The sequence below is a fragment of the Salvelinus namaycush genome, chromosome 39, assembly GCF_016432855.1.
Source record: "Salvelinus namaycush isolate Seneca chromosome 39, SaNama_1.0, whole genome shotgun sequence".
Classification (NCBI taxonomy): domain Eukaryota; kingdom Metazoa; phylum Chordata; class Actinopteri; order Salmoniformes; family Salmonidae; genus Salvelinus; species Salvelinus namaycush.
Genome location: NC_052345.1, coordinates 12,960,804 through 13,104,982, shown reverse-complemented (window position 1 = coordinate 13,104,982; position 144,179 = coordinate 12,960,804). Strand labels below are relative to the sequence as shown.

General features: G+C 45.5%; 4 protein-coding genes and 1 non-coding gene across 9 annotated transcripts; 4 read left to right on the top strand and 1 right to left on the bottom strand.

Moving 5' to 3' along the window:
• The first annotated feature begins 12,260 nt into the window (after nucleotides 1-12,260).
• Nucleotides 12,261-29,446, top strand: LOC120032918 (rhomboid-related protein 3-like). The gene is made up of 7 exons (XM_038979181.1): nucleotides 12,261-12,404; nucleotides 14,787-15,014; nucleotides 15,488-15,636; nucleotides 20,382-20,494; nucleotides 26,100-26,200; nucleotides 28,618-28,678; nucleotides 29,175-29,446. The coding sequence occupies exons 2-7, from the start codon at nucleotides 14,787-14,789 to the stop codon at nucleotides 29,444-29,446; spliced, it is 924 nt and encodes a 307-aa protein (XP_038835109.1). The 5' UTR covers nucleotides 12,261-12,404.
• An 11,104-nt stretch (nucleotides 29,447-40,550) lies between these two features.
• On the top strand, nucleotides 40,551-46,927 carry LOC120032423 (BUB3-interacting and GLEBS motif-containing protein ZNF207-like). 2 transcript variants are annotated; one of them, XM_038978525.1, is made up of 11 exons: nucleotides 40,551-40,705; nucleotides 41,254-41,380; nucleotides 41,485-41,620; nucleotides 41,747-41,938; nucleotides 42,173-42,254; nucleotides 42,465-42,529; nucleotides 43,115-43,248; nucleotides 44,462-44,560; nucleotides 45,326-45,550; nucleotides 45,783-45,939; nucleotides 46,084-46,927. In XM_038978525.1, the coding sequence occupies exons 1-11, from the start codon at nucleotides 40,665-40,667 to the stop codon at nucleotides 46,227-46,229; spliced, it is 1,404 nt and encodes a 467-aa protein (XP_038834453.1). In that variant the 5' UTR covers nucleotides 40,551-40,664; the 3' UTR covers nucleotides 46,230-46,927. The 2 variants fall into 2 exon arrangements, with proteins under 2 accessions (XP_038834453.1, XP_038834452.1); XM_038978524.1 differs by lacking the exon at nucleotides 44,462-44,560.
• On the top strand, nucleotides 42,557-42,694 carry LOC120033083. Its single transcript, XR_005473920.1, has one exon. It is a non-coding gene; the product is annotated as a small nucleolar RNA SNORA49 (small nucleolar RNA).
• Nucleotides 46,928-46,959: 32 nt separating the features above from the next.
• Nucleotides 46,960-54,106, top strand: LOC120032425. 4 transcript variants are annotated; one of them, XM_038978528.1, is made up of 8 exons: nucleotides 46,960-46,991; nucleotides 47,940-47,980; nucleotides 48,209-48,254; nucleotides 50,883-50,918; nucleotides 51,542-51,898; nucleotides 52,170-52,532; nucleotides 52,991-53,094; nucleotides 53,621-54,106. In XM_038978528.1, exons 4-8 carry the CDS (start codon nucleotides 50,900-50,902, stop codon nucleotides 53,867-53,869), a joined length of 1,092 nt encoding a protein of 363 aa, XP_038834456.1. In that variant the 5' UTR covers nucleotides 46,960-46,991; nucleotides 47,940-47,980; nucleotides 48,209-48,254; nucleotides 50,883-50,899; the 3' UTR covers nucleotides 53,870-54,106. The 4 variants fall into 4 exon arrangements, with proteins under 4 accessions (XP_038834456.1, XP_038834455.1, XP_038834454.1 ...); XM_038978527.1 differs by lacking the exon at nucleotides 46,960-46,991 and having other exon boundaries at nucleotides 47,052-47,967; XM_038978526.1 differs by lacking the exon at nucleotides 46,960-46,991 and having other exon boundaries at nucleotides 47,052-48,254.
• A 5,196-nt stretch (nucleotides 54,107-59,302) lies between these two features.
• On the bottom strand, nucleotides 59,303-123,555 carry LOC120032783 (trinucleotide repeat-containing gene 6C protein-like). The gene is made up of 20 exons (XM_038978964.1): nucleotides 122,782-123,555; nucleotides 112,115-112,211; nucleotides 109,975-109,996; nucleotides 102,243-102,608; nucleotides 88,796-91,588; nucleotides 86,817-87,026; nucleotides 86,025-86,272; nucleotides 85,677-85,734; nucleotides 85,336-85,481; nucleotides 84,854-84,997; nucleotides 83,733-83,873; nucleotides 83,434-83,553; nucleotides 82,867-82,950; nucleotides 76,873-77,104; nucleotides 76,532-76,696; nucleotides 69,531-69,728; nucleotides 69,143-69,292; nucleotides 67,829-68,050; nucleotides 66,922-67,135; nucleotides 59,303-66,519 (listed from the first exon to the last, which is right to left on the bottom strand). The coding sequence occupies exons 2-20, from the start codon at nucleotides 112,172-112,174 to the stop codon at nucleotides 66,144-66,146; spliced, it is 5,949 nt and encodes a 1,982-aa protein (XP_038834892.1). The 5' UTR covers nucleotides 112,175-112,211; nucleotides 122,782-123,555; the 3' UTR covers nucleotides 59,303-66,143.
• Nucleotides 123,556-144,179: the final 20,624 nt, after the last annotated feature.

Here is a 144,179-nt window from a genome sequence, read left to right as displayed (position 1 = left end):
TGATGAGACATCTTTACGTTGTCTTATGGTTTGGATGAGACATCTTTACGTTGTCTTATGGTTTGGATCACACCAACGGCGGAGGGATTAGAGTCAGATATTAGTGCAGATGGGACACACTGACACACCACAGATCATGTTCCCATTGATAGCAGGACTACCTTCCATCATTTTTTGGTGTCACCCAATCTTGTCTGTAGGACTGTCTGGGGTGACTCTGTGGACCCAGTTGCCAGTCACAGCCATGACCCTTCAACCCTGGCTGTCAGGTCCTAGCCACGCCCCCTTTGTCCCCGTCCCAGCCCACTTGCAAGCTGCTGTCTGCACTCAAGCTGAACTAGTCTCCTAGACGACAACGAGGAGAGAGTAAGCGCCATATTTCTCTCTGGTCAATGGAGGTACAGATCATCTCGTGTGGTTTTCTATAGCCAGCCAATGGGAGTAGTGATGTAATCTAGCATTAGTGTTGCCTCAGCTGTAGATTGTGATGTTTGTGTGTGGTGTATGTGTGTGTGTGTGTGTGTGTGTGTGTGAGAGAGAGAGAGAGAGACTCGGATTAGGCAGATATCACACAGGAAGGGCCCCTCGCTGGTGTCAAGGTCACACTTAGAAACCCTGAATTAGCATTCGAATAGCAGTAGAGCCACAGTGTGTGTGTCTGAGTGTGTATGTTTGTGTGCGTGGGCGTGTGCGTGCATGTGTGATGAGAGGGACGTAGAGTATGGGGCTTGAAGGGGTCCCCCCCCTCTTTAGTCATGGACCACCCTACCCCCTGCCTCACACCATCCCTTTTCATCTTTCCCGAAAACCTTTGAGTCACAGGAGCGTCCCATTTCCCAGCTGTCAGCTGACCCCTTTAACACCCCAACCTACAGAGTCAAGCCCCTAACAGTGGTGCATGGGCCAAAGAAAACTATACTGAACAAAAATATAAGCGCAACATGCAACAATTTCAAAGATTTTAGTGAGTTACAAGTTCATATAAGGAAATCAGTCAATTTAAATAAATACATTAGGCCCTAATCTATGGATTTCACATGACTGGGAATACAGATATGCATCTGTTGGTCACAGATTCCTTAAAAAAAAGGAAAGGGGGCGTGGATCAGAAAACCAGTCAGTGTCTGGTGTGACCACCACCTCATGCAGTGCGACACATCATAACCCCACCGCCACCATGGGGAACTCTGTTCACAACGTTGACATCAGCAAACCTCTCGCCCACATGATGCCACACGCGTGGTCTGCGGTTGTGAGGCCGGTTGGACGTACTCTAAAGCAACGTTGGAGGAGGCTTATGGTAGAGAAGTTAACAATAAATTCTCTGGCAACAGCTCTGGTGGACATTCCTCCAGTCAGCATGCCAAATGCACTCTCCCTCAAAACTTGAGACATCTGTGGCATTGTGTTGTGTGACAAAACTGCACATTTTAGAGTGGCCTGTTATTGTCCCCAGCACAAGGTGCACCTATGTAATGATCATTCTGTTTAATCAGCTTCTTGAAATGCCACACCTGTCAGGTGGATGGATTATCTTGACGAAGGAGAAATGCTCACTAACAGGATTGTAAACAAATTTGTTCACGAAATTTGAGAGAAATAAGCTTTTTCTACGTAAGGAACATTTCTGGGATCTTTAATTTCAGCTCATAAAACTTGTGTGAAAACACTTTTCATGTTGCATTTATATGTTTGTTCAGTGTACATCTGCTGCTCACTTAGATCACTCACTCCATGTGTGCGTGCCTGTGTGTGTGTGTGTCTCCGTGAGTGATCTAATAGTAAATGTAGCTAAGTGAAGAGAACACACACACTCCTCTCCATCTCCCTTTGGAGTCAGATCCTATCAGTCTCCATGACTGGAGAAAGCCATCATTACAATCACATCCCTTACCAGGAGAGATGGGATAGTGTGTGTGTGTGTGTGTGTGTGTGTGTGTGTGTGTGTGTGTGTGTGTGTGTGTGTGTGTGTGTGTGTGTGTGTGTGTGTGTGTGTGTGTGTGTGTGTGTGTGTGTGTGTGGGCGAACATGCACATGTGTGTGTGTGTGAAAGCATGCGTGGGTGGTGTGTGTGTGTGTGTGTGTGTATGTGTGTGTGTGTGCGTGTGTGTGTGTGTGTGAGAGAGAATAACAGCCCTGAGACACTCCTGTCCTCCCCAGTGTTGCTCTGTAATTAGCAGAGAGAGAAACAAGCCTCTCCCCCACCAGTCTAGTAGCTTTTAATTAGACCAGCTAATTGGATCATTTTAAGGGAGCACTCTACCTTTGTGTGTGTGTGTGAACTCGTTTGTTCATGTGTGTGTGTGTGGCTCCCAGTCCCATGACCCTGCAGCATGTTCAGCTGCCTGCCGCTTACCAGTTCTTCATCTATCATGATGATCACTGTTGATCCATGGCATAATGAACATGTGTAGTAATGGCCCACTGCAGCTGACACTTCTAGGCTGTGTCTCAAACGGCACCATATTCCCTATATAGTGCACTACCTTTGACAGGGGCAGACTGGGAGCAGAAATTGTCCCTGGCAACACACCGGCCCCATTTTCTTCCCTTGAGGCCCCCACACTGGCCCATTTTTTTCCCTTGAGGCCCCAGATGGCCAATCCGCCCCTGACTTTTGACCACGGCCTATAGGGCTCCTGTCAAAAGTAGTGCACTACATAAGGAATAGGGTACCATTATGGAGACTACGGGCCTACAGATAAATATATTCCCTATATGTTAATGCGTTTATAATTCTGTATGACCTGACTGTGTAGGTGTTAGGTGTTATCCACAGCAGTATAATTCTGTATGACCTGACTGTGTAGGTGTTAGGTGTTATCCTACAGCAGTATAATTCTGTATGACCTGACTGTGTAGGTGTTAGGTGTTATCCTACAGCAGTATAATTCTGTATGACCTTACTGTGTAGGTGTTAGGTGTTATCCTACAGCAGTATAATTCTGTATGACCTGACTGTGTAGGTGGTAGGTGTTATCCTACAGCAGTATAATTCATTGCATGCCTTGAGTGATTGAGCTGGTGAGGCCGATCGAGGGTCATATAAAACATTTCGATCTTTTATCGATCGTTTCATGTAGCTACTGTAGACTGTCATTAAGTTGAAGCCCATAGGATAGGGTAGAACCCTCCTCTAGAATAGAACGTAGACCATATGCTTCTTCAAGTTTTATAAAGCTGGATAGAGAACAATTTTGACTTTGCCGGTTGTTGGTGTCTTGTTAAACTTTCACAAGCCTTGAGATAACAGCTTGCCTAATCACCTGTTAAAGGTCCTCACCCGTCATGCAGAGTACAGGAAGCCCCCAAAGGGAACATAGATTCACTAATGGCCTCCCTCAGCTCCACAGCAGTCTTTTGGCATCTCTATGGGGTAACATTAGTGCCGTAACATTGCAGTTCTGTGAATTGTGTACCCCTGCTCTCAGGGTAATGCGCGTTATTGCACCCCCCATCAGTCAGCTCACGCATGTTATCACGCGTGTTACTGTGCCGATCGGCCAAGTCATGCATGTTACCACGGCAACCTGTCTGTGGTAAAGCAATGGGAATGAGACGTCTCTATTTGTTGTTGATAATATCATTGTAGGTGAAACTATAAAGTACTACTTTCATTATTCAACTTCCCTGAATAGACTATGTAGAATTGTGAACTTATTCCAGTGTTTTTGTGGACATAGAGCGGGGACGATAAACCGGAAGTTACCGACCATACCGATCACTTATCATTACAATAAGTAGCCTATACTAGAGAAATGTGATATAAGATAGTTTGCTAATATGGGTGATTGTTTATGGGACAATTGATGGCTACAATCATCAAGCTAGTAGCAGTAGTTTAAAGGATAATTAAATAAACTGTGGTGCACATTGTTCTAAACTTATCGTTCTATTCATCGTTATCGCATCAATTCAGCCAATTTATCGCAATACAGAGTTTGGTCCATGGTAGTTTTTCCATTGTTCAGGAAGTTATGAATTTGAACCATTTGAGTAGGACATCCACCCACAGGTGTCATACTTCATGGAGACACCTGGCATGGTAGTTCACAAAAGAGAGGATTTAAGATTTTTTTTGCCTAAATATCAACTAACCACATACCAATTTGAGAGCAACCAGGAGCACAAAACGAAGTTGTCAGTTGTCTTTTCCAATTGAACTTCATTATCCTACATCATTACCATACATTATCCTACACTCCAGTTAACCGCTCTCCTTTGAGGTGGTGGTCACTGTTCCAGAAGATGCCTCATGGGTTTATCTCAGCGCAGGGCAGGGGGCCTGTTGGACAGTGACCCATATTAGTTCAGGTCAGAGGTCACTAGATGAGTGGAGCAGCTTCCTGGGGTGAGGTTAGGGATAAGGGATGTGGTAGAGTCATTATATCAGGGTTGACTGGTTTACAATCACTCCAACATGTCTATAGCTGCCTGAACACTCTACTGTTTGTTAGGGTGGCTGGAGGGCTAACAGAATCACATTTCCCACGTGTTGGATGGATTCATCTGTTTATTAGATCTAAATAGGTCGGCGGAAGGACCTTGTGGTCAGCTCATACAGAGGGGAAAAGGTTGCTCAAAATCAGACTTGAACCAATGATATTTCAGACTGTTCCTGTGGGCTGTTACGTAGGCTTGGTGGACTCCCTAAACTCTCCATGGCTGCTGCCTCAAGCTTCTTAATATGCAGCATTATGAAAATGAGGCTAAGGACCCAGCCTAGTATTGTCCCCAATCTTCTCTGCTCTCTTCTCTTGCCTTCCCTTCCCCTCCCTCCTCTTCTGCCATCTCCTCTCATCTCCTCTACTTTCCTCTCCTCTCCTCAGCCCTTGAAGCTAGGCTATGGAGTAGCCCAACTGGCAGGATTACTGGATGTGTTCCCTCGTGCGTGTGTATGTATCAAATAAAGGCCTTTGTCTGCATAATACTCTATCATTGGTCGGGGGAAACAATCTGTTGGGTTTGTCTCACATCCCACACCCCTTTGTTGTGCCCAAAACAACCCCCATGGTCAGGAGGAAGCGGTAGCAAGTCCTGGCTTAGCTGATATTACATTTTGGGTGGAGATTGACATTTGAATATGGACAGTACAACATAATGATATGTCCCTGTGTGTGTATGCCAGGGTGATAGAGTTGAGCAGGTACTCACACTCAAACCATAAAGACGAAAACCTAAGGAAGCCTGGATGTAATTCCATACTCAAAATAATTACACATGTACCAGTGCAAAGTGCAATAAGTGCTAAACAAAAAAGAACACACGTTTCAGCGTCTATGTCATCATCAGTGTTGTTCCCATATTCTAATGTGTCTATGTCATCATCAGTGTTGTTCCCGTATTCTAATGTGTCTATGTCATCATCAGTGCTGTTCCCGTATTCTAATGTGTCTATGTCATCCTCAGTGCTGTTCCCGTATTCTAATGTGTCTATGTCATCATCAGTGTTGTTCCCGTATTCTAATGTGCCTATGTCATCATCAGTGCTGTTCCCATATTCTAATGTGTCTATGTCATCATCAGTGTTGTTCCCATATTCTAATGTGTCTATGTCATCATCAGTGCTGTTCCCGTTTTCTAATGTGTCTATGTCATCATCAGTGTTGTTCCCATATTCTAATGTGTCTATGTCATCATCAGTGCTGTTCCCGTATTCTAATGTGTCTATGTCATCATCAGTGTTGTTCCCATATTCTAATGTGTCTATGTCATCATCAGTGCTGTTCCCATATTCTAATGTGTCTATGTCATCATCAGTGTTGTTCCCATATTCTAATGTGTCTATGTCATCATCAGTGCTGTTCCCGTATTCTAATGTGTCTATGTCATCATCAGTGTTGTTCCCATATTCTAATGTGTCTATGTCATCATCAGTGCTGTTTCCGTATTCTAATGTGTCTATGTCATCATCAGTGCTGTTCCCATATTCTAATGTGTCTATCCTATGTCTTATGTGAAGCCCTCAGAGGGACGAGGGGAAACAGGGTCTTCTTGGGGGAAAGGGATTGGGTAAACCGTGCATGAAATTTCCGTTAGGCCCCCATTGTTAAGGAGGGGTTCCCCACATCACACTCATCCCTTCATGCCAGTGAGCCTGTTGACTGCAGAGTGTGAACTGGAGTATGAAGGGCTGGATGTGGAGCTGATGTGTGGGAATGTGTATGTGTGGGTCTTAGTGACAGTGTGTAGGCATGTGAGAGAAACGGTGTGTGTTAGTTTCAGTTTGAGAGAGAGTTGTAGGAGTGTGTGTCTAAGAGAGATGGGTGTCTGAGATCTGAATGTAGGCTAAAGTGGGGTTTGGGGCTGGGTTGTATTGTAGGGGGCTGTGGGGGGGGGGGGGGGGGGGGGGGGGGGCTGAGAACAGGGGGTTTAGGGGGTGGGGGTTCAGTATGGGACTGTAATCCGTCAGAGGGGTAAACAAGCTCTCATTCTGGACCAGACAGTCTGGTAGATACAGAGAGAGACAGAGAGCAGTGGGACTGGACTAGACACACAGACAGTAGTCTCTTATGACATTATTAACTGGCGAACACGCGTGAGATATGGTTCTGCGTTCTGGGATTACACAAACTAGAGACATGACAAGATGTCCCCGGCAGAAACTGGAAGACATCCTGCAGGAGAAGGTTAGTTTGGTCCACTTTCCCTTTCAGGGAGGTTGTGTGTGTGTGTGTGTGTGTGTGTGTGTGTGTGTGTGTGTGTGTGTGTGTGTGTGTGTGTGTGTGCGTGTGCGTGTGCGTGTGCGTGTGTGAGCACGGCATAAAGACAGATAGGGTGTTGGAGTGTATGTGTGTTCACACAGTCTCCAGTGTGTGAAACTTGGGGGTTGAGGTTCAAGAAAGAGTCAATGTGGCCGATTTCAACGTATTTATTTAGCACCAACGCAGTCTTTCTAGTTATCAGTGATCATTTCACCAAAATGCTCCAACCGTATTGCCGCATCTTTAAACGATGACTTTTTGAATCACCATAAAAAAAGGACCTCGTGAGAGTCAACTGTCATCTCTCAGTTGTTTTCCTGAAGAGCAGAATGGAACATCCCTTTATGCCCACCTGTCATTCTATTGCCGTAGAAATATAATCAAATCAAACCCATTTGTACTCATCACATGCGCCGAATACAACTGGTGTACAGTGAAATGCTTGCTTACGAAAGCTTTCCCAACGATGCAGAGTTTAAAAAATGTAATAGTCAGATAAAATAAAGTACACAAGATTGGAGCTATATACAGGGAGTACCGGTACCAGATCACTGTGCAGAGGTACGAGGTATTTGAGGTAGATATGTACATGAAGTCAGGGTAAAGTGACTAGACATCAGGATAGATAACAATAAGGTATTTGAGGTAGGTATGTACATGAAGGCAGGGTAAAGTGACTAGACATCAGGATAGATAATAATAAGGTATTTGAGGTAGATATGTACATGAAGGCAGGGTAAAGTGACTAGGCATCAGGATAGATAATAATAAGGTATTTGAGGTAGATATGTACATGAAGGCAGGGTAAAGTGACTAGACATCAGGATAGATAATAATAAGGTATTTGAGGTAGATATGTACATGAAGGCAGGGTAAAGTGACTAGGCATCAGGATAGATAATAATAAGGTATTTGAGGTAGATATATACATGAAGGCAGGGTAAAGTGACTAGGCATCAGGATAGATAATAATAAGGTATTTGAGGTAGATATGTACATGAAGGCAGGGTAAAGTGACTAGGCATCAGGATAGATAATAATAAGGTATTTGAGGTAGATATGTACATGAAGGCAGGGTAAAGTGACTAGACATCAGGATAGATAATAATAAGGTATTTGAGGTAGATATGTACATGAAGGCAGGGTAAAGTGACTAGGCATCAGGATAGATAATAATAAGGTATTTGAGGTAGATATGTACATGAAGGCAGGGTAAAGTGACTAGGCATCAGGATAGATAATAATAAGGTATTTGAGGTAGATATGTACATGAAGGCAGGGTAAAGTGACTAGACATCAGGATAGGTAATAATAAGGTATTTGAGGTAGATATGTACATGAAGGCAGGGTAAAGTGACTAGGCATCAGGATAGATAATAATAAGGTATTTGAGGTAGATATGTACATGAAGGCAGGGTAAAGTGACTAGGCATCAGGATAGATAATAATAAGGTATTTGAGGTAGATATGTACATGAAGGCAGGGTAAAGTCACTAGGCATCAGGATAGATAATAATAAGGTATTTGAGGTAGATATGTACATGAAGGCAGGGTAAAGTCACTAGGCATCAGGATAGATAATAATAAGGTATTTGAGGTAGATATGTACATGAAGGCAGGGTAAAGTCACTAGGCATCAGGACAGATAATAATAAGGTATTTGAGGTAGATATGTACATGAAGGCAGGGTAAAGTGACTAGGGCATCAGGATAGATAATAATAAGGTATTTGAGGTAGATATGTACATGAAGGCAGGGTAACGTGACTAGGCATCAGGATAGATAATAATAAGGTATTTGAGGTAGATATGTACATGAAGGCAGGGTAAAGTGACTAGACATCAGGATAGATAATAATAAGGTATTTGAGGTAGATATGTACATGAAGGCAGGGTAAAGTGACTAGGCATCAGGATAGATAATAATAAGGTATTTGAGGTAGATATGTACATGAAGGCAGGGTAAAGTGACTAGGCATCAGGATAGATAATAATAAGGTATTTGAGGTAGATATGTACATGAAGGCAGGGTAAAGTGACTAGGCATCAGGATAGATAATAATAAGGTATTTGAGGTAGATATGTACATGAAGGCAGGGTAAAGTGACTAGGCATCAGGATAGATAATAATAAGGTATTTGAGGTAGATATGTACATGAAGGCAGGGTAAAGTGACTAGACATCAGGATAGATAATAATAAGGTATTTGAGGTAGATATGTACATGAAGGCAGGGTAAAGTGACTAGACATCAGGATAGATAATAATAAGGTATTTGAGGTAGATATGTACATGAAGGCAGGGTAAAGTGACTAGACATCAGGATAGATAATAATAAGGTATTTGAGGTAGATATGTACATGAAGGCAGGGTAAAGTGACTAGGCATCAGGATAGATAATAAGGTATTTGAGGTAGATATGTACATGAAGGCAGGGTAAAGTCACTAGGGCATCAGGATAGATAATAATAGGAGTAAAACAAAGAACAGAGTGGCAGCGGCAAATGATGAGTGTAAAAGTGTGTGTGTGTGTATTTACAGCATGTGTGTTTGTGTTCTGTCGGTATGGATGTGTGTGTGTGCATATGTAGTGTTTGAATGTGTGAGGGATTTGTGTGGGAGTGACAGTGTAGTGTGAGTGAGTGTGTATATGATGTGTATATAAAGTCTAGTGAGTGTGTATATGGTGTGTATATAAAGTCTAGTGAGTGTGTATATGGTGTGTGTATATAAAGTCTAGTGAGTGTGTATATGGTGTGTGTATATAAAGTCTAGTGAGTGTGTATATGGTGTGTATATAAAGTCTAGTGAGTGTGTATATGGTGTGTATATAAAGTTTAGTGTGTTGTGTATATGGTGTGTATATAAAGTCTAGTGAGTGTGTATATGGTGTGTGTATATGGTGTGTGTATATAAAGTCTAGTGAATGTGTATATGGTGTGTATATAAAGTCTAGTGGGTGTGTATATGGTGTGTGTATATAAAGTCTAGTGGGTGTGTATATGGTGTGTGTATATAAAGTCTAGTGAGTGTGTATATGGTGTGTATATAAAGTCTAGTGAGTGTGTATATGGTGTGTATATAAAGTTTAGTGTGTTGTGTATATGGTGTGTATATAAAGTCTAGTGGGTGTGTATATGGTGTGTGTATATGGTGTGTGTATATAAAGTCTAGTGGGTGTGTATATGGTGTGTGTATATGGTGTGTGTATATAAAGTCTAGTGAGTGTGTATATGGTGTGTATATAAAGTCTAGTGAGTGTGTATATGGTGTGTATATAAAGTCTAGTGAGTGTGTATATGGTGTGTGTATATAAAGTCTAGTGAGTGTGTATATGGTGTGTGTATATGGTGTGTGTATATAAAGTCTAGTGAGTGTGTATATGGTGTGTGTATATAAAGTCTAGTGAGTGTGTATATGGTGTGTATATAAAGTCTTGTGAGTGTGTATATGGTGTGTATATAAAGTCTAGTGAGTGTGTATATGGTGTGTGTATATAAAGTCTAGTGAGTGTGTATATGGTGTGTGTATATGGTGTGTGTATATAAAGTCTAGTGAGTGTGTATATGGTGTGTATATAAAGTCTAGTGGGTGTGTATATGGTGTGTGTATATAAAGTCTAGTGGGTGTGTATATGGTGTGTGTATATAAAGTCTAGTGGGTGTGTATATGGTGTGTGTATATACAGTCTAGTGAGTGTGTATATGGTGTGTGTATATAAAGTCTAGTGGGTGTGTATATGGTGTGTGTATATACAGTCTAGTGAGTGTGTATATGGTGTGTGTATATAAAGTCTAGTGGGTGTGTATATGGTGTGTGTATATACAGTCTAGTGAGTGTGTATATGGTGTGTGTATATAAAGTCTAGTGGGTGTGCGTAGAGTCAGTGCAGATAGTTCAGGTACCATTAATTGACTCATTAGCAGTCTAATGTCTTGGGGGTAGAATCTGTCTCTTGGTCCGAGAGCCGATGCTCCGGTACCATTTGCCAGACGGTAGCAGAGGGAACAGTCTATGACTTGGGTGGCTGGAGTCTCTGGCTGAGCCTTCCTCAGACACCGCCTGGTATAGAGGTCCTGGATGGCAGGGAGCTCGGCACCAGTGATGTACTGGGCTGTCTAATAACTAGATGGAGAATCCCCATTCAAGTCAATGGTCTGTGATGTTATTTCTATGGCCTCTGCCTGTCTTCCGTTGTGCTGCCTGCCAAACGTGGCATATGGAGAAGGCAAACAAACTGTCTGAGGCTTTGCTCAGGGCGATGGAATTAGATTCACTGCTCATTTAGTCTGTCTGTCACAGACACACACTATACGCGCGACAGCTGTATTCTGACCCTATTCACAATCAACCTGACATTCAAATCAAACACAAGCGCATCCAGCAATAGAAGAGGACTCAAATCTAGGCCATTTTACAGTCCGTTGAACAGACTCCACATCTGAAGTCTAAAGTGGCTCCATTCAATTCAGTTTGAGTTCCATTGGAATTACTATCACTCATAGCAGAGAGGACTGAGGTAATGTGTACAAACGTTCGCTCATATAACATTTGGTATGAGAAAAAGCGAACACCTATTTGAAGGAGATGAGTCTTGACTCCAGTGTCTCTGTATTTTGACGTTATATAGCTTCTATTGAGACTGTTCCCTTTGATTCACTGATGCAGACACTGTGCTGTATATGCGTCATTGGTGAGAGAGAAAGAACTAAGGAGTGAGTGTGAAGAATTCCTAGTGTGGGATGTCTGGCACTTGCTTCTGCTGAATGTGAGAGACTGTTGTGTGGGTGGAGCCAAGGACTTGTGACCCTTGGAAGTGCTTGGTGGGTAGTAGTGGAAAGGCCATGATTTAGACGACCAGAATGTAATTGGTCAAATAGTCAGATAAAATGTAACTTTATTTAAAGTGCATCTAAACGTTTCAGGACACTTGACAGTATAATGGAATACACAACACTAGCTAACTTCTTTAAAGTGTGAATATTCTCATTAGTTATGGGCTCTTTCCTCAGCTACTGACTGTGATTCATGAAAATAATAAATGAAACAAAATGGCCGTTGGTTAGATAAGCTTTTCAGGCTCATTTAAATTCTTTACAAAGTAGCTCAAACTATGAACAAAATGTTATTTTATTGCTTTTTGGCTTGTTTTTTTTGTGTCAGTGTTGAATGTTCGGTACAAGGCTCTACTGTGAGATTATATACTGACTTCATTTTATAATTCACTTGTGACAATAACCTTTGTGTGTCTCTATGCGATAAGGCTTGTGTGTATGTGCATTGTATCTTTGTTAATGTGCATTATTTGACTACATCTGTCAAGTCTTGTGTGTGTGTGTGTGTGTGTGTGTGTGTGTGTGTGTGTGTGTGTGTGTGTGTGTGTGTGTGTGTGTGTGTGTGTGTGTGTGTGTGTGTGTGTGTGTGTGTGTGTGTGTGTGTGTGCGCGTGTGTGTGTGTGTCTCTCTGCCTGCATGTGTCCATGTCCTTGTCTCTGTGTTCATCTACGGAACTTCTAATCATACGCCTTTCCCTGTGTGTTCCAGTTCGACTCAGAGAGTTCAGGCTTCATCAGTACAGAGCGGTTCAGGGACCTGCTGGCGGCCCACGGCTCGGAGCTGGACCCTCACAAGCTGGAGGTTCTATTGGCCCTCGCTGACGGCAACGCGGACGGAAAGATCTGCTACCAGGACTTTGTCAACCTGGTGAGAGTCCCGAGTCACTTCCTGTTACCATAGTAACTGATAATAGTGATTGTATAAGCATAACATTGATTATACTGTACACCGATTGGTCATGTTGAGACATACAGTGGAGAGGAAGTGGTCTTATGATATCAACCCTCTATAAAAGCATCTACACTACTATCATCCTACTACTCACCCAGGTCTCCATGGATATTCCACAGTATTAGACACGACAACACAGCTTGGTTTAAATGTGCACTTTCACGCGTTGTCTAGCTCCTGTTGTGTTTCACGTGAACTCTTAACCATGGACGGTGAAGTCATCTGGAGAAATAATCAGTTGTTTGGAAACGTGTAAAGTTGTGGTCGGTGGGTGGTGGGTTTGTGAAGGTTCCCCAACTCTCCCCTCTCACTTTCCCTTTCTCCTATTCTCTCTTTTGTCTTCTCCGCTTCCTTCAAAGCTGTCCATTGTCTTGTACAGTGGGCTGAGAATGGGCCTGTGGGAACTTGTGAAAGGGGATCTTTGATTGGTCGGTCCAGGTCATGTGACAGGCCAAAGGTCAGGGCGAGGAACTGGAAGTGGGACAGAGAGGAATGAGGAGCATGTACTCAAGTAATGTGTGTGTGTGTGTGTGTGTGTGTGTGTGTGTGTGTGTGTGTGTGTGTGTGTGTGTGTGTGTGTGTGTGTGTGTGTGTGTGTGTGTGTGTGTTGGGGGGGCGTGGCTGCTATTGTTACCCACAAAAACCGCCCTTCACCCCCCATTGCTTTCACATTCACTGGAAACAGAGGCCAAGCAGGGTGAGGGAAGGATAGGTTGGCGAGAGAGAGGAGGAGGAGTGGGAGACAGAGTCAGGGTTGCTGGGGTTTATTTGCAGGTCCATCTTTACTTTGCTCAGCTGCCTATTCCATAAAGCTGTCAGCGTGATTGGGAGGTATTGCCTAGCTCTCTCTTTTCTCTCTTTCTACTTTTCCGTCTCTCTCTCTTATCTCTCTCGCTCTCTTTATCTCCCTGCCCCTTCTGTCCCTCTCCCTCTCCTCGCTCTCCTCTCTCTTCCTCTCGCTCCTCTCCCTGACAGCATCTCCCAGTACAGCAGTAGATTGTCCCTGGTCCCACAGTCCTTGTTGGATGAATACCAATCTCTCTCTACCCTGCTCTCTTCTTTGCTGTGGGTGAATAGATAGAACGTCACTCCTTTTCTCTCTCTTTTTATTGAAAAGAAGAGAAAAGAGGAGAAGAATCACCCCAGCACTGCTGGAAGAAAGACGACTGTGTCTTTATGGGGTTGGGCCACGTGGGGTAACCTAGAGAGGTGTGTGTGTCCACGTGGGTGTGTGTGTGTGTGGGGCATAATGTGTATGTTTGGTACCGTTTGATCCCACTCTCTGTTTGGCTTTGGGCTGGGAGTGGCCATGGTAACCTACAGTCATGAAGAATCCCACACTGTCTCTTGACTGCAATCAAGACTCACATAATTGGAGATCTGTTCAATTTGAATGGTCATTATAGATTGAAGAATGGTGCTATTGTAAACTACTTTTAGAATCGGAGAGAGAAAGAGAGAGAGATAGAGATGTGGGAATGTGAGAGAGCAAGAGAGAGAGAAAGAGAGAGAGGGGAATGAGAGGGAGAGGAATGAGAGAAAGCAAGAGAGAGAGAAAGAGTTAGAGGGTGAGAGGGAGAAGAATGAGGGGGGGAGAGAGAGAGAGAGAGAGAGAGAGAGAGAGAGAGAGACTTGTCCACATTCCATGTTCCATAGGAGGACCATGACAATTGCTAATCTGGGTAGAAGGGCTACGTTGTCAGGCAGCTGCCGCCAGTACTTGGGATGACGACATACTGAGGTGTTGTAGGGAACCCAGCAATAGTTACAAGACCTGTAAGGTTGGAATTTCAGCGAATTGAAAATAGACACTTATTTTATGGCCATGTTTCTATGAAGTTTCTATCGCTCACATAAAATAACTAAATTACTTATTGCAATGACAGTCTCACTGAATGGACTGACTGCCCCTGAACCCTGACCTGCAGATGGACATTGGGTAGCTGATGATGTATTTTGACTGACATCTCTCTCTCTCTCTCTCTCTCTCTCTCTCTCTCTCTCTCTCTCTCTCTCTCTCTCTCTCTCTCTCTCTCTCTCTCTCTCTCTCTCTCTCTCTCTCCATAAATCTCTCCGTACTTCTCTCTCTCTCTCTCCATAAATCTCTCCGTACTTCTCTCTCTCTCTCTCCATAAATCTCTCCGTACTTCTCTCTCTCTCTCTCTCTCTCTCTCTCTCTCTCTTTCTCTCTCTCTCTCCATAAATCTCTCCATACTTCTCTCTCTCTCTCTCTCTCTCTCTCCATAAATCTCTCCGTACTTCTCTCTCTCTCCCTCCCCCCTCCCCTCTCCCTGCTAGATGTCCAACAAGCGCAGCAACAGCTTCCGGCGGGCCATCCTCCAGGGAAGTCGTCAGTTGAAAGGGGCCGGGGCCCTGGGGGAGGAGGTGGGACTGGGTCTGTCCCAGAGGCTGGTGAGGCACATCGCCTACGAGACCCTGCCCCGGGAGATCGACAGGAAGTGGTACTTCGACAGCTACACCTGCTGCCCACCACCCTGGCTCATCCTGGCTATCACCATCGCTGAGGTAACGTTCCGCTCATGGAGGGGTAAATCCTCAATTCCACTTCAGTCAAATTTCCCTTTGTCATGCATGAATGTCAGTCGGAGACTATGTGAATATTCGACTGAAGTGTAAAGTTAGGATGTGCCCCTGAGAGATTTAGGGCTTAGGGTCTTCAAGCATCTCTGATGAGGGTTTGAGGCTGTAAAGTATTGGTTTTGATAACAAAGAGAACCCTATCGTTCAACTTCTGTTTGTCTTTCTTTTCTTCTAACTTGGTAGGACTGGGAGATAGCAACAGTATCATTTATCTTTTGCCCTTGGCGTCAACTCTCCATCGAGATAAGCCTTTGAAATCAGTCTAGACTACTGTGAAACTCTACATTTTTCATGGAGACAGCCTAAATATCTCTGTGAAAACTAAAACGTATCTCTTAGGCTAGTACCCAGGCTAGATCTGATATTCCTCTACAATAACTTCCCCTCCCGTCCTCTAGGTGGCAGTGTTCATGTACTATGGCCTGCAGTTGGACCGCTGGGTGCTGCAGGTGTCCAGTCCCCACTTCCTGAGGGGCCCGCTGCCCTACCACCCCCAGCTACGGATTCAGGCCTGGAGATACCTCAGCTATGCCTTCATGCACGCAGGGTGGGTACCTAGCCAGATGGCCAGTCTGCCCCTGGGGAGGGCTGACCAGACTGTCCCAATATACACACTTGCATACTACTTAGTATATGGTAATGTATTGACCGTGCATGCTAATGCTAAGTATGAATATTGGGACAGTCTGATCAGCCCTCCCCAGGGGCGGACTGGCCATCTGGCATTTCGGTCAAATGTCAGATGGGCTGGTCCGTTTTTAGCCCAGTGTGCCTGTCTAACTTGGGTTTTTGCACAAAATGATCATTATCTGGATAATAATGGGGGGCCTCAAGCGAAAATAATTGACCGGTGTGTTTGAAATGCTAGGGCCGATTTCTGGTCCCAGTCTGCCCCTGGCCCTCCTCAAATCCTAAACTCTGTAACGTGTGTCCATAAAGTCCTGGATGTGCGTGTCACAGTCATATACAGTCCTACATAGCATTCGGAAAGTTTTTAGACCTCTTGACTTTTTTGCAAATGTATTAAACATTTCAAAAACTGATATCACATTTACATAAGTATTCAGACCCTTTACTCAGTACTTTGTCGAAGCATCTTTGGCAGCGATTACATCCTCGAGTCTTCTTGGGTATGATGCTGAAAGCTTGGCACACCTGTATTTGGGGAGTTTCTCCCATTCTTCTCTGCAGATCCTCTCAAGCTCTGTCAGGTTGGATGGGGAGCGTCACTGCACAGCTATTTTCAGGTCTCTCCAGAGATGTTCGATCGGGTTCAAGTCCGGGCTCTGGCTGGGCCACTCAAGGACATTCAGAGACTTGTCCCAAAGCCACTACTGTTTTGTCTTGACTGTGTGCTTAGGGTTGTTATCCTGTTGGAAGGTGAACCTTCGACCCAGTCTGAGGTCCTGAGCACTCTGGAGCAGGTTTTCATCAAGGATCTCTCTGTACTTTACTCTGTTCATCTTTCCCTCGACCCTGCTCATGAAGGGGTAAATCGTAAATTCTACTTCAGTCAAATTTCCCTTTGTCATGCATAAATGTCAGTCGGAGACTAAGTGAATATTCGACTGAAGTGTAAAGTTAGGATGTGCCCCTGAGAGATTTAGGGCTTAGGGTCTTCAAGCATCTCTGATGAGGGTTTGAGGCTGTAAAGTATTGGTTTTGATAACAAAGAGAACCCTATCGTTCAACTTCTGTTTGTCTTTCTTTTCTTCTAACTTGGTAGGACTGGGAGATAGCAACAGTATCATTTATCTTTTGCCCTTGGCGTCAACTCTCCATCGAGATAAGCCTTTGAAATCAGTCTAGACTACTGTGAAACTCTACATTCTTCATGGAGACAGCCTAAATATCTCTGTGAAAACTAAAACGTATCTCTTAGGCTAGTACCCAGGCTAGATCTGATATTCCTCTACAATAACTTCCCCTCCCGTCTCCCGTGCCTCTGAAAAACATCCTCACAGCATGATTCTGCCACCACCATGCTTCACCGTAGGGATGGTGCCAGGTTTCCTCCAGACGTGACGCTTGGCATTCAGGCCAAAAAGTTCAATCTTGGATTGATCAGACCAGAGAGTCTTTTTTCCCATGGTCTGAGAGTCCTTTAGGTGCCTTTTTGGCAAACTCCAAGAGGGCTGTCATGTGCCATTTACTGAGGAGTGGCTTCTGTCTGGCCACTCTACCACAAAGGCTTGATTGGTAGAGTGCTACAGAGATGGTTGTCCTTCTGGAAGGTTCTCCCATCTCCACAGAGGAACTCTAGAGCTCTGTCAGAGTGACCATCGGGTTCTTTGTCACCTTCCTGACCAAGGTCCTTCTCCCCCGATTGCTCAGTTTGGCCGGGCGGCCAGCTCTAGGAAGAGTCTTGGTGGTTCCAAACTTCTTCCATTTAAGAATGATGGAGGCCACTGTGTTCTTGGGGACCTCCAATGATGCATAAATGTTTTGGTACCCTTCCCCAGATCTGTGCCTCGACACAATCCTGTCTCAGAGCTCTTTGGAGAATTCCTTCGACCTCATGGCTTGGTTTTTGCTCTGACATCCACTGTCAACTGTGGGACCTTATATAGACAAGTGTGTGCCTTTCCAAATCATGTCCAATCAATTTAATTTACCACAGGTGGACTCCAATCAACTTGTAGAAACATTTCAAGGATGATCAATGGAACATGACACATCTAAGTTCAATTTCGAGTCTCACAGCAAATGGTCTGAATACTTATGAAAATGTATGTTTTCGCTTTGTCATTATGCGGTATTGTGTGTAGATTAACGAGGGGGGAAAAAACAATTGAATCCATTTTAGAATCAGGCTGTAACGTAACAAAATGTGGAATTGTCAAGGGGTCTGAATACTTTCCAAACGCACTGTATACTGTATATACATTGTCATATCTACTCTATGGCTCTATAGAGCAGTGTTTCTCAATCTATTCCTGGATGTGTGTGTATCAGCTGTCTCCTTTCCAAATGATTGTGCTCCCACACACACCACATCTGCTTCCTCATGAGAGCACATGGTCGAGGCAAGGCATTCATCACTAAACACACACACCTCTGAGAGAGGCGGAGGCTGATGGGAATTTAACCAACTATCTAATGTCCCAAAGCTCTGGCTCTCTATCAGCAGTGTGTGTAGGAGAGGTTGTTCAGTGTTGTGACTGCTACACACACACACCCACAATCCACACATATGTCCTTCATGCCCACAGGGCCCGTACTCAGCGCTGACACGTGTGGGTGCCACAGCAGAATCCAAAACACAGGAGTTCTCCTAGTTCTCCCAGCTTAGTGGACGTACTTTAACCGTCCCATTTATACCATAGCAACGATAGCATGCCAAAACCAGGCCAAAAAACCCCAGTGTGTTTCAGCCTCAGATATTATGAACACATTGGTTTAAAATCCCTACAGCGGAGGTATCCCTAGAAACAAATACCCAAACAGAATAAAATCTATGAGTTGTTTTGTTGAAGCGTACAAGTGCCCTCTTGGTGTAGTGAGAGAACGAGAGAATCATTCTAGTTGACAATGAGACAAGGACGATATTGATTGGATTGTGGAGAAGCAAGGCCCTGTCCAAATACACAAGGACGTTCCACTGGAGATTAAAAGGACTGTTCATTTTCCAGTGCTAACCAGTCCCAGGGGAATGCTTCCCCACACGCGCACACACACACACACACACACACACACACACACACACACACACACACACACACACACACACACACACACACACACACACACACACACACACACACACACACACACACACACACACACACACACACACACACACGTTCCTATGAGAAGACATCCCGTTGTCTCTTAACAATGGCACAGACAAATACATGGATCACTGTCATTGTCTAGACAACCACAAAGGAAAACAAAGAACGCAATGCTGTTTTCACTGAGCTACTGTACAGTACACTCAATGCCAGCTTAAAGGCGGGAAAAGAAGTCAATTCCTGCTTTTACGTTGATGAAAACAGAAGGAGTTAAGCAGCCAAAACGTGATAAAACAGAGATGCGGATCAAATCTTAAGTGGCCGGGAAATGGCTTAGTCTTTGGTCATTAGTAATCTACTAATGTTGTCCTAGACCCCCTAAAAAAAGTACAAAAAAAATTGCTGTTGGTTTAGTGGAGTGTTGTCCTGTATTGTTGGTGGGCTGACATGTGCATTCTGTTTGTGTTGTTGTCAATTGGAAGGGATCAGCAGTGTTGTTGACCCAGTGAAGGGATTACATTGTGGAGGGGTGTAATATGCCGGACTTATCACAGTCAGACAGATCACTACACAGCCAGTCAGATAGATAGATAGAGAGAGGAGAGGAGGGACACTGTAAAAGCCTGTTAGGGATCCAGCACCATCGTTGGACTGAGAGGACAAAGCTAAAATCTCAGCCAATGAGGACGCATCAAATGTGTCAACTGCCAGCACATGGCAGCAGGAGCCAAGCAAAATGCTGGATCAATACTGAGACATTGGTGTGTTCCCAGAATGTTGATGCACTAGCACTAGAGCCAAAACCAGTGGATAGCACTGCTGCAATACAGTTGGCCTAGTTCTGATGTTGTAGTAAAGCCTACATCCTAACTCCTTTCCCTCCAGAAGCATATGATCCCCAGTCACCATTGGCCTTTAGTCATGTGTTGTTGTTGATAATGGCGGTATGAGCTGCTTCCTAGAGCTACTGTAAGTCCCCCCAGGGGAGACTATTACAGTATGTTCACTGGATAATCAATATCTGTTAAATGTCTTATATGCTCTGTGGGCACGATTATCTTTCAGCAACACATTGCCTGCTATCCCTCCCTCCCTCCCTCCCTCCCTCCCTCCCTCCCTCCCTCCCTCCCTCCCTCCCTCCCTCCCTCCCTCCCTCCCTCCATCCGTCCATCCGTCCATCACTTTCTACGACCATCGGGTGGGGCTAATTTAATGATAATGAATTTAGCCTGGTGCTCATTGAGGGAGAGGTTACAGGGGGGTAGAGAGTATTCTGATATAGATTAAATTATTTTTTGTCACTTACTCTCCTACAAACAGATTCTAAAAGCTATACAGGCATCCAATATAGAGGCTTTAAACAAGTATTCATAGAACGTCTCAGAGTAGGAGTGCTAATCTTGGATCATGAGATTACATGAATTGGGGGACCTGATCCTCGATCAGGCCTCCTACTTCCAGGATTGAAACATTGCTCTACAGATAAAATAGATAATATGATCATAAGTGTGGATGCGTCCTGTCCTCTAACTGACGGCTGTGTGTTGTGACCCAGCAGGATAGAACACCTGGGTCTGAACATGGCCATGCAGCTGCTGGTGGGAGTCCCTCTGGAGATGGTCCATGGAGCGCTGAGGATAGGACTGGTCTACGTGTGTGGTGTACTGGCAGGTGAGTACTGGACTAGGGTACACACACACACAGACTGACGGATGGACACACACACAGGGCGCAGGTGCACGCACGCACGCACGCACACACACACACACACACACACACACACACACACACACACACACACACACACACACACACACACACACACACACACACACACACACACACACACACACACACACACACACACACATATTCAACCCCCTGCTGTCAGGCTTCACCCCATTGTGTTTGGATAACAGTCATTCAGAAAACACATATGTCTGGGACAGATGGGCTTGTGTTCTGACAGGCTTTCTTGTTGTTCCCCCACCGGTCCAGAACAACAGAGAGAAGTGGAAGTGGATCATCTCGAAACACACTCCAGAGAGAGAGAGAGAATGGGGGAGTGAGGGAGGGAGGTAAAGGAGAGAACGCAAGGGATAGAGAGAGACAGAGAGAGAGAGAGAGAGAGAGAGAGAGAGAGAGAGATAGAGAGAGAGAGAGAGAGAGAGAGAGACTTGTCCATGTTCAATAGGAAGTCCATGAATATTGAGAGAGAGAGCAAAAGGACCAAGCCTACTGGGATGTTATGCATCAGAGAGAGGAAGAGGCTTTGAAGGCAGTTGTCATCGCTAGCTCCCTAGTGACATTAGCTGCTAATGTCATTTGAGCGCCCAGGGCTCCCCTCTCTCCCTCTGCCCCTCTGCCCCTCTCCCTCCTCTCCCTCCTCTCTCCCCTCTCTCCGTCCTCTCCCTCCTCTCTCCCCTCTCTCCCCTCTCCCTCCTCTCTCCCCTCTCTCCCCTGGCCCAGCACGGCTTGGCTCAGCATGGCTCAGTGCTCACTAGATTACCATATGACCATGGGGTATGTTCTACACTGCGTGTTCATCATGCAGTGTACATGAGGAGTGGAGCGATAATCCAGCTTTAGTTTGAACTACCTCTGGAGCCAAACAAACATTATCAGGGATTTCTGCCCGTTGCCCTCTGGAAACTAAATGCTCAGCAAACATTCGGAGTGGAAATATTTGGATGAAAATTGTTGATGTTTGAGAGACGTGTGGGGATATTTAGCAAGGATATAACAGCCCTGTGGGTGGGTGGGAAGAAGCTGTAGAAGGGCAGGGTAAGGGATTGCCAGCAGAGAGTGTAATTGTGTACCTTTTTTTTAACTAGGCAAGTCAATTAAGAACAAATTGTTATTTACAATGACAGCCTAACCCGTACGACGCTGGGCCAATTGTGCGCCGCCCTATGGGACTCCCGATCACGGCCGGCTGTGATACAGCCCGGGATCGAATCAGGGTCTGCAGTGACGCCTCTAGCACTGAGATGCACTGCCTTAGACCGCTGCACCACTAGGGAGACCCATTCCGTGTGTGTGTGTAAAGTTTGTGTGTGTGTTCATTTTACATAGGCGTGTGTGTTTGTGGAGATAAATACTGTATATATGTATGAGGTTTTATATCTTGTTGTGTATGAAGATGGGTGTGTACACACACACACACACACACACACACACACACACACACACACACACACACACACACACACACACACACACACACACACACACACACAGATAGTGGTGGTACTGAGAGGGTCACTGTCCCCACGGGAACCTGCTGGTTAATTAGATATCGACCCACTGGAAGGAGGAGTGTGTTTGTGTGTGTGTGTGTAGGGAGGTTGTCTTCTGTGTTGTTTTGTCTGGGTACATTTTGTTATGGTGGAGAGGAGTGCTCAGCTGTACCAACAGGCTCAGGGTCAGAGGTCAAAAGGGACTGTATTTTTAAGGCTGTAATACAAATCAAATCAAATTTTATTTGTCACATGTGCCGAATACAACAGGTGTGGACCTTACAGTGAAATGCTTACTTACAAGCCCTTAAACAACAATGCAGTTTTAAGAAAAATACCTACAAAAATAATAAATAAAAGTAACAAATAATTAAAGAGCAGCAGTAAAATAACAATAGCGAGGCTATATACAGGGGTTACCGTTACAGAGTCAATGTGCGGGGGCACCGGTTAGTCGAGGTAATTGAGGTAATATGAACATGTAGGTAGAGTTATTAAAGTGACTATGCATAGATAATAACAGAGAGTAGCAGCAGCGTAAAAGAGGGGGGGCAATGCAAATAGTCACCTAGAGAGACTCATGATCGAACGCAGGCACAAACAACAAAAACACACATCATATGTTTTACTATCCTTGTTGGGACCTAAAATTGACTTCCATTCAAAATCCTATTTTCCTTAACCCCTTAACCCCTAACCCTCAACCTAACGCTAACTCCTAAACGTTACCCTAATGCCTAAAATAGTTTTTGTCCTCGTGGGGCCGGCCAAATGTCCTCTTGTTTTACTATCCTTGTGGGGACTTTTGGGGATTTACGGAATCCACGAGGATAGCAATACAAGCCCAAACACACACACACACACACACACACACACACACACACACACACACACACACACACACACACACACACACACACACACACACACACACACACACACACACACACACACACACACACACACACACACACACACACACACGTAGAGACACAGAGAGAGTAACACTCAATTACCACTTTCAGTATCTGTGATAATTATAAGATGACTCTGAAGTTTTAAAGGACAGCCAGTGACTTTGAACTCTCTACCGGTCTCTGATGATGAGTAGCACTGATGCTGTGTAGATAATGTGGCCAAACTTAGTATTCCCTCATTGGCAGCAGGATTCCTAGTTTGGTGTCCTAGTTTGGAAGTTTAACCAACAAACAAGATAGATGACACGTCAGTTTCTCACCCAACAACTGACCCAGAGGGCCTCCAGAGAGACTACAAAGGGAAGGAAGTCCTTTAGTGGGTGTGGGGGTTGTTACAGTGATAAAACAATAATATTAACAGAGATAATAGTGGCAATAATGGTCTTCCCATCTGTCTACACACACACACCTTGAGCAGAGGAACCAGGGCTGTGTGTGTTGTCTAACAGGTGTGTGTGTATCTCTCCGTTTGTGTGTATTTCTATATTTCTCGCTATCTCTGTGTGTGTGTGTTGCTGTGTGTTAATGTGTGCGTGTGTGTGTGTGTGTGTGTGTGTGTGTGTGTGTGTGTGTGTGTGTGTGTGTGTGTGTGTCTCAGGAAACATGTAATCATCTGCTTAGATCTCCATTCAGTGATTGATGCTTAAATACATTTTAATTACACACACACCTCCTCTGCTTTGATCTAAATGACACCTGGTAACAGCCTACTTCAGGAGGAGCACTAACTACTACAACTAGTTCAGGTATTTCAGATAATACAGTACATTCATACTTTTCTAGTTAATTGATGATGTGATGTACTGTTAAACTTCTAAGTGTAGTGGCTGCTTGGTCTCAGTGTGTGTGTGTGTGTGTGTCTTCAGTGTCTCGTTGCTCTCTCTTTTAGTCTGACATGCAGTACTTCCTCACTGTCCTCCTTAAAGGAATATTGATGTTACACTGAAAAAGGTAGATCCGATTTGTCCTTCATCTCCCTCAAATCAAACCATTGACAATATGGTGGTACCAAGGGAATGGTTTGTGTGTTTGTGTGTGTGTGTGTGTGTGTGTGTGTGTGTGTGTGTGTGTGTGTGTGTGTGTGTGTGTGTGTGTGTGATGTGTGTGTGTGTGTGTGTGTGTGTGTGTGTGTGTGTGTGTGTGTGTGTGTGTGTGTGTGTGTACATGCATGTGTATTTGCTTGACCTCACATATGCAGTTTACTTTACTATTTATATTTTTAACAACTTTTACTTCACTACATTCCTAAAGAAAATAATGTACTTTTTACTCCATACATTTTCCCTGACACCCAAAAGTACTTGTTACATTTTGAAAGCTTATCAGGGCAGGAAAATGGTCCAATTCACAGACTTATCTAGAGAACATCCCTGGTCATCCCTACTGCCTTTGATCTGGCAGACTCACTAAACACATGCTTCATTTGTAAATGATGGCCAGAGTGTTGGAGTGTGTTCCTGGCTATCCATAAAATGCAAAAACAAGAAAATGGTGCTGTCTAGTTTGCTTAGTATAAGGAATGTGAAATGATTTATACTTTTACATTTGATACTTAAGTATATTTAAAACAATGATTTTAGACTTTTACTCAAGTAATAGCAGCCTGATTGTGATGACTTATTATCGTATGGTGATTTAACCTTTTACTGCAGTGGGCTAAATCAGGGTCACACAAAGGGTTTCTTGGTAGTCTTAAACAAATCTACTTTGAAACAAAAGTATACACATCACACACATGGTTATGGGATTAAAAAAAGAGGACACCTGTACCATGTCAGATATAGAGTTGATTGTATTACATTTTGAGTTTGCATCCCAATATTACACTTTATATACATCACAGAAGACTGAAATATAACAAAACCATTTGAAATAGAAACACCGGATTTTCGACGGGATTTTTGAAATAATGTTGATTAATTATGAAATTATGAAAAATATGAATAACATTCCACCCATGAGGCCGTAATTTGACTGCAGGAAAGGGGACTACTATAGTAAAGCTCACACAGAGCAGACTCTTCATGACAGCAGCCATACCCACACACACACACACACACACACACACACACACACACACACACACACACACACACACACACACACACACACACACACACACACACACACACACACACACACACACACACACACACACACACACACACGCGCACTGGAGATCATTCATCACCCCACATGTTCCCCAGTGCTGCGTAGGCAGGTGCGTCTCATGTAGTTAGCATCCATAATTCAAGCAAGCCGGCCAATGGACGCAGAGCTAAGGAGTGGGGAGAATACACCCCTGGGGTATAGTGTGTGTGGGTAGGTAGGCGGGCGTGCGTGTACACTTGTGTTTGTGTGTGTCTGCGCACACATGCCTGCATATAGAGTGTGTCAGAACTCCTCTGTCCACACACCCTCCTAGGGAACACTAGGAACTCTCTCTATGTGTAATTCAATACTCCCCCTCAGCAAGCAGTTCTCTATTGCTCTGGTTGTGTCTGTTGCTCTGGTTTTGTCTGTTGCTCTGGTTGTGTCTGTTGCTCTGGTTGTGTCTGTTGCTCTGGTTGTGTCTGTTGCTCTGGTTGTATTACACCAATTTTCACTGGGTATTCAATATTTCACTTGCCCCATATTCACTCCTATCAATGCCTGGTTGACTCCTCTGTGAATGGGGGTGAATTGGTGCCACCATGGGACCAGTGGTAAGCTCCATTCAGTATAACACCAAGAGTCTCCTAACAGACTGTGTTGATACATATTATTCTTAAAATGATCAATGGTGACTCATTGGCCAATGTAAGCCTCTGTTTGTGCTTAAATACAACGACAAAAAACATCAGGAGTGACTGCGTTCATATACAGTATCTACTGTTTCTACCTGTGAATGCTATTTATTTGAAGCTGCTCATTGAATCAATTATCATTTTTCGAAGCTGCTCTGAGATACATTATAGCTATGGATATGAATTGACATATTCAATATGAATTTGCTCTATTGATCCAGTGAATATGAAGGTGATTGATTATTTGATTGATTCTAACCTCTGACCCTGGCAGGCTCCCTGGCCGTGTCTGTCACTGATATGACTGCTCCGGTGGTGGGGTCGTCTGGAGGAGTCTACGCCCTGGTCTCAGCACACCTGGCCAACGTCGTCATGGTAAGTGTGTGTGTGTGTGTGTGTGTGTGTGTGTGTGTGTGTGTGTGTGTGTGTGTGTGTGTGTGTGTGTGTGTGTGTGTGTGTGTGTGTGTGTGTGTGTGTGTGTCAGAGCAGGAGCAGCCCTCTTGTCATGAGATGACTATCATGCTCAGACATACATCATGTGGCATCAAAGCAGGGCCTTCTGGGGCCCAGCAGGTGCTCTGTCAGTCTATGGATTCCATTCATTCCTGCCGTTCAGCTTTACCATTTACAAAGAGTGGAAGGGTGTGTCGACTATCTAGTGTTCAAAGTGTTGAAAGTGTGTGTGTGTGTATGTTGCACGTGAGTGTGTGTGCACTGCGTAGTGTTAAAGATTGTAATTAGATAGTTGTCATATAACTTCATATAACCATTCTGAGGCTGCATGTAAATTCACCTTTGACCTTAGCTGTGCTCTGATTGATTCGATCCATGCATACTACCCTACAAAGGCATAACCTTAGAAGTAGGGGCCAATAAGGCCATACTGCTGTCTATATGATTGGATGGTCCCTGTGTCGTGTCTTTGGCTATGCCAGATTAATTGCTATGACATGCTATTCTATAAAATAATTTCTCCGTAATTAATATTACCTGATTGAACTAATCATGTAAATATAATTAACTAGAGAGGGACACCACGAAAGAATATTTATAGAGCTGTTATCTTCCGAATAAACTCTTAAAGATTTAGTAATATTTTACATCCATAGCAGTCACATTAATCGTCATTTTATTCAGTCTCATCTGAAAGTGGTAAATCCTTGGTTATCTGCAAGAATCCTGGCTAACAAGTTGAATCAGCAATACAAAATTGGGTTTAATTATTTATTTACTAAATACCTAACTAATCACACAGAATCACACATACACAATTAAATCATAACTTGATCACAAATTGCCGTCATAAAGGCAAACGTCCCTAGCGGGCGGAATAGACATGACAGCTTGTTACACAAAGAAAAGGGGCTGAGTTTTAGTGAAAGGGCGGGAGACTGGAACATAGGCGAAGCTGTGCTATCGTAAATACAGTATCTTATGCATTCTAAATTACCGCCCATTTGAAAAGGAAAATGCAATAAATATTTACTCTGAGCTGCGCTTCAGTAGGTTGGTGGTAGATGGAAGACCGTCTTGCCAAACCGAGTCCTCTGTCCTTTGAAGAATGTCTCTGGTGGTCACTGGATACGTTGGAGTAGCGTCGATGTGTAGTAGACGGGATACTCTGACTGTCCTTCCTAACCTGCGTTTGTAGCAGCTGTTGCTAACTCAACGGCTAGGAGGTATCACTTCTGTAGTGAATACGAGTTCAAAGTTCATACCATTTGCAACCAAAGTCCATGCTGATGTTGGCTTAGTTCTGTAGTTATTATCTGAACCATTCTGACATCGGATCGTCATCCTAAATGTACCCGGAACAGGAAGTTATATTTTTGTCAATGGCTTTTATAGTGGAGGGAGAGGGGTGTGTCTGAAAAGTTTATAACCCATGTCTTTTCACAGGGGCGGGCCCCTGGTTGAGCAGAAGCCAAACTTATGAAAACCCAAATCTCTCATTTGGAAGCTAAAATTACATTTCATCTCTTCACAAATAATTTCATATTCAAACATTTGAATTAAACAACAATTCCATGTGAATCCGATACCTCTGACGTTTAGACTTTCCACAGTAGAGTTTATGTCATTCTATCATTGATGAGAATGTGTCAGAGGGCAACCGAACTGACATAATATACCTCAAGTACCACCGCATATGTTCAGTTGGTCGGATTACCAGAATATAGTTCATTTCCCCCCGACTTCTGATGTCTCCAGAATCTCTATGTTAACCAATGGGTTTTCTTATGTCACATCAGTTATAGTAGGGAGAGGGAAAAAGGGGGAAAGAGGTATTTATGACTGTCATAAACCTACCCCCAGGCCAACGTCATGACACCTGTCATCAAATATTTACACTAGTGGGCACTTTACAACCCTCGGGGGTCCTTCCTCCTCTCAGACAAATTTGATTTCCTACAACAGCAAGAAAAGGGAGAAGATCAAGGGTCATCACATGATATCTTTGTTGGCTCTGAAAGCTATCATGGAAGGGGAAAGAAATGTTATTGTTGTAATCTATGTGTCACTCTGAATGTTGACAGTTCTGTAAGTCGCTTTGGATATAGGTGTCTGTTACATTACTATCTTATGAAGGTAATGAAAGAGGCTTAGTGTCGTGGATCATTATTAATAGGGCCAGGAGTTTTTCCTGGTCAGGTTACATGGTCAGGGACAAACCCAGGTCCATGTTATCTAACATGGGAAAACTCCTGGCCTGAATCATAAACCCTTTATCTTGCTCTCTCTCTCTCTCTCACTCCTTTTCTCATCAACTCACTCTGCTCCTCTCTCCCCAGAACTGGTCGGGTATGAAATGTCATTTTAAGCTGTTCCGGATGGCCATGGCTCTGGTCTGCAGTAAGTCTGTCTAAACTCTGAAGTTTCTCTATATTCAAATCCAAATTCCTACACCACTGTGTGACTAGCCACAGCCTGCAGGTAACCAAATCCAACACACGGCTTATTTGGATCATTAAAAAACAAAGTCGCTAGAGGGACCTCCGGTCTTGCGTACTGTTACAATAACCTTGCTCTTGACCTAGTTAGTACCGTGGTGGATGTAGGTTTGGAGACAGGAAGGGCCCTGTGGCTAGCAATAGAAGCTTAGAAAGAACATACCCACTCATGTAAGATTAATGTGAGCAACGAGGACGGGTTTGTTGTGGTCTCAACCAACTTCTTATTTTTCACTTTAGTATAAGCATACGATTACAATTTGGCAAGTTACCATGATTTGTAAGAGATAAACATACCAGTATTTACAATAAACTAAAAATAACAAAATCACTTGTTCACTATGGAAACAGGACTATTAACAGCATTATGGTAATACTTCTCTCTCCCCCCTCGTCAGTGAGTGTGGAGTTCGGCCGTGCCGTGTGGCTGCGGTTCTACCCGCCGGCCTTCCCGCCCTGCCCCAACCCCAGCTTTGTGGCCCACCTGGGGGGTGTGATGGTGGGGCTCACCCTGGGGGTTGTAGTCCTCCAGAACTACGAGCAGCGTCTCCAAGAGCAGTCTCTATTCTGGATCTTCTTCTCCGTCTACTTCCTCTTTGTCCTCTGTGCTGTCTTCTGGAACGTCTTCGCCTACAGCCTGCTGGACGTCCGGCTCCCCCCCACGCCGTGAGCTCCCCCAGCCTGTGAGGGCAAACTGAGAGGGCCAACTACGTACATCAGATCCAATGGAACATAACCATCTAGGTCCAAGACTTCAGAATTTGTATCTTCATTTTAGAGTACTGTATGGAACAGAGTATGGCAGCATCTCCTCTTAAACCCAATGGTGCCTATAACTGTAAGAAAGAGGTTATTATGACAGCTAGCTTCAATGAAGGACAATTTCATAGGGTTGGAGATTGTTATGATACACATGTCTTCGATCTGTCATGCTATAGTACTATTCTCTGTAAGTCTGGACTGAAGCTATGAAATGTTCCACTGTTGACATGTTACACTGTACTGAGTACATCTGACGTGATATGGTTTTGTTCCAACTTCCTGATTTTTCTTTGGTTACCTGACTGTTTATACATTCAACGATGCTACATTGTTGCCTTTCACAATATGTCTGGCAGAGACAAATGGCTAAAGCAGAAAGAGATCGGTACTCAAGCTAGATATTTGCAGGGAGAATTGGCTTACGTTTTTGTTGTTGCCTTTGGTGTGTGTGTGTGTGCCATTTGCAGGAGAGGACAGTATTGGAGGAGTGGACAGTATCATCCGGGTTACACTGACTTACTTTATTTTGTCATGTGCAAATGGAAATGGAAGTCGAAACGAAGATATATGTGATGTTCAAACCCTCTGTGTTCCTGACTGTTGCCAAAACCATCCCTTAACCAATAGCATACAAAAGACAGAGCACTACAGAGAACATGTACTGTTTTATTAATAGGGGAATATGTTGCCTTTTGGGATGAGTACTGGTTGAGTTGAACGTCAGCATTCTCCCTCTAGCACAGACTTATTGATACGTATTCAATATTTAACTCTGTTACAGACTGTGGAAATGGTGCTACGTGTAAATAGGTCCCTCTCTCCAGAGTTAGCCTTCAGTTAGTACTGTCAATGCCCTTATTAAGGAGAAAGCTAAGTCATGTTGTACTGTGTTTGCTTCATCAGGAGAACACGTCGCATCTCAACCAGCCAAGGCTCAGATTAGCCTGGTCCCAGATCTGTTAGTACTCTTACCAACTCCATTGCTGTCATTGTCAAGCCACAGATGTTTGGCATGACAATGAGTGACATGGAGTTGACATGGTACCAGGAACAGACTGGCACCCAGGCTAGCTCAAGCGTGTACTTTAACTTAACCTCGCGTTATGCCGCTTCACACAAAATAAATCATAAGAAAGACTGTAATTATTAACAAATTAATATTTTAACATACAATAGCCGGTTGTTGATTCTTGAATTGGTCTACAATGTGATGTGTAAAATATCCTGTGTTTTTAGCATTTGTTGATTGTATATAATAAGGTCTATGATACGGAACATAGTGGTAACTGACAATATTTTAACAAGTGCATATTTTGTAGATTTGATATGTAAATACTGAATACTGGAATACATTCAACTGTTTTTATAATGAAACGTATTCTGACCTCTTGGTGTTATTTATGATTCAACCTGCACAAGTGTTTTGAAAGACCATTTTCATTCAATGCCTTTTGTTTTACTGCCCCCCCCCCCCCCCGACACACACACACACAAACACATACACACATACAATAACCCTACTGCACAACTACCCCAGCCAGACAGTTTTTTAGCAACACATTTTAGCTGAGATGACTGTTCAGCAAACTGATTGTCTAGAGTAGACTAAGGCCTCTTTCACATAGACAAACCATGGAGACAACAAAGGGACCAACAGAGAAAAGGCCTCAGCGTTGTGAAGATATCTAAACAAACCCAATTGTATTTTGCCTCGCTCCAAACATCATAGTGTCCAGACATACACACACCAGTCTTTCTCTGTGGTCAGGGCTGTTGTGTAAAAAGACCTCCTCGGACCAAAGCTGGTTCAGTCACAAAACCGGATTAACTTTCCAAATGTTGTTTGGCGAGAGCTGTAGCCTGAGTGGCCGAAGAGGCCTTGAGGAAAACAGTTGATGTCAAAGTAATCAATGAAATACGTGAGGACATCAATAATGGCTGTTGATGTGGAAAAGGCTTTCGACCGACCGTCTTTAGTGGTGTTTTCTATTCAAAACTTTGTAAACATTCAACTTTCCAGCTGAAATATTACATTTCATAAAAATATTATATCAATACCCTGAAGCAAGAATATACACAAATAATACATTCTCTGAAGAAATAGCTTTAGAAAGGGTCACAAGACAGGGATGTCCTCTCTCCCCCCTCCTGTTTGCACTGGCAATTGAACGGCTTGTAGAAATAATTGGACAGGAGGACCCAAACGTAACAGGTATCAGTATTGGTACCATGAATATATACTAAACTTATTTGCTGATGATCTCCTGATATACCTGACTAATATTGAGTTTAATGCCTCCTTTCTTAAAAATATTTTTGGGAATACTCTAAAAACTGAAATAATGGCAATAGGAAAAATAAAAACAACAACTCATGATCTACAGCAATCCATTAAGTGGACCACAAAAAAATATGAAATAATTAGGATGCGTAATAGGTTAAAACAAAGAAAAAATACATAAAGATAACTTTATCTCATTACTTAACAGGTTGAAAGTGGATCTAATTAAAATGATCAATCTCCCCATGAATCTTAAAGGTAGAATAAACCTCTTTAGAATGGCAAGGCTCCCGAAGTTTTTGTATTTGTTTTCAGTAACACTAATTACCCCACAGAGGACATTCTTAGTATACTTGGCCATAACAGACTTTATATGGGCAAATAAAACTCAGAGAATAAATAGGAAAGGTTTACATTTCCCTAAGTCTAAGGGTAGTTAGAGACAAAGTAGAGTCGCAATTCAACAGCTCAAACGTGAGACGTATGTGGCAGGGTCTACAGTCAATCACGGATTACGAAAAGAAAACCAGCCCCATCGCGAACATCGACGTCCTGCTCCCAGACAAATTAAACAACTTCTTTGCTCGCTTTGAGGACAATACAGTGCCACTGACACGGCCCGCTACCAAAGCCTGTGGGCTCTCCTTCACCGTGGCCAACACGAGTAAAACATTTAAACATGTAAACCCTCGCAAGGCTGCCGGCCCAGACTGCATCCCTTGCTGCGTCCTCAGGACATGCGCAGACCAGCTGGCTGGTGTGTTTACGGACATGTTCAATCAATCCCTATCCCAGTCTGCTATGCCCACATGCTTCAGGATGGCCACCGTTGTTCCTGTTCCCAAGAAAGCGAAGGTAACTGAACTAAACGACTATCGCCCCGTAGCACTCACTTCTGTCATCATGAAGTGCTCTGAGAGACGAGTCCAGGATCATATCACCTCCACCCTACATGATACCCTAGACCCACTCCAATTTGCTTACCGCCCCAATAGGTCCACAGACGGCGCAATCGCAACCACACTGCACACTGCCCTATCCCATCTGGACAAGAGGAATACCTATGTAAGAATGCTGTTCATCGACTACAGCTCAGCATTTAACACCATAGTACCCTCCAAACTTGACCCCGCCCTGTGCAATTGGGTCCTGGACTTTCTGATGGGCCGCCCCCAGGTGGTGAGGATAGGAAACAACATCTCCACCCGCTGATCCTCAACACTGGGGCCCCACAAGGGTGCATTCTCAGCCCTCTCCTGTACTCCCTGTTCACCCATGACTGCGTGACCATGCACGCCTCCAACTCAATCATCAAGTTTGTGGTAGGTTTGATTACCAACAACGAGATGACCTACAGGGAGGAGGTGAGGGCCCTCGGAGTGTGGTGTCAGGAAAATAACCTCTCACTCAACATCAGCAGAACAAAGGAGGTGATCGTGGATTTCAGGAAACAGCAGAGGGAGCACCCCCCATCCACATTGACGGGACTTTAAATAACGCCACTTTAATAATGTCTACATATCCTACATTACTCATCTCATATGTATATACTGTATTCTATACCATGCACTGAATCTTGCCTATGCCGCAAGGCCATTGCTCATCCATGTATTTATATGTACATATTCTTATTCATCCCTTTACATTTGTGTGTATAAGGTAGTCGTTGTAAATTTGTTAGATTACTTGTTAGATAACGTAACAAAATGTGGAAAAAGTCAAAGGGTGTGAATACTTTCCGAATGCGCTGTAAAACTGTCCCAAAAGCAAAGTCCCAACAGCAGTCCCAACACTTTACCACTGCTGCCTGGCTATCAGCGGAGCCTTGTCTGGCATCCAAACAGTTAATTCAGCCTCATTTACTGTCTTCAAAAAAACATAGCTGATAGGGCTGACTTGCTTAAACAAATGTGGTTTCGACTGACAATTGAGATGTAGAAAATATGGCGTAAGGGGACGACAAGCGGATAAGAGGCAATCCGTAATTTAGATTAAGACATTAATGAGCGAGCTAGGACGGACGTAGTCAATATAACTATTTGTTCAGCACTTTTGAAATATACAGCGACAGAATTCAGAACATGGGCCGTTCTTACAGTGTTCTCCCTGTACACCAAATCAGAACAGTAACGTTAGGTGAAATTAAGAGGGAAAAATAGACCAAATTATTAGGGTGCGGCACATGGGCTACTAACAGCTTATTACACACTTAGCTACAGTATACATATCTCCCTGGAATATTACATAATTTATGCAGCAGCATACAATACATTTTTTGGACTCACCTTGTTGTGCTGTGCTCACTTGAACAGGAAGGTGGCGCGGCGGTCCTTTGTGGGCAGATTTTGTCATCAAAGTTAGTCATCAAAGTCTGGCATTCTCTGGATTTATGGTGCATTCAATACAACTGGGAACTCAGAAAAAAAACAAGGTTGAATCATGATGACGTCAGTGATCTTCAAGTCATATGTAACGGCTTTCTTCCTGGGATGAAGGAGGGGACCAAAATGCAGCGCAGTTAGTGTTCAACATGTTTAATATAACAATAAACGATGAACATTAACAACTAACAAAATAACAAACGTGAAAGCCGAGACAGTCCTATCTGGTGCAGAACACAAACACAGAGACAGGAAACAACCACCCACAATCCCCAACACAAAACAAGCCACCTATATATGATTCTCAATCAGGGACAACGATTGACAGCTGTCTCTGATTGAGAACCATATTAGGCTGAACACAGAAACAGACGAACTAGACACACAACATAGAATACCCACCCCAACTCACGCCCTGACCAACTAAACACATACAAAACAACAGAAAACAGGTCAGGAACGTGACAGAACCCCCCCCTCAAGGTGCGAACTCCGGGCGCACCCCTAAAACTCAAGGGGAGGGTCTGGGTGGGCATCTGTCCGCGGTGGCGGCTCCGGCGGTGGACGAGGACACCACTCCACCACTGTCTTTGTCCCCCTCCTTAGCGTCCTTTGAGTGGCGACCCTCGCCCCCGACCATGGTCCAGGAACCTTCACCAAGGCCCCTCCTAAATAGAGGAGACAACTCAGGACCGAAAGGTAGCTCAGGACAGAGAGGTAGCTCAGGACAGAGAGGTAGCTCAGGACAGAGAGGTAGCTCAGGACAGAGAGGTAGCTCAGGACAGAGAAATCGCTCAGGACAGAGAAATCGCTCCGGACAGAGAGGTAGCTTAGGACAGAGGGACAACTCTGGACTGAGTGGCAGCTCCGGACTGGGTGGCAGCTCCGGACTGGGTGGCAGCTCCGGACTGGGTGGCAGCTCCGGACTGGGTGGCAGCTCCGGACTGGGTGGCAGCTCATGACTGGGTGGCAGCTCATGACTGGGTGGCAGCTCATGACTGTAGGGCAGCTCATGACTGAAGGGCAGCTCATGACTGAAGGGCAGCTCATGACTGAAGGGCAGCTCATGACTGAAGGGTGGCTCATGACTGAAGGGCGGCTCTGGCAGCTCCTGACTGGCTGGCGGCTCTGGCGGCTCCTGACTGGCTGGCGGCTCTGGCGGCTCCTGACTGGCTGGCGGCTCTGGCGGCTCCTGACTGGCTGGCGGCTCTGGCGGCTCCTGACTGGCTGGCGGCTCTGGCGGCTCCTGACTGGCTGGCGGCTCTGGCGGCTCCTGACTGGCTGGCGGCTCTGGCGGCTCCTGACTGGCTGGCGTCTCTGGCGGCTCCTGACTGGCTGGCGTCTCTGGCGGCTCCTGACTGACGGACGGCTCTAGCGGCTCCTGACTGACGGACGGCTCTAGCGGCTCCTGACTGACGGACGGCTCTAATGGCTCGGGACAGACGGGCGGCTCTGAAGGCGCTGGGCAGACGGATGGCTCAGACGGCGCTGGGCAGACGGATGGCTCAGACGGCGCTGGGCAGACGGATGGCTCAGACGGCGCTGGGCAGACGGATGGCTCAGACGGCGCTGGGCAGACGGATGGCTCAGACGGCGCTGGGCAGACGGATGGCTCAGACGGCGCTGGGCAGACGGATGGCTCAGACGGCGCTGGGCAGACAGGCAGCTCAGACGGTGCTGGGCAGACGAGCAGTGCAGGCAGCTCAGACGGCGCTGGGCAGACGAGCAGTGCAGGCAGCTCAGACGGCGCTGGGCAGACGAGCAGTGCAGGCAGCTCAGACGGCGCTGGGCAGACGAGCAGTACAGGCGGCGTTGGGCAGACGGCCGACTCTGACCTGCTGAGGCGCACAGTAGGCCTGGTGCGTGGTGCCGGAACTGGTGGTACCGGACTGGAGACACGCACCTCAAGGCTAGTGCAGGGAGCAGGAACAGGGCACACTGGACTCTCGATGCGCACTATAGGCCTGGTGCGTGGTACCGGAACTGGAGGTACCGGGCTGAGGGCACGCACCTCAGGGCGAGTGCGGGGAGAAGGAACAGTGCGTACAGGGCTCTGGAGACGCACAGGAGGCTTGGTGCGTGGTGCCGGAACTGGTGGTACTGGGCTGGAGACACGCACCACAGGGAGAGTGCGTGGAGGAGGAACAGGGCTCTGGAGACGCACTGGAAGCCTGGTGCGTGGTGTAGGCACTGGTGGTACTGGGCTGGGGCGGGAAAGTGGCGCCGGATATACCGGACCGTGCAGGCGTACTGGCTCCCTTGAGCACTGAGCCTGCCCAACCTTACCTGGTTGAATGCTCCCCGTAGCCCGTCCAATGCGGGGAGGTGGAATAACCCGCACTGGGCTGTGTAGGCGAACCGGGGACACCATTCGTAAGGCTGGTGCCATGTACACCGGCCCGAGGAGACGTACTGGAGGCCAGATATGTTGAGCCGGCTTCATGGAACTTGGCTCAATGCTCAATCTAGCCCGCCCAGTGCGGGGAGGTGGAATAACCCGCACCGGGCTATGCACACGTACAGGAGACACCGTATGCTCTTCCGCATAACACGGTGTCTGCCCGTACTCCCGCTCTCCACGGTAAGCATGGGAAGTGGGCGCAGGTTTCCTACCTGCCTTCGCCACACTACCCTTTAGCCCCCCCCCCCCAAGAAATTTTTGGGTGAGCCTCTCGGGCTTCCAGCCGCTCTGCCTTGCTAGCGCCTCATAATGCCGCCTCTCCGCTTTAGATGCCTCCAGCTCCGCTTTGGGGCGGCGACACTCCTCTGGCTCTGCCCAGGGTCCTTCTCCGTCCAGAATCTCCTCCCATGTCCATTCCTCCTTGTACCACTGCTGCTGTCGTTGCTGCCCGTTGCCACGCTGCTTGGTCCGGGTTAGGTGGGTGGTTCTGTAACGGCTTTCTTCCTGGGATGAAGGAGAGGACCAAAATGCAGCGCAGTTAGTGTTCAACATGTTTAATATAACAATAAACGATGAACATTAACAACTAACAAAATAACAAACGTGAAAGCCGAGACAGTCCTATCTGGTGCAGAACACAAACACAGAGACAGGAAACAACCACCCACAATCCCCAACACAAAACAAGCCACCTATATATGATTCTCAATCAGGGACAACGATTGACAGCTGTCTCTGATTGAGAACCATATTAGGCTGAACACAGAAACAGACGAACTAGACACACAACATAGAATACCCACCCCAACTCACGCCCTGACCAACTAAACACATACAAAACAACAGAAAACAGGTCAGGAACGTGACATCATAGCTCTAGAAAAAGGCCAGAGTTCCCGACTTACAATTCCGAGTTGGATGACCGTTCAAAAAGTATATTCCCCCCCGGGGCCTCCCGGGTGGCGCAGTGGTCTAGGGCACTGCATCGCAGTGCTAACTGCGCCACCAGAGTCTCTGGGTTCGCGCCCAGGCTCTGTCGCAGCCGGCCGCGACCGGGAGGTCCGTGGGGCGACGCACAATTGGGCTAGCGTCGTCCGGGTTAGGGAGGTTTTGGCCGGTAGGGATATCCTTGTCTCATCGCGCTCCAGCGACTCCTGTGGCGGGCCGGGCGCAGTGCACGCTAACCAAGGGGGCCAGGTGCACGGTGTTTCCTCCGACACATTGGTGCGGCTGGCTTCCGGGTTGGAGGCGCGCTGTGTTAAAGAAGCAGTGCGGCTTGGTTGGGTTGTGCTTCGGAGGACGCATGGCTTTCGACCTTCGTCTCTCCCGAGCCCGTACGGGAGTTGTAGCGATGAGACAAGATAGTAATTACTAGCGATTGGATACCACGAAAATTGGGGAGAAAAGGGGATAAAATTAAAAAATATATATATATATATAAAAAAAAAAGTATATTCCCAGTCGGAGCTCGTTTTTTTCCTGTTTTCCCAGTTGACTTGAACTCAGTGGTGAGATTTCCCAATTACGAGTTAACAGTTGTTTTGAGCGCGACAGAAATGATGCTGAATTGACAGCATGGCCAATGTTGAATGTTTATCATTTTAAGCTTGGAAAAAGACCCTTAACCCCAGATTTGGGACCACACAGCCACCACTGAATAGCAGGCTAGTGATTACTTTGCAATGCTTGCAGTTAGCCACTGATTCCTTCCAAACCACTCATTGCTGAATTTGCGATTTCCAACTTGTTGTGTAATGTTTAGGTCCAATGGCCGATGAGCACCGATACGTTTTATCTATAATTTCTCTTCATTATTTCTCTTCATATGACAAGGATTAAAAAGGATTTGCCAGTAGATTGTCATCTTGATTCATGATGATGACTGCTAGCTAAGATTTTGAAAGTATGATGTTGACATGATCAGTCCAATCAAAGCTACTGTAGATATAACGGGATTTGAGGTCATTTTATCTGTGGCCAAAGACCTTGAGTCTTCTTGGATGGGCACTTCTAATGTAACTCTATGGCAGCACCCCAAGGGGCTTGAGTTTTCGAGCTCCCCATGAGAACACTACAAACTGCTACGCTCTGTATTTTCCGCTGGCTGCCCCACCACAGAAAGTACTGAGTTAGGCTGAAACACCTGCATTTTGGAGCTGCCTTACTCAAGAAAGCAAAAAAAAGTTTGTATGTGGCTTTATTAACTCAATTATTTATTTAATTTAATTTAAATTGTTTGCAAACTAATATGTGACACGTATTAATGCCAAAATAACATGCCCCACATTAGCTAAAAATGACAGGTCGCCATTGGATAGGCCAGATATACAAAACCTTGCAGAAAGCCTATTCAACTGACAATCTATTAAAAACATATAGAAACTATTGGAACCAAGACTTAAAAATGACTGATATTGACGGAGGGAGTGTTGGAACATAATGAACGAAATTACATGCCTTATTATTTAAATATATATTTTAAAATCTGGTTACAGACAGAAACAACATAAAACAATTTGAAGTCTTACAAGCATTAGAAACAACATTGGGTGTGGATATGGTGGGAACATGTGGGTCTGAGCAAGTGTGATATCATTCATAATTGTGGAAATGTATGTAGAAAGTTAAGTTGTCTATTGTTTTTGTTAATGTGTGTTTTTGTTTATTGTAAAAAATAAATACAAGTAAAATAAAATATATACAAATAAAATAAATGCTTGAGTACAAGAGTCGGCCCTAATTCATTCAGAGAAGGGAGGCCTGCCACTGTGGTCTCTCTTCAGTCTAGTCACTGCCTATGGGAAACAACAGCAGTTCCCAATTTATACAATTTAACATTCATTAGGAGCCCTGAAATTGGCTTCTGTTGTGTTTACTCACTTGCATAAATATCCCATTTTCCAAATTAATCATTTACCTAGGAGAGAGAAAGGGAGGGAGGGGGGAGAAAGAGAGAAAGGGAGCGAGGGGGAGGGAGAGAAAGAGGGAGGGAGGGTGAGATGGACATTCTCTGAAGTAGATGTATTGTTTCCTTTCTGCTCAGACTGCTGAGCACAGCTTTGGGTATAGTTATTTTCAGTTATTCAAATTAGTCTGGCTTATATGCAAGGCACCGGGGACTCACAATATAGGCCCTATTGAGTCTATGTGCTGATCTAATACATTTTTCTAGAAAATTTTATTGAATCAAATGAAATTGAACATCCATATCATAATGCATGGCATGCATTGCAAGTTGGTGCTGTTCAGTATTATAAACTGGGTGATTCGAGCCTGAATGCTGATTGTCTGACAGCCGTGGTATATCAGACCGTATACCACGGGTATGACAAAACATTTATTTTTACTTCTCTAATTACGTTAGTAACCAGTTTATAATAGCAATAAGTCACATCGGGGGGTTGTGCTATATGGCCAACAAACCACGCCTAATCGGCTGTATCAGGCACTCCGCGTAAGAAAAGTCCTTAGCGCTGGTTTATTGGCCATATACCACACCCCCCATGTCTTATTGCTTAATTGTTGTTGTTGTTCTATTATAAGGAGGGATAGGCCCGCAACTCAAACTCAATATGTTCGTATTTATTCAAGTCACGACATCAGTCAGCAGGTCTCAGTCAATGACTATATAGATCTACATTTGAATTGATTTCAGCATTGACGCATTCATCACCACACAATAGTATGGTGCAATGTCGCGCCCATGTGGACATTACAGTTATTACACCAGCACAGAATACATTGAAATGACGCGAGCAGAAAAACATAAAAAAATATAATATTTTGGTATGATTATTAAATTCCGATTATAATGGAGCAAATCCCCCAAAAGGTACAACTTCGTCAAAATGCTGGAAAGACGTATTTGAATCACTTTGTTTAGGGAATTGTGCACGTGTTCCATCAGCACAGCATTGTGGGTGCAATCATAATCCACTTCCTCCACTTGAAGAAGCGCCATTTTCGGCGTTGTCATACAGCATGTCGCTAATGTTTATGACACAATAAGAACGAATTTCAGTGTTTGTTATTATACGTTAGCTTTCCAAGTACTATCTGAAAGATGGGGCGAAAGAAGAAGAAGCAGATGAAGCCATGGTGCTGGTATCCTTTGGTTTGGGGAATAGACCAAACGCAAATCATAAAAGGAAAGTGAGGGCTCGAATGCTTAGCAAGGTAGCTACTAAGATAATGTAGGCCTCACAAGACCTGTTCGGACTTTTGATACTTTGTCGTATGTTTTTTAATATTGTTGTGGCAATTTAATTTTACAACACTCTCTTTTAGTTTTATCTCAACAAAGTTAACCTAAATGGTGTATATTGACGAACATTTTTACCGGAAATCTAGCTATGTTCGCTAACTAGCTAACGTTAGCGGATTTATTAGTTAGCAAAGTAACTTATTGTATTCATTATGTAGCTATCTACAACTACCCAGTTTGACGCTTACTTGGCATACTTTGTCTGTCACAGATGGTGGTCAGAAGTTGTGCTCAAAGAGTAACTATACCTTACGTTCAAATAAAGGAGTAACGTCAATAGCAGGGAGCAGGCACCATCGATTGAATTAACTGAAACCAACCAACTAACGTTAGCTAGTTTGCTAACGTTAGTTTATACTCTGACATTTCCTTAATTCACAACTTGAAGGTATTGTAATCGAGATTTCGATGATGAAAAGATCCTCATCCAACATCAAAAGGCCAAACATTTTAAGTGCCATATATGTCACAAGAAGTTGTACACTGGTCCAGGGCTGGCAATTCACTGTATGCAGGTTGGTATTCACATTAACAACATGTTGGTTATTCATTCATCTGTGTTGTCATACCTTTTATTTGTGATATGAATCATTGATGGTGTGGGTCGTGTGTCTTTCAGGTTCACAAAGAGACCATCGACGGGGTCCCCAACGCTATACCTGGAAGGGTAGACATAGAATTGGAAATCTATGGCATGGAAGGAATTCCAGAGAAGGATATGCAGGAGAGGAGACGGACATTGGAACAAAAGCAGGGTTAGTTAGTGTTAACATTTCTTGCATTTGTACTGAGAAATGTGGGGGTTAGACCATAGAAGTCTACAGCCAGAACAAATCATCTTAAAGAAATATTGTGTGGCTAAAATACCCCCTTGTGTTCAGAGAGCCAGAAGAAGAAGCAGAATCAGGACGACTCTGACGAGGATGACGACGATGATGATGCTCCAGGCCCTTCGTTCGTTCAGCAGCAGATGCCTGCTGCCCAGCCCCAGGCTAGCTACGTCCCTCCCATGGCCCAGCCCAGCATCCTCCCCGGGGCCAGGGCTCCAGGCATGCCACCAGGAGCTTACTCAGGTAGAACATGGGCTGAATGGCCATACGATTGCTCTGTTCTGCCAGTAAGACATTTGCATCAAGTAATGATGATTGGCAAAAATGTTCAACTGCTCTGAATTGTGAATGAATCATGCCCATTCTGAACAAATCACAAACTGGAAAAAATACATTCCCTTCATCACCATATAATGGCTGATAAACTATACCTGGTGTATTTAAAATCTATTTCTTTCCCTATTCTCCCCAATGCAGGAATGCCCCCTATGATGCCAGGTCATGGTGTCCCGCCCATGATGCATGGGATGCCCCCTGGTATGCACGGAATGCCACCAGGGTGAGTACTAACTCATACTACTCAGTGGGTGACATTTTCCTCTCTCAATGACACACTTAGCCATGGTGCGTTTGCTCACTCTTTGCAGGAGTTAAATGTCGCCCCGAACTGGTCCATTGTTGCAGAATCTGCCTTATTATTAAAGCTTCAGACAGTTAGATTTGATCATTCAGATTGTAACTCACACCTGTTGGTTTGATCTCCGTACAGCATGATGCACGGGATGGGAGGGATGATGCCTCCAATGATGCAAGGGATGCCCGGTATGCCGCCAGGTAAGCACTGTCCTAGGAGGTACTCCTCTTCCCCTCCCTTACTCCAGTCACTCTGTACTCAGTGGGGTGGTCTGGCATTGACAGGGGATACAGCACCGTGGCCCTCTCACCTCTCATCTAGGACTATTCTCCTATATGAGGCTTGTGAGTGAGCGAGTTGACAATTTCACAAGACTAGAATAGTGCATAGAGCTGGCGACATGGCAAAACTCTTATTTAACGATAAGCTTGAAACATGAATGTGCACCACAGTTGTTTTAATATTACCCTTAAAAAATACTACTACTTTGAATGTTGTAGCTATCGATTGTTCGGTTATCAATCACCTATATGAAACAAAATAAGTTTGCTGAAACGTCACATTTCTTTAGTAAGGCCCTATAGGTTATTTATTGTAATGAACGATATCAGCAAAATGCCCACGATAAGTGGTTGATGTCGATCATTTTCGGTTTATCATCCTAGCTCTAGTAGCACAAAATCATGTTCACTCTCCATTCTATCATGACCTAGAAACCATCTGCTCCCCTAACTTCTTGAGAAAGAACTGTGATTTGATATTGAGACCTGATGTCTTGTCTATAGGAATGCCACCACACATGGGTCACCGTCCTGGTATGCCCCACATGGCCCAGCCCCCCACCCCGGCAGGGATGCCCCGGCCCGCCGCAGCAGCCCCTGCTGCCATCAGCAAGCCCCTGTTCCCCAGCGCAGTACAGGTGGGTCACCTTGCCTAGAGCCGGGGTGGGATGGAGCTGTAGCTTGTCATATCTGACTCATTGGTTTACCTTCATTTTAAATGGTGTCCATTGAATAATTCACCAAGAGGATTTCCTCTGTAGTAAGATGGTTGTACTGGTGCGCTCATCTCAGGCACATGCATACTATCAGAGTATCATCATTAATGATGGGGAGTAGGCTTGGGCGGTATCCAGATTGGCATACAGACCTTGTGCCATATCGGTATATTCGGTAATACCGGCACTGAACACAAGGGGCACTTTTCAAACCCCCGCTGAGTTTTTGTAATCCAAAGATTAGCAATGCTAACAAGTACATGTAAAATCCCATAGAATGCTAACTAAATGCTAAAGAGCACATCGAACATTTAGACAGCCTCTGACCTAAACTGTTTTAAGGACAGACATCCCAGCTCACAAAGTTATAAAAGTAACTTCGAAATGCTACAGTTTGCTGCACGCACAACACAATTATTAGACGGCAAGGCTTTTGATCCAGGGGGGGGTTTTCTGCTGTTACCTGCAATATAATTAATTTTGTAAGAAGCTAACCACTTAGCTAGATAGCTAACTAGCTACTAAATTAGCAAACCAAACGTACAGCTGCAGAGCATTTAGCACATTTTATAGACTATTTACTTTAAAGTTATAAAACATCTAGCTGGTGAACATTTAGTTGTGAATTCCATACTGTAACCTGATCACCTGGCGTGTTCTGCACAACAATGAGTGACTCACAAGGCTCTGGTCTCGTTATTGTGTGCTTGTAAACAAACACCATGTGACTGGGTACTAGCGGTAAGCTTCATAATGAAAAATTATCTGACAGGTGAAATGAAATGCGCAAGCATTGTCTTTTAACATATTGCACAATTTGACTGCCGGTATTTACTTGAAATGTAGGAACAAATATTAACATTTATGCAATCTCCAAAGAAATAGTTTCAACGGGTATTGAACGGTACATCCTGTGGCTATTTCCAAATACCCCGGTATATGGTATACCGTCCAAGCCTAATAGGGCGCAGCAATAGCAAAGTTGTATCGGTAATGCATCCATAGTAAGGAACAATAGTCAACTATAGCTCATTATCAAACTGCCCTCTCCTCGATTTCCTCTCTAGAGCTGCTGGTATTCACTCTAGGTTCTGCTAGTGTTGTTCACACTCTGCCTCTCTTCTTTATGCTGCAGATGGGCTCTCATGTTCCAAACACCATCACATCCTCTCCCAGTAGCACTGCAGACTCTCAGTCTGCTGCCTCTAAGCCTCTGTTCTCTAACACTCCACAAGTAGGCAGGACTCTTTCACTTCCATGTCCCATAGACGCTTGTGGCATGCAGCATATCCGCTTAATTTGGTTGGGAATGCTACAAAATGTCTGTGTTCTGACATACACATAAGTTAACATATTCAGCAGGCTTTTTGTCATTCCTTATGCATTTTTATGAATCGCTCCACCAAAAGGATGAGCTGCCGGTCGGCTTTCCCTTAGGAGGACTTTCTGCATGCCTGTGTGTGGCCTGCCTTAGTTTTCTAAGCACTCGATTGGTGATTTAAATATGTATTTTGTTTAGGCACAGCTTGCATTTTAGTAATTTTTCCCTTCCCCTGACTTGTTAGCATGATTTCCTCAGATGGTATTTTGCACAATGCAATGCTCATCAGCAATGTGTGATATGACAAGTTTTTCTTGAGTGTTTCAGCTGAACTGACGTTTCAATCACTTTTTCAAACTGCAATTTTATATGAATATAACCACCTGTGGAATCGTGATATTTTCCAGTCATTTCAAGTGCTAATCGGTTCAGCGTTAATTTGATGTACAGTGCACTCTGCTTATAAAAATCTGAGGAATCAACCAATCGCTTGTGATCAAAAATCATGGGACAAATTCTGTTTAAAAATCATGGGACAAATTCTGTTTAGAACGCACTTCTAAGGAATCAATAGGTCAAATGTCTAAATGACTGATCCCTATGAGAGGAGAGCATTGTAATCTGTGTGTGATGAGTCGCTCACCCATCTGACGGTGCCTCTTCCTTCCTGTCTCCCAGGCCCAGCAGAGTGCCTCTGGAGCTGTGCCCCACAGCGCGCCCTCCACCTCCTCGGACCCTCCCAAAGCAACATTCCCCGCCTACACCCAGTCCTCTGCCTCCTCCTCTAACCCCCCTAGTAACACTGTAGCCAAGCCCCCCGCCACAGTGACCAGTAAGCCAGCCACCCTCACCACCATGAGTGCAACCAGTAAGTTGATCCACCCTGATGAGGATATCTCACTGGTAAGTTGCTCCTGCTTTGCGTTTTGCCCTTTCACAGTAAGTAATGAATGAGATAAAGTACATTTATCTGTCACGTTACTGTTTTGATACTTGTAATATTTGTTTAAAGCAAATTAGTTAAATCTAATTATAATTGAGTTGTGTGATTGGTCCTTGCCGTTGCACTGAAAGGGATAGGCTAGTGTTGCGTCCTGTCTAAGAATCCTCTCTGTGTTTGTCTGCCTGGCAACAGGAGGAGCGACGGGCTCAGTTGCCCCGGTACCAGCGTAACGTGCCCAGGCAGGGGCAGGTCCACATGTCTGCCCCTCCTGTGGCGGCCGTGGGTGGCATGATGCCCCCACAGCAGGGCATGCCCCCCCAGCAGCCTGGCATGAGGCACCCCATGCACGGTAAGAGACGTTATGGCATCACTAGACCAGAAACTTTTAGTCTTTGATGACACGAAAGACCCAAGTATCAAGTATTTTTTTTTTTTTGCTTTTGCCACTTCCATTGTGAGTGTGATGTTTCAAAAGACTTCCTCCTCCCTCCAGGTCAGTATGGTGGTCCCCCCCAGGGCATGCCTGGCTACATGCAGGGCGGGATGCCTCCGTATGGGCAGGGCCCTCCAATGGGATACCAAGGAGGGCCTCCCATGGGCATGAGGCCCCCCGTCATGTCTCCTGCAGGACGATACTGAAGAAGTCGCAACGACCTGGCCCCTCACTAGGTTTGGCGGTTAAACCTTTTCTCACCTTGTGGTTTTTAAAACTAGCCCAAGCCAATGAGCAGTAAGACCAACCAGTGATGGTGAAGAAAAGTATTGATGAAAAAATATATATATACGCAGCACACGGACATTTAACATGACATCTTTAATGGGGGAAAAACATAGAAAAAACAAAACACACCAACTTGATGATAAAGGCAACATTGTCGTTGTGCAGATTTGATACATGTATGGTGTTTCTCTTCTCATGTTTCACTCAGGTTTGTAGAAGTGAAGTGTGTTAAATATGGTTCATATTGTTTTGACTGCTCGCTGCTGGAGTAACATGATCGTACCGCCCCCCCCCCCCCCCCCTTACAAAAAGGCAAGTTTCCTGTAAATATATGATTTTCTGTTGTGTAGAGTAAGTCGGTGACGAGGCCCTCACAGCACACTTTGTGTGTTGTTGGACGCCCTGTCCCCAACCGTATGGTTGGTGAGGGTCCTCCTTTATGATGATGATTCCAACTGTTTAGGAGTTTACCACCAGATCTATGGATTATTATCTATCAGTCTCTAGCTTCATTCTTATTTCAGGTTTATTCCATGATCAAAAGGGTAACTTGTGTGAATTTATTCTCTGTACTGTTTTAAACAATCTGTTGTAATAAAACTCACTTAAAATCCAACACTGTTTTCTTCCTGACCCGTGGATGGGGATGATGAGGCTTCATGAAGGTTTGTACCATGAAGGTTAGTACCTTCATCATGAAGGTTTGTACATAAATGTTGTATTTATGAAATATTGCTCAAATAATAGGATGTCAACTTTCTAGGTCTCTGGTATTTTTAAAACATGTTTTAATATACAAATTGTCTTGATGCAGATAAGTTTATAGCCTAGACCTTCTTTAATAGGAATCCAATCATTTAAACCTGCACCCTGAATCAGTTTATCTTCCTCACCTTAGGTTCACTAACAGTTGCATGCAAGTGCTCTATACTGTGTGTGTGTTTGTGTGTGAGTAGTTGATGATAAATATACAGTTTACTTGATGTCAGGTGTATTTTTCCTGAACCACCTACTCATGTCCTCTGGTTGTCTAGCTTTTCAAGTCAGAGGGCCTTATTTGGTGTTAGTTCACTATGGTGCATCAGTGTTTCCCCTATATGCATTTAGCAGCAGCACAACGCCGCTGCTAAACCATGGCCACCACTGCAAAAAAATATATTTAAATGACTAAAACCAGGAATATAGAAACGATAATGGAGCAATATATTTTTGAACTAAAAATTGCCAAAATAAAATTGAGACAGTATCTAAAATTCCTAAATGTCATGACATAGGTCCCCCTTTGATTTTGTGTTTGAGTCGTTTAGATAAATTAAGAACAATGCATAAGCCCTGGCAAAATGTGTAGAATTGCAGGAAATTAGCTTTAAACCTGTAAAATGTTCATGGCAAAATGTGTAGAATTGCAGTAAACTTGCTTTAGAACAGCTACAGTTTCTCTGTGGCTGAGAGGGCCTCTAAAATTTGCCATGCCCACTACCCCCACACGCTAACTTTGCCACCGCTGTTGGAATAAAATACTAGGGGAAACACTGCATAGCATATTAAAATCGAAAAACCATTACTTTGATACTTTTTTTTGTAAGCCCATGTCTATTTTGATGGTAATGTCCTTATCTGCTTTTCAGCCTAAAACACAGATTTCTTGCGAAACAGGTCAGTTATATCTGTAAGTACCCATTCCCTTATCATAGTGTGGCTGTATCTTGCACCGGATGTACCGTTTTAGTAGTAACTAGTTATTGAATCTGAAATAATTTTCCAAGATTTGTATGTATTGTAGAGTTATTCTAAAGTACTTGCTCAAGATTTGTTACACCATTTGGTTGCATACAAATGTAATGAATGTTGAATGCTGTGGTGTGCCATTGTTGCCTCTTTCTGTCTGGTGGTGAAGGGGGCTGTTCGGTGGAAACTGGACACATTTTTATCCCACTCATTTGGTAAGTAGGATTTCACATCAGCTTTGAAAGTATTCATACCGCTTGTTACAGCCTGAATTCAAAATGGATTAAATAGATTCTCACCCATCTACCCACAATACCCCATAATGACAAAGTGAAATCACGTTTGAAAATGAACTGCATATCTGATACATAAGTATTCAACCCCTTGAGTCAATATGTTAGTCACCTTTGGAAGCCATTACAACTGAGTCTTTCTGGGTAAGTCTGAGCTTTGCACACCTGGATTGTATTATATTTGCTAGACAGCCATTTTCAAGTCTTGCCATAGATTTTCAAGTCAACTCTTAACTAGGCCATTCAGGAACATTCAATGTCTTCTTGGTAAGCAACTCCTGTGTATATTTGACCTGTGTTTTAGGTTATTGTCCTGCTGAAAGGTACATTTGTCACCCAGTGTCTTGGAAAGCAGACTGAACCAGGTTTTCCTTTAGGTGTTTTCATGTGCTTAGCTCTATTCTGTTACTTTTTATCCTAAACTCCCTAGTCCTTGCCGACGACTAGCATACCCATAACGTGATGCAGCCACCACCAAGCTTGAAAATATGAAGAGGGGTAGTCATTGACTTGTTGTTGGATTTGCCCCAAACATAACGCTTTGTATTCAGGACATAAATTTGATTTCTTTGCCACATTTTTTTTAATGCTTTACAGGCTTCCTTTTCACGCTGTCATTTAGGTTAGTATTATGGAGTAACAATGTTGATCAATCATCAGTTTTCTATCACAACCATTTAAACTCAAATGTTGGCCTCATGGTGAAATCCCTGAACGGTTTCCTCTCCGGCAACTGAGTAAGGAAGGATGCCTGTATCTTTGTAGTGACTGGGTGTATTGATACACCATCCAAAGAATTATATGCTCAACGGGATATTCAATGTCTGCTTTTGATTTTAATTTTACCCACCTACCAATAGATACCCTTTGCGAGGCATTTGAAAACCTCCCTGGTCTTTGAATCTGTTTTGAAATTCACTGCTCGGCTCAGGAACCTTTTTGTCTGTATGTGTGGGGTACATGAATGAGGTAGTTATTCAAATCATGTTAAGCACTATTATTGCACACAGTGAGTCCATACAATTTATATTGTGACTTAAGCAAATTTTTTACCCATAATTTATTTAGGCTTGCCATAACAAAGGGGTTGAATACTTTTTGATTCAAGACGTTTCAGTTTTCCATTTAATTAATTTGTATAAAGTTAAAAAAAACACAATTCCACTTTGACATTGTGTCACTGGCTTGCACAATATCGCACAATCTCAATTGAATCCATTTTTAAATTCAGGCTGTAACACAAAGTACAAAAAGTCAAGGGGGGTGAATACTTTTGGAAGGCACTTGCCGACAATGGCAGTTATAAAATAATGATTGACAAGTTCATTTGAAAACACTCCCAAACAATATTACGGTAACTTGTTTTTCCCCCAAGTTATGATCATTATGTTTACAGATGAATAGATTATTAATAATTATGGATTATAGTATTTGGGCTGTTAGATGTCGTCCTCAACACGCGTCCAAACTCGTCTTCCAACTTTCGCAACAATGCTCAAAACTGTCTTGGATATGCTGCTGTCATTAATACTTAAAACTGTTACTCCACAATACTCCATAAAGCTGTTACTAGGATTAGCTTCACCATTATAATTGAATTCTCTCCAGTTATAAATAATTGTCAACATGCATCCTATAACATCCTTTTAAAGGGAATATTGGCCTGTTTGTTCATTAACTATACATTTCACATAAAGCAAATGGACATGATATTTCACAAGACCATGTAGGCAGTATCACAGTAGCTCTCTCCTTTCTGATGTGCATACATGTATCCTAATATAACAATCCAAATGCTTTATCAAAACACTCACTGTATAATAATAATAAATCATGTGTATACTGTACAATTTTCAGTGTGTTTTTTTTCAAGCCTATCTCATTAAAACCCCATTTTATACCAGGAACAGGACACATCTGAAGCATCTTTGTAAGAGGACCACTAGATGGTCTTGTTGGGTCGTGAACTTGACTTCCTCAAATAACTGTTTCCAATATCTCCCACGACATTACAGTGAATAGTTAGTCTTGCGGTATGTTGTAACTTTTATAACATTTTATAAACCTTCAACACATTTAGTTTGAAGTTGTTTGGTTGATACCTAAATATCTCTTAGTAGCAGTATTTGGCTGAAATTGACAGATTTTTGCAGCTTTACAAATGGCTAAGAACTCAGTATTTTATACTCTTAGTGTAAGGTCAACACACTTTGTCTGGCTTCAGTATTTTGCAGTTGCAGAACCATCTCATCTTTGCAGATACATATTTTGTAGTAATGGTGGGCGTGGCTATTTGCTGTGACACTAGTGAGTAATTTAGAAACCTCTCTTCCTCTTTAGCGTTAAGGTTTGGGGCGGAGCATATTAGAAGTTCCTGTAACTAGTCACCAATTTCCCCTCATCTGGCTGAGACCCCCCCCCCCAGTCAGTGAACCACACTCAATAATTCTAGTTTACTACGCCACTTATGTCTGAGGCTCACTGCATGCTGCTCAGTGTGATAGCATTATATAAGAACAAGGGAAATCATTATGACTTTTCATCTGACAGGTGTTTGGCTGCTGCTCATGACATGTACTCTGTTGGGTAAGTTGTGTTTTTGTAACTTTTGGTGTGGGTTTAGTTTATTAGGAACTGTTGGCCACAGGAGGCTGCTGAGGGGAGGACGGCTCATAACGGCTGGCGTGAATGGAATGGCATCAAACACATGGAAACCACAGGTTTGATTTATTTGATACCATTTCACTCATTCCTCTCCAGCCATTAACACGAGCCTGTCCTCTCCAATTAAGGTGCCACCAACCTGTGGTGTTAATTTTTCTTCTGCCATTGCACGCTTTGGATGACTTTATTAGGGAGTAGTTTAATGCCTATCAAAACAGCACTTGTTTGCTTTAGTCTAACCAGAGCCCTGCAACTGTTCCAGAATCACATTGATCATTATGCAGATGCTTTCTTGACCAGGGTAGGGAGAGCCAAACTATGCTGTCAGTCCAGTGGGCTTCCCTTATACGATCACCAACAAGCCATAAACAACAACATGACACTAACGGGGCTCCCGAGTGTCGCAGTGGTCTAATGCACTGCATCTCAGTGGTAGAGGCGTCACTACAATCATTGTAAATAAGAATTTGTTCTTAACGGACTTGACTAGTTAAATAAAAACGGGGAGCTAACGTTGTATTACCTTCCTATATGTTGCCTCCTAGTGTTCTGTGATATGGAATTCCTGGAGAAAACGCAGGGTGACTCTATAGAGTTCTACTGTATCGCTGAGTTCAATGCCTCCAAGCCCATTGGGTTCTACCTGAAACGCAAGTGGCTGCAGCCCAACAGAGAGGTCCTGTTCATGTTTACTGAACAAAACCCTGTGTTTCACCCTGACGTCAAAGAGCGTATCCATGCCACGGGAGACCCGAGTACTCACCGGGTCAACGTGACCCTCAGCCAGCTGAAGGGAACAGACACAGACATCTACTACTGTGAGTTTGTCTTCCCCGATGCCTCCAGCTTAGATCAAAAGATTCCAAGCAAGATGGAGTTATTTCTGTACGTCGTCGATGCTGGTGAGTATTCTTTATGGATTCCTCCATTGATTTAATTTATGTTTCTTGCTGCGAGTGGAGTTGTTGATATCATGATGTGTGTCAAACAGTCACAGTAGCCTGCCAGTTTCCCCCTTTTTTGGTTATTACTCCAGATGCCATAGCTGAGCCGCACTGTTCATGTTATGCATCCTGCCACTGCTTCCTCCTTAGAATAGCCCTGGCTATAGCAGTAGACTCTCCTCTCCCACATCCTCAGTCAGTCATAGTGTTTGTTTCCCATGTGGTGAAGATGCCCCAGACAGCAAGATGGATGTAGGCCTAATAGAGACGTGCGCCGGGGGGTCAGCTGTCCTCCCCTGCCTCGCCCCCTACGGTTCCCCCTCGGCCATGGAAGGGGTATGCCTGAAAAGGCGGTGGGGCCGGGCTCCAGTGGAGGTGCTGTTCCACTCAAAGCGCCCCTTTTCCTCCGCATCGTTCCCCCTAGAAGAGAGGCTTCACCTGGGCACGGGGCTGGGCGGCCTGGCCTACAACCTCACCCTGCTAAAGATGCAGCCGGATGAGAGTGCCTTTTACAGCTGTGAGCTGCTGCTCCCCGGCAGGCCCGACAACAGTGCCAGGCTAGGGAGACACGTGTACTTTGTGTCTGTGCAAGGTGGGTCTTTATCTACTTCCCCAGAGTCAGATAAACTCATGGATATTTTTGTCTGCGTCTAGTATGAAGGGGAAGTTGGAGGTAGTTTCGCGAGAAAATACTAGCTAGCGTTAGCGCAATGATTCAAACTGCACACAGACATAAAATGGTATCCACAAGTTAATCTGCCAAAATCCCAAACTATCCCTTTTAAACTAAATTCATGCCAGAAAATGTCCAGTTTATCTGTGGAAGCTGTTTCTATGACGCTGTATTGTTTATTAACTCTAGTAGCCAAATCAGTAACCCAGGTAACAATTATCAAACAGACAATGTTCTGTTAGTAATTCATTTAATGTTCATCATACACAGTATATGAAGGGTTGTCGATGTATTTTTAATTCAGGAAGTGAGTTGACATTCTGTGAAAGGCTTTTAAGTCTGACACCACATTTTGGATTTTATTGTTGTTTCCCCAGATGTTACTTGTAGCTGTGCAGGTTATGCTCCACTGCTCTATGCCCTTTCTGCTGCTGTGGGGCTGCTACTCATCTTCCTTATGGCCCTGGGAGTGGCTCATTATGTGAGTAGGACTGTAACCTACTTACTATGAACAAAAAGATTGACACACAGAATATTATTTATAGAAATGGTAGCCACTCCAGTTTTTTGCTGCTTTCATCATGTCATAATTTAAAAAGCATTACAACCTCACATTCTGCAAAATTCTCATACATTTTCTTGAAATCACAAACCATTCTTCGCTATGAGTTTATAAAGCCACAATCTAACCTTTTACAGCCACACCTGTAACCTCTATGGTTGTAGACTGGGGAGACATGATATTGTAATGTTTTTAGATACTTACTCATTTGGTAGCTACTGTATTCCTCAAGTGACAAATGTGGCAGTACCATAACACTGATTTCTGACTGGTATGACTAGGTACCAGTGATTTGTCAAACACATCAAATTGAGGAAGGATGCCACTTTGAATCAAAGCATCCATCCTCTTACTATTCACAGAATTTCACACAGGAAAGATACTAGTTTCACTAGTTGTTTTCTCCTGCTGCCTTCTCTGATTGGCTTCTGTCCTCTGTTGTCAGGGTAAGACCCGAGGCGACCGTGTCAAACCGCAGCCCCACCAGGTCTCCATCTACGAGGAGATGGTCGGGGTGCGGCCCCCCAACCGGAATGGAAAAGTGTCCCCCTCTTACCACCCGAGGCCCCCCTTTCATCTGGAGGAAAAGGATGCTTCCGCCTATGACACCCCCCCTCTGAGGTCTCGACAGGAAAACCACTATGAGAGGCCTGAAGGGGTACCGCTAGTATCTGAAACTGTTGGGGAGATGTGAGGAACGAGGTCGGCCCAATCTCGCCAACACTGTGTTTAACTATTCATTTATAAACTGGAGTCTGAACTATAACTACAACTTACTCACATAACTTTCAATTTGGACAACCAACATCCACCTTAGCCCACCTAACTTAGTTTGTTGTACTGTAAATGCTGGCAGCTGAATGTTGTAGCTTTGCTTTTTTTAAAGGAATGGTATTCCATTTTTTTTTTTTATATATATATAAACAAGAAAGTGTAATACTTGTGTTGTGTAGTATTTTGACATTTACATGTATCCATGCCCTTTCCTCACTGTCCAGTCCACAGGGAACTGTTATTATTGCCAATCATGGAGATGGGCTCAATATTTCTGCTGGATCAGTGCTGGAAACAGACAACAATCGTGGCCATCCCATTATACCAGGACTTACAAAACAAACAATTTCAGGGATGCAACTAGTCACCTTATGGCGAAATTCGCCGTTTTGAATCTTAAATAGGTGACATACGTGAATCGTGTAGATCAGATGAGAAAAGTTTGGATCACAACTAGCTGTAAGCGAACGAGTGATGCGCGTTTGGCGCAACACTGGCTGTATCCAAGGCTCAACCAATCGTTCACATGACAACAGAATGCCGCGCGCGACTGAAGAGAACCAATTTGCTAGTTACAGAATCAGCGCGCGCTCTGGAGAGACAGCAGTATGGTGCAAAGGCAAGTTTGCCAGTTACAGCAGCGCGTCCCCTGAACGATAACGAAGAGGTAGGTGAGAGGCCTGACCACGGAGACGGGGTGAGAAGGTGATGAAACTTACTCCCGGAGCTGTAACTGAAAAATAACTGGCATTTGAGTTGAGGGAGAAAGTGTGGTAGAACAAGTATTGTTTAGGTGACCTAAACTGGGATATGCTTAACACCCCGGCAGTCCTACAATCTAAGCTAGATGCCCTCAATCTCACACAAATCATCAAGGAACCCACCAGGTACAACCCTAAATCCGTAAACATGGGCACCCTAATAGACATTATCCTGACCAACCTGCCCTCCAAATACACCTCTGCTGTCTTCAATCAAGATCTCAGCGATCACTGCCTCATTGCCTGTATCCGCTACGGGTCCGCGGTCAAACGACCACCCCTCATCACTGTCAAACGCTCCCTAAAACACTTCTGCGAGCAGGCCTTTATAATCGACCTGGCCCGGGTACCCTGGAAGGATATTGACCTCATCCCGTCAGTTGAGGATGCCTGGTCATTCTTTAAAAGTAACTTCCTCACCATCTTAGATAAGCATGCCCCGTTCAAAAAACGCAGAACTAAGAACAGATATAGCCCTTGGTTCACTCCAGACCTGACTGCCCTCGACCAGCACAAAAACATCCTGTGGCAGACTGCAATAGCATCGAAGAGTCCCCGCGATATGCAACTGTTCAGGGAAGTCAGGAACCAATACACGCAGTCAGTCAGGAAAGCAAAGGCCAGCCTTTTCAAGCAGAAATTTGCATCCTGTAGCTCTAACTCCAAAAAGTTCTGGGATACTGTAAAGTCCATGGAGAACAAGAGCACCTCCTCCCAGCTGCCCACTGCACTGAGGCTAGGTAACATGGTCACCACCGATAAATCCGTGATAATCGAAAACTTCAACAAGCATTTCTCAACGGCTGGCCATGCCTTCCTCCTGGCGACTCCAACCTTGGCCAACAGCTCCGCCCCCCCGCTGCTACACGCCCAAGCCTCCCCAGCTTCTCCTTTACCCAAATCCAGATAGCAGATGTTCTGAAAGAGCTGCAAAACCTGGACCCATACAAATCAGCTGGGCTTGACAATCTGGACCCCCTATTTCTGAAACTGTCCGCCGCCATTGTCGCACCCCCTATTACCAGCCTGTTCAACCTCTCCTTCGTATCATCTGAGATCCCCAAGGATTGGAAAGCTGCCGCGGTCATCCCCCTCTTCAAAGGGGGAGACACCCTGGACCCAAACTGTTACAGACCTATATCCATCCTGCCCTGCCTATCTAAGGTCTTCGAAAGCCAAGTCAACAAACAGATCACTGACCATCTCGAATTCCACCGTACCTTCTCCGCTGTGCAATCCGGTTTCCGAGCCGGTCACGGGTGCACCTCAGCCACGCTCAAGGTACTAAACGATATCATAACCGCCATCGATAAAAGACAGTACTGTGCAGCCGTCTTCATCGACCTGGCCAAGGCTTTCGATTCTGTCAATCACCATATTCTTATCGGCAGACTCAGTAGCCTCGGTTTTTCTAATGACTGCCTTGCCTGGTTCACCAACTACTTTGCAGACAGAGTTCAGTGTGTCAAATCGGAGGGCATGTTGTCCGGTCCTCTGGCAGTCTCTATGGGGGTACCACAGGGTTCAATTCTCGGGCCGACTCTTTTCTCTGTATATATCAATGATGTTGCTCTTGCTGCGGGCGATTCCCTGATCCACCTCTACGCAGACGACACCATTCTGTATACTTCTGGCCCTTCCTTGGACACTGTGCTATCTAACCTCCAAACGAGCTTCAATGCCATACAACACTCCTTCCGTGGCCTCAACTGCTCTTAAACGCTAGTAAAACCAAATGCATGCTTTTCAACCGTTCGCTGCCTGCACCCGCACGCCCGACTAGCATCACCACCCTGGACGGTTCCGACCTAGAATATGTGGACATCTATAAGTACCTAGGTGTCTGGCTAGACTGCAAACTCTCCTTCCAGACTCATATCAAACATCTCCAATCCAAAATCAAATCTAGAGTCGGCTTTCTATTTCGCAACAAAGCCTCCTTCACTCATGCTGCCAAACATACCCTCATAAAACTGACTAACCTACCGATCCTCGACTTCGGCGATGTCATCTACAAAATAGCTTCCAATACTCTACTCAGCAAACTGGATGCAGTTTATCACAGTGCCATCCGTTTTGTTACTAAAGCACCTTATACGACCCACCACTGCGACCTGTATGCCCTAGTCGGCTGGCCCTCGCTACATGTTCGTCGTCAAACCCACTGGCTCCAGGTCATCTACAATGCTATGCTAGGTAAAGTGCCGCCTTATCTCAGTTCACTGGTGACGATGGCTACACCCACCCGTAGCACACGCTCCAGCAGGTGTATCTCACTGATCATCCCTAAAGCCAAAACCTCATTTGGCCGCCTTTCCTTCCAGTTCTCTGCTGCCTGCGACTGGAACGAATTGCAAAAATCTCTGAAGTTGGAGACTTTTATCTCCCTCAACAACTTTAAACATCTGCTATCTGAGCAGCTAACCGATCGCTGCAGCTGTACATAGTCCATCGGTATATAGCCCACCCAATTTACCTACCTCACCCCCATACTGTTTTTATTTATGTTCTGCTCTTTTGCACACCAGTATATCTACTTGCACATGATCATCTGATGATTTATCACTCCAGTGTTAATCTGCTAAATTGTAATTATTCGATTTATTGCCTACCTCCTCATGCCTTTTGCACACATTGTATATAGATTCTCTTTTTTTCTACCATGTTATTGACTTGTTTATTGTTTACTCCATGTGTAACTCTGTGTTGTCTGTTCACACTGCTATGCTTTATCTTGGCCAGGTCGCAGTTGCAAATGAGAACTTGTTCTCAACTAGCCTACCTGGTTAAATAAAGGTGGAGAGAAAAAAAAAAATAATAATAATAATATTGCTATAGTACTGTAGCAGCTGGATCGAATTCTCCGTTAGCTAGCCAGATAAATGTTGAGCAACATTATCCAATTTAGCTGATCAAATAGAGTTAATTGTTTGAAAATTAGCTGGCTAATAAAGTCAGACAGCTAGCTAACGTGAGTAACCTAACCAATTCGCTATAGTATTAACTGGTAACGTTATACGACTCGTTGATGTGCCGTAATTCTCCCCCCCGTCGCATGGATTGATTCATTGCTGCGACTTGATTGCTAGTTGAGATTTCTGATCACGTTACACGGAACCCAAACCGGCGCATAACTGTATTTTGTCCCCCCACACCAAACGCGATCACGACACGCAGGTTAAAATATCAAAACAAACTCTGAACCAATTATATTAATTTGGGGACAGGTCGAAAAGCATTAAACATGTATGGAAATTTAGTTAGCTTGCACTTGCTAGCTAATTTGTCCTGGGATATAAACATTGAGTTATTTTACCTGACATGCACAAGGTCCTCTTCTCCGCCAATTAATCCATACATGAAACGGTCAAGCGAATCGTTTCTAGTCATCTCTCAATTTATATGGTGATTGGCATCTAAACTTTCATAGTATTACCACGACAACCGGAAACGCAGTTCGTCTTTCAATCACCCACGTGGGTATCTGCTTCTATAAACCAATGGGGAGAGGCAGGACTCGCAGCATGATCTGCGTCAGAAATAGAAAGTTCTATTTTAGCCCTTGGCAACGCTGTCGCTCGTTGGCGCGCGAGCATTGTGGGTGCACTAATTGAATAACAGATTTCTAAATGTATTTTGCGATGCGAGCGCTGTCGTGCATAAATGAATTTATTAATTTTGCCCCCCCACACCAAACGCGATCACTACACGCAGGTTAAAATATCAAAACAAACTCTGAACCAATGACATTAATTTGGGGACAGTTCGAAAAGCATTAAACATGTATGGCAATTTAGCTAGCTAACGTTAATTTGTCCTATTTAGCTAGCTTGCTGTTGCTAGCTCATTTGTCCTGGGATATAAACATTGAGTTATTTTACCTGAAATGCACAAGGAACTTTACTCTGACAATTAATCCACACATAAAATGGCCAACCGAATCGTTTCTAGTCATCTCCTCCTTCCAGGCTTTTTCATCTTTGAATTTATATGGTGATCCATCTAAACTTTCATAGTATTACCATGACAACCGGCAACAAAGTTCGTCTTTCAATCACCCACGTGGGTATAACCGAGGAGATGGCAGCGTCAGAAATAGGAACGACTTCTATTTTAGCCCATGGCATCGCATACGCTCGTTGTCGCGCGCGAGCAGTGTGGGTGCAATAATTGAATAACATGGATTTCAAAATTTATTTTGCGATGGGTCCGGTCTGGTCAGCATGTTAGTCCCTGACTGCGTTGCGTGCGCAAGCGTTACAAAATAAATGTAGAAATCTGTTATTCAATTATTGCACCAATAAGCATCTAGCTAAAATAGAAGTAAAAAATAAAACTCACTTATAACAAGGGGTGCTTCTCAAGTGTAAAGTGGATTCCTCAGTGGTGCGTCTCAATAGTCTAGTGGCTTCATTGTGTGGGTGAGTTGTCTAAAAGTTGCCTCCTTATCCGTCTGCATCTAGTTACTAGCTTTCTCTGGGGGTTGTGTCAATGCTGTGGTTTCTTTGTCTCTAGAGGTGCATTAATAACTAATGTCCACATGAAAAATCAAACCCACAGTGAAGACTACACAAGAAAATCAACAAGACGCCTTAACAGCCAAGAAAAAATGTCAATTTATTAATATAGTCCGAAAGAAGCGCCATAATTTGTTAACATGTTTTTTCCCGGTGCATGTCATTAACAATTACATTCTATGAGGAGAAAAAAAAACATTAAAAGCCACAACTTTCTCAGCACAGACATTTCTCCTTAATGTTTTTTTAAATAATAAAGGCTGAAGGCAGAGTACCACCTCCTCCCCCTTACAAAAACCAGACTGCCTTAAGTCATGGGCTTTTTCTCAGTATAACCCACAGTGCTTTAGCAGAAGGATAAGCGCTCATTGGTTAAGGATTACACAGCATGGTGAAGCAATACAAAGTTTTGCCATAAATCTGATGAGGGGGAAGAAAATCTAACATATCACAACAAAGACACACCCCTACATCAAACCCTGAACCCCAGAGTGAGTCCCGGGCCCCAAGAGAAAAGCAGGCCTGGATTCTCTCCCTCCCACTTGTGCATAGATCATGAGCCTTTAAAAACCAGCTTCCCCCCTCCACTTCAAACCTGTCTCCTGAAAACCATCTATTAGACATTAGAATCTCTTAACTCATTGAATACCTGCCACAGGAACAGAGACATGAGTAATGCACAATGCTCCTGAACGTTACAGGATGGAACCTCAAAGAAAATACATAAGTAAAACTAAAACCATTGATCATTTGTTTCAATGTAAAGCAATTTCTACATCGATTTTACATGTAAAGCACTCCACTTTGTCATTTATTTGGTAAATATGTAACCGCTACGGATTTTTAGAACCAATGGTATTTCATATTCTATTTAAATCCCTAACTTTCAGTGCTTGGAGTTAGATTTCTCAAAGTTATTCTAATTTAAAACTCTCAAATTTAAATAAAAATGGTGGAGTTTGAACTCTGGAAAACCTGGCCTTCCCGAGACAAGATCCACATCTTTACGAGTGTGCAAGATAGTAAGCAGATTGCGTTGCCTTTTTACAAGACAAAATTCAAATAAAATCAATACATACGTCTGTCAACATCAAAAAAGAGAAATTAAAAATTGAAATACGACACAACACTGATCAATCCCAGAGTTCTGAAAGTAGCATAAATCTTAATTTTGCAAAGTTGGTTTAATGTTCATATTCATTTGATGGAAGATAAATTCTATCTTTTTCAACATTTTCATTATAAAATTCCTTTTTCCTCAACTTCAGACAAATGAAATGTTTGTAAACGACAGGTGGCTTTGCTAAAAAAAAAGAAAAAAGATAGGCACCTCTGAAATGAGTCCTGTAACAAACTCACATCCCACATTATCCCTTTCCTTCATGAAGTTAACATAGGGATTACTAGTCCTACTACTATCTATGGCCACAATTCTTAGATTGTTAATTTTTTGTAGTCTATTTATTACATTTGTATGTAAATCGGAACAAAATGGTGCAATACTCAATGATAATCCTTGTTTTGGATTATTCCACAATAAAAGCCACTATAAGGTAGATAAACATTTTACAGATAAAACAAAAACTTTTTTCCCCATTAAGTCCTTGAGTAAACATTTACACATGAATTATCACCCTCTCCCCTCAGTACTTAGTCTCGTTTGTCTACGATTAGCTGAGTGAGGGGTAGAAGACACTCAGTGCCATGTTAGAAGATAATAACAATGTCTATCAAAATATAGTTGACAAGCAAAAAATAAACTGAATAAAAGGACAGACAACAATGTCAATACACAACATACTGAATGGAACATGACAGCAGTCCTAAGCCTGCCAAGCACACAGTCGTTTGCACACATACATTTGACTTTCAAGCACACAACAATTTTAGCACATTTTTTTCTCCAATATTTTTTTTATCTTTTATATATATTTTTTTAAACTGATGACCTCAAAAAGCTTGGAAGTGTACAAGTCAGACTTTTTAAAATCTTTTAATTTTTTATTTTTACAAAAGACTTCACATTACGTTATTGGTTCTCCTTGATTCAAGTATTTGTGTATTTTTGTGTTGATATGTTTAATGATATTTTTCTCTACTGGGAAAGTATACATAAAAAAAAAACAGGTGATTTTCAGGTTGGGTTGTTTAGACAAATTCACATACAAGTACTTCAAGGTACTTACTGTAATATGTTCATAAATCCAGAACGTGCATATCCAACTCCAGGTAGGAAAGACATTATTCATGATCCATCAAGTACCAGTTTAACCCCTAACCCCATTCCCTTCGTATCACTTATTTGCAGAGGGGAATAAATATTGCTCATCTTCAGTTTGTATTGAACCCAGACCTTTTAAAAGGAACAAAAGGTTTTAGAGGTTGAGATCCAAGGTGTCTATCTGTTGATGTGCTACCTACCACACACCGTACGTACATATCCGTATGTGTATGTATACACATACATCTATCTATAGTTAAGCTGTAGAGAGAGTGCACGGCGTGTCCCTCAGTGCTGGTGCAGCAGGGGGACCCCCCCACACAGAGGGGACGTTTGGAGGCCCCCACCCGGCTAATTGGTCTCTGAGCTTGGATCAAGGCAGTTACAGAAACAGGCAATAGTGATTTTTGCTAGTGTGCTGCAGGACACCTCACAGAGTCCCAAAAGGTAGCCTTATCCCGTTTTAGTTTTTTTTTGTTTTGAAATGCGTCCCCTCTCGTTGCCCACCGCAGACGCAGTGAGGCGAGCGACCTGGGCTGATAGTGGGCCCGAAGCCATCTGGGTCTGTGGAAATATACAGTTGTGGGCCTGCTTTGGGCGGAAACACTAACAAATAGGATAAAATATAGCATCCACAAAAAGGCTCCCCAGCCTGCATTCTGGAAGTTAGACTGGAGACATTTCAGCTAGAAGTGCAGCGCTTTAGTTTTAACATATAGATCTTTTATTGATTTTGTACTTTTTATTTTATTTTTTAGATTTTGTGTCAAACGTCATATTAAAAATGACATTAAAATTGAAGAATTTAATATTTGGTTTAAAAAAATATGTACCCGGGATTACCCGTCAAACTGACTGTGCACCGTAGCATACTTGGATCCCGCAAACTCAGTAAAGATTTTATCCTCAACAACGGGGCATTCCCCACTAAAGCAAAGACTGCCTAAATGGCACCCTATGTCCCTATATAATGCACTACCTAGTGAACAGGGTGCCATTTGAGACAGACATATTATCTCAGGAGTTCAGGATGAGGTGTGTTGCCCCCACCCATCTGTTTAATCCCTCCTGCCCCCCTGCCTCCATCACAAAGGTTATCAAAGATCCTCCATCCAGAGAAGAGCTCTTTCTCCAGATCGTATAACATGGGCTAGTTTAATAGATCTATATTTTTTTGGTATTGGCACATAGGATAACATTGGCATCTTACATGCAGAATGGGCCTCTACATTGTAACATTACAGTAGGCCCATAGTTGTGAAGGGAATTCATTACTATTCCATTCCCAAAAACAATTATCCAGCCAATACAAGTCTATAGTACTACTGCACAGCTTGCCATTAGTTAGTGTAGAAGTTGGCTCTCTTACACTACAGCAAAAGGTCATACATACAGAGAGAGCTGCATCTTTTAATGTCGTCTCCTACCCTGAGATCAAGCTGACAGGAGATCAGTCTTCTTCAGCACAGTAAAGAGAGGCCTACTATACCTCCACTCCAGTGGTACTAACTCCCCATAGAGGGAGGGTGGAAGTTTGGAATACGACAGTGTTGTGGTTTAAACCCAGCTATAAGGACCAGGAGCGGACATGTTCTAAGTGCTGAAGGGTACATACATCAGGAGGTCGTTGGGTCTAGCTCTGTGAGTCGGTGCTCAACCCTTAAGGCAGGATTGGCACGTTGGCTGTAAAGGGCCCGCAGCCTCTAGTCTTTTGCATAGAAACAGAACTGAGTCGCTTTTTATGTCTGGTCAAGGGGATGGGCATGGCCGTGGTCTAGGTTGGTTGCTTTGGAGGGGACTGGAGGGTGTAGCGTAGCAGCTATGTGAGGGGGCGAGGGGACAGCCCTGGTGGAACCCAGGTGGAGCAGCTAGGGTCAGGCAGGACACACTCACCCATCTGAGACACCCTATTGGTCTAACTTACACTTCTTGAGATACTACCTGGAAGTACTACAGCATACTGTCCAAAACAAAGCAATGATCAATCAATCAGTTAAGATACTAACTAATAATAGACAATCAATGACGGGCTGTAGTATTGATCCTCGTTTGCATTCAATACACAGGATGAACATACAGAGGCACCTCTGACCAAAGTGTTTCTGCATATGAACAGTGAAAAGGGCTAGTTTAAAGCAGCCACCTTGAAGACCACTGCATGTAGACAAAAATAAACAACTTCAAATGAAAACTAAATAAAATTCATCAATCACTGGCAAAATTCCAGAAATTTGACTGTCTCTTGACTTCCAGCTAAAGTGATCTTTGTGTGAAAGAAGATTAGGGGAAATGGAGAGGGTTCGTTGAAACAAGGTCGAGTGCTGCTGGCGCGGTCGTTAGCTAGCTAGCTCCATGCTGATTGGCCAGTCTTGGAGGGAGCGTGATTTCCTGCCGGGCTGAGGGTGTCCAATGAGAGAGCTTGGTGCAAGCCCAGGAGGAAATGCTGCTGTGGGGGTAGCCTTGCCTAGCGACCGTCGCCATGGGCACCACAGCAGAGAGGCACTCAGTGGACCGTGACCATCCCCCTCCCCACTCTGACCGACCGTTGGCCGGAGACAGGTAACATTGCATGTCTAGTGTCTCCAGACAAGAAAAAGGCTAAACATTTAGGAGTAACAGTGATATTCACTTTGATATAGTTAAAAGAAAATGTCTTTAGAAAAAAATCATACACTGCAGAATTTTCCCCCCAGATAAAAGTAGATTTCCATTTTTTTTTTTTTCATCCTGCTACCATTTCAAAGTTCATACAAGTCCTTGGACCAAAGAGGAACAAACAAATACCAGAAGTTATTTCCAAGTATAGATACAGTACAAAAAGAGCAAGTTCTTTTTTTGTCTTTTTCAGTTTTCAAAGTTGTTGCTCCATTTTTCTGATTTATTGGTTTGCAAGTTGAAGTGTTTAGCTCTCTTCATAAGTGCTATGATAAAACCCTTTGAAATAGACAAAAGGTTAGTCTCTCTTTTACATTTCTGTACAGTACCAAATACAAGGAACACTCGTAGTAGATCTACTGCATTAGGAGAAACCCCTCTTATTTGGTATTGTGCCCCTCCAGTGACTCCCCCATCTGGATTCAGCCTGTTCGGTGTGGCTGTGGCAACGCAGAGAGGAAGGGCTTTCTGATGGTACTTTCTCATGTACCCCAGTTCAATGTGTACGTATATGAGGAGTTTCAGGGCTGCAGGGACCTTTTCTGAACGCAGTTATAATAGTAACACCATCCTCGCTCCTCTCCGCAACAGTTTCTTAGGGAGTGGCCTGGTGGGAATCAAAAATGAGAAAAGGTAACGTTTCTGTAGTTCTTAAGTTCTTTGCTTTGATCAACAACAACAAAAATCAAGAACGAAAAATGTAAAGATACCAGCTCCTGCTTTGACTTGAGTGTGGACGGAAGAAGGGTCTGTGGCGTATATATTGCACAATGTAACTGTCACATCAAGTTGAAGCGTTTTTTTGTTGTCGTTTCCAGAAATTGGTGGACCATAATGGGGACGAGAGGGTCAACAACGGAATCATCTAATAATGTTAATTGACAAGAAGCACCTGTAAGTCCCGTTAGGTGAGTTTTGCGGAAGTCGTAGTTCTTCTGAGCAGTGGTAATCTGAACTCCCAGACGTGAATGATTAGGTTCCATCAGACATATACTCAAGTACACACAAAACAGACGCAGCTAGGTCGGTCGATGTGTAATAATCTCTCAGTTTATGTTGCGATAGATATTATAAAAATGCGCCTGGATATACAAAAATAACATAAACAGCAGTGTAAATCCCTTTAAGAACAAATGAACGACCAAAAAAACGGAAAAGGTTTCAACTGATGATTGGTTGGGTCAGTGTTGACAGGCCTCATACTGCCGAGTGACTTGGGGGGGTCGTATTCATTAGAGCACACATGGCAAAACGTTTTGCAACAGCATGCGAAAACAAGCTTTTCTTATTGGACAAAGTTCAGGTAGTCCCTCAGTTTCGGTCCGCTTGCTTCCATTTCGTTCCTAGTGAATACGACCTTGGTTGATCACACTTGTTCTGTTCCATTCACTGGCTCAGAGATGGGAACTGTGCAAGCTTTTAAACTCATACAATTTCAAAACAATGAAAAAGGCTTGAGATTGAAGGAGGACCTGGGCCGCAGTAGAGCACTTAAGGCTAATGTTAGTGCTTGGAAACAAAACAATAACATAAGTAAAAGGTCTTTGAACCACATCATTGGCCACGGGCATGCTGGGAATGGTATTTAAAAAAAAAAATCAATTTGGAGTTTCGTGGGCAAAGGAAAGATTCAAGATGGCAGCTTTTTCGATTGCTTCTCCTTAAAAACACTTCACAGAATGTGCGATATTCATGGAAACTTAAAAACACTTAACGGTTCTCTCTTCATTGAGTCTTTGACATTTCATTTTTGTTTGCTTCCAACAATTTATCAAATACTAAAAACAAAATCCCCTTTTAAAAAGACGAAAACGTAAAAACCGAAGGGTGTAGGGGTCAGCAGTCTTGTGTCGTCGGCCCCAGCCTTCCGGTACACGATTCACAGTTCCGTTGATACTGATTATCGCCACATGATTTGCTTGGTTTTGCTCTTGTTCATTGTCATTTTTTTGTGTAATTCTGTATTTATTATTAATATTTTTCCACTCTGTTCCAGCGTTGAAACATCCATCCTCATGGTTGGTTTGTTAGTGTGTTGTCCTACATGGACTCTCCACTCAGCAGGTCGCCTGGCAACAGCGTGTTGATGGGGTTGGGGCTCCCGATGACACCGCGACTATCATCGCCACTAGGGGGCCCCCACAGGCTGGAGTACTGGGGCACGCCCCCCCACAGGAGGTCTCCGCCTCCGCCCGTCTTGGTTCCTCCCCCCAGGCCCACACCGCCGCTGCTCCAGTGATGGCCAATAGCGTGCTGCTGCGAACCTCCGCCTCCTCCCATGCGCGTCTGATTGGTGCCGGAGTTGGGCTGCCAGCTGGTGGTGGGCGGGAGCTGCTGCTGGCCTTGTGCAAAGTAGCGGTTCACCTCCTCCTCCCCAGCAAACTCTGCCAGGATGGTGGTGTTCCCCAGCACACACCTAAGAGGACAGGGCTCAGTTATACATCACATACTTACAAGTGTTACAGTATCAACATGGATTTTCTTATACCTGGTGAAGTACAGTACAAGTATTTCCTTATAGGCTTTGACAATTTGTCAGTGAGATGTATATAGCCTAGAAGTTGAGACAATATTTTGTGTTTTGTTTTAGGTCAGACGGAGATAATCACTACCCTAAACAGCATAGAGTATGGGTGAAAGAGAAAACCCACTCCAAATCTTTTGGTATTTTTTTCATTAGTCCACTGTTGATACAGTCCCACAATGCTTTTTCATGTCAGCAGTCAAGTTTAAGATATTGGACTTTCAAGAAGAAAATGAGTCACTGGCCGCATCATGGCGATGCATGTTTTTTTCCCTTCAAGTATGGGAGTCTTACATGTGCAGGGACTTCTGGGCCTTGGCAGCCTCCTCCTTGGAGCTGTATCGCACCACAGCGTTTCCCTGGGTCAGGAAGAGGTGGAATGTGATGAGGGGGCCGTGCTGCATGCACAGCGTCCGCAAGGTGGAGCCGTCTATCTGAGGGGTGAGGTTCCTCAGTACCAGCCAGCTACTGGTCCTGTTGGAGCTGTCTGTGCTCCAGGTGGTGCCCTCTGAGAGAAACAGAGAGGGGAACATGATCAGTCAATATTTAGGTCCACACAAAATATAAATCAATCCTTTTTGGTCAATAACATGACAACATATTTGTATGTATGTACATAAGTTGTCCATTGTTTGTCTATGCATGTTCTCTTTTTTATTTTTTATTTTATTTATTTTTTTACAACATATTTGCATCGTCTCATGTAAGCACTTACACTACTACCACCTCAGTGTGACTTTAGGTTCTCTTTGAAGCCATGACAACAGTCCTTTAAGTCTTCTCTAGTAAGCCGCAAGACTTCAGTTTAACAAGGGCCTCTAACCACAGCGGGGTGTGTATTACTCCACCTTACTCCAGCGAGTGACGAGGGGAGAGGAGCTCAAAACAAAAACACGGGGGAGAATCACACTCTACAACGACCACACCTAGGAACATTACACGCCTATGTGGTGTCCTACGCTATGCTTTAGGTAAATGTGTCAAAAACATTGTTAGGGTAGGATGTTGACACAGCACAAAGTAAGGTCAGCTCAAATCCACAGTCCATGGTTTTCAATGAGCAGCAAGTCATGAATTGACTTTAAAATCAATCTCAAAACGACTAACTGATTTTCCTCTACTAGGTGTCTTTCCAGTCTTGTTACAGAGGAACTCCCCCGGTCTATATTTCAGGCTGGGGAGTTGTACTGTGGCATCTCACCTGAGGTGTACGAGCTGCTCCAGCCTTGGGCCAGGCCCAGGGAGTTTCCTCCCCAGGTGGAGGAGGGCTTGGCGGGGTTGGTGAGGCCAGGAGGTGGCCTTGAAGGGGCTGTGTTGTTACGGGGCCCCTGGGGGACCTTCCACAGCTCGTGGGATAGAGAGGCCTGGGAGGGATGGGAGATGGGCCCGGGTGACCAGGTGGACTTCATGTCAGATAGTTTACCTGAGAGAGAGAGAGAAGAGGGGAACCTATGAGATACTGTTGTAGAGATGGAGACCCTCTAAGGAAGCCTATGTTCTATGACAGATTCTTCGAAATCTAACTTTGGGCAGATGCTAAGTTTTAAAAGAAGCCCCCTATTAACAGTTGTTCATCAACAAGAAACCTCAATCTTGACTTCATGGGTTTATATGAGTCATAATGGAGAACGCATTGAGGACTACAGGAAACATGAATGTAAATACAGAATCACTCAAGACATTTAAAGGGGGGCATTTTTCATGTATTCATAGCAATTCTCAGTGGGTTGCTTAACGGCAACAAAAATGTTACGTCAACACATACTTATGAATAGGGGTCTAGGGCCACAACATTCAAAGCATTTCTTGATTCAAACACTCAAACTTTTCGTTCCATGAGGAATACAATGCAATCACATCGTGGAGCACTTGATACACCAGCACTGGGTAGTTGGTAGTAGGATTAAATTAGGCAAAGGAAGGACCTATCTACCGTAACACTCAACACAGACCACACACAAACAATAGGATAAAGGTGTGTTGCTATGGTGGTAATTAGGGGAAGGGGGGGGGGGTCAAGCTTGGGGACCATGGGTCAGCATGTCCACATAGGGGGCTGTGATCTGTACCTGCACTCTCCTCATCCGGGGAGGACAGACTGAAAGAGCTAGTGTAGCAGCCACTGACTGGCCAGTCCGTGGAGGGGGGCAGAGCACCGTTCTGAGGCGGTGAAGGAGGGGAGGAGCCTAGCCGTGGTGGCCCATTGTTATGGACAAAGGGGGTGGTGGGGAAAGAAACATGTACAACTTGATTTAAAGAAAGTGTATAAATACAACAGGGCCTGTGCTACTGGATGACACAGTCACAACAAGTAAGGTAGTACTGTAACCCCTTCAGTGCCATGGAAAGGAATAGGATAAGCTTAAAGTTGTCAATATAGTAACACAAGTCAACACCTGTTTGAGAATCAAAAGCAGAGACCTGCCCTGTTAATGAGCGTATACAGTCTATTTGACAATCTGTGTATCTTAAAGCCAACTACAGACCCCGTCTCCCTGATTGACCCTCTCCTCACCTCCGCTGCGGTCCCGGAGCAGGTAGCGGTTGACGTCCTGGATGTTGGTGTTGATGGTGGGGCCGCTGGGAACACTTCCTGGGGTCATGTTGGGGTCGTTCTCAGGGTCAATGTTCTGCAGGCCCTTCCAGGGCACGCCTGGACAGAACTCTGAGGAGACAACATGGAGGACAAATGGTTATTTATCCTTTAAACTCAACTGATGTTGTGGGGAACAATTTAAATCAGTTTTTTCCCATTTCTAAATCTTTCTTTTCGCTCTAAAATCAAAACAGTTTAGAAGTTAGGAGTTTTAAATCTCTTTTCTTTGTCCTCTATCAGTAAAGTGTGTCAGGATCACGTGTGAAATAACGTTTGATCTGATTGAAATGCCAGGTTCTCTACCAACCTGGGGGCCAGTTGATATTCGTTCCATTGGTGATCTGGTCCTTGGGGCTCTTTCCTGGTACCTGGCCCCAGCTGTCAGGGGGAACCAGGGGGGAGGTGGGAGACTCAGACCCACCCATCATACTGTATGGGCTGTAGGAGTCATCCATGTGGGGGGGCTTTCCAGGGGGGCCCAGGTTAGAAGCAGCAGAAATGGCACCTAGGACAAGTCAAAGGAATTCATTAATTCATTTAAAATGCATACAGTAAAAGTCAAAAGTTTGGACACATCAACAGGTGTGCCTTATTAATTTTCGCTCTTAACGCGTTTCAGCCAATCAGTTGTGTTGTGACAAAGTAGGGGTGGTATACAGAAGGAAGACCCAGAGTTACCTCTGCTGCAAAGGATAAGTTCATTAGTTACCAGCCTCAGAAATTACAGCCCACTAAGGCACTACGTCGCTGTGCCACTAGAGATCCTGGTTCGAGTCCAGGCTCTGTTGCAGACGGCCACGACCGGGAGACCCATGGGGGGGTACACAATTGGCTCAGCGTCATCTGGGTTAGGGGAAGGTTTGGCTGGCCGGGAAGTCCTTGTCCCATAACTCCTGTGGCGGGCCAGCGCATGCACGCTGACACGGTCGCCAGGTGTACGGTGTTTCCTCCGACACATTGGTGTGGCTGGCCTCCGGGTTAAGCGGGCATTGTATCAAGAAGCAGTGCGGCATGGCTGGGTCGTGTTTCGGAGGACACACAGCTCTCGACCTTCGCCTCTCCCGAGTCCGTACGGGAGTTGCAGCGATAGGACAAGACTAACTACCAATTGGATACCACGAAATTGGGGAGAAAAAAAAAGAGAAAAAATACATTAAAATTGCAGCCCAAATAAATGCGTCAAGGTTCAACTAACAGACACATCAACTGTTCAGAGGAGACTGCGTAAATCAGGCCTTCATGGTCGAATTACTGCAAAGAAACCACTACTAAAAGGAAATAAGACTTGCTTGGGCGAAGAAACACGAGCAATGGACATTAGACCGGTGGAAATGTGTCCTTTGGTCTGTTGAGTCCAAATCTGAGATTTTTGGTTCCAACCACTGTCTTTGTGAGTCGCAGAGTAGCTGAACGGATGATTTCCGCATGTGTGGTTCTCACCGTGAGGCATGGAGGTGGTGGTGTGATGGTGCTTTGCTGGCGACACTTATTTAGAATTCAAGCACACTTAACCAGCATGGCTACCACAGCATTCTGCAGCGACACACCATCCCACCTGGTTTGCCCTTAGTGGGGCTATCACTTGTTTTTCAACAGGACAAATCAAACTTTGTCACATGCGCCAAATACAACAATTTTGTCACGAAAGAGTTAAGATTTTATTTCCAAAATAAACCATAATATTATTTAAAAAAGTAACAAAATGGCTATATACAGGGTGTACTGGTACCGAGTCAATGTGCAGGGGTACAGGTTAGTCGAGGTAATTTGTACATGTAGGTAGGGGTGAAGTGACTAATAATAATAATAAACAGAAGCAGCAGTGTACTAAACAAATGGGGGGGGGGGGGGTCAATGTAAATAGTCCAAAGGCCATTGGATACCAATTGTTCAGCAGTCTTCTGGCTTGGGGGTAGAAGCTGTTAAGGAGCCTTTTGGACCTAGACTTGGCGCTCCAGTAACAATTGCTGTGCAGTTGCAGAGAAAACAGTCTATGACTAGGGTGACTGGAGTCTGACAATTTTGAGGGGTTTCCTCTGACATTGTCTAGTATATGGATTAGAGGTCGACCGATTAATCCTAATGGGCGATTAATTAGGGCCGATTTCAAGTTTTCATAACAATCGGTAATCAGCATTTTTGGACACCGATCATGGCCGATTACATTGCACTCCATGAGGAGACTGAGTGGCAGGCTGACTACCTGTTATGCGAGTGCAGCAAGGAGCCAAGGTAAGGTGCTAGCTAGCATTAAACTTATCTTATAAAAAACAATCACTCTTAACATAATCACTAGTTAACTACACATGGTTGATGATATTACTAGTTTATCTAGCTTGTCCTGCGTTGCATATAAATCGATGCTGTGCCTGTTAATTTATCATTGAATCACAGCCTATTTCGCCAAACGGGTGATTTAACAAGCGCATTTGCGAAAAAAGCACTGTCGTTGCACCAATGTGTACCTAACCATAAACATCAACGCCTTTCTTAAAATCAATACACAAGTATATATTTTTAAACCTGCATATTTAGTTAATATTGCCTGCTAACATGAATTTATTTTAACTAGGGAAATTGTCACTTCTCTTGCGTTCTGTGCAACAGAGTCAGGGTATATGCAGTAGTTTGGGCCGCCTGGCTCGTTGCAAACTGTGAAGACCATTTCTTCCTAACAAAGACAGACAACTTCGCCAAACGGGATGATTTAACAAAAGCGCATTTGTGAAAAGGCACAATCGTTGCATGAATGTACCTAACCATAAACATCAATGCTTTTCTTAAAATCAATACACAGAAGTATATTTTTTAAACCAGCATATTTAGTTAAAAGAAACTCATGTTAGCAGGCAATATTAAACTAGGAAAATTGTGTCACTTCTCTTGCGTTCATTGCACGCAGAGTCAGGGTATATGCAACAGTTTGGGCCGCCTGGCTCGTTGCGAACTAATTTGCCAGAATTTTACGTAATTATGACATAACATTGAAGCTTGTGCAATGTAACAGCAATATTAAGACTTATGGATGCCACCCGTTAGATAAAATACGGAACGGTTCCATATTTCACTGAAAGAATAAACGTTGTTTTCGAAATTATAGTTTCCGGATTTGACCATATTAATGACCTAAGGCTCGTATTTCTGTGTGTTATTATATTATAATTAAGTCTATGATTTGATAGAGCAGTCTGAGTGGTGGTAGGCAGCAGCAGGCTCGTAAGCATTCATTCAAACAGCACTTTACTGCGTTTGCCAGCAGCTCTTCGCAATGCTTTAAGCATTGCGCTGTTTATGACTTCAAGCCCATCAACTCCCGAGATTTGGCTGGCAATACTACAGTACCTATTAGAACATCCAATAGTCAAAGGTATATGAAATACAAATGGTAGAGAGAAATAGTCCTATAATTCCTATAATAACTACAACCTAAAACTTCTTACCTGGGAATATTGAAGACTCATGTTAAAAGGAACCACCAGCTTTCATATGTTCTCATGTTCTGAGCAAGGAACTTAAACGTTAGCTTTCTTACATGGCACATATTGCACTTTTACTTTACTGATTTTATTGATGTATTATATTAAGTTAAAATAAAGTGTTCATTCAGTATTGTTGTAATTGTCATTACAAATATTATATATTTTTTATTTATTAAAAAAAAGTATATAATTCGGCATCGGCTTTTTTTGGTCCTCCAATAATCGATATCGGTGTTGAAAAATCATAATCGGTCGACCTCTATCCTGGATGGCAGGAAGCTTGGCCCCAGTTATGTACTGGGCCATACGCACTATCCTCTAACACCTTATGGTCAGATGCCGAGCAGTTGCCATACCAGGCGGTGACGCAACCGGTCAGGATGCTCTCGATGGTGCAGCTGGATCTGGGGACCCATGCCAAATCTTGAGGGGGAAAATGTGTCCGTCAGGAAGTCCAGGATCCAGTTGCAGAGGGAGGTGTTTAGTCCCAGGGTCCTTCGCTTAGTGATGAGCTTTGTGGGCACCATGGTGTTGAACGCTGAGCTGTAGTCAATGAACAGCACTCTCACATAGGTGTTCCTTTAGTCCAGGTGGGAAAGGGCAGTGTGGAGTGCAATTGAGATTGAGTCATCTGTGGATCTGTTGGGGCGGTATGTAAATTGGAGTGGGTCTAGGGTATCCGGAAGGATGCTGTTGATGTGAGCCGTGACCAGCCTTTCAAAGCACTTTATGGCTACCGATGTGAGTGCTACGGGGCGGTAATCATTTAGGCAGGTTACCTTCACTTCCATGGGCACAGGGACTATGGTGGTCTGCTTGAAACATGTAGGTATTACAGACTGTCAAGGGAGAGGCTGAAAATGGCAGTGAACTTGCCAGTTGGTCCGCGCATGTTTTGAGTACGCGTCTGGTAATCTGTCTGGCCCCGCGGTTTTTGTGAAAATGACCTGTTTAAAGGTCTTGCTCACATCGGCTACCGAGAGTGTTATCACACAGTTGTCCAGAACAGCTGGTGCTCTCATGCATACTTCAGAGTTACTTCCCTCGAAGCGAGCATAAGAAGGAATTTAGCTCATCTGTTGCCTGTAATCCATTGCGTCTGGTTGGGATATGTACGTACGGTCACTGTGGGGACGACGTCGTCAATGCACTTATTGATGAAGCCGATGACTGAGGTGGTATACTCCAATGCCATTGGATGAATCCCGGAACATATTCCAGTCTGTGCTAGCAGTCCTATAGCGTACCATCAGCGTCATCTGACTACTTCCGTATTGAGCGAGTCACTGGTACTTCCTGCTTTAATTTTTGTTTGTAAACCGAAGGATAGAATTATGGTCAGATTTGCCAAATGGAGGGCGGGGGAGAGCTTTGTATCCATCTCTGTGTGGAGTAAAGGTGGTCGAGTTCCCCCCCCCCCCCTCTGGTTGCACATGTGACATGCTGGTAGAAATGAGGTAAAACGGATTTAAGTTTGCCTGCATTAATGTCCCCGGCCAAAAGGAGCGCCGTTTCTGGATGAGCATTTTCTTGTTTGCTTATGGCCTTATACAGTTGGTTGAGAGCAGTCTTAGTGCCAGCTTTGTTTTGTGGTGTTAGATGGCTAGGAATAATATAGATGAGAACTCTTGGTAGATAGCGTTGGAGTCTGGAGTAAACTTTGAACATTGTTATACTCAGAGTATAGGAACATTATTTACACAAGAGACATGAGGTATGCCATAATAAAGCGTAGGAGGGGCTGAGTACAGGGAAAACAATCACATGTGACAGTACTGATAAGGGGAGAAACCGTTGAAGGCTCATATCACTTAGTTCCCAGCTTAGCAGGAAGGATGCAATGTTTAGGGATAAGGAAGAGACTCCACCCAAAGTGGGGTATGAACACCATCATGGGGGAAGCCATGTCTTTTGTCTGAATACAGCTGTGTCGACCCTTTGGGAAGAATTAAACTTGGTTAAGCTTCTCTATTGTCCGTGAGTTATATACTCTGAAAAGTAAGAACCTAACAGTGTTGTCTACAGCTTATCATAAAGTACTCTACCTCAGGCGAGCAATACCCTGAGACTTCTTTAATATTAGACATTGCGCAACAGCTGTTATTGACAAAGGCACACCCACCCACCCGTCTTACCAGAGGTAGCTTCTTGTCCTGCCGGTGCATGCAAAATCCCGCCAGCTCTATATTATCCATATCGTCGTTCAGCCACGACTCAATGAAACATATTACAGTTTTTACTGTCCCGTTGGTAGGATAATCTTGATCCTAGGTCATCGATTTTATTTTCCAATGATTGCACGTTGGCCAATAGAACGGATGGCAGTGGGAGTTTGCTCACTCGCTTATGAATTCTCAGAAGTACCTCCGCCCCCCTTTTCTCAGGCTTTTCTTCATGCAAATGACAGGGATTTGGGCCTGCTGCCGAGAAAGCAGTATATCCTTTGCGTCGGACATGTTAAAGAAAAAAGCTTCTTCCAGTTCGATGTGACTAATCGCAGTTCTGATGTCCAGAAGTTATTTTCCGGTCATAAGAGATGGTAGCAGCAACATTATGTACAAAATAGGTAAAAAAATAAATACGTTAAATGCAACAACAACAAAAATTCTAAATAGCAGTTGGTTAGGAGCACGTAAAACGTCAGCCATCCCCCCGGCGCCATTCTACTAACTACACTGACAACACACTTCCAGGCTGTGTAAGGGCTATTTGACCAAGGAGGAGAGTGATGTAGTGCTGCATCAGATGACCTGGCCTCCACAATCACCTGACCTCAACTCAATTGAGATGGTTTGGGATGAGTTGGACCGCAGAGTGAAGGAAAAGCAGCCAACAAATGCTCAGCATATGTGGGAACTCCTTCAAGACTGTTGGAAAAGCATTCCAGGTGAAGCTGGTTGAGAGAATGCCAAACGTATGGAAAGTTTTCATCAAGGCAAAGGGTGGGTACTCTCAACAATCTCAAATATATTGATTTGTAACACTTTGTTACTACATGATTCCATATGTGTTATTTCATAGTTTTGATGTCTTTCACTATTATTCTACAAAGGAGAAAATAGTAAAAATAAAGAAAAACCCTTGAATGAGTAGGTGTGTCCAAACTTTTGACTGGTACTGTATATAGATGCCTCAATCATAGAGGCTTAAAAACATGACAAAGTAAGAGTGGTTGTCAGTGTTGCTCTTAGTGGAGTATGGAGGGCAAAAGGAACACTGGGTCGCAAGGATACATCCAGACGAATATCAACGTGAGACATCACTTAAGAAATAGATATGGATTTAAATAGTCATTTTAAATGTCAGACACTAAAGAGATAAACAATTGATTTCATACTGAATACTTCCAGTTGAGATTTCCCCACACCGTTTCATCATTGAGATATGTGCAAACATACAAAAGCCTTTGAGTAATGACAACGCCTGTTTACTGGTACAAGTTGATTACTATAAGAAGGGCAGCACAGCAGCTTGTTGCTCGCGCCACAGTGGGAGAGGTTAGGGGAGGTGGTGTTTGTGGCTCACACGTTATATTTCCAGTGTTAACGTGTCTGGTGTGAATGCAAAACCGTGTGAAAGAAACCCAGAGAATGTCTGTTGGCTGGTGAGAGAGTTGGTGTGAAATACGTTAATGTTATTTAGAGCGAGTCAAATAAGTCACTATATCGTAGAAGAAAATCGACTAAGTGAGCAGAAAACCCAATATTCCTATCGAAATGACTAATAGATTGATTTCTTGTTTGACAGCGTGTATATGTTTATTTATTGCACCCCCCCGAGGGAAAAACTACATTGAATGAGACTTCAAAGTTCCTAGTGTTCCTCCTACCGTGCTTATTGAGGTTGGCCTCCATGTGGGAGGAGTTTCCAGAGAGGCTGTCCATGGAGTTGGGGTGGGTCCACTGGGACAGACGGGACTGGGGCTGGGGAGGCTCCTTCATGGACAGGCCCCCCACCTCCATGCAGTTTACATTCATGTTTGGATTGAGTCCAGCTAAGAGAGAGAAAAAATCTAACATTGAATACACAGCTCAACACAAACCAGATAAATAAAGTAAGGGACTTATACTGACGTATATAAGGCTTACTAGTTATACAAACAGCTTGTTTGTGAGAGATGTAGAGAGAGCGTAGGGGCTGAAGGAGTGCACGTGTGAGTGCTGGACTCACAGAGGGGGTAGGGGCTGTAGGAGTTGGGAGAAGACTGCGGCTCTTTGGTGTGCAGGTCGGAGAGGCCCGATGCCTGGGGGTGGCCTGGGAACGAGTCCAGGGCTGATTTGCCTTGGCCGGGGTGCAGGCCGGAGTGGGAGCCGGCGGGCTGCTGCTTCATCAGCAGGGCCTGGTACAGCTGACGCTGGTGCTGTTGGATCTGCTGCTGCATGTTACTGATTGTACGTGCAACCTGGAGGGGGGGGGGGGGGGGGAAGAGAGATTGAGAAAGAAACAGAACAGGAGAAAGAGGGGTACAAAGGAGAGAAAGAGTGAGGGCATAAGGTTACAATGACCAACAGACCGTGGCATGACTCCTACAATCAGCACCTCATCAACAGTCACTTATCTGGTGGGAAAAGACAGCCTTTAGTGCAGCGGTTCCCAAAACTGGAGTCTATGAAAATGGGGTCAGGTTTGTCTTTCAAAATCATTGTAAATGTGTTTAACATTAAACATCTAAATCAAGAGGATTCAAATCTAAAAGTATAAATTCAACCAGAGCCCTTAGGTCGCGGGAAAAGGCCGCACTTGAATCATTCTCACTGTGAATGACTATGAAACCACACACTATTGCAGAGACTGATATTACCAACCGCAATTGATATGGTGAAAACAACGTGTGGGGAAGCAGAGGCACAGAAAATCACATCAATTCCTTTGTCAGATAACACTGAATTGACGCTATAGTTAGCAATCAAGAGGAAACTGACTGAAAGACTCAAACTCCCCACCTTATTCTCTCCAAATGGACGTTAGCTGTGTGGGCCGAGATGCATTGACTTTTGTCAGGGGATGCTATTCACGAGGACATATTGTTCTGTCTCACGATTCCCAAGCATGAAACAGCACAGGTGATGTTCAGCGTGGCTATATTGACAAAACTGAGTCCACTCTAGTTACGAATGAGTTTCAATCTACCATAAGGATGCATTGTATTATACACCCACTGAGTTATAATAGGTACACCGAAAGCAACTGGCAGCAAGAGCGCTGAACTCGGATATGCAGCAGGTAACTTCGATTGTAAACTACATCGCGCACGCCTGTTCCCAAAACTATGCAGAGATATGGGATCAGAGCATGACAACATTCCATTTCAAACCGAGGCTTGGTGGTTATCGAGGGGGAGTGTGGGAAAGATTTTTTTTTTTTTTTTTAAATTGAGAGGAATTGTCATTTGCAATGAATGTAAAAAACAGACTTTGCTGAAAATAAAACATGTCTCCTTGCCTATGTAACAGACATATTTGGGAAACTGAAAGCAATCATGCAGGGCAAATACAAAAAAAAGGATACAGATGAGTGACCAAATCAGCAAAATCCATTTGTGATCCTGGATCAGTTGACTGGTCAGTAAGTGAAATGGAACAGCTGATCAAGCTGCGATGTCAAATCAAAGTTTGTCACGTGCGCTGAATGCAATGCTTACTTACAGGCTCTAACCAATAGCGCAAAATAGGTGAACAATAGGTAGGTAAAGAAATAAAACAACAAGCTATATACAGTAGCGAGGCTATAAAAGTAGCGAGGCTACATACAGACACCGGTTAGTGAGGCTGATTGAAGGAGTATGTACATGTAGATATGGTTAAAGTGACTATGCATATATGATGAACAGAGAGTAGCAGTAGTGTAAAAGAGGGGTTGGCGGGTGGTGGGTGGGACACAATGCAGATAGCCACTGTGCGGGAGCACTGGTTGGTCAGCCCAGTTGAGGTAGTATGTACATCAATGTATAGTTAAAGTGACTATGCATATATGATAAACAGAGTAGCAGCAGCGTAAAAAGAGGGGTTAGGGGGGGGGGGGCACACATCCGGGTAGCCATTTGATTACCTATTCAGAAGTCTTATGGCTTGGGGGTAAAAACTGTTGAGAAGCCTTTTTGTCCTAAACTTGGCACTCCAGTACCGCTTGCCATGCGGTAGTAGAGAGAACAGTCTATGACTGGGGTGGCTGGGGTCTTTGACAATTCTTAGGGCCTTCCTCTGACACCGCCTGGTGTAGAGGTCTTGGATGGCAGGCAGCTTAGCCCCACTGATGTACTGGGCCGTACTCACTACCCTCTGTAGTGCCTTGCGGTCAGAGGCCGAGCAATTGCCGTACCAAGCAGTGATGCAACCGGTCAGGATGCTCTCGGTGTTGCGGCTGAAGAACCTTTTGATGATCTCAGGACCCATGTCAAATCTTTTTAGTTTCCTGAGGGGGAATAGGCTTTGTCGTGCCCTCTTCACGACTGTCTTGGTGTGTTTGGACTAGAGGTCGACCGATTATGATTTTTCAACGCTGATACCGATTATTGGAGGACCAAATAAAGCCGATAGCGACTAATCAGCCGATATTTTTTATTTGTTTGTAATACTGACAATTACAACAATACTGAATGAACACTTATTTTAACTTAATATAATACATCAATAAAATCAATTTAGCCTCAAATAAATAATAAAACATGTTCAATTTGGTTTAAATAATGCAAAAACAGTGTTGAAGAAAGTAAAAGTGCAATATGTGCCATGTAAAAAAGCTAACGTTTAAGTTCCTTGCTCAGAACATGAGAACATATGAAAGCTGGTGGTTCCTTTTAACATGAGTCTTCAATATTCCCAGGTAAGAAGTTTTAGGTTGTAGTTATTATAGGAATTATAGGACTATTTCTCTCTATACGATTTGTATTTCATATACCTTTGACTATTGGATGTTCTTATAGGCACTTTAGTATTGCCAGTGTAACAGTATAGCTTCCATCCCTCTCCTCGCCGCTACCTGGGCTCAAACCTGGAACACATCGACAACAGCCACCCTCGAAGCAGCGTTACCCATGCAGAGCAAGGGGAACAACTACTCCAAGTCTCAAAGCGAGTGACGTTTGAAACGCTATTAGCGTGCACCCCACTAACTCGCTAGCCATTTCACATCGGTTACACCAGCCTAATCTCGGGAGTTGATAGGCTTGAAGTCATAAACAGCGCAATGCTTGAAGCATTGCGAAGAGCTGCTGGCAAAACGCACGAAAGTGCTGTTTGAATGAATGCTTACGAGCTTGCTGGTGCCTACCATCGCTCAGTCAGACTGCTCTATCAAATCATAGACTTAATTATAACATAATAACAGACAGAAATACGAGCCTTAGGTCATTAATATGGTCGAATCCGGAAACTATCATCTCGAAAACAAAACGTTTATTCTTTCAGTGAAATACGGAACCGTTCCGTATTTTATCTAACGGATGGCATCCATAAGTCTAAATATTCCTGTTACATTGCACAACCTTCAATGTTATGTCATAATTACGTAAAATTCTGGCAAATTAGTTTGCAATGAGCCAGGCGGCCCAAACTGTTGCATATACTGACTCTGCGTGCAATGAACGCAAGAGAAGTGACACAATTTCACCTGGTTAATATTGCCTGCTAACCTGGATTTCTTTTAGCTAAATATGCAGGTTTAAAAATATATACTTCTGTCTATTGATTTTAAGAAAGGCACTGATGTTTATGGTTAGGTACACGTTGGAGCAACGACAGTCCTTTTTCGCGAATGCGCACTGCATCGATTATATGCAACGCAGGACACGCTAGATAAACTAGTAATATCATCAACCATGTGTAGTTATAACTAGTGATTATGATTGATTGATTGTTTTTCATAAGATAAGTTTAATGCTAGCTAGCAACTTACCTTGGCTTCTTACTGCATTCGCGTAACAGGCGGGCTCCTTGTGAGGCAGGTGGTTAGAGCGTTGGACTAGTTAACCGTAAAGTTGCAAGATTGAGTCCCTGAGCTGACAAGATAAAAATCTGTCGTTCTGCCCCTGAACATGGCCATTAACCCACTAGGCCATAATTGAAAATAAGAATGTGTTCTTAACTGACTTGCCTAGTTAAATAAAGGTGAAAAAAAAAAAATCTGCGTCCAAAATTACCGATTGTTATGAAAACTTGAAATCGGCCCTAATTAAAATCGGCCATTCCGATTAATCGGTCGACCTCTAGTTTGGACCATTCTAGTATGTTGTTGATGTGGACACCAAGGAACCTGAAGCTCTCAACCTGCTCCACTACAGCCCCATCGATGAGAATGGGGGCGTGCTCGGTCCTCCTTTTCCTGTAGTCCACAATAATCTCCTTAGTCTTGGTTACGTTGAGGGATAGGTTGTTATTCTGGCACCACTCGGCCAGGTCTCTGACTTCCTCCCTATAGGCTGTCTCGTCGTTGATCAGGCCTACCACTGTTGTGTCGTCTGCAAACTTAATGATGGTGTTGGAGTCGTGCCTGGCCATGCAGTCGATGTGACCATATGTGCAGACAACACATTCACGGGTCACTATTGAGGAGTTCCGGTTCCTGACTCAAAAGGAATACTGTGCCGTCTCCCTCCAAGAATTAAAACTCATAGTACGCCGATTCAGTGCGTTTGTCTGCATTAAAAACAAATATCAATCCAGGTTGGATGTGACAGGAGAGATGAGGTGCGCACTATGGACCACACCCCTTGACTTTGAGAAGCTCAGACGCGACATGTATCAAGCACACCCATGTCATTAGTGGTGGTGAGATAATTGATCTTATGTCAGACTAATTTGTAATTGACTCTCATAGGCCCACATTAAAAATACGTGATGGCGAGTTGAGAATACAAATCAGAAATACTGTTAGAATGTTTTGCAATTGACTGCCATAGCCCCAATTAAAGAAGTAAACATTGGCTGTTAACCACATGGTTGGGGTCATGAGAATGTTCAGATATCAAAATGGGGTCGTGTGCCAAAAGCGTTTGGGAACCCCTGCTTTAGTGTCTTACCACAGATTATTTTACAGAAGTTCCCAATTTGCAAGAAAAAAAAGGATCCAACCACACAAGCAACCAACTTCTGTAACCACTTCTCCATACATTCTAGAGAAATAGCAAGTTTGAGCAACTGGAGGTGCTTTTGACAAACACATTTCCCCTGACTCACACGCAACTTTAAGTAAGCATATCCGGTCTATTTCAACACTCATCGTAAACAATACAATTTATAGCACATATATACAGGTATTATAGATTCTTTGTCAATGATCAAAAAATGTGACCACTGATTATTTTCGCAGATGTTGTAGCTCAGACCCTATTTTGATATTATCTTTGGTGTTTGAGTTGTGCCTGCCATTGGTTGAGACACCATGTTCAACAACACAGGGTGGATGTTCTGAAATGGGAATACATTTTAAATGTCAACTTTCAAAATGGTAGCAGGTCCACACACCAGAATGTTGACTTGAACGCGAATATCAGTTGTTTTACATCATACTTTAAGTCTTCCATAGGAAACATATTGAGATAAAACAAATAATAAAACAGACATTTATGTTGACATTCAACGGTGGGTGGACCAGCGGCCATCTTTGTCGTAGCAATTGGAAGTAAACATTTCAATTCAAATGTCAATGATGTACCAGCTAAATTTCACCGGTTTGAAGGGATATGTCCATTCTGTTTCTATGATTGAAATGACACACCTTGATTTCAAGAGCATGCCGTCTCAATCGATTGCGAGCACAACAAAAAACCTCAGATGACGTCAAATCGGGTCCAACCTACAACATATGCCGAAATGCAAAAACGCTAAATATAAATATATATATAATAAATTGAGGTTATGCGGTTTTAGATAAACGACGTTAAAGGATGTATTTAAAAAAAATACTTTACATTGTCTTTTGAAATTATAAAATAGTTTGTAAGCTTTTAAATGATATCACGCTCAACGGTTCATCTTCTCCAGTGATGAAGACATGGATGTAGGTAGGGTATGCAAAATGGGTAAACTTTGAGCACCTCCATCTTCTCACTTTCTGACCACTTGTACCATGGGCAAATACGTATGGAAAGTTAGGTTCAAAAGGAACGAGCCAGAGGGTCACACACAGTGATGGGAATGTATAGGTGTTGAAACAGGGGCCTCTTACTTGCTGCTCTTGTTGTCTGATGGGGCCGGAGACGTTGCGCTGAGCTTGCATCATCTGCTGCTGGATTTGTAAACGCTGGTACGCCTAGAAACAGAGAGAGGCAAAGAGAGAAAGAAAGCGATGGAAAGAGGCAATGCAAGAGAGTGAAAGGCAGAGGGAGACGAAGAGAAATAGAAAGGGTCATCACCTTATCCAAAAGACTGTGGGGTACCCCTGAGGGTGTCCATAAAAAATACAATAAGAATAGCCCATCCTGTCTGGTTCAGTTAGAACAAACCCTGTTTCTAACGCACAGGCCCATCCTGTCTGGTTCAGTGAGTACGAACCCTGTTTCTAATGCAGACAGGCCCATCCTGTCTGGCTCGGTTAGAACAAACCCTGTTTCTAACGCACAGGCCCATCCTGTCTGGTTCAGTGAGTACGAACCCTGTTTCTAATGCAGACAGGCCCATCCTGTCTGGCTCGGTTAGAACAAACCCTGTTTCTAACGCACAGGTCCATCCTGTCTGGTTCAGTGAGTACGAACCCTGTTTCTAATGCAGACAGGGGCCTTTGGCTTGTACTCACCATTTGCAGTTGCTGAAGTTGGTACAACAGGGTCATTTGTTGAGGGTTTATTGGTGAGGTTAAAAGTGCAGGGTTCAGACCAATGTTTTTTGCGGCAAACTGCAAGAGCTGTGCTTGAACCTGGAGGGGAGGACAAGGAGACAGAGAGAGGAGATGAGAGTTGGTCAGAACATCTCAAAATATCTTCAAACAACAGAGTAAAGCAGTCATGAAGAGAGCCTGGGGCTGGGGGACAGAAAACAAGGTGCTGTGTGTGAACGGAGAGAAACTTGGCTGAGGCATAGTGTGTGTGTGTGTACCTGAGGGGTGAGAAACTGAGGCACTTGAGCGCGTAGACTAGGCTGGGAGGAGCCGAGAGGCGGCACTGACGGCTGAGGAGGCGGCTGCTGCATGGCCCGGGATAGTGCTGCTCCACTACTGCCCAACATTCCACTCTGCATCTAGACACCCACACAAACACGAGAGGAAATTACTAAATGTCAATAAGAGTTGACATGGCAATCACTCATTCCCTACAGACAGCCGATGAATAGGATGTCCCTCACAATACACAACTCTAGCTCACGCAGTCTCAGAGAAACCACAAATAAAGACAAGCTATTTCTCCACCACTTCCCAAATCATCCAGGGTCCATTTGAAAGAAAATAGTTGAAAACCTAAGGTCTACCGCATTGAACAACTGACCAATATTGGAGAAACTGGCACATTTGGGGTGCATTCAGTTGGATTAAATGGTGATTGTGATTAAATGATAGTGCTCTTTAAATGCCTCCAGCAATATGTCAATAAAGGAAAATGAGACTTATGTAAAGAGAACTATGTTCAGTGTCAGACAAGAAGTTGTTCAATTCAATACTGTTATGACAGAGTTACAGTGCTTTGTTGGCCTTTCAAGGACTCTCATGTTCTATAAAGGACTCGTATTTCTATGGCAGCGCCTCTCTGTAAAGTTGACGATACAGAAACTATCCCATTTCAATGGGCTCCGCAGGCAAGGTTACGGACGTAACGACCCTTGGGAGAGTGGTGGAGAGCGGAATGGAATTCTCAACTACGTTCAAAGTGTTTTCCCTTTAGTGTCGCATATTGAGGCCCCTCTATTCTCCAGCTCCTGGCAATGGGTTCATGACGTGTGTGTGTGTGTGTGTGTGTGAGAGAGAGATTGTCATGTAAGCATATGTGTGTTACTGTATACTTATCTACAGTAAATGTGTTTGTGGTTATGTATACATGTGTGTTTTTGAGTGTTAGTGTATACCTATGTGTGTGTGTGTGTGTGTGTGTGTGTCACAGACGGGACCTGAACCTTAGCCATAATAGGACACTCACTCTCAGGCCGAGGGTGACACTAATCGCAGGAAGGGCTACCTCATTACGAAACTGAGGCACAGCGCATGCGTTTCACCCCCCCCCCCTTACCTGTCTGTTGTTCAAGTTCTGCATGTTGAGCCCCGGGGAGCCCAGGGCCAGCCCAGGCTGCAGGTTGTTAACCAGGGGGAGCTTCAGGCTGACAGGAGAAGGCAGAAACGGTGAGGGGGGGGCGTCATCTGACAAACCACCGTCCTGGAACCAGGGAGGAGAGACTAGATCAGTCAGTCAGCAAAATCATTTCAGTTAAATCAATCACTTTTTGTGTGTATGGCACGCTTTACAAAGGACACTGTAAACTTCTCAGAATCCCAATCGCGGTAATAAGAAAAGGTGGGACTGAAACATGCCCAAGACATGCCCTGTATTTCCACCATTAATTTTTCATAGGCACGTGCGTTTGTGGTTTAATCCTTCGTCAATGGACATGCCTTTCACTAGCTGTCTTTCTATTGTACGGACATAACGGCTGTCGATTCCTGATACAACGGCTGCCGATTCCTGATACAACGCCAGTGGTATTCATATAGTACCTTGTCTAGGAATGGGCTGCGGTCCGAGGAGGGGTCTTTGGAGAGGGCCTGGGGACGGCAACCCAGCGGCTTGTTCATCCCGTTGTTGTAGTCTGACATGCCCATGCCCCGCTTGTCCAGTTCAGTCTTCTTCTCCAACAAAGCGCCTTGGGAGAGAGGTTAGATAAATATGGAATACGTGCACAGCAACAAGCAGAAACACACGTAGATGTGCGCCCACACACAGTCAGACACACAGTCAGACACACAGTCAGACACACAGTCAGACACACAGTCAGACACACAGTCAGACACAGTCAGACACAGTCAGACACACAGTCAGACACACAGGGAAAACCTACTCATGGCCTGATCCAGGTTCATGTTGTTGCTCTTCAGAGCCTCCTCGGCAGGATCCCTCTGTAACACAATGACAACATGAGACACCCAGTCAGTGACAACTTCAACTATACAATACACTGACTACATGCTTGATACATACATTTAAAATACATGGATTCTGAAACTATTTGAAATCATTTCAAATACTTCATATCTGTGCTCGACTGAAATTGCCTGGCTTAATGGACAAAATAATAATCACAAAACCGTACCCCCCCAGGAGGCTGGAGCAAAAGTAGTTTAAATATATCAAATAGTATTTGAACCCAGGTCTAATTCTGACATTGCAAAATGAATCACATTCATACCGGGAAGCCCATGTCAGTGAGCTGCTTGATGAGACGGTTCATGATCCAGGCTTCGTCTGGCTGGTTGCCCATCTTGCCCTTGGGCGGGCCCTTCTTGGGCGGTTGGCCCCACGAGTTACAGGAGGAGCTGCTATCCTGGGAGGCGGGGCTGTTCCACATGTCTCCGGCGTCAGCATCCCATTGGCCAGAAGACATGCCCATCTCCTCCTCCCTCCCGCCTCCCCAGCCGTCTTGCATAGATTTGGGGGCTGGAAGAGGAGCAGTGCAGGGTAAATGTCGTGGAGATCAATACCAAGTAAAAATTATTTAGTAAGTGCCTTGTTGTAATATAGCTGGTTCACAGAAATCTGACTGTAGTGCCTAAACAGTAGTATCAAGCTAACCTTAGTATCTGTGTTTCTGCTGTACCAGTATACTGCAGTCTTGAGTCTAACCATAGCACGTAGACAAGCAAGCATTTCACTGTACCATGTGACTAATACACTTTGATTTGACTTTTGACTGCTTGCAAAGATCAAGGGCAACCCCTTTGCGTGCAATTGTAATGCAACCACTTGGTGCCAGTATTGTCACACAAGTCCCTCCTTTTCTTGCTTGCCTTCTAGTATAAAAATTCATGCAATAGCAGAAATAGTACAAGGGAAACCGCCAGTGACACCATGTTCCTCAAGACATCTAGAAAAGCAAATCTTTAAAACAGAACTTTCAGGTGCTTACAAACATAGAGTATTTTTTATTTTATTTTAAGTGAGTGTTAAGCATGTTTGTACACCAACGGCGTGTGGTTCTAACCTGGCTTGCAGGGTGCAGGTCCAGAGGGTCCATTGTTGCCCCTCCTGTAGGGTCCATTGGGCTCGTGCCCCCCATCGCCCCAGCCTCCAGGAACACCAGGGGGTTTGCCCCAGGCAGAGGTGCCGTTGTCCACTGCAGGAGAGGGGCCAGCGGGTTCCCCCCATGCCGGCTCTGGCTTGGGCTGCTGGACACTGGGCAGCTCCCCCCAGCCTTGGAGAGGAGGGAAGGACATATTTATAAATTTATGCTTTAAAGTGATGTGTGCGTCACTTTATTGCAAGTATATTCACTTACAAGACCAGCAAAGAGTGATCAACAGACATATTGTTAGCAGTTACAGTCTGGCAGTCTAGTTTTACTGCCAGCCAACTGGTTCCATTACTGATGAAAATGTAACCATAAAACTGAGGAACAGTGTGTGCTAGCTTCCATTCATTCACTTGCACTACACCCCGTTCTATTCTCAATCCTCAGGCTTTTCCTCCTTGTAAAACAGTGAGCCAAGTTGTTACATGTTTATCAGGGGCAGTATGGCTGTGTACCAAATGGCACCCTATTCCCTATATAGTGCATTCATTTTGACCAAGGCCCTTTGGGCTCTGGCCAAAAGTAGTGCACTATATAGGGAATAGGGTGCTATTTTGGACGTAAGCATAGGTTGATGCGGTGCCATGATGCTGCTATATATAGTCAGAGGGCTTTCAGGCTCCGACAGAAGAGTCCGGCCAGGAGGGAGGGAGAGAGGTAGGAAAGGAGGCAGGGAAGGAGGGAGAGAGAGAGTGCAGAGAAGGAGGCAGAGAAGGAGGAGGACGGCAGCCGTGACTGTTTAACTCCTGGCCCAGCTCCCAGACCCTCTTGTCTGAGCTGGCTGAGTCCACCGAGGAGCACTGTGAGCAGGCAGACTAGAGCAGTGTGTGCATAGCCTGGTTGATCAGTCTCTGGTTACTGGGGTTGTACACAGAGATAAACAGCAGGGGGCACTGGTCTCACTCTCATCCATAACCTTTCAGCGAGAACAGTGCCTTCCTGCCAGTCAGCTTTCACTGAAGCTTTTGTCTTTGCAGTGGGGTGCCTTGAAAAGCCCTGGCACAGTGCATGTTCAATAATGCTGAGCGATTAGTGCTTTTTAAGGTCGGTTCGGTTTCGTTTATACACATTTTCAATTCCAATAATTTAACATTAAATGCACTATGCATTATGTGGGTTAAATGCTGCAACATAGAATAAAACAATTAATAAAAGTCCCATGATGGCAGTGACTGCCCATTACTGCTTATCAACCTTCATTCACAAATATTTCACTTGTGTTAATTAAATGGGTTTTATTTGATGACAATTATTTAATTCCAAGTCATCATCTCATCTCTATAGAGCTGCTATCTATATTGTCTGACAAGCCCACTATTTTAGTAGTTCTTCAAAGTAAATAAGGCATACTTTTATGACTGCTGAATAGCAGCTATCAATCACTTAGATCATGCATTTTCAGGTAGAGAGACCTTGCTATGCAACTGTTCTCTATCCCTCTTGATCACACATTCTTCTGTCTCTTATGTAGCAGGCGTAAGAGAAACAGACCGGACAAGCAGGCACGTTATGATCATTGTAGGTAATTACCAAACTCCTTACCACATCGCACAGTTCGGGCTTCATCTGTTTCATATCTAAAGAAACTGTGCAATGTGCACATTGAGCTCACAGAAAACCCCAAACAAAATGGAATTTAAATAATTGAACCATGTCGCTCAATTTGTTGTTTAAAAAAACGATGGATCAATATTTTGGTTAATCGCACTAATATTCAATGACAAAATATATACTTGAACGTTGGATATTTCCTCAGACACAAGACATAAGTCTCTCACTTGTAGTCTTTCCAGTATAGGTTAATCACAGGGCTAATACCACAATACATTACAGCGGTGCATAATAACCAGTTTAACAGACATTTCAGACAGTGAGTGGGGTCAGTTTCTTACCTGGGTTGGCCATAGGTGGTCGGCCCTGGGGTCCACCGCCCTGGTGCGGGGCAGCAGTGTTGGGGGATCCATTGTTGTTGCCGTGGTGCTGGCTGTGTGGCGGGGGTTGTCCGTGGTGTGGGTGGTGGTGGTTCATATGGTGGTGATTGTTGTTGCTAGGGGGGACGGAGGAGTGGTTGTGGCTGTTGTTGACGGCCATGCCTCCATTGCTCTTGCTCGTCGGCGGCTGGGTGGGGTTGTTGCCTTGGTTACCATTACCTCCAGTGGGGTTGTTGCGGTCCCACATATTCACGGTCTTGTTGTAGGCGCTAGGGTCTCCCCAGGTGGACGTGCCGTCATCTATCTCCATCTTGCGGCGGATGGAGGGAGGAGAGGGTTCCTCCCAGCCGGTGGGCTCCATCGCTGGGTCGGGTTTGGCTCCGGAGCTCCCTGGGCCCCAGCCGGGGTTGGAACTCTGCCTTACAGATGCAGGGCCGCCCCAGGACCCCATGCTGCCGCCTCCCGTTCCAACACCACCACTATTTCCGTTTGGGCTTTCCTGGGGCTTGGAGCCCCATCCTGGTGCTGGGCCGTTGTGGCTTTCCTGGGGCTTGGAGCCCCACCCTGGTGCTGGGCCGTTGGGGCTTTCCTGGGGCTTGGAGCCCCACCCTGGTGCTGGGCCGTTGGGGCTTTCCTGGGGCTTGGAGCCCCACCCTGGTGCTGGGCCGTTGGGGCTTTCCTGGGGCTTGGAGCCCCACCCTGGTGCTGGGTTGTTGGGGCTTTCCTGGGGCTTAGAGCCCCATCCTGGTGCTGGGCTATTGGAATGCTGGGTCTCCCTCCAGCCACCACCTCCAACAGCAGGAGCAGGCTTCGACGCCCAGCCGCCCCCATTTCCTCCACCTCCTCTGGGGCTGTCCTTCCACCCTCCTCCTCCTCCTCCTCGTCCATTTCCTCCTTCTCCTTCCCACATGTGGCTGGAGGATCCATTCTTCTTCACCTCGGCCGGTTCTCTCCACTCTCCTCCATTGGAGCCGTTGGAGCCATTGGAGCCATGGCTGCCACTTCCGTGGCCGGAGCCCCAGCCGTGGGAGGACTTGGGACCCTCTCCCCAGCTCTGGGACTGGTTCTGCTGGGACTGGTTCTGCTGGGTCTTGGTTGGCCCGTTGTCCCAGGTAGGGGAGGACTTCCCCTCAGGGACACCCCAGGATTGAACTCCACTCTTGGGGCCATTGTTTGTGGTGTTGTGGCCTTGGGCCATGGGCTCCCCCCAGCCACTGACGGAACCGTTGGGGGCCTTGTTGACAGGCTGCTCCCCCCAGCCTGAGGGTGGAGGGCCTCCCCAGCCTGAGGGGCCCTCGCTCTTGCCTCCGGAGTCCCCTGAGCCTGGCCTCTGAGATGGTCCCAGGTTGGGGTTGGCTCCCCCGTTCCGGGGGTCCGGTGGGGATCCGAAAGAGGGGCTGTTGGAGCCCTTCCAAGTGTCCCCTCCAGCGCCTCCCCTCATCTCGCTGGTTTTCCTCTCGTTGGCGGCGCGCTGCTCCTCCATCTCCCAGGAGGTGTGCTGGCGGACGGGCGTCTGGCCCCAGCCTGTGTTGCAGAGCACCCGGGGGTCCAGGTCTTGGCGAGGCAGGGGAGGGGGGCCTCCGTCCTCGCTGCCGGTCCCGTCCCTGCGGTGGGAGCGCCCCTCGCTGCCCCCGCTTCCGCTACCCTCACTAGTCGGGGCCGGGGTTGGCTGGCCCCAGGAGCTTACCTGCTGGTCCTGGGCTTGGCCATCTGAGGAATCCCAGCCTCCTTTGGCCTCGCCTCCACCGCTGGAGGGCTTCCCCCAGTCTCCTCCCCAGCCTCCTTCTCCACCGCCACTCCCGCCTCCTCCGCTGCCAGAGTGGCCCCAGCCGGACATGCCTCCGGAGGGTGCCGAGTCCCAGCCTGAGTTCTTGGAGGAGGAGTCAGCGGATGTCTTGGTGTCTCCGTTGCCCCAGACGGAGCTCCCTGCGTCTCCGTTGAGCTGGGAGGACTCTGTAGGAGACTGGCCTCCCCAGCCAGGCAGGCCGTGGATGGGGCTGAGTGGCTGCTTAGTGTGGTGGCTGTTTTGTCCGTCAGTGTTAAGGTTGGGATGTTCCATGCTGCTGAAAGACACATTCTTATTGGAGGACGGGGCGTCAGGGCTCATCATGCCTCCCCAGGTGCTGCTGCTGTTGTTCTCGTCCCCTCCCAGGCTACCGTTGCCCAGGCTGCCGTTGGGAGGTAGTGAGGCAGGGTTGGGGCCACCTCCAGCCCCCTCTTGCCCCAGCACGGGCCAGGCCGAGGGGTTGGCGTTGGGGTTCAGGTTCAGGCTAAAGCTGGGCTGGGAGTTCCAGCCGGGTGCTCCTCCACTCCGGCCCATGTTGGGCCCTAGGCCGTCGGGTTTGGCTCCCTCAGTGGGGCCCATGGTGATGGGGCCTGATCCGGAGCCCCAGCCCCTGCTGCCGATGGCTCCAACTCCCTGGCCACCGCCAGGCTGCATCATGCTAGCTACGTTAGTGACGTTAGCTTTGAGAGAGGAGTAGTGGGCCTGCTGGCTAGTAGCCCCCGCGGCCATGCTCATGTTGCTGCTGGTCTCTGGGTTCGTACAGTCAGCGGCTGTGGCACATTCTGAAGGATTCGCTGGCCGGCTGTCGCTGCTGCGACTGATGGAGGGCCAGGCCTCGGTGTCGCTCCCGTCAATGATTACTTGATCCCAGCTACTACTGGTGGTGCTGCTGCGGTCGGTGGCTGGTGGTAAGGCTCCCCAGTGGGGATTCTCATACTGAGCACCAGGACCACTCTGGAAGGGCAGGTCTGGAGGAGAAAAAGAGAAAGATGTATTTAAACATTTGAGAGAGAGAGGGACAGAACACCATGTAATAAACTCCCTCAGCTCCTAGAGGAAGTCATTGTACTGTCTCCCATTGGTTGGTTAAACTGTTACCATCCGACATGGCAGCAGTCAGAGGAGAGCGATGGTCACGCTCTCCTGATCTGTTCTCCAGTCAGATGCCTGCAATAATCAGAATGTACAGCAGACCGTGCCCCATATCCTATTAGCTATGGCAAATCCATATATTCCTGCTTTGGGGCAGTCAGATGTGGAGTGGCTGGGTGAGCGATAGGAGCCCTCCCTCTCCTACTTTCACTCCCCCTAACCCTCCTTCCTTCCTACTCTCCCTCTATGTGAGTGGGTGAAATGGACCCCTCCCTTTCCTCCCACCTGCTCTCGCCCTCTCCCCCTGAACTGAGAGGCCCATCAGTCTCCCCTAGCTGTGGCTGTGAAGGGAAGCCCAAGTGGAAAGCTGCTCACTTATTGGAATGAAACCAAAATGGCTCCTCATCATCCATCACTCCCTACGCTCCAGCAGGTCCCCTCAAAGCACTAGACGTAGCGACACTGACACTGTGGAGACTGCAGAGTACACACATTAATACTCCGCTTTCTTCAATTGTATCTTTCAAATGCTTATTTTAATATACACTGCTCAAAAAAATAAAGGGAACACTTAAACAACACAATGTAACTCCAAGTCAATCACACTTCTGTGAAATCAAACTGTCCACTTAGGAAGCAACACTGATTGACAATACATTTCACATGCTGTTGTGCAAATGGAATAGACAAAAGGTGGAAATTATAGGCAATTAGCAAGACACCCCCAATAAAGGAGTGGTTCTGCAGGTGGTGACCACAGACCACTTCTCAGTTCCCATGCTTCCTGGCTGATGTTTTGGTCACTTTTGAATGCTGGCGGTGCTTTCACTCTAGTGGTAGCATGAGACGGAGTCTACAACCCACACAAGTGGCTCAGGTAGTGCAGCTCATCCAGGATGGCACATCAATGTGAGCTGTGGCAAGAAGGTTTGCTGTGTCTGTCAGCGTAGTGTCCAGAGCATGGAGGCGCTACCAGGAGACAGGCCAGTACATCAGGAGACGTGGAGGAGGCCGTAGGAGGGCAACAACCCAGCAGCAGGACCGCTACCTCCGCCTTTGTGCAAGGAGGAGCAGGTGGAGCACTGCCAGAGCCCTGCAAAATGACCTCCAGCAGGCCACAAATGTGCATGTGTCTGCTCAAGCGGTCAGAAACAGACTCCATGAGTCTGTGCAGGACGTTTGGCATTTTCCAGAGAATTGGTTGGCAAATTCGCCACTGGCGCCCTGTGCTCTTCACAGATGAAAGCAGGTTCACACTGAGCACATGAGCACATGTGACAGACGTGACAGAGTCTGGAGACGCCGTGGAGAACGTTCTGCTGCCTGCAACATCCTCCAGCATGACCGGTTTGGCGATGGGTCAGTCATGGTGTGGGGTGGCATTTCTTTGTGGGGCCGCACAGCCCTCCATGTGCTCGCCAGAGGTAGCCTGACTGCCAATAGGTACCGAGATGAGATCCTCAGACCCCTTTGTGAGACCATATGCTGACACATGCACATTTGTGGCCTGCTGGAGGTCATTTTGCAGGGCGCTGGCAGTGCACCTCCTTGCACAAAGGCGGAGGTAGCGGTCCTGCTGCTGGGTTGTTGCCCTCCTACGGCCTCCTCCACGTCTCCTGATGTACTGGCCTGTCTCCTGGTAGCGCCTCCATGCTCTGGACACTACGCTGACAGACACAGCAAACCTTCTTGCCACAGCTCACATTGATGTGCCATCCTGGATGAGCTGCACTACCTGAGCCACTTGTGTGGGTTGTAGACTCCGTCTCATGCTACCACTAGAGTGAAAGCACCGCCAGCATTCAAAAGTGACCAAAACATCAGCCAGGAAGCATGGGAACTGAGAAGTGGTCTGTGGTCACCACCTGCAGAACCACTCCTTTATTGGGGGTGTCTTGCTAATTGCCTATAATTTCCACCTTTTGTCTATTCCATTTGCACAACAGCATGTGAAATGTATTGTCAATCAGTGTTGCTTCCTAAGTGGACAGTTTGATTTCACAGAAGTGTGATTGACTTGGAGTTACATTGTGTTGTTTAAGTGTTCCCTTTATTTTTTTGAGCAGTGTATTTCCTCATACCAAAAGCAGGAGAAAAACAAGATAAGTCTAGCCCACACTGTGCAACATAGCCTCAGCCTACAGACACACAATACTCTCCTTAACGCCGATGAGAAAAACAAGTCCCGGTAACAACTAATAATAGGCTCACTTCATGCCATGTGGCTGTAATGAATCAATGAGAGGCAGCTAATCAATGGACTTATTAATGCTGTTGGAGAGAAGAGAGGAGGTATTGATCCACCGACCACCATGCAAAGCCAACCACTAAACTGGTCTTATCTACAGAGAGGACCTAAGAACACTGCTGTTCCCACTCGTCTTCATTACTTTAGCGCGGGGTCGGGGCCAATTGCATTTCAAGCCGAGTAAATTCAGACTGAATAGAAATGAGACTGACCTCAACCTTGCTTACGTTATGAAACTGCACATTGTTGAAGGCTGTATTCTTATAATCTATTTGTTTTTGTAATTCACAAATCCAATTAGCTCATCAATTGTCATATCAAAAATAATGGTATCCCATTGCTAGCTATATTATCTATGAAAAAAAGCATTTACAATGTCATCTTAGACATTTAGAAAACGTATAGCCTCCGGCTTCCCTTAGACGCTTCACTGAATTTATTTAGTACCGTGTGAAAGTCGGGTGGGCCGTATTTGGTCATCACCTCGTTTCAAATAGAGATTCTTACCTTCTATTAGCTCGCTATTGGAGTCCACTGGATTCTATCAGACCGTTCGGTGATTTGCATGATTGCCTGGAGTTTATCCATCACAGATAAAGCTATGGTCAAAACAATCCGGTCAAATAGTGTTTGGGGACTAGCTTCTGTTTGAGACACACTGACTGACAGATATGTGGTTAGGCTTAAGATACAGCGCAACACGCCTCCGAGTCCCTCCAAACGCAATTTTCCCCTCAACATACTTATCTCCTCTTCTCAGAATGCCTTATCACACAGGGTCGTCAGTGCGTGTAGAAAGGCACACACACACAGAGTCTGTAATCAGCTCTACACTTCCTAGAAAGGGTAACCAGAGGTACCACAAAATTCCCATCTCAAATCCTAACTTCAACAATGTTGAAAAAGACTTCCCATTAAAAGTTTCTCCTACTACATTTTGAGAGAAAAAAACAAGTGCGTCGGCGGGCATTCTCTTCCGCCTCTCGCACTGCCGGCTGATAGGTTCCGCCTCTCGCACTGCCGGCTGATAGGTTCCGCCTCTCGCACTGCCGGCTGATAGGTTCCGCCTCTCGCACTGCCGGCTGATAGGTTCCGCCTCTCGCACTGCCGGCTGATAGGTTCCGTTCCACCCCCGCCCCCCCCTTCAAAACTGCACAAATAGAAAATAACATCTGGGGCATCTAGGGTCAAGCTGAGCTGCACGTCCAAGACACATTCCACAAAGCACAGTGGCAGACCAGCCATGTAACAAAAGAGTGCATTAGGCTGAGTAATCCTTATGTAAGCACACCATGGATCCTTATGTAAGCAACCTACATGCTCTGTTCAAAAGTAGTGCACTATAAAAGGGAATAGGGTGCCATTTGGGACAATTTTTCTATGGCTTTGTTCACTTAGGAATACATATCTCCATACCACATTGATCATAACTCTCCATTGATTTAAATAGTCCCGGTAAGTAACATCTTAAACCCACAACTGAACCACAACCACCATCTCTTCCTCTTGGTCTTCGAGAACAAACACATCAAAGTCAGTACACAACATCTAATGTCAGTGGCCAGCGCCCACAACAAACAATGAGGTTTTGCATGACGTGCATATTTTAGGAGTCATTCCAACAAAGAGCCCTGTGTGGGTGTGTGAGAGATTCAGTGTCTTTGGCAGGATTTTGCTTTGGTAGGTTTGGCACCGTTTCAACGCCATTGTTTTGGTGCCGTACGCCTGCCTGCCTTTCAGTCAAATCGGAGAGATAGCTAACCGCTAACCTAACATACAAAAGCTCATTGTTTCACTGACGCCAACACCCACAATGTCAATCCATGTACCTGGAAGGCTGCTAGGTGTTTGTATATATGTGAGGAGAGTAGGATGACAGCACCAGCGGTTCTGACGCACACAAGCGTCGCTCCCCCTCTCGCTCGCTCTCTGTCTCTGTCTGTCTTCAAGCCCGCCGAGCAGCAAGGAACGCCATTTTATCAGGCAGACCTGAAACTCAGCCAAGAGCTCAGAGGCTGCTGCCTGCAGCAAGAACGTCTCGCTCTGCCCTCTGCTTTCTCCCTTTCATTTATTTGCTCCCCCCCCCCCCTCTCACACATTTTCTCTGAAGGGGCATAAAAATAGGTTGCATGATAAATCAATCATTTACTACACAGAAAAGCGTGCAGTTCAGCCCTATTTTTTTCCTTTCGTCACTGTCCGTCACGGATACTACAACTCCACGAGCGAAACAAAATAACCCCGGAGTAGAGAAAGAAAGAGATAAGAGCTGATGGCAGGTGTAAAGAAGGGGGTCAGGGGTAGAGTGGAAAAATACCTGAAGAGAGGTGGTGCTGCTGCAACACCATGCTGTGAGGCGCTACGCAGAGCAGGGAGATGCGGCAGCCATCGCCATCCTCCATTAAATTCAATGTGTCTGCTACTGTTCGCTGCAAAGCATTGCAACTGCTTACTTGATACGATGCCAAGAAATTGAGGCTGGCTGGCTGCGTAATGTGTGTGTCACGTCTCTTAGGTCTACTCAACCTTGCCCACTCTTTTCCTTACAACTCTGTACAACCTTATTTCTGGTAGGCATTCCAATAGATTAGTGAGAAATCTTCCTGCTTCGGGGAAAAAGGTGTGTGCCTGTGTGAGAGAAACAGGGGACAAAACCAAAGCTAAGGCAACAAGGGAAAAAAAGGGGACAATTCTATTCCGTCTCTGTGTTCAACCGTCAGTAATGTTTAGCTGCTTCCATTCTAGTCCCAATTAGGAGGGCAGTGGGTACGATGGTGCTCGCTGAATGAATAGCGGCGACAGAAATAAAAACAATAGGGCTTCTATTCTTTGGTTCTGCTGCTGCTCCCTGGCACCAAAGATGCAGTGCTGTGAGAGCACGCACACACACATCTGCATCAACAAAAACGCTTCATAAAGCAGCTCAGCTTCCTATCATAGAGCACTCAGAATACTCAGAATACTACTCAGAATAAGACAAGGCGACCGTGATGCTAGCCCTGCCGGGGAAACAACTACCAGGAGATCAGGCTGCTGCTGATGAGGATGCTACTAGCAGGCAGCCAAAAGTTAGCCAGGGTGACAGGGAGAATGGGGGAGGGGTTGACAGTGGCAAAGGGAGAGACACAGAGACGGCATGTATGAAGAAAAAGAAAGACACGGTGCACCAAAAAGGATTAAGTGCTTGTAGTCAACATCTTGAGCAATAGCGTAACCTTGGAGCTAGCTGTGAAATGCAGCCAGGAGCCACACGAATGGGACCGAACCGGATGCCATTATTCTCCCATTCATTCAACACCGCCAATCCACCACATTATCTCCAGCCAAACCTCACCGTGACACACCAAGCAGTAAACGCACCATTTAATCCCTTTTGTTCTCAAAATGGATCCTCTTTCAGGAACTTCTGAGTTCCAGTCTCCGGGATCAAAAGATTCTGGTTTGTTTTCCAGAAATGGAGACAGAAAAAAAGAGAGAAAAGGAATGAGTGGGCACAGGAGGGTTTAAAACCGGAGAGGTAGTTTCCTCTTGGTTCCCTGGCAGAGTCTGGGCTAATGAGGCCACTAGGGGCTGGAGGAGAAGGGAAAGCGAGCGGTCCGGGCGAGCGAGAGGGCGAGCGAGGGAGCGGGGAGGGCGAGCGAGGGAGCGGGGAGGGCAAGCGAGGGAGCGGGGAGGGCAAGCGCGAGCGAGAGAGGCGAGCGAGCGGGGCGAGAGAGAGAGGGCTGGCATTCTCTCTAAGAGCGAGCGGTCCGGGCGAGCGAGCGGGGAAGGCGAGCGAGCGGGGCGAGAGAGGGCTGGCATTCTCTAAGAGCGGGGAGGGCGAGCGAGAGAGCGGGGAGGGCGAGCGAGAGAGCGGGGAGGGCGAGCGAGAGAGCGGGGAGGGCGAGCGAGAGAGCGGGGAGGGCGAGCGAGAGAGCGGGGAGGGCGAGCGAGAGAGCGGGGAGGGCGAGCGAGCGGGGCGAGAGAGAGAGGGCTGGCATTCTCTCTAACCTAGTCTGGCTTTAGAACTGCATGTGCTTCAGCCAACTCCATTGACTAGTGCAATCAGTATCATGCATATAACAGTGCTGTGAAAAGGTATTTGCCCCCTTCCTGATTTCTTATTTTTTTGCACATTTGTCACTTAAAATGGTTCAGATCAAACAAATTTTAATATTACACAAAGATAACTGCCTTTTGTGTTTACTTGGGTTAAGTGATGATTTTAGTTATTAAAGGGAAAAAAGCTATCCAAACCTTCATGGCCCTATGTGAAAAAGTAATTGCCCCCTAAACCTAATAACTGGTTGTGCCACCCTCAGCAGCAACAACTGCAATCAAGCGTTTGCGATAACTGGCAATGAGTCTTTCACATCGCTGTGGAGGAATTTTGGCCCACTCTTCTTTGCAGAATTGTTTTAATTCAGCCACATTGGAGTGTTTTTGAGCATGAACCGCCTTTTTAAGGTCACGCCACAACATCTCAATCGGATTCAAGTCCAGATTTATACTAGGCCACTCCAAAACCTTATTTTGTTTTTTTAAGCCATTCAGGAGGTGGACTTGCTGGTGTGTTTTGGATTGTTGTCCTGCTGCAGAACCCACGTGTGCTTCAGCTTGAGGTCATGAACTGATGGCCGGACATTCTCCTTCAGGATTTTTTGGTAGAGAGCAGAATTCATGGTTCCAATCAATCACAGCAAGTCGTCCAGGTCCTAAAGCAGCCACAGACCATCACACTACCACCACCATATTTGACTGTTGGTATGATGCTCTTTTTCTGAAATGCTGCGTTACTTTTACGCCAGATGTAACGGGACGCACACCTTCCAAAAAGTTACATTTGTCTCATCAGTCCACAGAATATTTTCCCCAACGTCTTGGGGATCATCCAGATGCTTTTTGCCAAAAGTGAGACGAGCCTTTGTTCTTTTTGGTCAGCAGTGGTTTTCGCCTTGGAACTCTGCCATGTTTGCCATTTTTGCCCAGTCTCTTTCTTATGGTTGAGTCATGAACACTGCCCTTTAACTGAGGCAAGTGAGGCCTGCAGTTCTTTAGATGTTGTTGTGGGTTCTTTTGTGACCTCTTGGATGAGTCGTCGCTGCGCTCTTGGGGTAATTTTGGTAGGCCGGCCACTCCTGGGAAGGTTCACCCCTGGGAAGGTTCACCACTGTTCCAAATTTTCTCCATTTGTGGATAATGGCTCTCACCATGGTTCGCTGGAGTCCCAAAGCTTTAGAAATGGCTTTGTAACCCTTTCCAGACTGATAGATGTCAATTGCTTTGTTTCTGATCTGTTCCTGAATTTGTTTGGATCGCGGCATGAGGTCTTGCTTTTTGAGATCTTTTGGCCTACTTCACTTTGTCAGACAGGTTCTATTTAAGTGATTTCTTGATTCAACAGGTCTGGCAGTAATCAGGCCTGGGTGTGGCTAGTGAAATTAAACTCATCTTTCCAAAAATGTGATTAACCACAGTAAATTAATGATTTAACAAGGGGGGGCAATTACTTTGTCACATAAGGCCATGAATGTTCGGATAGCTTTTTCCCCTTAATAAGTAAAATGATCACTTAAAAACTGCATTTTGTGTTTACTTGGATTATCTTTGTGTAATATTAAAATTTGTTTGATGATCTGAAACATTTAAGTGTGAGAAATGTGCAAAAAAATAAGGAATCAGGGAGGGGGCAAATACTTTTTTTCAAAGCACTGTAGCTCTGAACATTGTTCACTTACGTGGCCCTGACAACGACGGTCAAAGGAATCGCCTTACGGCTAAAGCACATCAGGCAGTGATCACTGACGGGAATACCTGGCTGAAGAGTCATCAATGGGACGTGTTACATATTGGTCTTTATACGCAGACAAAACAATCGCGTCTGGAAGTGGAATCAAAAGAATAAATATTCCACCTCATCCAGGCGTTTGAAGACAAAGCCAAGGGGCCAAATGAGAAGGGCGGCAGGGCCAAGGCGTGTTAACATCTAGCCAACAGTATTCCTTCTGGCCACATGCTACGTCACCCAGGGACTTAGGAGACAGAGAGCCATGAATGAACCAGCTGTTGTAGAGGACTGAGTGCGTTTCCCACAGCACGGCTTGCATCTCAGACCCCCACTGTAGCACCTGCTATGCTACGAGACGAAGGCCAGACAGGCTGCAGCATCAGCTGTTGTATTGGAGGGGGGGGGGTCTAATGAGGACCACAATGGAAATAGGCCTATGACTTGTGTCCATTATGATTTTTTATGCATTGATGTTCTCACTCGAGTCTTGTGCATTTTAAAAATGGGCAGATCAAATTAATTCATTATTGAATTGGTTGATTGTGTTGTGACCATCCAGGCCTAGTGTGTAGCCAGCTGGGCAGACAGATGTGAGAGGACTTAACTGGGTCAAGGCAGTAACAGTGGATCTCCTCACTGACTCTTGTCCAGTCACCGTCACAGCAGGCCTCTGGGGCTGGAAGCGCCAGTGTCCTCTCTGTACTCTGAACCATGATGACTTCACTAGCAGGGAGGTCAAAGGGAAGCTGACCACAAAAGCAGAGCTCATCTACATAGTGTCTCACATTCAGCCTGGGGACAAATTAGATTGGCCCCATGTTTGCATGAATTTTGTACCATGCTGGCAGGAAAAAAAGTTTCCTCGTAAACTTGAGTGCTGCTCGATACCGAAATCAAAAGCATGCTTCTCAAAACTGCATCCATCCCAAATCTGTACTCCTGACTGTCAATGCCAAAACTAATGCTGTATCTCTTTCCGTAATTGGCAGTAGAGTACAGCTGTAAAAAAAAAAAAAAAGCTATTTATGACAAGGCAGACAGACGCAGGGAAGGACAGTTGATCAGAAGCCCCCAGGGACCCCCAGGGACTTAAAGCCTTCCCCAGCTCGGGCCTCTCCTGCCTGGGGCGGTGTTGCGCAGAGGGCCCCTGGGAGAGCTGTCCAGCCAGTCAGTAAAAAAGGTCATCAGACCATCAGTGTGTGCGCATACACACACTGTATGTGTGGCAAAATTCGTCTGTAATGCCCTGTGCTGCCCAGGGCTCTGCAGAGAAATTATGTTTACAGCGATGCTGCAGGTAGCCCCCTCAGAGTAAACATGGGAGTCAGTAATGGAAGACAGCACCACAGAGGGAGGGGTAGAGGAGGAGTAAAATAAAATAGTATGTGAACAGACACAGCAGAAAGAGGACGAGGCGGAGGGAGACGAAGAGCTAAGTGCCGTACAACAATTCGCGGTGCGGTTATCTGTATGTTCTGCATTTAACATGGAGGTAAACCATGTCAATAAAGAGAATAGATACTAGAGGTGTTGGTTGAAATACCTTCCATTGGGATGTGAAGACCGGTGGTGGTCAGAGAAAAGCTGCAGGGTCGAGGCATAAAAAGGAAGACGGTAGGCTAACATGGTGGTTCACCAGATAGCTTGCAGAGACAGCACGCCTCCACTCCCTCACTGGAGGAAAAACAATGCTGAGAGAGATCTACTCAAGGCTCATATTGTTTGTCCACCCACTCTCTCTTTCGTTCTCTAAATTAAAGCCCACTGGCAGGTTTCTCCGCAGTCCACAGACCCGGTCGCTGGGAAGTTCATTTAAAAAAGGTGACCGCGGGCGGTAAAGGTCCCGAGCTCTCTCCAATCGCCACAGCACCTACTCAGTGGCTCAACACCATCACGGCCATATTTCAATAGCGTCAAGCTAAAGCCTCTCTGCAGTGCACAGAGCCCCTGTAGAAACACAGTTGAACCAATGGGTCAGAGTGGAGGAGATTCTCAGAGTAACACACCGTCATCAATTCCCTAATGTCAGTGCTCTAGTATAGAGAGAGAACAGGGGTAGTAACACCAAGGCTTTTTGGACTGACCCATCATACGGATTTGCGATTCGCTCCACTCTTCCTCAACCTATTGCAGGGCTCTAACACTGAACATTTTACTCACATACGTGCCTAAATATTTCTGTCGACCTGGAACTTGAATTTTAGCGCACCTAGAACATTTTGGGATTATAGCTTTAATATTTCAAATACTATTCGTTGCGCTCCTAAATGTATTTGTGTGCGCCTACATTTTTCAAGTTAAGCACACACGTGTGCCTTGTAAAGGTCAGCGTGGAGCCCCATGTTGAACAGCCTCACCCATCTACCACGATGACCTGTGACACTTCATTTCATGGGACCAATTTAGTAACATCAGCTTCTCTATCAAGTTACACAGAGATACAGGACACATTCCTACTGAGGAACCAGATCTAGCCAAGGAGCCACGGGTAAGACGCAATAAGCAGGGAACTGACCTGTGTGGCGCTTGCCTGCGGAGGAAGAAGCGGGGGCACCGGGGGTGAGCGGGTCGGAGGCAGGGGTCACGGTGAGGCTACTCAGGGCTCCGGCGGGTAGTGGCTGGCCCCTCTTCAGTAGCTGCTTGTGCTCCTGCTGGCGGAAACGCGGGGGCACCTCACGGGGCGGGTAGCGGGGGCCTGAGGACGACGACGGAGGCTGAGGTGGGGTCTGCTGCTGTGGTGTTTGCTGGGTGCTAGGGGGGGCGCGCTTCCCATTGGTTCTGACTGAAGAGGAGGAGGAGGGGGGGTGTGAGGCCTGGGGCAGGGTCACACAGGTGGTGGGGTGGTGGAGGGGACCGGGGCTGGGCTTAGCTGGCTCTGGCACTGAAAGGACGCAAACACAACACAGGAAGCAAGGTATTAGCTAATGCTGCACAGCACACATCACTAATCCACTGTACTTTACAAGACAACATTGTTGGTTGAATGAGGTTAGTGTTATCATATCCCTGATCGAGTACGACATGAACACACTGATCATTTGAACATGTTGATTTGAACGGATGTTCATAGGTTGAAACATTAAATGACCTCTAACCTTAGAATACATATGGCAAGGTTTTTAGTCTCAAAAACGTTACACCCCAAATATCTGACACCCGTATAACATGGATTGAAAACATATCCCTTGTTTACTAAGGAGAAATCAAGCGAAACGTGGTTAGCATTTCCAAAGTAGCGTCTTAGTAATAACCTTCCCTATGAGCCAGCCTGTGCTTGAACACCACCGACAGACCGCCCAGACAACATGAAAGGGCAAGTTCTCTCACACACACACACACTCACCTCTGCCTGACCCTGTGCATTCTTCTGTCTATTAGTTTCCCAGGAGAGAACAGCCCTCTAATCAAGCCTTGCCCAGACTGAGTGGCATTAGCAGTCGGTACTAGCAGGACCTACTGTGTCAGCCTACTGTAGCTAAAAGGAGCTTAACTGAGCCCTCTGGGTGAGCACGAGGCTGGGGCTGGACAGGCTAAGAGCTGCCCGCGAGGGAAGGAGTGGAAAAGGCACAGAGGCTTACGGAAGCACAGGTGTGTGTGTGTATGCGTGTCTTCGCAACAAGGCTTATGGAGCACAAGTGTGTGTGAGCATTAAGCAACTGCATTGGAAAGAGGTTAACACCCTACATATCTGATATGGTATGTGTGCTCCCTGTCCACGCTGAGCAGGAGAGCACGGCAGCCATATTTGTCTCACAACGCTTCCTGACCTCAGTGTTGCGTTGAGCTGCTACATCAGTTTGGTGAATGTGAATACTGTTTGTTGTGGTTCTATACTCCCTAGGTGGCTACAGAGGACAATTCATAGGCTGGTTTTAAAAACAACTGGCTGGCAGCTATGCCTCAGGGGAGGAGAAAGAGAAGAGAAGACAATCACAGACAGCCAAGAGAGGAGAAGGGAGAGAGGGAGAGCGAGAGAGAGAGAGGGAAGGGATTGGCACAGGAGAGATGCAGATTAGCAGGCAACAGATTAGCAGGCAACAGATGTCACTCTCCTGGGAACACAGGAGCCACTGTCAGGACTCTTGTCAAGACACGCATACAAATGCACACAATGACATTCGAGGTTATATCAGTCTGACCAGTTAGGACAACTGCAGCTTTTGTCATTCGTTCATGTTGACCAAGTTGTGGCTCCAGAGAAATCTAACAGGGTGGGACTGTGTAAAATCCCACACGAGAACAGTAGAGGACTGATGTGGCTGACTAGCTGTCCTGTGCTGCAGCAGCAGGGGTTAAAGCAAACACTGCAGGCAGGCCCACGCATTCCCTCTGCCTGCCAAAGGCCTGTCCCACTGCCAACACCGTTTCTATAAACAGAGCACCCTCTGCACATGAGCTGTGCACCCCTGTAGCTCTGACACACACACTCTCAATATACTTCAAATACACGCAGACACAACCAGGTTCTCGCGCTCACACAAACTGCATACTGCCTGCTGATCAACCTCCCTCTCTGGTCAGAGCTGGCCCCTCCAGCAGCAGGAGCTAGCTAGCTGGTTGGGAGCTGTAGCAGGCAGCGGGTGATGCACATACCTGATTAAATTCAGCCCCAGCCCGCCTGACACAGTCACAGCCAATCAGCAGGCAGGGTGCTGCATCCTCAAAACCCACCCCATCTCTCGGCTTTCCCCTCTCCTTCATCTTTCGCTCTCTTGCCTTTCACAATGTCCACCCTATCCTGTTCCGTTTCTACCTCCTCTCAGCCATTCCATTCTCTCCCTTCAACCTGTCCCTCGCCCCCCCTCCCTTTTATTCTCTGGTGCTCCCTCCCCCTCGTTCATCCAATTCAGCCTCCGTCATTGTTCACTGCTGCTCTGAATCCATTAGGAGGAAGCAGATGGACTGCTGGGCTGTTACTGCTCACACAGAGGCCGGAAGCCTCTCTCTCACACTATGAAGCACAGCTTCTATGACGTAGGGGGGGGGTGTGTGGGTGTACGTTGTGTGTGGATATCCCACATTATGCGAGTGTGACTTGGGGGGTTCGGTGTGTGTTCCACTCTATTCTCCAGTAGCCTCAGTTTATGACAACACTGGTGCTTATATAACACAATGAAATAGCTATTAAAGCACTATGTGGTGCGTGTAAATGATCACAGTTTATCTAGTCTATGATGTGAAATTGCTGTTATTCCATTATTCCATGTGTAGCCATCTTTGTAATAATCTCGGGAGAGAGTAGGTGTGTGTGTGTGTGTGTGCTCGCACGAGAGTGTGTGTGTGAGCATGAATGACGGTTACGATACGATAGGACGTCTCGGCTCAAAACAAAGACTGTGCAAAACATTAGTCTTTTTCTTTTTTGGGGAAGAGTTCATTTTTAATCCATAATGGACGCTAAAGTGCTTTGTGGGAGATTTCCGAGGCGAGGGGAAACCAAATCCCTTCACCAGGATGAGAGAAAGCCATATCAAAATGCTGTCTAGTCAAGTTCCCTAGCGCCATCATTTGTGAGAGAAAACCTTCTTTTTTTTTTATATATATATATATATATATGGGAGATTCACCTGCATATCTGATGGGAGAGATAGCAGGTGATACGTGTGACACTGTCATACACCAAAGACTTGGAGGGGAGATTGAGAGATAGTAGGAACACCCAGAGCGAGAAGCACAGTAAAGGGAAAGAATGAAATATGTAATGAATGGAGAATGAGAGTCAGAGAATGGTATAGAGAATTCGAGAGCGAAAATGAGTGTGTGAACGAGAAAACGAGATGGGGAGCAAACAAACTGCAATACTAGACCCTTTGGGGGTTGCTAAAGCCTTAAAACACTATTTGATGTTCAAAGGAGAGTCAATTAAATAAACCATTATAACGAGTCGCACTGTAAATTCCATTAAACCCTCTGAATGGAGAATCACTCCTAGTCAAACATGTAATTATGGCCTCCTGTCCCCCACTCTCAATGGTTAATTACACCGAAAGAGAAGAAAAAGCTTGAGCGAAAAGGATGATGGTCAAGAGGGCAGGCCCTGGTGCATAAGGAGCCATTGGCTCGGTTGTGGAGTGTGTGCCTGGCTTTGAAGGGTTCTGGGAATCGTCCATGTCAGAGGTTAGCTACGTGCTGCTATTGTGTGATGAGGACACATTTTAATACGCGACCGTGTTTACAGCGGGGGAGGGCTGTGTGTGGAACACATAAGTGGACTATAGAAGAGGTTTTACCAGCCTCCTGTATTGAGTTACATGACCTCCTGTATTGAGTTACATGACTTCATGAAAAGCCATATTTTTCATATCCAAGAAACACATTGGAAAGAAGTGATGTAGTGGAGACTTAACTAAACCATCTGACTGATGAGGTGTATTAGTGTTTAGTGGCCGTGTTTAAGTGGATACAGGGTAGTTGAGAGGACCGACAGTACTAAAGGTTAAGAGGGGCTATAGATTTTAGTGGTACTGAAGGAGCAGTAGCTTTGAGTGGCGATGGTTGCTTGTTAAGATACACCCAGACAGCGTCTTGTGAGAGTGGTTACATTGGGGGGGTCTGAGGTTCCATCTGTCAGTAGTAAACCCTGTAGCGGGTCAGAGACCCCCCCCCCCCCCACACACACAGAGAGACTAAAAAGGCACAGCTTTCCACCCCTCACCCTTCCCTGGGTACTAGGCCGTCACCATGGAGATGAGCACTGTTCCCATGCCTAATGCACCTCTGCTCTGTGGGCCTCCTGTGAACCCCCACCCCCCGACACACACACTAATGAGCAGAGGGCTCATCTCAGCAGTGTCGACCCATTCTCTCCACACTTTCTACGTGTTTTAGGAGTCTGGTTGATCCATAGAGACGATTCATAGAGATGGCATGTTAGATTTCACTATGGTAAATAACACTATGGGTAGCTAACACTAAGCCAAAGTCCCACACTTAGATACGATTCAGTCAGTCTTCCCTTATCCATACAGTTTATCCAAAGTAGGAGGTAGCACAAAGACTGATCTAAGGTCAGATGTGTATTTTCTACACCTTATGGTGAGGAGAAGGTAAGCTGATCCTAGATCGGTGCACAAGGACAGCTTCTATCCATGTGCCTTGGGAGTCAGGTGTATACCACTGAGCCAATGCTTCCCACGTAGATATGATTAGTCAGTAAATCCCCGTCAACACACAAAATGGCTGAATGGTGGTTTGGACATGAAGAGGCAGAATGTGACCTGAAGCAAAAGACAGGAGGGCTGCCTCTTCCAGACATACCAGGCAGTCCTGCTCAGCAACACACACCCTCTTCCCCCACACAAAGAAGCCTCTTCGTTAAACGCCATTAACATCAGCACATGCACTTCACTATTAATCTGCCTTTAAATGTGACATGAGCCTTCTCAGCTGTGGTATAACTGAGGGTGTATTGAATTGCCTCTTCTGTCTGCAGTGTGTGAATGATAATCCAACATGAATACACGCAGAAAATCCCCCCCACCCCCCTCTTTCTCTCTCTTTGTCCTCTCCCTTCATCCCCCTCTCTCTACCCCTAATCAACCCCCTCGACTTGACATGCAAGCAAAGAGAAAACAATTATCCTTCGCATCCATAAATCCACGGGACGTACACCAGGATCCAGTCACTCACTATTCATTTACAGAGTATTTATTAATGTTGCAGTTCGACACAGAAAGGCGACGGCGCCCCTCCCCCCCACGGGAAAGTCAATTATCCCCCAATTAGATTGCGATTCAAGAAATACGACTAAAAAGTGTTGACACAATTAATTGAATGTGAAATCGCAAATTAATCCAATATGCATATTACGATGCGATGTCGTCCAGTTTCCCGGGTGGAAATAATGCAGTTCTCCTGTGGCGCCGTGTAAATATGGCAGTCGCCGTGGCAATTGGTGGGTCGCCATGGTAGCAGGGCAGGGTCTACCCGGAATGGGAGAGAACAGCCTGGGTAAAGGTGTCCTCATGCTTCCCTGCCGAAAACAGTTCGGAAGAGTACGTGCATATAATAATATGACGACATTGTGACGTTTTTGTTCATTTTTTTATTTGGTAAGGTTTTTTGGGGCAGTTCGATGCACAGAAAATGTTTTCTTCTAGAGGCAAGCCAAAGTCAGTAGCCGAAGTCCACCCCCCTTCATCGGTGATTGGTCAACAGTAGGGATTCAACGAGAGACAACTCCCTTTCCTGCACATTTCCTCATTGAGAAATACTGCGCCAAACATCATGCTTAGATGTAAAATTGCGCAACTAAGAGCTCTCAGATTAATTATGGCTATTTTAAAGGAAGTGTATACTGGCTACAGCGTCGCAAAATGGACAAACCGTACTATTGCCGCTTTTTTCTCTTTTTCAAGCGAATGTCTTTTAAGGGAGTATGCAAGCACATTCGTTCGGGTCGCCTAGCCGATAGAGGGCTGAGGCGCTCTCATTCTACCCCAACATGGACTGCCTGGATGGGGGAGGTCTGGTGGCTGGTCCCCCGTCTCACTGGAGCTCCATGGCTAATGGGGGGCACAGGAGTTCATTCCGCAGCGCCTTATCTAATTTTCATACATACGAACGCGCCAGGCAAGATCGATTACCGCAAACAAATTGAAACGTGAGAGGAAGGGAGGAGGAAGCGGGAGAGGTGATGAGGCTGGGGGGTTGTGGGTGTACAAACTTCTTTGTTCCACGTTATGTTTGCGTGATCATTACTATGGATGAAGAGACACCACAGCTGCATACTGATTTGCCCACACACACACACACACAGAGTGACATGGATGCTAACTGAAGTAAAACAGGCATATGCTACGTAGTGGGCCCTGCAGCAGATTGAGCGGATAACATTTTCTCTCTTGCTTACTTTAAAAGTAGGCTATACTGTGTCCATTTATTTATTTGTTTCAGCTCTACAAGTTCCTTTTTGGTCCTATTCTCTGTAGGCTGACGCTTGAACACACTCACCCCACTTCCTTCCTCACTCACTTCCTTCCTTCCTTTCCCTCTCTCAGATTTTACACCTCTGTCATTTGACTTCAAACTAACCTTCTCAGTCTGTTGTTAGACACCCTCCGTCACCCCTCGGCTTAAAATGGTTCCTTCACACTGGGTGACTCACCAACACCAGACGGAGCAGAGTCTCCCCCCCAGAGATGAGACAGACCTAAATGAGGTCAGAGGTCAAGAAAGTGCCATTGACCTCTACACAACGCCAACGGACGTCGGGCCAATCCCCAATGGCTATTGGCGAGGGCTGTTAGTTAGCGGTTAGACCGCTGGGGTGTGTTGGGGCCAATCCCTGGTAACACAAACACACACACCTTTTAGAGGGCGAGGTGCTGACCAGTGCAACCTGAACAGATGCTCTAATTGGCTTTAGAGTGGACCAAAGCCCTGGCCCCATCTGTCTAATGCCTGCCTGCAGGGGTTTAACACCTACACGCACTAACAACGACCCCTGGCTTATTCACACGCAATGACACAGATTCTTCACACACGCTAGACTAATTCGTTGGCTAAATACAATAGGAAACGCTTGACGTGGGGGACCGAGTGGCGCAGCGGTCTAAGGCACTGCATCGCAGTGCTAGAGGCATCACCACAGATCCTGGTTCGATCCCGGGCTGTATCACAACCGGCCGTGATTGGGAGTCCAATAGGGCGGCGCACAATTGGCCCAGCGTCGTCCGGGTTAGGGGTTTGGCCAGGGTAGGCCGTCATTGTAAAGAATTTGTTCTTAAATCCCCTTGCTTAGTTAAATGAAGGTTAAATGAAACAAAGTTAAAAACGTGCCAATTTGAAACGGATGCAGAAATAGCATACATACTACCGATGTGAGCACACATGCTGCTGGGACAGCGTGGAACAAGGTACTGTAAGGCAAGATGCCCCTTAAAGACTGTGGCCCCTGGAACTGACTGAACTCCTTACCCTCCCCATTCATCCCCCCTCTCCCCACTGTTAGGAGCTCCCATCTGGGTGCCCTCCTCACAAATCCTTGGCCAGCACTGCTGATCTCAGAGGAGGAGTCACTGTGCATCAGTGTGTGTTAGACGACGCTGGACTGACTCGATAGCTGTAGGCTACAGGGGCCCCGCTACTACACAGCCCTTGTCTGTATGTCTGTATACACCTTTATAGCTCATATGAACTCCCTTAATCAGAGCTGATTAGGGCCGTGTGTGTCAATCATTTTCAGGTATTTAAAAAAAAAAAATAATAATGTGCGGCTATGAGCGGCAGTTAGTCATTCCACTCACCTTTGGTTTTCAGGTCAGCAGCCTAGAAGACACACAGGGAGATTGACACAGAGAGAGAAGTCAACAGCTGTAAACGTGTTGTTTTTGTTCAATGATTAATGTGGAGCTAGCAAAACAGCATGTCATAAAAGTTTGTCATTAACTAAAACATTTAACGCATTACAGGAAGGAACGTGTGTACTTTTACACAACAGGAAAGGAAACTGTTAAACTCATAATCAAAGTAAACATGAGAAATGATGTTCCCAGTAGATCTTCATTACATTGCAGGCTGCCAAATTGGATGCAGCCCACAATCACATATTCATACAACGAATGGCTAAATATCTCAAATGAAAATCCGATTGAAATGAGTTGAAAATGTAGGGATCTGAGATATTGAGACATGCTATGTGGGCCTGACTAGACCTGCAAGGTAAAACGCCTCAGTCTTCAAGACCAAAACAGCCCCACCTGGGAAGACGCCTGCTATAAAGTGCCTTGGCACGGCTGCTGGCTAGTGGAAGTGATAATTACAGGCTGTCTAATCTATCTGTGAGTGCAAATGTGTGTGTTAGCAACCCAATCAATATGGGATTTTTGGGTCCGATACTAGGGAGGCAAAGGTCACCGATTCCCAATATACGTTCCGTTTTTTTTTATTTTTTAGGAGGAGGAATGAAAAACAAATTTGTTAAAATTAACATTATTAAAGAACATTTTATTTGTGGTTTATATAACCACCAAAAAGCCACTATATCGTCTACGAATACAAAAGTAAATACAAAAACACTTGTTCAGTTGACCGTAGGTACAACTTTAAGTCAGTGGATAAGAATGCAGAAGTGTTTGTGCTGAAGCACCACAAGCACATTAATAAACAAGGCTGAACGTTACTAATGTCGCCACTAGATGTCAGCATTTGAATTGAGTAGGTTCACTACAGTGTTTTACAACAGGGAAGTAAAGAAACACTATGGCAACCTCGCAACAAAGCACACGCTAGCTGTACATTATGAAAATGCTTTCTTACTGAAACCACCATGCGAATTATACTGTTATTCAATACAAAATGTATGTATTTGGCTATATATTTCAACTGCAACTGGCATGCGCTGATGACTGAAAACGTTCACGCAGGAAAATGCTTGCCGCACTGGTTTTAGTCACACACGTTCACGGATGTCTCACGGATTAGTCTGTGTTCACTTCGGCGTCAATCCAGTGTTTGCACATAAGTAGCACAGATTGCTAGCTAGCTAGAATAATTACATAAATAGCACAAATTGCTAGCTAGCTAGAATAACTACATAAGTAACACAGATTGCTAGCTAGAATAACTACATAAGTAGCACAGATTGCTTGCTAGCTAGCTAGAATAACTACACAAGTAGCACAGACTGCTAGCTAGCTAGGCTAACTACCTTGCTGGCTAGCTAGCTAAGTGAGCATACGATGAGGACAGGGCTCCTTGCTTGGTAAAGGGTACTTGTGATTATTAACTCATTGAAATACGCCGTCGCTGGCTGTGGAAAGCCACCATGCCCACTCTCTCACGTCCTGAAGGATGTTCAAGGAGCAGCTCTTAGCGCGCCCTCTTCAGGCAAACATTGAAAATGTATTTGTTCATTCTATGTATATAATATCAGCGCATTTCTCTGTGGCATAAAGACCGAAACAAATGTCTGTGAAGAGGCTAATATCGGCCGATAATATCGGTCAACCGATTTATCTGTCGGGCTCTAGTGTATGTTTGTGCATATCATTGTGTTTTTATATGCCTGTGTGTACAATTGTATGAATGTGCGTGAATGGCGTGTGTCTATGTGCGACAGCAACATCTCCTTGGTTACCAGAGCCAGGCTAGTGTTTCCAACAGAGCAGTGTGTGTAGCTACTGTGCCAGCTCTAATCTGTCTTTAAATAGGGTCCATACACCCGGCAGTGAGCTGCCTACAGGGTTATAGTCTGTAGGCTAATCCATGAGGTTAAACTAGGGAGGAACTCCCACACTCAGTCATATAGAGACTATACTGAACACACCTACCTGGGGAACAGAGGTGAATGAAGGAGAGGGAGGGAGGGAGAAGGTGTAGACGTTTTTCAGAAGGAGGTACTCGGTTTGAGGAGACAGAGAGACAGAGAGACTTAACACAACTCACCTGTTTCTGAGCAGCTTCCTTCTTGGTCTTTTCTTGCTTTTTATTTTTATTTTCTTCCATCAAATGGTTCTCTTCTCGTGTTGTTAGCTTCTCTCAGCTGCAAACAGAAAGGGAGATGTTTTCAGAGCAGAGCAGAGCAGCAGTCTAAGTTCAGTAACCTAGCGCTACAATTTCCCTTTCATCCGCTTAGAGGTCAATGTCAGAGCTAGCAAGCTTTTTCCAGAGAAGACCTTTAGACACCAAGCACATTCAGCATTTCAGAAGTAACAGATTGAGTTGCTTCTTAAATGCAATTTCCTTCATGGCCAGAGAGAGATTGGGGGTGGGGGGAGCAACAGAGAGACACCCGGAAACTGACAAAGGGAGAAATGGGGGGAAGAGATAGAAAAAAGGAAAGAATAAGAAAAGAACAAACTCAAAGCCTTTCCCAAAGTCTGTCTCCAATGGTCTGCCAGGCAGCCAAAGGAGAGATCAGATAGCTGGAGAACCAGTGAGAGAAAGTGGTTTATTTAAGCCTTTATTTGTTTTGGCTGAAGTTTGGTGACGGTTCCAGGAAACTATTAAAGGTATGAGGAGAGGACTGGGGGAGCCTGTGTGTGTGTACGTACGTGTGTTTGTGTGTCTAAAGCCTGCTAATGCAGGTTAGCCATTCCGATCTGGTCAGTGTTGCCAGCTAAGTAAGTGCCACTCACAGTGGACATTCTGGTTATTATCTGGTCAATGGGAAAACTCAAGTGTGGTCAATACTAGACAGCTTCCAACTGACTGGCTGTTCCTCTCACTGCAAATCCAGCATGCTATCGTGGGACTCTGGGATCTCACCGTACTCTTCAACTCCCTCCACACACACAATCGGCCATTGTGCTCTGTCCTCAGCAATAGGACGGGCATAAACAAACATTTTTATCAGTGCCTGAGTGACTGACACACACACAGGAGCAGACCTGAGTTCCTCCAGCCTCAGACAAAGTGTCTGCAGACAGTGTCCATAGGGGCCTGCACATGAATAGATTGATGAATTATCATAATAATGAACGGAGAGTAATGACAGGCCCGCCTCCCGGTGTGTTGCCTGTTGGTAGGGGAATGGAACTGTCAATCAAAGTGACAGGCAGAGGCAGGCTGAGAGTGAGTAATGGTGGGGGGGGGGGGGGGGGGGGGGGGGGGGGGAGAGTGTCCATAGGGACAGCCATGTTCTGACACAGAGAGAGTGGGGGGCCTGTTGCCTCAAGTTAAGGGCAACCAGTGAAGAACAAACACCATTGTAAATACAACCTGTTTATTTATTTTCCCTTTTGTACATCATTACAACACTGTATATAGACATCTGAAATGTCTATTCTTTAGGAACTAATGTTTACTGTAAATATGTTATTGTTTATTTCACTTTTGTTTATTATCTATTTCACTTGCTTTGGCAATGTAAACATATGTTTCCCCATGCCAATAAAGCCCCTTAAATGAAATGGAGAGAGTGCAAGAGAGGGAGACAGACAAGAGATTGCGAGAGAAAGAAATTGTGAGGCATGGCCATTAACAACTGTCAATCTACAGTACAGCTAGTGTACTGCTTAACAGCAAGGAATACTGACAGAGGACGTATACAGCTGTAATGACTGAGGGAGGACAGTACAACTCACTATCAAACACCTATTCATTATAGAGGGAACTGTGTGTGTGGTGCACTAGTATCTAATCAGGCAGAAAGGCCGGTTGGTTCTCTGCCTGGTAATAAGTAGGAGCTCAATAGTGTATCCTCTCTCAGATCTGCCTATTAACCAGACCACCAGACAGCGCTAACAATCCAACAACCCTATAGGCTACCACTCCCCCTTCACCCACCCCCTAGACCAATCACAATGCCCCGTCAGTCTAACTGGCATCTCTCCCCACCACCCCCCCTGCTCTGATATTCCTTGGCACCAGTCCAAAAAGCAGGAGGTGAGGGGTTAGGCTTGCTGGCACTGTTCTGAATGTTGAAATCACCCTCAGAATAGGAAGGGTGGAAGGAGGGGGAAGGGGACATTGGATCTGGATATAAAAATATCCGGCGGAACCCTTTGTGTGCTGGAATTTTCCAAAAGAGAGCCTCCGACTCAGTCACGAAGCAGTAGATGGACTACTAGCCTACTGCCGCCCTAGCTGTTGTTAACATGGGATCTCCCATACAGCCCATCTGGTGGGCCAGCTTATGAGAGGAGAGAGAAGCGGGGGAAGGGTTATGACAATAATAGTACACCACACGTATTTATTTATTGACCTCATTTCCTAGAAAATACACGGTTAAGGAAACTGATAAAGGATGATGGTCTGTCTATTTTGGTAGCAGGCTAGTAGAGGTTGATCTAACAGACCACGCTGTACAGTACAACTGCCTGACTGGTCCTGTATCCAAGATCATAACAAGCCATTGTTCACTGCTGTGCCCCAATCATCCATAGGAGCAGCATTAGAAATCGAAACCTAATTTATTGATGTGTAGCCTATATTTTGGGTAATTACAGGACTCATCTGTAATAGAGACCTTGGTCTCAGCATGACTTCCTGTCCAAATAAAAGGTTAAATAAAACATTTAGCTTATGTAGGCTATTCCCAAAATATCATGTCAGATATCCATTTCTGCACCGCAGCACAGACCAAGTGAAAATAATGTATTGTTATTGTGCTAAATGTCCACTACTGTCCTTCATAGAAATAGATTCAATAGAACGGGCATCCCCATTCAAGTCAATGTTCTACTCGTCTGGTCTGAGCCAGAGATTTAACATGACAGCACAGTGCCAGTGCTCTGTCCCTAACAGAGTCTTAGTGTTGTTACTGTCTCACACTAAATCCAAAGTAGTTGCCATTCAATCTAAATCCTAGAAAGCACAGTACAATTTGAAGACTTAACTAGCAGCTGGGCCTAACCCGAAAAGAGCCAAAAAAGCAGCATAATTGTGCCGACTAAGACAGAGACAGCACTGCATCCAGCTACTACGCTGAAGCAACCGCTCTGTCTGCTCCAGGAGTTCCTCCTCACAGGAGTTCCCTCCAGAGACAGGACAGAGTCACAAGGGGTGGTGGTGAGCATGGTGCCCTGCTTCTCACTTCTAATTACCCTCAAGGGAGCCAGGTGAGAGGCGAGAGGAAGAAAATGAGAAAAGCAAAAGGGGATGAGAGAATGAAAAGTGAGAAAGAGAGAAATGTACAGTATAGATTGTCAAATAGCATAGTTGTCCAATGACAGAACGAGAGAGAGAGAGAGAGAGCAATGCAGACAGAGGGGGCACCAGTTTAGGGGAAATGACAAGGGCAGTGTGACTGTGCCCTTGTGTCCCCACTGAGCTGCTGACACCTTCACCCCCAGAGTCAGGCTGACACGTTGGGTTGGCTGGGGATCAAGTTACACCTGCCTGGCAGAGGCACTCCACACAGAGAGACTAGCTGACATACTCTGGTGAAGCAGCGCTCTCTGAACCTGCCTGGCACTCCAGTCTAGTAGGCATATACAGTGTCATATGCCTGTGTTATATACTGTGGAAGACCTATAGCCTAGATACATGTATATGGCCCTTCCCCATGTTTTTGGATTACACACTCTTTGTATATACAGATTGATTTGTTTAGCCGCTTTATAGCACACGTCTAACAATTGTTTATGGATAAAAATAGTAGCTGAGTTGAGCATTCAAAGGCCTTGTATTGCAAAGGTTTCCTTCCATCTGTGAGCTGCATATAAACTCTGCATGACCAGAATCAAAGCAGACAGAAAGCATAACAGGGAGGAAAGACTTATATGGTCTGTGAGGATCCTGCTACACAAAAATAGCAGTGCTTGTTAAGAGGGATTAACTGGTGTGTGTGTGTGTGTGTGTGTGAGAGAGAGAGACGCACAGCGGCACAGGGAGTCTGAGACGTGTTCACAGAGAGATGCTGGAGCTGCTGCTCACACCGGGGAGGAGGAGGAAAACCGGAGGATGAAAAGACAGGCAGAGCAACACCAATTAAGAACGACAGCCGTCGGGAGAGGGAGATAGGGAAAGAAGAGAGCAGAGAGGGAGAGAGGAGAGCATATGTGAAGAGAGAGAAAGTGGAGCAGAGGAAAAACGAAAAACACAGCAAGATAGAGGAAAGCGAGAAAGAGATATGGAGAAAAGAGAAGCTTAATTATATCCGCGCACCTTGGGTGAGCAAGCAAGGAGGAAAGCCTGAGGAGAAGAGGGGGCTATAGCAGGGGGGAGAGGGAGACCGTCAGGCTCAGGCTGTAGGGCAGTGTGCAGAGCAGAAGTAGACGCCCCTGACAGAGACAAGGTTGCCACGATGGCCGCAAGGCAAACAGTGCTGCGGCGTGCTCCGGAGCCCTTCCGGCTAACACCGCCACTGCACGAACGAACGACGGAGCAAAGCCATGTAGGATGAGGAAGGGAAGAGAGGGGGGGTGAAGCCACCACAGTCTCCATCCCCCTTCCTCTTGCTTTCCTGCAGCCAGGCATTAGGAAAGCCACAGCTCTCCTGAGCCCTTTCACACGGCCATTATCCAGGACGGCTACCCACAACCTGGCTGGAGAGTAGTAATTAAACAGCCACCATTAAAGACTGAAGAGACTAGCATAGTCTTAGGCTGTGTCCGAACTGGCACCCCATTCCCTATATAGTGCACTGCTTTTGGCCAGAGCCCCTACTCCCTATAAAGTGCACAGCTTTTGACCAGCTCTGGCACGAGTCTTAGTTTAGTCAATCAATCAATCAATCAATTTTATTTTATATAGCCCTTCGTACATCAGCTAATATCTCGAAGTGCTGTACAGAAACCCAGCCTAAAACCCCAAACAGCTAGTAGTCCAGCTTAAACTTCTAAATGAATGATATGTACCCATTGATTCTTGAGAGATATAACTTATAAATGCCTCATGCCCTTAGTTTAACTGTCGTACCGCATCAGAACCAAAAAATAAGCTTGTTTTAATTCAATGTTTGTAAACAAAGTAAATGTAAACACTATTTAGCCTCAAAACATGCATAAAAATATACATTTTGAAGTCATGGATGGTCAGTACTTGCATCCATAGCCCTGTCTATGAATTTGAGGGTGGTTACATTTCTCCAGCCCCACCCCGCATCTTTTTACCGAAACAGGGTTGGGGAGTTGGCTTTGTTATTGTTTCAACGGCTCATTGCCGCTTTAATGCTGATGGACGGGAAAACACGCCTGTAAATTCCCCAACTGAAGTAATAAAAACAGTGTGTCAGTCTCAGTTTTGGAGCATTCTGCTCATTCCAGTCACCAGTGCCCTGCTGCTTTAAAGCCAGGTGAAGATCAGCATGTGGAAATATACCGCCTGCCCTTATGAGTGGGAACAACAGCCATCTCAACTATGCTGCTGGGCTGACTCAATGAATGGAAAAGAGGGGGGTGGTTTTCATGCTCTTGGTTGCTGGCGGCGAGAGCCCAACGAAAGCTAAGAATAAAACTCCTTTGAAGTTTCCTTTTAGAAATGATTAGACGTCAATGTCTTCGCTAGCTGCTTCCTCGCCAAGTCAATAGGGAACTTATGTTCTGGCAGTTCATTAGGTAAAGAACTCAAACTTTAAGTTGATAAAAAGCTTCTGTTGTGCCAAAGGCATATGGACTAGACTATCGGGGATACTGCAGTGTATAGAGACGGCACGGGGAGTCCGTCAGTTTCTATACTTTTATTTATTTAACTAGACAAGTCAGTTAAGAATAAATTCTTATTTACGATGACGGCCTACCCAGGCCAAACCCTCCCCTAACCCGCACGACGCTAGGCCAATTGTGCGCCGCCCTTTGGGACTCTCGATCACGGCCGGTTGTGATACAGCCTGGGATCGAACCAGGATCTGTAGTGACGCCTTAGAACGCTGCGCCACTCGGGAGCCTAAAGGACAAGGCTGTCAATGGCTGTGTTTAGACAGGCAGACCAATTCTAATATTTCCCCCCACTAATTGGTCTGATCACATCAGATCTTTTTCGAAGCTGATCCGATTGGTCAGAAGGAGAAAAAAAGATCAGAATTGGGCTGCCTGTCTAAAAGCAGCCTAAGCTGCCAGAGAAATGTGGATTGTGGACCGTGACGCCGACAATAAGGAAAAGTACCCTAGTACTTTTTTCTTAGGCTGAGAAGAGGTACATGACCATAACAGTAATTGAGAAAAGCTCTTAGTAGAGCAATGTACTCTGATAACCTGTACTTCAGCTGGGTTGACAAGCCACATAGGCCACTAGAGAGGTGAGATTAAAGTGGGTCTATTTGTGAGACAGTCATTCTACTTCAACCCAAGATAGAGTGGAACATTGGCTGGTTGACAACAGTGCTGGAGCAACCTTAACCTCAGCTTTTGTTAATGATATGAGGTTGTTTTTACTACTTCATCAAGATGTTTATCAGGACTAAGACGAATGTAAACTAAAGCTGCAAAGTGAAGACTCTAGTATCTACTATCTAGGCATTGGACTGCCTTGTTCCAGTACTACTATAGTCTAATAAAACTGTCAAAGCCTTGAGGATTCAACGAAATGAAACCGACAGAAGAAAAAGGCAAACAGTTGGTCTCCTGAATGGAGCCAGTTACCTACATTCCCTCAAGGTTGCTCTGACATTGACTGTCTGCCTTTCATTGCTGCCAACCACAACAGAGACAGGATCTGTCAAAAGAAAAAAAGGCAGAAAGCACAACAGTCCGAGAAAGAGGAAAAATAATATAGCTCAGATCTGATGTGTTTGAAAGGTGCTGCGATGAGACAGACTGGGGGGGGTCTGAACTTACTAATGCCTTCATGGCTGACAAGATGGATGGGAATTGAGCTAATGTGCAATAGGACAAACAGGCCATCTTATCAAGGTACTTCAGTTACCCCATAAGTAGCTTATTGCAAAAGCTGTGTGTCATTTAGTGCTGTGTTCAACTCATGGAAATCTATGAAATATTGGAAGAGGCTGAGAAACAGCTAACGTGCATGTAGGCTAAATACAAACATGGACTCCAACTGGAAATGCAAGCCAATGTTGAAATATTTTGCCATTCAAAAGTGAAGTGAACAAACAAGACTCAATTGCCATGTGCGCTAAAGCACTCAACACTACGCAGTCAAACTATGCCAAGTATGAATGCCATTCATGTCACTGGGCTGATTCAGACAGGTATCAATGAAGATGCAGGTGGGGATTTGACAGGTATGTTAAAAATAAACAAAGTCTCAACCTAACCTGGAAAAGCCTTAGCACACACATGACTTATCCCACAGCATGTAGCCTAATATAACTTCAGTTATCCACATAACTGCAAACAAACATTGCCGATTTTTTTTTAGAGTAAGTAAGTTGTCATTACATTGTCTAATAGTCTGACAGAAACAGTACGGTAAGTCCAGCTTCTCTCTGTCCTCTACATGTGATGATGCCCCTCTGCCTCACATCTCTCCAATTAGCCAACATAACAGGGAGGGGGTAGAGGGAGGCCCCCACCAGTCCCAGCCTCGAAACCGACTGGACATTCCCCTAGATCGCTGCCAGACACAGTTCCTGCCTGGGTTCCCCCTCCCGATCCCCACTCCTGTGCCCCTGCCAGGTCCTCCCCTCTCACATGGACCAGTCGTGCGCAGGCAGGCTGCACCATCGTTAGTTAGTTACAACCTTCTACATTAGGGGTCCTGGCCGATCGACCTCACGCACCCCGTTAACATAAGCAACGGTTATAGCACTGGGGCCCTTGAGGGGAGGGTTTCCATTTCCCACTTTCAACCTCTCCTGGCCTCACACACAAGAGGCCGACTCCCCTTGAAGTAATGACATATTGATTTTGTTTACTTTCAAGGAAGACTGCCTTAGTAGGAACTGACAAGTGTTGGCAGGAAAGGAACTAAACTAGCCACCACCGTCCACCCCATTGAAAGATCTTCAACTCATTCTAATTTTGATTACATTACACCAGTCAGACAACAGCTGTTTGGCTAAAGCTTTACCCCGGGACTTATAAAGAACACCATACTGCTATAGGATAATGGGTTTGGCAGAAGCCTTCATTGAATTAAGTTGATTTCAATGTTGACGCCCCTCTACCGCCAGTCCCTGACCAGCCTCAGCCATGACGACCCCTTGGCACACAGAGAGCATGTTATCCATCAGGCCTGTGTGGTTTTTTTTTTAAAGGCTCGTAATCGCCAGGCTTAGTATTGCAGCGGTGCGCGGAAGCCTGGGTGAGACTGAGATCAGTGTGGGATCTGGATGGATAGACTGAGGCAAATGGCACCCCGTGGATTTGCCTACTCTGCTCATGACGTTTTGTCTGCAAGGCTGTTGAGGACATCGACGGAGAATCCAAAGCGGCTTGTGTTTTTACATCCGCCTCAGGCAGCCTTCACTCTAATTTCAAACAAATGATCCTTCTGAACAGGAGATAAAGGGTTTTGGTGTAGTGTTGCTAGGCAGCCATCCCTCGGCTCGTTTACAAGACTCTAATCAAAACAAACGTGTCGTAATCAGTCTGGTAATGAAACAGCTCCCTCTCCAGTTCCATGCATATTTCATTCCCTAAGCACAGCTCTACACTGTTTATAACATCTATCAGAATTGTCAAGTCAAATAGTTTAATAAAAGAATGCTTTTTTCCTGAAGGTCGAAATAACACCTGTAGGTTACAGTAACGTCATAAGTAGCCAACATCCTCATCATGTTAAGACAACATGCCCAGTCAGTCCCTAGACTGCCCCTTCCTTCCCCATTGCCCTATCACCTGCTGTTGTCTGGAGAGGGCAATGGTGTCCGCATGCTTCCAATCCCAAACAGTTTGTGCATACATTATGACGATTGTGACTTTTTTTCGTTTTGGTCTACGGCAAGGGTTTTTCCCGGCTGTTCGCAGAGCCGAAGTCAATGCCCCTTCGCCGGTCATTGGTCAACAGTAGGGATTCTTCAAATAAGTGTTTGTTGTCCATAAACAATGTTCGGTGCAGTATTCTCAAAATACACTTGAGAAATACTGCACCAAACATCTTAGTTAGATGTCAAATTGTGTGACTAAGATCTCCTTGACAAAATCATCAACATTTGTGAAAGATTTGTTGAGTTATCCTAGATTAATTCAGACTATTTTGAGGAACTGTATACTGTTACGGCGTCTCCAGATGGACAAAGAGTACTATTTCAGCCTTTTTTAAATTTTCAAGCCAAGGTCTTTTAAGGGAGTACACGAGCACACTCGTTCGGCCAGCTGAACCGAAGCATGCAGAAACCTTAAGCCACCAAACAGTATGGCAACAGACATAACGCCCCTTCACCAGCGGCTGCCCCCCCCCCCCCACAGACCCTTTTCACTTCCACTGAGTGCTTACAGACCCCTAAAACGTCTTTACAATTTTCTCATCCCCTCCACTCCCCCTTGAATGCCCAAGGGGGTTGAACAGGGGTGGTGAGTGTCCCCCTGACAGAGGGAGAGAAAGGTTGCTGGGGTGTATGGTTCGGTTTGGGGGCTGTCAGTTGGGCTAGAGCGTCGCAGGGTGGAGGGGCGGCATCTTCACAAACTGATTAAGAACCGCAGCACATTAACCAACTGGCAGCCAGAGCCTTCAGATTGACATTAAATGGTCACACTCCTCCCAGTAAGCACGTTAAGCATTCTATATACCCACCATGTCCCCCACTCCCCGGTCTCTATCCCCGCTCGCTATGCATTTCATTATTGCCCCACTGGTGTGTGAAGATTGAGATAAAATGGGGGGGTGGGGGCTATAGGATCTACTCCACCACTTTGGTATGGGAGGATGCATGGGGATAGTAGGGGGAAATCAACGGAAGGCGACAGTTCAATCACAACTCATACCATCCTCTACTGTATGAAAAGGGGGTAGTGATGTCTAACAAATAAACAAACACTGCCCAGTGCAGTCCAGATTATTGTAGCAATTTGATGGAATGGAATCAACATAGAGGAATAATGAACGTCTCAAATATTACTTGTGTGGGGTATGCCTTTTGCCTATATTTCAGGATGAGTATGACACAGTCAACTGACTTATTTGACATGGAAAGTATTCCCACCAAGAAAAATCTGCGCTTTTCCCACAACAATTGTATTCGCTCGAATCAGGCCAGCCAGTCCATTCCAGTGCCATTTCAATCCGCGCTAAACTGACCATTAATTAGATTATATAACCTGCCTCTGGTGCTCCTGGTTTGCGATTCTTAACACAAAACTCGCGTGCATTTCCATCCAAACCAATGGATAAATCATGGTGTGTTTTAGAGAAGGCAACCCCTGTCAATAACAGCTAACGTTACTAACGAGATATCATAATTATTTATAACCGTGAAACTAAGCCGATCAGCAATGCACGCTGCCCTTGTAGTTATATTTAAAGTTTCAGCTTGTTGGCATCAAGTCTTATCAGCCTAGCTACTATCATTGACATTGGCTCGTTTACTGTAAAGTAAAATAATATAGCTGACGTTACCCTTTCCCATAATGTATTGCTATAAATCATCAGCTAATGCTAGTTAGTAAATAAAAGCAATGTAACTATGAAAACTGGAACAGTAGAAAAACACTAACGGTAGTGTTAGTGCTCGAGTCACATAATAATAGAATACAATGTATGTGGCTTGAGCTGGTGTGACGCCGCATGTCAAACAATCTGTGGTTGGATATCAATAAAGTATTCCTTACCTTGCGTAATCACACGTTGAGCTTTGGCAGCTTTCAATACAAAGTTGGTGCATGGCAGAGAATGATGCAGAAAAGCATTCTCCTGTGCCTTTTCCGAAAAATACCCGTAAATGAGAAATCAGGAATTTTGTCTTCGCAGTTATCCAGCTAGCTAGCATTAGCCACCTTCAGCTCTCGTGCTGCAGGGGCTTACTGACTGACTGGATAACTGTTTGAGCAGCTTCATAACAAAAATACCGAGATCGATACTTGAAAAACACACAGCAAGAACTTTGTATTTTAGCGCAACGATGCACTAAAAGGACAATTTTCGCAACACAAAGCAATGCTAAACGTCAAAAGTATCACGTTATAGAAAAAAATATCGAAAAAAGCAGCAAAACGAAAAAGCAACAGAAACAATTCGACTCAAAAAGTAGCTGAGTTGTTAACGTTAGCTAGTTGGCATTAGTCATTGACTGTTGTAAGGAGTCATTTGTAAATTAAAGAAAACAGGCAGATTTCAGTAAATTGTCGACGAAAATTGCTAGCTAGCTAGCCGACTTGGGTTAAAGTGCAAAATGAAATATTTTGTGTTTAGGCCGCTAGCTGAGGAGCTAGCAGGTTAGCAACAACATCTGACCGACGACCTTGCTACTACGAATGCAAATTGAAAAACGAATCCAAGAAAATACATTCTCGAAAAATCCAAATGTAGGAGTGGACAGTCATAATGCGTTCAGTGAGCTCTCGTTGACAGCGTTCTTGCAGCCATTTTGTTCAAACTAAGACCGCTCGCTCTCTCCTCTGAGCAGAAATAATGTAGGAAGTGGCCCCTATGCCCAAGCAGCCAATCCACGTGATCTCCCACTAACAACAAGGCATGATCCCGCCCCGTCGTACCCTTGACAATGGCAGTCTGATTTGCTCACTATAATAAATGATGGACAGGCAGATATAGAGGCTGATAAAATTGTGCATGTTTTATTTGCAGCCTACCTTGGGCACTATTCAGTTGCATATGTGTGGTAAATATGTGGTATTGACTACCATATAGGTTATTTCTGTTAGGCCATGTAAATCACCAATATGTTTATATTTACGGCAATGCAAAATAACAAATTTAGTTCTGTGAATAAAAGGCTAAATACTTTCAATAATGTATCAAAATAGTATGTGATTAGTTTGCAAATTAGAAGTTTATGCTAGAAGAATAAATAATTTTACAAGGGCCCTTGATTCTATCACATTACCTTCCTCAAAATCTTGAAGTCACATGAAGTCCACCAAGAAGGAGCATATTTCAATTCCAGACTAATTGACAATTGATTGATGAAGGACGACTATTCCCCTTGTTCTGCTTCTCAGATTCAAGAAAGGATTGTGGCCCCAACTCATTCTCGATGCCTCTTTTCTTATGGAAATGACCATGCACCGTGCAGTATGCACACAGTGGGAATAGGTCAAAGTTGTGGTCCACAAAGGGGAGAACTGACCAGTGAGAACAGCCTAGACTAGACTGCACAGCCCCATAGATCACAGCAGAGACTGTCAATGAGAAAGCCAGAGCCCAGAAAAAGTTTCTTCCTATTCAAGGCAAGCTGCCCAAAGCTATTGCGAAAGCCAACTCTAGCTGAATGGGAAAAGCAGCTGTTTAAACTTGGGGGTTAAGGGAGGTGAGCAGAGAAGGCTGCATTCCTTGGAGTTTTCATGTGATAACAAACTTGTAATACTGCCACACACAGTGAGCTCCAAAAGTAAAACTATGAGGTTAAAGTGCAGACTGCTAACTTTCATTTGAGTGTATCCATATTGGGTGAACAGTTTAGAAATTATAACCCTTTTTGTACATAGTCCCCCCCATTTTTGGGGACCAAAAGTATTTGGACAAATGCACTTATATGTGTATTAAAGTAGTAAAAAGTTAAGTATTTAGTCCCATATTCATAGCACGCAATGACTACATCAAGCTTGTGACTACACATTTGTTGGATGCATTTGCTGTTTGTTTTGGTTATGTTTCAGATTATCTTGTGCCCAGTAGAAATTAATTGTAAATAATGTATTGTGTCATTTTAGAGTCACTTTTATTGTAAATAAGAATATAATATGTTTCTAAACACTTCTACATTAATGTGATTTCTACCATGATAATGTGGATGCTACCATGAATCCTGAATTAATTGTGAATAATGATGAGTGAGAAAATTAGACGCACAAATATCCTACCCCCAAGACATGCTAACCTTTCACCATTACAATAACAGGGGAGGTTAGCATTTTGGAGGGGTATGTGTCACTGTCCCAATACTTTGAGGTCACTGTATATACTGTAGGTAGGTGTGAGGTTATTCACATTACAATACTGCACTTTTGTAGAGTGCATTTTGCAAGCACTTGCCAGCATCAGTGCAAGCCTGCCATCCAGGTAGGCTAATGCAGAACTAACATCCACGTTTGCAGAACTCTCACCACAAAGTCATTAGTGCACTTTAAAAAGAGAGATGGAGATCTATGCCCCCACGTAGGACACCATCACATCTCCCACTTTAACAGTGAGTGGCAAGTAGCTGGACGTGAATGCAGAGAAGAACAAAAGGGTAAACAACTGACATCTATTCTGAGTTTACATCCTAAATGGCACCCTTTTCCATACATAGTGCACTACTTTTGACCAGAGCCAGTCAAAAGTAGTGCACTACATAGGGAATAGGGTGCCATTCGGGACGGTATTTAATCAGTGCCGCATTTTATTTTTTAGGTGTCTCAGATGATTCTTTGACTTGGGCCAATTTCCCTAATTGCTTTCACATTTAAGCTAGCCGTCTGATGGAGGGGCGGCAATGAGAAAGGTCTGGTTGATATTCTGTTAAGAGGAAATCCAGACATGAAGCGAGGCGGACGGACTGCGGCGCTGGCAATCACTCACTTTCTCCTCTCTTCTGCTCTCCTGGGATACTCCTCTCCTCCGTCTTTCTTTCCCTTTCTTTCTTTTCTTCATTTAAGCACCCTGTGCTCATGTCTTTTGTTTTAATTCCAGTTCAATCATGAGTGCGTTCCACAGAAGGTTTTAATTTCTTGCCTGCCGTGAGATCTTGCTAGCAGAGAGACACTCCCACACACAAGTTACTGTATATCTGCGCACACACACTATTGTGGTTACATGTATATTTGATGCATGTGCTTTCGCTACAGTTGAACATTTTTAAAATGTTATACTTTAAACATGCTTGCCATGAGGGGAAGTATCACTCCCTTCTGAAACATTTCTAGACAGTCAAAACTGAGACAGACACAATCAAGAACCAATTGTACAAAGCAAATCTCAATAGGTTTGGCATTTCTTTAAGAAACAGACTGAGATATTCCATGTGTTATGATGATGAAGAATACTAGCCTGGTCCCAGATCTGTTTGTGCTGTCTTGCCATCTCCTATGGTCATTGGAGAGCTAAACATTCAAGCTGTCAAGACTGCAGAAACAGATCTTGAACCAGGTCATAAGAAAAGTACATATAAATGACAATCCAGCCAAAAGTCTACAATTTATCAGTTCTCACGACACGAAAGCCCCTCTCCCAATTTTCAGTTAATTGCCTTATCTTGTGGAATTAGGAATTAACAAAATAAATATGACCTGGTGAAAAGCAAAACAATTCACTGAACGACGAGCCAAAAAGTGGATCTTTGTTTACACTCCCTCCCTTGTCATTACCTCTGAAAATGGCACCCTATTCCCTAAGTAGTGCACTACTTTTGACACGAAATGGCACGCTATTCCCTATATAGTGCACTACTTTTGACCCCAAATGGCACCCTATTCCCTATATAGTGCACTACTTAGTATTTTGTGTCGGCAGGTAGCCTAGTGGTTAGTGCATTGGGCCAGTAACCGAAAGGTTGCTAAATCAAATCCCCGAGCTGACAAGGTAAAAATCTGTCATTCTGCCCCTGAACAAGGCAGTTAACCCACTGTTCCTAGGCCGTCATTGTAAATAAGAACTTGCTCTTAACTGACTTGCCTAGTTAAATAAATAAAAAAATAATGTAAAAAAAATTGTAACTAATGCAGTAGACAAGGAACCCATCACTGGTTCCCTGTCTGGTGCAGAATGATAGATGCTAGGCCAGGTTTTTGGTATTGATCATGAATCCTGAATCCTCCAGTCTGGAGATTACGCCTAGGAGTAATCAAAATGCAGACGGTGGCTGCCGCTCCGTTCAAAGTGACATTTCCAAAGGCATGACTTGACGTATGCTAAATGTAACAGCGATGATAATTCCGACATGGGAGTACCAAAAGACAACAACCAAACTAGAGCCTGAGTGTCCCCAACTCTGCGGTTTTCACCCTATTGAATAGAGAGGTGACTATCAACGTTCCACGCACCAATAATACAAATCATAACATCATTCCATGCTGCTACAGGTATAAGATTCATTCAGCAATCCAGAAACCATGAAACTAGTCATTTACTGTAGTAGTGGTAGGGCTGTCATATAACCTATACTGTCATCTTCTCTGAGGGCCATACCATTGTAATGTGAGAAGAGGGCCTTTAGAAAGCATATTGCCATACCCATCAGGTGGACAGAGCCTTTTTTATTATAGACCTTGTAAAGATTACAGTGAATTACCCAGAGAACAGAGGGAAAGGACAATAAAATCTGTGAAGGAGAGCGAGAGGAATAGAATCTGGAATAGAGAGCGAGAGAGAGAGAGAGGCAGAGCCTGTTCACCGATGCAGTGCGTAGTGGACCTTGGCCACAGGGTGACTGATTCAATTTCTATACAGGGGACAACAACAAGCAGAGCTTCTACAGAATAGCCGGTTACAGCAGCAGGCCTAGGGGACTGTATCGACTGAGGGAGGGGTGTGTGTGTGTGTATTGTAGTGCTGGTGGTGTGTTATATGGGCCGAGGGGAGAGTGGAGCAGTGCAGTAGGACAGCGTTTCTGAGCTGTGGTAATTTCCCCAGAGAGTACTGGCCAGGGAGAGGGAGGAGAAGGAAGGAGGAGTGGAAGAGGAAAGGAGGGAGGAAGAGAGAGGGAGTGTGTTCAGAAATAATGAGGGATGATACAAACAGCATAGACTGGAGTAATGGAAAGAGTGGCGAAAGAGAGGAAAGGAAGGTTCTTCCAACGCACAGCATCATTAAAAACTCTTTTCAAGCTTTATTTTTGTGACAACTGCTGTCAACACATTTAATAAGCCCATTTCTATTCTCATTTCCAACGTGTAATTTTTATCAATAAGCAGTTTAAGTGCCCTATTGTTTTTGTTGCTAATTCCATCTATTAATTACACTTCAGGTTTACTGATGACCTTGCATATTTTGTTGTTCGTGGTGCCCCTTAATATTAGCATACATTAATCCCAGCTTATCTTTCATCCCAATGAATAGCTCTTTGCATATTGTTTTGTGTGTGTGTGTGTACATGTGAGTGTGTGTATACCGTTCTGTTTGTGTGTGTGTGTGTGTGTGTGTGTGTGTGTGTGTGTGTGTGTGTGTGTGTGTGTGTGTGTGTGTGTGTGTGTGTGTGTGTGTGTGTGTACAGTGCTTGACTTGGGCAGGAGCTCACCGGAGCAGAGTATCGGCAACTTATTTTCCTGTTATAGCTCCTGTTCCTGTTATAGAATATTATTGTGGAGCACCTGTACCTAAATATAAACAGTACCGGCACCCAAAATGAGTACTGGGACCTATTTCTGTCATAGTCAAGCACTGTGTGTGTTTGTGTGCATACATTAACGTATGCATGGGTATTTGCCCCCGCCCTCTCCACAAATTCATTAAAGGGAATAAGACCTGTGTGGATTTTATGGTGTTTTGGGAACCGACTGGCTAATCAGATTTATTGCACACTTAAGCTTAATTAATTGCATTTATGGATTCAAATTAATAATGAAGTGCTCACAAGCGTTGTTTCTGTTTCATCAACCTGCAGAGAGGCAAGCCACTGGAACGATGATAATGACCTGGGGATGGGACAGGAGAGCTGTCAATCAACTAAGGTTCAACTCAACAAGATCTACTCTTATAGAATGCCATGTTCCTCTAACTACCAATGAAATTAGCCAAATGTAGCCTATTAGATGTATTTCAAATGGGATTGGATTAATTTGTTTTGTATGCAAATATGGCTTCTGGTTTAGAAATCTATGATTATAGGAATAGACAACTGATTCAACCACTAACAGATTTACAACAGAGGGGAAAAATAAGTGTGTGTGTCTGCACGCACGCTCTACGTCTTTGTCCTCATTGGACCTCCCCATACGCTCCAAGCTTTCCATTAGAAAAGGTGGCACTTGTCCAATGAAAGCCAATGTGTATTACTGTGTATTACTACCTGGGCCTCCACAAACAGACAACATATCCTGACCTTCATATGATCTACCACCAGATCAATAGCATCATCATTGCAGAGGACTGTCCACAGATTAACCCAGCCAGGGCTCCTGCACGCACGCACACCTTCCCCCAGCAGGGCCCCATCGTCATCGATCAGCCTGTATTGACTGACACAGAACTGCCGTGTGTATTGTACACACACACACACACACACACACACACACACACACACACACACACACACACACACACACACACACACACACACACACACACACACACACACACACACACACACACTGCTGTTGACTTTGATTTTTACTGGCTGCCTGGCTGGCATGGTGATTACTGGGGGGGAGGGAGAGTGTGGGTGTTTTGGAATAAGAGCGATGGCGGTGGAGGTAGGAAATGAATTTTTTTGTGGGCACAGTGGCTTGACCTTTGACTTGAGGGCACATACTGTACACAATGTTGGTGGGACGTGCTGTGGTTTTTTCATTAGCTGGCAGAGTTACAATGTTATGGCTATGGATGGAAATCATATTACGCACACACACAAAGACAAACCACATCTCCATAAACATGCACCCACACACAAACAAAACAACAATGCGAGGGACAAGCAAATCAATAACAACACGGCTTTTATCCGCCAAAAGGCAGCCAAGTCATTCCCTCTCCCATATAAATGTAGGTGGCATATCCAAAGGCTAGGGCTGATATTTAGGAGTCCATTAACAGAGGTCTGAGATGGGTTAATTCACTGTTTGCAGCACCAGGAACCCCAGGGCCTCAGGGCACAGAGAGAGAAGGGGGGGATGCAGAGAAGATGGAGGGGATAGGGTGTTGGTTGGGCGTTGGAGAGAGGGGTTTGTGTTGAGCAATATCATCCCTTTCCCCTCTTTCTCTCTTTGCCTCTCTGCCCACCGCCGCGTCATTTTGATTAATGCTGCTTTCCTTTGCGGTCACAGGAATAGTGCCCCCCCTCCCACACACACACGGACTGGAGGGGGGTAATGGCGGCATAATTCACTCCCTGGTGAAAGCTGTGCTCTCTCCACGGCGGCTGTGGCTCTAATCTGAAATGTAATCAAAACTGTCCGTAATACAATGGTGTTTCAAGAGGCTAGAGAGAGAACCCTAATGATATATTTTATATTTGAGATTCTTCAAAGTAGCCACCCTTTGCCTTGATGACAGCTTCGCACACTCTCAATTAACAGGTGTACCTTTGTGGAATTTCTTTCCTTCTTAATTCGTTTGAGCTAATCAGTTGTGTTGTGACAAGGTAAGGGTGGTATACAGAAGATATCCCTATTTGGTACAGGACCAAGTCCATATTATGGCAAGAACAGCTCAAATAGGCAAAGAGAAATGACAGTCCATCATTACTTTAAGACATGAAGTCAGTCAATGCGGAAAATGTCGAGAACTTTGAAGGTTTCTTCAAGTGCAGTCGCAAAAACCATCAAGCGCTATGGTGAAACTGGCTCTCATGAGGACCGCCACAGGAAAGAAAGACCCAGAGTTGCATAACCCCAGTATATCGTGGACAGAGAGGAGGTTGTTGGGTTGGTCGCAGGAGTGTCAGGGGAGGTGTCTCTCTGTGTCAATATGTGCCACCTCCGTGGAAAGTCTGGACCTGGCCACCCACGTCCCTATCCTGGAGGAGTACCGGGACCTACAGGTGGCTTTTCCGAAGACTCGTGCCACGTGCCTGCCCCCTCATCGCCCATGGGACTGCACTATCGACCTACTGTCTGGTTCTACCCTCCCGCGGGGGCACATCTACCCTCTCTCGCATGCAGAGACCAAAGCCATGGAGGCCTACGTCCAGGAGGCGCTGGCCCAAGGATTCATCCTCTCCGGCCACCTCCAGCTTCTGTTTCCTGAAGAAGGAGGGAGGTCTCCGCCCCTGTATCGATTACCGGACACTGAATAAGGCTACTGTTAAATTCAGTTATCCCTTGCCTCTCATACCCACTGTGACCGAACAGATGCATGGTGCTAAATACTTTACTAAATTGGATTTACTCAGTGCCTACAACCTGGTGCGCATCAGAGAGGGGGATGAATGGAAGACCGCCTTCAGCACCAGCACAGAGTACTACGAATACAGGGTAATGCCCTACGGCCTGACAAATGCACCCTTGGTGTTTCAATCATTCATTAACAAGGTGTTTAGAGACATGTTGTGTTGCTGTGTAGTGGGGTAGACAGACAACATCTTGGTGTACTCCACTACACACGAGCAACATGTCTCATGTCAGGTCCGTTTTGGAGAGGCTGATAGGGCATCCCCTGTACTCCAAGGCGGAGAAGTGCCTTTTCTTTCAGCAGGCTGTCTCCTTCCTGGGCTATCGGATATCCACCGCGAGAGTGGAGATGGAAGAGCAGAGGGTCAATGCAGTACGGTCGTGGCCTGTTCCATCCAACATCAAGGCGGTGCAGCGCTTCCTTGGTTTTGCCAACTATTTCAGGCGCTTCATTAGGGGTTTCAGCAGAGTGGTGGCCCCTCTCACCTTCCTCCTGAAGGGAGGTCCTCGACAGCTGTGCTGGACTGGGGAGTCCAACGAAGCCTTCTGTGCGCTCAAGGAACGTTTTACTAACGCATCTGTTCTGGCTCACCCTGACCCGTCTCTGTCTATCGTGGAGGTGGACGCCTCTGAGGTTGGAGGTGCCTAAACTCCATCCATGCACCTTCTGCCCACGGAAGCGGTCTCCCGCAGAGCGGAATTACGGCGTGGGGGATCGTGAGTTGTTGGCCGTCAAGAAGGCGCTGAAAGCATGGCGGCACTGGTGGCTGGAGGGTGCTAAACACCCATTCATTGTCTGGACAGACCACAGGAACTTGGAGTACATTCAAGCAGCGAAGAGGTTGAACCCGCGTCAGGCTAGGTGGGCCCTATTCTTCACCAGGTTTGACTTTACACTCTCCTACCGGCCGGGATCAAAGAATGTTAAGGCCGATGCGTTGTCCCGGGGGCATGACACAGAGGATCGGAGCGAGAAAGTGACACTCATTATTCCCCTGTTCCGCATTGTGGCTCCTGTGGTGTGGAATGTGGACGCGGACATCCGTCGAGCCCTGCAACAGGAGCCCTCACCTGCTCACTGTCCCGAGGGGTGTATCTACGTGCCCTCTGGTATGCGGGACTGTCTCCTCGTCTGGGCACACACAGCACCAGTGTTGGGGCACCCGGATATAGCCAGTACTATCGACTGTCTCTCCGCTAAGTACTGGTGGCCCACCTTGGCCCGGGACGTCCGGGTTTATGTCTCTTCATGCTCCACCTGCGCACAGAGCAAGACACCTAGACACCTCCCCTATGGCAAACTCCAACCCCTGACGGTTCCACAACAACCCTGGTCCCATTTCTCCGTGGACTTTGTCACAGACCTTCCCCCCTCAGAGGGGCACACAGTTTTTAAAAGCCTGTCGTTTGATTCCTCTGCCTGGTCTCTCTACAGCCCTGCAGATCGCGGAGGCTCTCTTCTCTCACGTCTTCCGGCACTACGGGATCCCGGAGGACTCCCGTGTCTGGAAGGCCTTCATGGAACGACTGAGGATCACGATCAGCCTCACCTCCGGGTACTGTCCCCAATCAAATGGGCAGGTGGAAAGGGTACATCAGGAACTGGGTAGGTACCTTCGTAGTTACTGTCAGGACCGGCCCGGGGGAGTGGGTTGCGTTTCTGCCTTGGGAATAATTGCGCACAAAACTCCCTCTGTACCTCCTCCACTAACCTCACACCCTTTCAGTGTGTTCTACGCTATCAGCCGGCCCTGGCACCGGAGTCAGATAGAGGCTCCTGCGGTGGACGATTGGTTCTGTCGCCAAGGTGGTATGGAACACCGCGCACACCCTTCTCCAGCGCGTCATCCTCCGGCAGAAGGCGCAGGCCGATCGTCACCGCAGTGTGGCCCCGGTCTTTCACTCCGGTGACAGGGTCTGGCTTTCTACGAAGGACCTGCCCCTCCGCCTGCCCTGGTGGAAGCTGAGCCCACGGTTTGTGGGGCTGTTCAAAGTCCTAAGGAGAGTCAATGAGGTGATGTACAGATTACAGCTCCCCGTCAATTACCGTATCTCACCCTCATTTCATGTATCTCTCTTCAGGCCGGTGGCAGCTGGTCCCTTGGCTAGTGCTGGACTCCACGACGCACCTCCCCCTCCCTTGGATGTCAAGGGGGCCCCGGCGTACTCCGTCTACAGCCTGTTGGACTCTCGGCATCGTGGGGGCTTCTCCAGTACCTGTTCGACTGGGAGGGGTATGGTCCCGAAGAGTGGTGCTGGGACATTGGGTCGTTCTTTCATTCAGGACTTCCACAGGCGTCATTCCGACCGACCCACACCGCATAATGAAGAGGGTTAAACGAAGGCCTTATACCTTTTAAAGGGTTAATAAGTTATGTTATGATAAACTGTAAAGGTCTCCTCTTCAGGAGACCTCTGTGTGTGTTAAAACCTGTTTTTGAGTGTTGTGACCTTCAGACACTATCAGAAGGCGTCTACATTCAGACTCGTCCTGTCTGGATCCCACCGTGGTTATCTGGTTTTCTGAGAACACGAGGCTTCCACAGACCTGATGAAACCAGCCACCTGTCAGAAGATGCTTGGAATCGTTAACCTTGTTATGACCCTATACTTGTGATGAAAGGTCAAGTTTCGGTCAAATCCACTTCTAATTGCTGATAAGATGGTTGCTGCTGTCAGGTGGAGGTTAGATTGATTAAAATGTTTTTGCCAGGGAAACTCACGCAAGGAGGACTGGGAGAGGCTATATGAGTTACAGGATGTCTTAGACATTTTGCAGAACTTGGGGAGAACTATCATATACTGTTATACTGTACCAACTTCTGCCTACAATTGTATTACTAAAGGAGTATTTTACTTAAACAAAGAGTCTGTGTTTCCTTTCCATTACTAATGTATGTTTGATAATTATATAAACCTGATCATTTGTTGAAGAAATTGACAAACAGTCTCCGGGGTCGTCCCCAAGGTCGGCGAAGCTCCCCGCTGCTGGGGCAGCGCCTCGGCGGGCGGGTGGGGGGGGGGGGGGGGGGGGGGGGGTACTGTCACACCAGCCTTCGCTTGGTCTCCCCCTCCTATCCAGCTCAGGCGTTCGGCGTTGCCGGCCTTCTAGCTGCTGCCAACCTACTGCTGGCAAATGCCCTTCACTCATCAAGCCCGGACTTGTCTCGTCATCATTACACACACCTGGTTCCAATCCCCACTCTATCACTGTATATATACTCCCTCTGCCATTTGTCTTTGTCGGTCATCGTAAATGTTACTTGTTTTCCTGAGAGGAATCTCTCCTACTATTTCCTGAGTACTTTATATTTTGCACTTTGGGTTCACCCTGTGCCTTTTTGTTTATGAAGATATATTTTGAGCACAACAACGTTTGGATTTTGTTCCACTTTGGTCTATGGTGCTTAAATAAATTCAGTAGTTCTAAACCTGCGACTGCCTCCTGCCTACTCCTCTCTACACCAGTGACAAATAGACTCCCGAAGACACATACTGGCACACACAAATACAAACACACATACTGTAGCCTGCATACAACCACACAAGAATACAAGCACATCCTAAATGGACACTGACACATCAACATTCTATGTTTGCTTCAAAGACACAACACGAGTCCTCCTCCTCCTTTCCCATACCCATTCCCAGATGACTACCAGAGTGATGTCACAATCTTATGAATAGAGTTGTGTTGGCTTGGCTCTGTCACCATGCTTCCTTTGGCCATGGCAGCTCTTAGCAATGCCTCAGTCACACCCCCCCCCCCCCCCCCCCCTCCCCCCAGTCTCAGTCTGCCCCGGCTTGGCAAAGACCTCATAGGATGCGTCCCAAATGGCAACCTATTCCCTATATAGTCCTTCAAAGGTAATGCACTATAAAGGGAATAGGGTGCAATTTGGGACGCACCCATAGACCAGACTGGAGCACGGGCACAAAGAGTGTGCCAGCCTGATTAACGCCATCATTATCACAGCACATGTTAGTACAGCAGACGCCCTCTGCTCTCTCCGTCTGCTCTGAATTCAATGCTGGTCCATCAGAGAAGCATGGAGTTCTATGGCCTACGGTCTATTTGAAAGCCCATTAGAGACAATGCTTCAGTAACAATAGCTGACAGAAAGAGGGCATATAGGTTATGTGAGTCAGTAGTGTGCGTGTGCGACCCTTGCATGCGTTTGATGTGTACGTGTGTTTTTTGTGTGTGTGAGGGGGTCAGTGGCCAGTGCAGTGAACCGCAGGCCTGTCCAACCAAGATGGCTGCCTCCAACTGTGGTCAAAGGAGAAGCCTGTAATCTCAGACTGGAAGCCAGTCCTGCTGTGCACCATCAATTTGTCTCTCACTTCTCTCTCCCCCTCCCCCTCTCGCCTTTCTTCTCTCCCTGCTCTCTTTTTCCAGTCGGCGCACACACACACACACACACTCCGGATCGTCATGAATCTTTCATGGCATCACTCTGTATAATCCCTGAGGCGTGCTCCCCCGAGACCCACACACACACCCCGCCTCCATCACCTTATGCCAGGCGAGAAAGAGGGAGGGAGGGATGGCGAGAGAGAGAGAGAGAGGGAGGGAGAGAGATGGGGAAAAGGCGAGAGGGAGAGAAGGGGGAGAAGGGCGGGAGAGCGAGAGTGACAGAAAGGGGAAGGGAAGATAGATGGAGAGGGGGAGAGGGAGGGAAGAGAGAGAGAGAGAGAGAGACAGAGAGAGAGAGAGAGAGAGAGACAGAGAGACAGAGAGAGAGAGAGAGAGAGAGAGAGAGAGAGAGAGAGAGAGAGAGAGAGAGAGAGAGAGAGAGAGAGAGAGAGAGAGAGAGAGAGAGACAAATTGTAGGTTTGCAGAAGTACGGGCTTCACAGGGGTCTGAATCCACCACACCTTGGACCAAAGAAAACGACTGACTGATGAAAAGACTAGGAGATAACAAAATAAAGGTTTGTTCTTTTATTTCGCGCTCCGGGCATCAGTGCCAAGTCAATTGGCTGAGGAATGGTCTGAGGGAAACACTGCTGAAGATACCGATCCCTATGATAATAAAAGGGGCTGTGTGTGTGGCCTGATTAAAAACGTACACATGTACTTAATATGTATTGTGTAATAAATGTGTAACTTACACGTGATAAATGCTACGTAACTAAATTCTTAATAAAGGCGGAATATTTTAACCCTGTGATGTCACATAATTAACATAATATAATACATGCATAGTATGCTTAAATGCTTAACAGTAGATTCATTCCGGTTCACTGGGTTTTTGAGAGAGAAAATATCTTGGGGACATAAGTCAACGTGGGAGCAGCAATGCACCCTGGGAGAGCTGAGGTCTAGTGTGTGCATGATGTACTCATGGTAGGAGGAGGGATGGATTAGATGCGTTAATTATGAGGAAAAACACACGGGAGGCGTCAAGGCATGGAGAATATCTCACCCCACAGCCCAAATGAGCTTATCACACCGCCGCTCCTGATTTACACTGACACTGATTAAGAAGGCTGTCCAGAAGTCAAAGTATGTGTGATAAAACGATAGAAAGAGGTCACTGATGTTGCAAGGTCCCCATACATGCAGAGAAAAAGAAAGAGAGAGAGAAAGAAAGAAAGAGAAAAAGAGAGAAAGAAAGAGAGAAATAATGTCATTACGCTGCTGAGGTTACAAGGTCCTGATATGCAGTATGTGCCATATATACTCAAGACATAAGGCACCCCTCTCACCTTAAAGGAGGAGGGTACACTTCAAGGTCTTTGGCAAACGGGTTAGATAAAGGGTAACGTGTGTGTGTCGTAAATACCAGTGCATTTGGAGGGTCCAAAGTAGTGCACTATATAGGGAATAGGGTGCCATTTGGGATGCAGCCTAAGAGGTCAGTAATGTGTCCCTGCTGGACCTCTGCCCTTCTTTCCATTACGGCTCCCACAAATCCTGCTGTACTAAACGTAGCAGAGGCTCTTTGCACATCACACACACTGCTCTGCCATGCGCTCTGTGTTTGAGCACCACCTACGAAATGCAATTAGGGTGAGTTATGGCCAGGCTGTAGTGGTGGGGGAAGGGGGTGAGAGGGGGATGCATCCCCTCAGCAGCACAGCAACAACCTCACCGCTGCAGCCCAGCCCAAGGAGCTCCAGCCCAGTCAGCCAGCCAATAAGCCAGTCAGCCAGCCAGTAAGCCAGCCAGCCAGCCAGCCAGCCATCTATAGTCCATCCAGTCAGTCAGACCTCCAGTCAGTCAGTCAGCCAGGCAGCAGCTCCTTGGCAAGCAGAGAGAGAGGGGGCAGTGCCAATTTCACGCCTCTGCTCCTGCCTCTTCCAGCTGCACGTTTCCTGCCTCGCTCTCTTCAAAACCCCCCTATCCTATCACCCTTCCTCCACTGACTACACCCTCTCTCTCCCTCCCTCCCTCCCCTTCCTCCCTCCCTCCCTCCATCCCCTCCTCCCCCGGTCAGAGAGTGACAGCGCGGTGGCATGGGCATCCATCTCCAGATAATAACCCAGCTACATAATAAACCGCCGCCCGCCACATCTGAGCTGCCGAGGAGGAATAAAAAAAGAAACATTTAGCATCAGCCAACAGCAGCATGACAAACCACGTCCCCTTTAGCAGCTCTGCAGCGATGCCTCGCTACGAGGAGACAAATGCCTCGCTGTAGTCACTAATACATACCCAGTACAAGGGCAAAAGGAGGGCATCAAAACACCTTTATTTACATGCGTAAAGGTAACATTTGTTTGCCATTTGCGCAACACAACGCCTCTTAACGACCCTCCCTCTTCCCCTGATTGAAGAGCCTGCTAATTAGCCATTATTGCTCAACAATAGAATCAGCAATTAATGTGAGATGCAGATGTACGTTGACATATTCCCACCTGTGCAAATGTCAAAAATGCATTACTAAATGCCTGTTGTGGCTACAGCTATCTAAGCAGTCAAACATTAGTTGTGAAGGTGTGTATCTTGTAGCACTATAGGACTACAATACATTATCTTCTTCCCAGTAACATGGCAAGCAACACGCCTGAGTTTTTCTGCCGCTATTTGTTGGCAGCAGTTGGATTTTCAAAGGCAGGAGCCGGTGAGGGTTTCCCTTTTTAGTGGCACACTGTTTACAGCCTCCACTGCAGAGCAGAGATGTAGGCTGAGTCCCACATGGCACCCTATTCCCTTTTGAGGGCACTACTTTTGACCAGGGCCCTGGTCAAGAGTTGTGCCCTAAATAGGGAATAGGTTACCATTTGGGAGTCAACCAGAGCCAGGGCCGCATGGCTGCCTTTGTTTGTACAGCAGCTCCTCCACGCAGTAACAGAGATAATCTCCACTGCTGCTCAGAACAATAGACTGCTGGCTAGCAGAGAGCCCTGGTAGTCTAGAGAGAAGCCCCTCGAGGGAGAAGGATTGTGGGGATGGAGCGGTGTGAATGTCTGGGTGGGAGGATGGAGGTAAGGGTGATGAGGAGAGGGGTAGAGTAGCATGAGGCAGCATGGATGTCTGGGGTGGGTCGGCTGGGTGGTGGATGTCTGGGGTGGGTCGGCTGGGTGGTGGATGTCTGGGGTGGGTCGGCTGGGTGGTGGATGTCTGGGGTGAGTCGGCTGGGTGGTGGATGTCTGGGGTGGGTCGGCTGGGTGGTGGATGTCTGGGGTGGGTCGGCTGGGTGGTGGATGTCTGGGGTGGGTCGGCTGGGTGGTGGATGTCTGGGGTGGGTCGGCTGGGAGGTGGATGCATAGAGGTGTGGAATGGTATCAAATACATCAAACATTGATGCCATTTCCAACCACTCCGTTCCAGCCGTCCTCCCCTCAGCAGCCTCCTGTGGAGAGGGGGTACTGTACAGGGAGGGAGTTTGCGGGGAGTGGGGGAAGGGGTTTGACCACTTAGAAACCGAGAGCGTCCCTCCCAAGGCCATCAATGGGATTAAGCAGTGCTACCAAGATACTTTTATTGAACCAGGGGGACCAGTTGAATCCGGGGACTATTTTTATCCATATTTTCTCAACATTATATCTATATGGTGCCTTGCCCTTTTCCCATGATTTAAGGGAAAGAGACAGCCAGTTTGTGATCTACAAATGAATATAATCACCAACATGGATTGCCATGACCACCTCAGAACTACCTGAAAATTCCATGATTCCCTGGAATATCCCTGGAGATGACGCCAGAAATTACGCCAGAAAAGGATTTCACACATAAATGAACTGTGAGATTCTCTCTTTCCCCTAAGGCGTCTATCAGAGCGTTGAGAAAATCCTGCCTTCTCTGGTCAATCTTTCCTTATTCCCTGGCACGTTGCCCCAATTCCATATTAGTCTGGGATTTTCCAGAAAAACGTGAATAGTCTACATTAATGGTCTAGGAGGGGTTCTTTTGCAAATGACACATTATCCATGTGCAGGAAGTGGAGGCCTATTAAAGTTGAATCAGACATTGATGCTGCGCGTATCTGGAGAACAATCTCCCGGTTACATTAATAACTGACAATTAATCACCGGTCACTTAGCAGACGGATAACGACATGCTGTTAAAGACGTCCTAATCTGTCCGTCCGCCGAGGGAAGGATGGAAGCAGAGAGTAGGATGAGGAAATTTGCACAGTGTAATCTGTCCGTCAACGGAGAGAGAGGAGAGAAGGATGGGGGAAATTATCACAAATTGTAATCTGTCCGTCAGTCGACAGAGGAAAGAGGTAGAGACAGATGAAGGGAAATTGGCAAAGTGTAAAAGGGGTTATAGCCTGCTCCCAGATCTGTTTGTGCCTTCTTGCCAACTTGGCTAGATAGCAATAACAGATCAGGGACCAGACCATGAGGGGGTAGCTGGCTGCTGAGATCCCTTGCCATGCCCAGTTTCTGGGCACTGATCTGGGCAAGGGATGAAAGCTGGAAGGGGGATTAGATATGGGCAGTAGCACTGGATACGCTCACTACATGTCTCTATTGCTAAGAGTTCTGAGGATGGACCTGCGACAGAAAACCACCATTGTTCTGTCAGAAAACAGAAAGAAGAGACGAGGGAGTAGGCATGGAGAAAGTAAGGGACAGAGGTGAGGGAAGACAAGCAGGGGGGAAAATTCACTTCCACAGTTGGCTAGTACAGGAAATCCTGCAATCTCTCCGCAGTGAGAAACCAGTGGCGTAAGACGTTTTGCATCAGAGCTGCATCCCTTCTCCTCTTCATCACCCCCTTTCTTTAACTCCTTTAAACCCCCCCCCCCCCCCCCCCCCATGGTGGTCTACGCCAGTGACACTTCCCTATAGAGTTATCATTGTACAACAACAAACCACCCTGTCCCTGAACCTGTGAAGTCTACCCCGCTCTCCAAACAAAACAATGACTACATTTCCACCTACGGATCCTACTACAATACCTGATAGATGGGAGGGGTCAACCGAGGTTAAAACAGAGCATTGAATATTAGAGTGGGTGAACGGCGCACAACAAAGGACATAATTGAGACGATCCAACAAAGCAATTACATCCTTTAATAAAGCCATAATTGTGTCTCATTACGACGCACGCGGCAGCGACATCTATTTGCGGCCTCCTTTTATTCTCACCACTTCGAGAGTTGTGTGGGCCGCTCACCTCCGAGTGCCTCAAACAATACCTACTATTCTTCTGCTGGTGATCAGAGCACACACACACACACACGAGACACTCTGCTCGCAGCGACACCGTGGAGATCTCTCCATTGAGAACCTGTAATTATAGACTCTCAAGATAAATCAATTAACGAGAACATATAGCCTTTAATTTAATCCACGGCTAATTAAAGAGGGATACGAGGGTGGGGGGAGGAGAGGGAGAGGGAATGAGTTATGGGTGGTGTGTGTATCCAATGTTGTGAGTGAACGAGGCTGGGGGATTGTTAGGGTATAGAGAGAGTATAATTGCATCGCAAATGGTACCCTATTCCCTTTGTAGTGCACTACTTTTGAGCCGGGCCCATAGTGGCTCTGGTCAAAAGAAGTGCACTATATAGGTAACAGGGTGCCATTTGGAACATACAATATGAATAGCCTGACTGAAGCCAAATCCGTTGGTAATTAAATCTCCAACGTTAGTTCAACCAACTAAAACATCACCTGGGGGTAGAGAGACTGACAGGTGACACTTTTAATTGAACTAAATGAGAAGTTGATTAGAGAAAAGGTAGGTCTGATGGGAGTGTGGGGTAGAAATGAAGGCTGGAGACAGACACAAAAGAACCTTGCTGAACGAATTGTCGGGAGCTCGATTCCTTGACTCCCCCGTGGTCAGAAAAACATGCAATCCTTCATCCTGCAGACCGAATCCCTTTGCGCAAATAAACATTCATTCTCACCTTCACTTCACTATAACAGCAGTCTATTCGCAAGATGGTACGCGTCTCTTGCAGTGGTAGTCAATGGGAAGCTTTTTAAACAGGATATGACAAGAGTGTGTGTGTGTGTGTGTGTGTGTGTGTGTGTGTGTGTGCATATTGGAGAAACTCACTCCGCACATATCCCCCAACCGGGGATGGGAATCTGCATCAGCTGGTTGTATGTATGCGGCCCTGCTCTACGCTGATGGCAATCTCCAAGTTTCAATTTAGCCGAGCGGCATGGAGATGTCGGTGTGTTCCGGTCCCGCTGACTATCTCCTTTTTCAATCCCCCTCACCTCCACATCTTGCTCTCACACTGGCAAATTGAACTGAGTGGAACCGGAAGGAGGTGACAGACATCAAAGGATAGGTTTGGACAGTTGAGTTAGGATAGGTTTGGACAGTTGAGTCCCTGGGATGGAGAGATATCAGGGGTGGGGGTGGGGGGAAGTAGGTCTAGTCTTGTGATAAAGCTAGAACCACTGTTTTCAGTGTGATACCAAGGTGCAAGGCAAGGGTTATAGTATAAGCCCTACCTTTACACTATTTTGACCTGATAAAACTTAATTTATGATAGCAACTGTATTTTTACAGAATTTTGAAAGGTAACGTTAGCTGGTATTACTAAAAAGTGTATTACTATCATGAAACTATATCGAACTCAGAGGGACTTACAGGAATCTCTTTGATCGATAAGAGAATGAGGGGGAAAGAGAGAAAGGATAGGAAAAATGAAAGAGAAACCTTGACTGTGTCAGTGTGAAATGTGATGGACTCCTCCCACTTACGGTTATTTCTCTTCCTGACGTGGCGTGCTGAGCATGATGTCACCACAACACTACCACTACTTTGTGTCTCTGGTCTGCCCCACGCTGGGCACCAATGGTGTAAAGTACTCAAGTAAAAATACTTAAGTAGTTTTTTGGGGTATCTGTACTTTACTATTTATATTTTTGACAACTTTTACTTTACTACATTTCTAAAGAAAATAATGTACTTTTTAATCCATAGATTCTCCCTGACACCCAAAAGCACTCTAATGGTCTAATTCACACACTTAACAAGAGAACATCCTAAACACATGCTTAGTTTGTAAATTATGTCTGAGTGTTGGAGAGTGCCCCTGGCTATCCGTAAATTTTAAAAACAAGAAAATGGTGCCATCTGGTTTACTTAATATAAAGAATTTGAAATGATTTATACTTTTACTTTTGATACTTAAGTATATTTTAGCAACTACGTTTACTTTTTATAATTAAGTATATTTAAAACCAAATACTTAAACTTATACTCAAGCAGGATTTTACTGGGTGACTTTCACTCTTACTTGAGTCATTTTCTTTTAAGGGTATCTTTACTTTTACTCAAGTATGACAATTGGGTACTTTTTCTACCACTGCTGGGTACATTAATCTTCATTTGGAACTAATGCCTTTAGTCAGGAGGATTTGGGAGACCTGAGAGTCTGTGTCTATCTGACAAAATCCACAAAAAATACCATACCACTTAGAATGAGACACTGTATAGGGCATACATTTGGCGTAGTCGGCAGGATTAATTACTCAGATCTATCAGTAAATCCTCCTAAGCGGTGTTCTAAGTGTTACGCTAGTATGGACATTGGTACGAAGCCTGTAACTGGAAGGAAGCACAGCATGGTTGAGGCTGGCTGGCTGTGGAATGACTAACTGGCTGGCTGAGCTGCCTTTCATTGGTATTAGTGTAATTACAGCCACAAATGAGCTCTGTGATGCTATTGATTTTCTCTGTTCCAAACACTGGGGATGGAGAGAGCGAGAGAGAGTGAGAGCGAGGGAGTGAGAAACTGAGGGGATATGGAGATTACAATTATGGACAACCTTGAACCAAGATAAGGACAAAAGACAACCAGTGTAAGAGAAACAATATAGGCATCTGAGCTGTATCTAAATGTATATGCATCATAAAGCTACCTTCAAGCTAACAAAGACAGATTTAGCCAGGAAATTCCAACCAACTGCACTACATCTAAGGTAATTTATAAGCTATTGAGTGTATATAGATGGATTATAGGCGTATATTCCGCACTGCAAACACACTCTCCCCCCCCGTGCCCTCTGGGCTCATAGAGAGCTCATTAATTCCTTGAATTAGTTTATATGCCCTTATTTGATAATACCTTTCATGATTATTTGGACCTTAAGTATTCCCTAAGTGGGCCGCCGCCTGCGTGCCTCTGGTTCTGACAGGTTAGGGTAGGGGCTGTGTCCCAAATGGGAACCCATTCCCTATAGAGCTCTGGTCAAAAGTAGTGCACTACATAGGGAGGCAGGGCAGCTAGACCTCTCTTGCCAAGCACCGAGGGTCTTCACTAGCACGGTTACCTAGGCAACGGGCATCTCACGGCTGGCAGCCGATATAGAAGCTGCCAAATGGAAAATGTCAATTACAGGAGAATATGTAGATCTAGAGGAGAGAGGCGGTGGTGGAGGGAGGGAGGCTGGTGCAGCGGAGGGGGAAGAGGTAGACAACAAGCAGAGAAAGGCAGGGAGGATGGCGAGAGGGATGGGGAGGGAGGGAGGGAGGGGTGTTAATGCAGAGATGAAAGGCTGGCTGGATTCGGAGAGAGAGCACAATGCTGACAGGGAACGTCTGTCTGCATCCATTATAACACCTTTCCCTCTGGAGAAGAGCGCCTGCTGTCTGTGTGG

What these genes read in the sequence shown, in the direction of transcription:
- LOC120032423 (XM_038978525.1), top strand. Translation starts at nt 40,665, where the DNA reads ATGGGGCGAAAGAAGAAGAAGCAGATGAAGCCATGGTGCTG. An exon ending in CAGATGAAGCCATGGTGCTG is followed by an intron (nt 40,706 to 41,253) that starts GTATCCTTTGGT and finishes CACAACTTGAAG; the next exon opens with GTATTGTAATCGAGATTTCG. An exon ending in CATGAGGCACCCCATGCACG is followed by an intron (nt 45,940 to 46,083) that starts GTAAGAGACGTT and finishes TCCTCCCTCCAG; the next exon opens with GTCAGTATGGTGGTCCCCCC.
- LOC120032425 (XM_038978526.1), top strand. Translation starts at nt 48,164, where the DNA reads ATGCTGTGGTGTGCCATTGTTGCCTCTTTCTGTCTGGTGGTGAAGGGG. An exon ending in ATTTTTATCCCACTCATTTG is followed by an intron (nt 48,255 to 50,882) that starts GTAAGTAGGATT and finishes TTCATCTGACAG; the next exon opens with GTGTTTGGCTGCTGCTCATG. An exon ending in GTACTTTGTGTCTGTGCAAG is followed by an intron (nt 52,533 to 52,990) that starts GTGGGTCTTTAT and finishes TTGTTTCCCCAG; the next exon opens with ATGTTACTTGTAGCTGTGCA.
- LOC120032918 (XM_038979181.1), top strand. Translation starts at nt 14,787, where the DNA reads ATGTCCAACAAGCGCAGCAACAGCTTCCGGCGGGCCATCCTCCAGGGA. An exon ending in TATGCCTTCATGCACGCAGG is followed by an intron (nt 15,637 to 20,381) that starts GTGGGTACCTAG and finishes GTGACCCAGCAG; the next exon opens with GATAGAACACCTGGGTCTGA. An exon ending in CGTGTGTGGTGTACTGGCAG is followed by an intron (nt 20,495 to 26,099) that starts GTGAGTACTGGA and finishes TGACCCTGGCAG; the next exon opens with GCTCCCTGGCCGTGTCTGTC.
- LOC120032783 (XM_038978964.1), bottom strand. Translation starts at nt 112,174, where the DNA reads ATGGAAGAAAATAAAAATAAAAAGCAAGAAAAGACCAAGAAGGAAGCT. An exon ending in AGGAAGCTGCTCAGAAACAG is followed by an intron (nt 109,997 to 112,114) that starts GTGAGTTGTGTT and finishes TGTGTCTTCTAG; the next exon opens with GCTGCTGACCTGAAAACCAA. An exon ending in CTACAGCCCCTACCCCCTCT is followed by an intron (nt 76,697 to 76,872) that starts GTGAGTCCAGCA and finishes TCTCTCTCTTAG; the next exon opens with CTGGACTCAATCCAAACATG.